General features: G+C 30.8%; 4 protein-coding genes across 6 annotated transcripts; 1 reads left to right on the forward strand and 3 right to left on the reverse strand.

Annotated features, from left to right (window-relative positions):
• Positions 1–12,374: 12,374 nt before the first annotated feature.
• LOC134728145 (palmitoyltransferase ZDHHC8B-like) lies at positions 12,375–30,085 on the reverse strand. 2 transcript variants are annotated; one of them, XM_063592613.1, is made up of 8 exons: positions 29,876–30,085; positions 24,908–25,029; positions 24,271–24,428; positions 23,346–23,518; positions 22,204–22,306; positions 21,805–21,896; positions 20,837–20,978; positions 12,375–13,470 (listed from the first exon to the last, which is right to left on the reverse strand). In XM_063592613.1, the coding sequence occupies exons 1-8, from the start codon at positions 29,965–29,967 to the stop codon at positions 12,478–12,480; spliced, it is 1,875 nt and encodes a 624-aa protein (XP_063448683.1). In that variant the 5' UTR covers positions 29,968–30,085; the 3' UTR covers positions 12,375–12,477. The 2 variants fall into 2 exon arrangements, with proteins under 2 accessions (XP_063448683.1, XP_063448682.1); XM_063592612.1 differs by having other exon boundaries at positions 12,375–13,581; positions 29,876–30,083.
• A 209-nt stretch (positions 30,086–30,294) lies between these two features.
• Positions 30,295–64,598, forward strand: LOC134728147 (uncharacterized). Of its 2 annotated transcripts, XM_063592614.1 has the most exons (13): positions 30,295–30,702; positions 35,827–35,892; positions 49,664–49,871; positions 52,191–52,303; positions 54,941–55,072; positions 55,583–55,762; positions 56,220–56,290; positions 57,641–57,739; positions 58,019–58,092; positions 59,709–59,863; positions 60,428–60,520; positions 61,918–61,938; positions 64,286–64,598. In XM_063592614.1, the coding sequence occupies exons 1-13, from the start codon at positions 30,562–30,564 to the stop codon at positions 64,385–64,387; spliced, it is 1,455 nt and encodes a 484-aa protein (XP_063448684.1). In that variant the 5' UTR covers positions 30,295–30,561; the 3' UTR covers positions 64,388–64,598. The 2 variants fall into 2 exon arrangements, with proteins under 2 accessions (XP_063448684.1, XP_063448685.1); XM_063592615.1 differs by lacking the exon at positions 61,918–61,938 and having other exon boundaries at positions 30,297–30,702.
• On the reverse strand, positions 40,217–43,380 carry LOC134681591 (uncharacterized). Its single transcript, XM_063541240.1, has 3 exons — positions 42,771–43,380; positions 41,309–41,417; positions 40,217–40,791 (listed from the first exon to the last, which is right to left on the reverse strand). The coding sequence occupies exons 1-3, from the start codon at positions 43,075–43,077 to the stop codon at positions 40,473–40,475; spliced, it is 735 nt and encodes a 244-aa protein (XP_063397310.1). The 5' UTR covers positions 43,078–43,380; the 3' UTR covers positions 40,217–40,472.
• Positions 64,599–74,435: 9,837 nt separating the features above from the next.
• LOC134681530 (uncharacterized) lies at positions 74,436–76,358 on the reverse strand. The gene has a single exon (XM_063541171.1). The coding sequence runs from the start codon at positions 76,350–76,352 to the stop codon at positions 74,436–74,438; it is 1,917 nt and encodes a 638-aa protein (XP_063397241.1). The 5' UTR covers positions 76,353–76,358.
• Between the last annotated feature and the right edge of the window lie 50,175 nt (positions 76,359–126,533).

Raw genomic sequence — 126,533 nt, forward strand, 5'->3', positions numbered from 1 at the left:
TTAAAAAGAATTCTGAAAGGGACCATGTATATTTATAATTTATATAACATTTAATTGTCATATATAAAATAAGGGCAAACAAATTGTTTTTCATGTCATCGCCACATTTGTTTTTTTAGCATTTTAAATTTTTTACAATGACCAAAATATTGTTACGGCATTTAACTTTGGTTAACAGTTTATAATTTTTTAAGTGTTAACCATAGTTCTTGCATTAGGGGTGAAATGTTATGTTAAGTTTGTTACAGGAGCTTTTTAAATTTTATTAGCTTTTAAAATGAAAGTTACCCATATGAGACATTGTTTTCAGTTCAACTGCATTATATAAATGTGAGTTCTGAGTAGATTTTACCATTGGAATAGATCACACAACTTATGAAAAGAAAGGTTAATACAAAGTTGAAACAGTTGATAAGAAGTTCAAGTTACCCCATTTTTTTAACCAATACATTTTTGGAGGTTGTTACCAAAAATAATTTTTAAATGGTTGCCTGAAATATTATCTTTTCATCATAATTAGTTAATCACACAATCATTTTAATTGTCCTACATATAGATCTGATATGTAATAGTTTATTTACAATGCATGTATCTACCAAAGTTTAGACAAAAGCAGGTGTTAACTAATCTAGTCTGCAGCTATATAACACAAATACATTTTATTATTATCTAGTCTGTATTTTAAGTAATGTTGTACTAAAATGAAATAATGTAATACTGTTTTTGTTTAATGTATAATTATTTAACATATATATCTGTTGCACTTTTGTTAAATCTGTTAGGTTGGGAAAGGTTATGTTAGTGATGCAAGGTTATTTGTTATTTGCAACAAATGGAAGTTTGTAACGACCTTGACTAGCTATACAGCCCTTGCACGGTCAGGTTATTGTTATTTGTATGTCCATCAATAGACAACTTTGAGTTTGTCCTTCACTGGAAAAACTCGCCAATTATGCAAGCCTTTATGATGCCATTAACCAGATAGGGGGGATCGTCTGTATCCCTACACTATAAACAGTTAATCAAGGGTCTTAGTGATCGTCATTGTTCTGTATAAACTGGAAATAGTGTTTGTTCTTTAGGTAGTTAATCACAATTAACTTAATGACAGCAGTGCTGATTTTCAAATATAAGAGTTCAGTTTGCTAAATAATTCTTGCAATATAGCAATATAGTTTTCCATCCACTCCCTCAAGTTGGGAACAGAAGTTAAAATGCCCATAAACGTAAGAATGATATTCATTTATACCAAAGTTTTTGATGGAAATGCAACAAACTTGAAAGTTGTCTATTGCTATCTCATTTATAGGTCTTTTCTTTATGTTATGCATGTTCTTTTGTCAAACTCAAAGATAAAATATTGTAATAGAGTACAGTGGATTCGTTTATATATGTGTGGTGCCAATTTTTATGAATTTTGTGTGTAAATTTAACCCCAAACTTGTATGGTTGACAAAATATAATGTTTTAGATAAATCCTCAATAATTAAATATCTGCATAGACAATTTTTCATCTATCCATAAAATTGGTTCACCTGATAAATTATTGACCCCACATAACATGGGAACAAGTTTTCAAGAAAGGAGTTCAAAATGGATTTTTTAACTCACACTTGAATTTAAGGGAGTTCGCTTCTCTATTTCAAAGTAATTAACTTTTTAAAACATTAGTTTATATTGGTAAGGAATTTATAAAGATATCCATAAAGCAAAAAAAATATAAAGGTCACCGTGCTTGTTTTCGAGATATAAGCCATTGAAATTTTGGCGGGAAAATATTCTCTCTTGACTTTTCATAGCTTTATCATTGACAAGTTAAAGATCTCAAAAACTGTTTAAAAGTAATTAAAATTTTATAAGACTTTTACAGATGGCTTATCATTATACATATTAAAGAATTTCAAAAAGAAAAATGGGGGTCACCAGACAATTTTTTTCAAGGCATTCAAATGGATAAGTCCAGAGGATTCCGAAAATCTGACAAATCCAAAACATGACAAGCCAGCTTCCTTAATTGAATTGACTTTTTGTTTTGAGAAAAACTGTTTCATGATTCTTTTGTGTGTAAACCTCTCTTTTAAAAGCATTTCCACATGCTTTTAAATGTAACAGTCTTGCCATTGTAAACCATTATTCAATCAATGATAACGTAACTTATATAAATCATTCAATTTACCATATTTTTATTTTCTATATGGAGGGAGTACAAGAACATTTTAAACAAATTCCTCATGATTTGTGATATTTATTTTCATTGGTCACTCGAAAGAGACTGTATTTGTCATCTTACTGCCAAAAAGCAATATTTTAACGATATCTTTTGTGAGGTACTTTTATTTTTTACAAATGATCTGTATGAATATTTACACCTGTAAGTCTTCCAAACTTGTACTATAATATTTCTATTTATTTATTAAAATTAAAATGTTATTAGTCAAAATAAAAGACAGCAAAGTTATTTGTTTTAATTATTAAGTTTCATAAAGTTTAGTTGTTATAACCTGATGTTCAGTGGTTGTTTGTTGTTGATGTGGTTCCTGAGTGTTTCTTGTTTCACTTTTTTTTTTTATAGATTAGATCATTGTTTTCCTATTTAAATGGTTTTACACTAGTCACCCTTTACAGGTTGCTGTTTGGTGTGAGCCAAGACTCTGTGTCAAAACAGTACCTTGACCTATAATGGTTTACAAATTGTGACTTTGACAATGTCTCCTTGACACTCATACAACATCTATTGATACAAACAATTCAATCAGTTGAAGAAACATCATGGAAAAGACCTGTTGTTACCAAATTATAAGGGTTTTGCAATTGTGACTTTAAATTCTGATTGTGAACCTGTACCATTTAGTCTGCTATTAATCATGGAAATGAAACCTTTCTCCAATACTTTCTATTGTCACAATGGAAAACATTAAGGTTGTAATAATTGTAGTTGAACTAGCTTCAGATATTGAATGGATTATGGTTTGGTTTATAACATGTTTGGAGACCATTAAAAATTTGATAATATGAAATAGTTGAACTGTTTAAAATAAATTGTTCTGCGTACTTGTCAAGGTTTTAAATTTGCCAAAAATCAGAAGTAAAATCCTGGTAATTCGTGTATATATACATGTAATTTGTTAGCAGTTGTTTGTTTATTTAGAACTAACTTGCTGGTCTGCAAACTGTGATTCAGAAGGTTGTTTGTTGGATGCTAGCTTTATTGAAAACGAGACTTCAGAGAAAATTGACCACTTACTACTTTTCTCAAGGCCACAAAATTTATGAGCAAATACACAGGTCAACTCAAATCTGGACTGTTTCATGGAAGGGTGACTTCTTCTTACAGAATTTTAACCTGTATGCTCTATCACTGTTTGCAATTGTTGACATGTTAACTATGCAAAACATTCATAGTACTTGTAAATGAATCAGCCGTGGTGTAGTGGTTAGTGTATCGGACTACTAACACAAAGGTTCCTGGTTTGATTCCCGTTTGGGATGAAAATTTCAGGAACTCAATTTTCGACTCTCCCTTGACACCATTTGCGAGTATGGTCTTAAGGAAACGATGATAGTCCGTCGGAAGGGGACGATAAATGGCTGACCCGTGTTAAGAGAGAGCCATATCTCTTGCACGTTAAAGACACCCTTGTAGATTTCGAAGAAGAGTAGGCTAATGCCGCTACAAGGCAGCACCCGCAAAGTGGAAAGGGATTAATATAAGTTGCAAAACTTGTTTCCCAATCCACTCTAAATAAATATGTTTAAACTAAACTAAATGAATCACGACTGAAGGTGGATGGCCAAATTATCTCCCTTGCTATGAGATATGATACTGCTATAACTGCATACCAATTATAATTGATTTACCATTACCTTAGAAGTTGTTCATAGTCATCTGACCTAATCACTGACTTTAATATGGTTAGCATATCTTAAACTGACCCATCATAATGATAAACATGTAAATTATGCAATTGTTTCCAAGTCAATAGATCACTTACAGATTTGATATGAGCTTATGCTGATGCAACTATACACCAAATATTATTGACTGCATGACCATTAATTGTTCCCCTTAAATTGACCTAATCACAGATTAAACTTCAAATAATTGTTGAAGACTCGAATGCTGGAAATAGCAGGCCAGACTTTTTTTTGCCTTTATTACTTGATAGATGCAACACAAAAAGCAACAATCAACATATTGGTCTTGTGCAGAGTACATATTCACATGTTCTTATATGTAGCAAAAATTAATTACCAGCTGAGCACTACAAATTCATTAATTTTGTAGTTTATACATTACACACAGTCTAAAACTTTGTACTGCTGGACAAGAAGGGTCCTAGTATGGCTATATTTATATATGTTGGTCATGTCTTGAGTTGAATATTGTATAGGCAGTTGTCTTCTGACTATATTTAATATTTCACTCAATGTTTTTGCTTCTTTTTATTGTTTGGTTGCCGTTTCATTAACATAGAACTCTTACTCTTTAAACTCATTCTTGTTCATTTGTTTGTGTTAATATGTCTTGATTGAGTTAGGACATTTCAATTTATAATTTGTAGTGTCTTTCTATGTTGTGATCTTACCACTATTGTTTCAGGTAAGACTGAAAGTACCTATTAAAACATTTAAACCCTCTGCTGTTTGCACCTGTCCCAAAGTCAGGAAACTGATGTTCAGTGGTTGTTGTTTGGTGATGTGGTTCATAAGTGCTTCTCGTTTCTCATTTTTTTATATATAAATTGAGACTGTATATTCAGGGGGTGTAAAAGCATTGACCAAAGTACATTTTGTATAAAGCACTGAAGAGCTTCAATCTGAAAATGTGCGCAGGGTCAATGCTTTTACAACCCTATGAAATAACCCAAAGAAGCATTCAATGCTGGTTTTCCTTTTTGTGGGCCTTTATAGCTTGCCAGTGTGAGCCAATGCTCCATGTTGAAGACCGTACTTTTACCTATAATGTTTACTTTTACAAATTATGACTTGGATGGAGGGTTATCTCATTGGCACTCATACCACACTTACATATATAATGCAGACTTTTGTTTAAGTTTATTTAATAGTTTGTAGATGTTATAGGATATCTCTGTTCTAATACAAGCATATGAACTGAAGAATTTTGAATTCAAGGTTTCATGTTTTCCATGAAAAAATTGGTTGATCTAAAATGTTATTTGAATTTTCAATGCTATTGAATCCATAATTGATGTAGAAAAATTTGTTATTACAAAAGGCATTACAGAAGTCATCTTTCCTATCTGATTAAAATACAGCTTGTGTGTCAAATCTACTATCTTTTCTGGTATTTATAACAACAGTCAATTAAATTTCTGTCTCCAAATTTTTGAAGGTGTGTATTGCTGCCACAAAACTTCAATCAGATTGTCATCTTTTTTTCTATGACAAATGTGTAATGCTTGAACAAGACAAAATCACTGTGTATCATTTTTTTAATTTGTTTTTTCCATATCGTCATAGTTATATCATACTACACATAAAAAGATGAAATGTATCTCACTCACACACATATATTCATGACCTTGAAAAAAATGCATTCCATATGTACAATCCATAATGAGTTAATGCCCTCAATCAGTCGAGATTAAATATACAAGCTTGACACTCTCTCCAATAAAATATATGTTACATATTACAATATTAAATAAATATATTACACTTAACCATAAATAATGCACAGAAAAGGTGAACACAAGGTTAAAATATAAATTGAATATTAAGCAAATTAAAAATATCATGGAAGATATTATAAAGCAGTGAATATTTAATATTTTTTTCAAGAAAATAAAAAAAATATGTTGTATGCCTAAATTAAAGCAAAGCTTTTGTCTTCCTTAATAGGATTTGCATGGTCAGCAAATGAAAATCAACAATAATTAATTTCCAAAAATAACCATTCTTTGTTAAAGGGAATTTTCACAATAAAATTATTTCTATCTTATGTTCATTAATTTCCACGGTAAGTTGAATTATTGCACAAATATTGGATGACATTATAAGATGAGGTCCGAAGGACTGTTTATACTAATTTTTGGAGTTATCAATGATATCCAGCCATAATCCAGGTATACTTTTGTGTTGAATGTGACTAATTAAGGAAGCAATTATGAGGTCGTCTGTTGTAACTTTATATACTGTTTCAATGACAAAATGCTAATTTTAACACAAACTTTATGAAAATTTCATAGTTACATCTACATAGCAAAACTACACGTCAAGACCCTTCATACATACAAAATATGTTGTCTGTGAAATATTTGCTAATACTTATCTAATTGCTTTAAATATGGTTCAAACAAAGCAGAGGGAAGCTTTATATTCACAACAGTGAATGTCACTGCATATACTGTGGATTCAGTTATTTTTCATGGGCACCAACTTTTGTGGATTGCAGAAAACTTGCATTTCTGTGGATATGTTATTTCTTGGTTCAGCCAATGTATCGATACATCTTTACAGAAATTTGAATTTCGTTGAACATTTAAATTCGCAGTTCATCTGTACCCATGAAACTTACGAAAAATTGGTATCCAACGAATAATAATGAATCCATAGTACTCTGAAATTTGAAAATCCACCTAAAAAATGACATACTATTATACTTTATCTAACCTACTGCTAGATTGGAGTCACTGTTAAAAGAAATATACACCTTTAAAATTGAAATATACAAATATAATACATAAGTTACATAAAAATAATTGGAATGTCTAATCTAAGAAAATAAAATTGTTGGTACACAAACCATGGCTAGTTATACACTTATCAACACTTTTGATCAGTTCCAGTAAAAATTCCTGAGAGAAAGTACTTTCTACTGGATTTCTGGTACAAGCTGCACTTAAAGGATTAAAATAACGTTTACTTTTTTTTATTCATCTTACTTGTTTAATTTTGAAAGGGATATATTTTTTTTACTACTGTGGATTTTTTTATTATTTACAGGGGTAACATTTTGTTGATTTCAATTTTTTTTTAAAGTTTCTATGCAGAATTGGAGAAAATCATAAAATCAAATATATGTGAAAATCGATCAATTTTTTTTAACACACAACAGCACAAATAAAGGGATCCACAGTTTAAATATATGTACTTCTTCATCAGTTTTAATATAGCAGTTGAAATCAGAATAATTTGGAGATGATAACAGCACTTTTCATAAAGAAAATGTATTTAAGGTGATACCCAACACTTTCACTATAATTAATTTGGCTCGTTTATTTTTCATAAAATTTTGACAAAGTATTTACTTTGACCCTTTTACCAAAACATATAAATTTAAAAAATTTTTAACCAACCATTTTATCAGAAAAATTACACTGGTTATATAGCAGTTTGACAAACACTAATTTTGATCATTGAGAAGCTTAATATTCCCTAATCAACACAACGTAATTAAAACATTTAGCTGATTTTACAGAGTTATCTCCCTGTAGTGTTAGGTACCACCTTAAGTATTTAAATCGTAAAGCTAAGCATAGAACTTAAAATTTGTGGAAAGAAAAAGTATTGTTAGGTATATTACAATTGGAAGATATTATTGTTACCCATCTTACAACATATAAAGACAAAGGGCACTAGTTGTACCCCACAATCACAGAACTATAAAGGGACTTTTTGAATAGAAAAAAAATATTCAAAATACCATGCAACTCAGTAAGATAAAGGGATGACTTATACACATGTAGCTACCAAATACAAATCAGCAGTATATCTTCACAACAACCACGAGGACGTTCTTTATATCAAAAAAAGATTTGACCGAAATTTTATAGATAAGCATTCTTGGTAATATTGTAAAACGTGGACTACGAAAAACAGCATTTTTGGTTCAGTAATGGATACCAAACCAATGTCTGGTAAAATTGATAGGGTTTCCTTATTTGACAGGACAAAGCACACTTTTTTGTGTACCATTCATTCTCTAATTAGCTACCATATGACAAGCTTACACTTGATGATTATAAATTTACCCTGTAACTTGTCAGTATGAGAAATCTCAGAATTCACAACGTTGACAAACTTTTATAACAAGTAACTTAATTCTGCTGCTCAAATTTTTTTATTTTTTTAATTCTTTTTATTTGACCATTCATTTTTATATATGGACAAAAACATAAACATAAGAAAACAACTTTACCCAAAACAATGTCAAAATATATCCTTTTAAATGCCATCAGTTTATGCAGAAGTAATTTGCAGAATTCTCTGATTTCCCAAACTGCTATGGCAACATAATTAAATTGAACAAATATGATATATTTTGTGTTAAATTATGATATATTTTGTTTCAAGTCACAAATCTTCCTCTAATATTCTATACATATAATATAAAGATAATTTATTCAACCCACTATAGAAATCCATAACTATTTAAGCAGGTTGTACATGCAAGTATGGTATACAGAGGATACGCTGCAGAAAGTAGATCTGAAGTCCTTATAGTATTCTTTTAACTAGTTGTGGTGCAGTCCACAAGTAGTAAAAAAATATCATAAGGACGAAAGAGCTATGGTTTCCCCACTTATAGAAGATCATCTTTCTTTAAGGAATTTGGACATACTGCAAAAATAACTACTCTTTTTATACAATCTTTATAGGACAAATATAATGTGTATTTCAATGTCAAATATTAAATAAAATGCATAATAATAATAATCAATACATCTACAAATTTTACAACCTGAATTTTTATTTAGCACTTTAACAACACATTATACAAAATTGTGAACATACCAGTATCTGGATGTTAGTAACATTGTTGGAATTAATAATGTATAATGACCAAAAATCTGGTGCCTATGTTTTTTTAGTCTATCATTTTTTTTAAATCTTTTACTGTAATATAATAATTACCAACAAGAATATGTCCAAGTACACAGATCCACATTTTCTATGTTCAGTCAACTGTGAAAATTGAATAAAATCTCTAATTTGGCATACAATTAGAAAGATCTTATCATAATGAACATGTTTACAAAGTTTCAAGTTGATTGGATTTCAACTTCATCAAAAACTACCTTGACCAAAAACTTTAACCTGAAGCAGGGTTAATGGACAGACGACGGACAAACAGACCAGAAAACATAATGCCCATAAATGGGGCATAAAAATAAATGTAGTAGGTCAACAAGATGATTATTGCTAAAATACCTGTAAAAAACTATGAAACATCCTAAGTATATGATATCATTTTTGTTCAATACAACCCTCAAATTTCTCAAAAATATATTAAGACATTGTTTCAAACTACCAAAGTAAAGAAGAAATAATGTCCAATTTAAAAACAATATAGTGAGTATGGTCCCAGTAAGAATCATTCTATATGATTTGATTTTAATGATCCTGCAATATGATGAAACTGTCATTCAACTTATTATATTCATGTTTAAAATGATTTGCTTACGCTAAAGCATTCATTTATTCAAAGAAATTAAAACTATTATGCTAATCTCATTTAAAAACACATGTGAAAGCATTAAACTTTTCATGTCACAAAATAAATGCATTAAAATGTATGGCATACATTTCAGATTTGCACTCAACCTTTTCAGATCCCTATTTTGAATTCCGTTTCATATGAAGGCTTTTATATTGTCTTTTAACAATTTGGACAAGCACATTCCTAATTTAAGAGTATTTAAAGATTTATTCGAGGTCCCCCCCCTCCCCCTTTAATTGTCAATTCTATAGTTGATGTCATGATAATATTTACAGCTGCCACTGTTTTACTTACATTTCTTCAGATCAATTTCTAATTATCATGATTATGAGTATAAAGTGAGAATATAATTGATTTTTTACAAGATAATTTAGTACTTTTAAGTTCTTAGACAAATAAAATAATGTTTAATTCGTCACACAACAATCATCCATATTCCTACGGTAAAAAAAATGCTTCTTTCTAAAATTTCCAAGATTATGGAACTTTGATAAAACTGACAATGATGAAAATAAAAGTGAGTATATAGAATCATCAAAAATACAACTGTTTGAAACAAACATAAGAAACTAAAACATAAATATACTACAAACTATTTACAATACACCTGGAATGAACCTAAATGTACCGTACATACTACAGCAATGTCTCTTCATGGGTTCAGACACAATACAAATGGCACAGTATCAAAAACATTTTAAATGGTACCAATTTTACTTCACCAGATGAATACCTTAAACAAATAATGTATCTTAATCCATGTTTGAAGCAAAATTCGTTGAAAGTCCAAAACTGAATTCAAAAGTTAAAGACCTGATAAACCTAAAAGTCAGGAGTCAATTTCACAAAAATACCTCAGGCTAAGAATGATCGTAAGTTTTTTTGTGAAATCGACCCCTGGTATCACCTTCATGACCTTTGAAAACATTTCAGATCCAATAATCACCCCTATCTTTATCTCTCTTTTTGTGAACAAAAAAATATACCGTATGTGCCTTCAATAACTTCTCAATCATTTTATGAAAACCAAATGGAGAAATGACCTAAAACTATTACAATATTTTTAAATATAAAGTCTTCAGACTTTGTCTCACTTAAAATCCTTCTTTTCTAATTACACAGAATTAAATGAGATGTAAATATTGACAAAGAACTTATCAAAAGTTGACAAATCAATAATATACCAAACAGCTGGTCGGTAAATTATAAATAGCTGTCAAAGTCCGCATTATTTGATGTGAATTTATCATAGAAAACTAACGACATGAAAATGCCAATAACTCTTAGTCAGTACAGGATTAAATCAAGTTAAGTCTATAGATGGAATAGATATCTGTCGGACCAATGCATGATATTCACATTTGCAGACTAAAGCGAGAAAGTAGACACTTGTTTGATAATAAAATCCCATTCCAATTTGGCTGATAAAAAGAAATGTAACAATCTTATACATAGTATATTGACTTTGACAGGCAATATTTTATGTTTCATTGTAAAGGCGACCAATGAAAAATGTTAGCTATAAGAATGAGATGTGAAAAGAAAAGAAAGATGAAGAAAACAATTAACAGTGGCAGATCTAAAGGTCTGTTTCACTAAAAAAATTACGACTTAGATTGATTGTATTGTAAGGATACTGAATTGTTCATAACTAACGATTAATCTTAGTCGTAAGTTTTTTTGTAAAACCAACTCAAGGAGGATTTTCTGGGGGGTACCCCCCCTTTTTTTTTTAATAGACAATCAATACATTTTAAAGGGGACATATTGTTGGAACCCCCCTTTTTGAAAATGCTGAATCTGCCCATGATAAACATCAAGTGATAGCAGAAGCTCATGGCCCAGGTGAACTTAATATGTATACAAGCTATTAACCTTTGCGAATAGACCTGGGTTGCTTTCAAAATCATAGCAACTAAATAATGCTACGTAGATTTATGACTTTTGAATGTGTAGCTAGCCTAGCTGCTATCAATATCTAGATGTAGCAGTTAGGCTAGCTACATGTTCAATAGTCATACATCTATGTAGCCATATGTAGCTGCTGATATTGGAGGCAACACTGCTTTAATCACAACCATCGCCTAAATTGTGCCATCTTTTCTTGTCTGAACCCATCAAGTCACATTGATGTAGAAGTAACCAATACATTGTACAAGATGACAAACATTACATAAAATATCAAACGTGATCACAGTTAGAGAATTGACTACCTTACTGTTATAAAAATATATATTGCTCACTCAAACACACATTAAAATTTCATTCATAACAAAAAGTTAAACCAATATCCATCAAACCTCTGAAATACGCTATAAATCATGTGTATAACTGCCTTCCTAACATGATTGATTAAATCAATATCAAAAATTTAAGTATTATTGTATAAATCTGACATTTTTTTTTATTGTTGACTTTACACTTTTACTGCCTGTCAATATTACGCCTTCATTTGATTTATTAATGAATTTGTTGTAAAAATAGGTTCAGATCTAATATATGTCTTCTTTAAATTATTTTCAATATCACTTTTTATTTGCATCATTCATTTCCAGGGAAAACCATTTCAATGATTTGGACTGCACTTAACCAAATATACTTTAAGTTTCATGGATGCCTTTTTAAAAGGGCTCAAATAAATACTTCCAAGACTTTTAAACATATATGAAGGATACAAATTTTCATGAATTTTGTGGGTATGGGTGAACCAAAAATGTTAGTCTTAGTTTTCAGATGTATGTATATTTTGTCCAATAATCAAGTATCCATGGTTTTATAAAGGTGTAATGTGTGAAAAATAAATTCTTACACAATCAAAACCATAATTGTGACATAATAATAAATATTGATAATTAGCTACAACCATTTACAACCTCTATCATGTCTATCAGATATCAATAAAAGACTTTTGAACAAAGTTATTTTGAACAGTATAATTGAAATTATTCAAAACATACTCCAATTAAGACCAAGGTTTGATGGATATTAATAAAGAAATATAATACACATACAGATCATACAGCTACTTCAAATGTATCATAAACACTTTTCTTTTTCTCTGCTTTATCATTTGGCCGTTTGTGGCTAGGATGTGATTGTCTTGAATTATTTGATGTTGAAGTCCGACTTGGTAAAGGCTGTCTTGATTCACTAGGTGATAATGTCCGACTTCTTGGCATAGCATGATTTTTATTTATACCGTTATTAGAATTCTGTCCATTCATTTCGCTCATTTCTAATGCCTTTACGAATGACAATGGACGCCTAGATCCGCCCATTTCATCATCAAATAGCGCTTGAGTATGGGGAGGAAGTGTAGTTGCACTGCGAGACTGTGCAGCATATCTATTGGTTGGGAGGCTGTCATGTGACCTCCCCCTATAATCACCTGAGTTGTACATCTGTTTTGAATGATTATACCCATCACTAGGTCGATAGTTATCCTGACCATACGAATCTAACATCTCCTCACTTCTTGACGTGTAGCCGTTTGTCTTTTGTGAGTAACGTGGCGCTGACCTAGCTGATGGCGATTGAGGAGGTTTGTGAGTATAATTGAATTTAGGTCGATACGGTATAGATGATGCACTGTTTTGAGGGTAATATGTATTTCCAGAATGACCTGGCTGATGAGAATCAGTTTTAAAACGATTTTCAGTATCTCTTTTAGGTCTAGGTTCACTTTGTGACCTTGAGTTATGTTCACGAACCTTATCATAATTATTAGAATTATTGCTTTCAACAGCTCTGCTTGGAACACTTGTATTACGCATAGCATGTGACACACGGTCCAAGCCTGGACTATTTAACAGAGAACGTGGTGGTGTTAAAACAGAATCCTCTGGTGTGGCTACTGGTGCAGCCGCCAAAGCTGCTGCCCTCTCGGCTCTTCTTCCTCGTTGTGGGGACTTGGAGATGCTGTTACCATGGTGATACTGTCTTGGAGGTGAAGCTCTATTATTGGTCTGACTATGGTATGTTCCCATGGTTGAATTCATGGATGGCTGCTGTGAATCATCAAAAAGATTTGTTTTTGAGTCTGACCTTTTCTGTAAAGGGGGCGTTGTCTCACTGTCTTGACTGTCATCGTCCAGAAGACGTGAAGATTGAGGGGTGGCCTATCAACAGACGGTAGAGAGATGTTACAAATGTTAAAAATACAAATCTTGATTGGTTGAAGAGGTAAGTAGTGCATGCGGTGTCAAGGTCACTGAAGTTGGTAACCTTTGACCTTACACCACAGAGGTCACTCCCTGAAAGGCAAAGAAAACATAAAGGTTGGTTAGTGCAAGCTAAGTGGAAAGCTAATACTGTGGTCAAGTGTTAAACGTGTTTAATTGCTGAGAAGCATATAACAGCAGTGTTGTCAAGAACAAGCTATTGCAATTTATCTTCAATTTTCGGAAATTGTCTACTGCACTTAAGTTATAATGAAAATACCCAAAGGCTATATAACATATCTATGAAAGTCTCAGAACTGATTGAATCGATACATTTGTTATTCTTAAACCTATGAAAATAACAAGTACTTTTTTGGTAGTCTGAATATTTGCTTAGCAATTTAGTGAATGAAATTGGTATATTATAAAAAGATGATGACGAAAAAAAGCATTTCATACCAAAGTAGTGATGGTAAAAACATTCCGGCTGATGATTTAATATGGAAGTTAAACATGTTATGATCACAGTTTTAGCATAATGGGAATACACCATCCAACACCATAAATATACAAATGACCACAAAATAAAATATAATTGTGTTTAAGGTTTCCCTGCCAAAAAAATGTGTAGTCTTCATTTCATTGAGTTTTTAGACATGAATCATTCCAAAATTACAGGTCTAAACTGATAATTAAGATCTGAAAAATAGAAAATAGATTTTTTTTCTTATTTATCTTGAGGAAACCCTAAACACACATGTGTCTGGCCTAAGTTATATTCTACATCTATGAACTAATGGCTGATGATTAATTTAAAAGCTGTACACTAGTACATGTATATATTATACCAAAGTGTGACACTTGCACCATCACCTGAAAAGAGGGGTATATCAGATAAGCGCCTAAACTATTTAACAGCCTTATACTAGTAAACCATATATAAGGGAGGACATTTGGACAAAAGAGGGTCTATTATGCAGGGCCTTATCCATTTAACAATAAATGGTCCATTTTTTTAGGCTGAGTTAATTCCTTGCCTTTTAACATTATAATATTTAAGAGTTTACAACAGAAAGTGCTTGGTAAAATATCTAATTGTAAGTAAAGGTGTATACCCTTGGTTCCATTTTCATATTATATGAAATCTTCAATTTTGTTTGCAAAAGTGTTCTGCTTTTTGTTTTTTAATTACTACATAGTAATTTGAATTGAGAAGTTATTCTTAAACTGTGATCATTGGCGGATCCAGAGGTTGGAACCCCCCTTTTTTTGGCCTATCAATGCATTTGAAAGGAAGCATATAGTTGGAACCTCCCCTTTACTCTGGGTTGGGAACTCCCTTTTAAAATGGCTGGATCCGCCCCTGGTGATTGAATGTCTTAAGATTATAATAGAAATTAATTACTTTACAGATTATTTTTTTTTATAAATTTCTTTCCCTTGAATTGAAGGTTTTGATAAAGAAATAATTTCAAACAGATCTCAGATTACTTATTTACTTCAATTCTAGAGGTTTTTATTCTAAAACTCTACACATTTCCAGACAATTTTATAGAATGCATTAACAGAGGATGTTTTGACATTAACCAGTAATATGTAGATTCAAATATAATTCTCTGGGAATTCATATATACATGATATATATACTTTAATATTCCAAATCAATAAATGTATCTAAGTAATTTCTAAAGGCTATTCAGTCAATGTCAGTAAATTATTTTGAACCCAATATATATACTAAAATCAAAAGAACTATTTAGGAATGAGGATTTTTTTACAGGGTCTTTTTCTTATTCCAACACATGAAGCACAAATATGTAGAACAGGAGGAGAGAACTGATTGAAATTACATTTTCACCTAAATCTTTGTGGAAACTTGTCACCTGAACTGCCTCTTTTAAGAATAATTTCTTATAAATACACTACTAAGAGAATCATTTCCATCTTTTTTTCAGTTAGCCACATTATTATTTCATTGATTAAGGAAACTTTTTATGTTTTTATTTTTTTTATACTTTAAATGAAAATAATTGAGAGAACTATGATTGAAATAAGGAAACATGACAACAAAAATGAGAGAGCTATGTTAGACATATGTCATTAATGGCGACAAATCTAATCCACATATGACCTTCAACTGTCTAATTAAATCTTTTACATCTTAAGTTTTCAACTCTTAAATTCAATTATTTCATTCCTAACATTCCAGAAAATCGATGAAAATTTAAAAGTTTTGTGTTGTCATGTGACAAATCTCTCACTTAGAACTGGACGGAATGGAGACAGTTCTTGTCATGTGACAAATCTCTCACTTAGAACTGGACGGAAAGGAGACAGTTCCAAAGCTAATACAAGTCAATTACATTTCCTTCACATCACCTTAATACCATGAGGGACATTTTAACAATATATTTAATCATGCTGATTGGCATTAATTAACAGTACCAAGAGACATTACTGAAAGACGAGAGACGTAACTGAAAGACGACGGTGACAATTAATCAATAAGGCAAGGAAAGTAAATACGGTACTATAAAAGGCTTCTTAATTGTTAATATTTTCAATACCATTAGTTCAAGTGCCAGCGTGACACAAAACTTAAAAGAGTCATACTTTTTTTATGACAGAAAAAGAGTTTTATATATTAGCCAGCCTTTTTACAGGTGAAGAAGTTTACGGTAATTGTTTGATCCGCTTAAACTCTTCATTCATTTCTTTATTATTTATAAGAGCATTTTTTGTAAATACAAAAAAATCAGCAAAATGTTTTTGATTTTATCTTTTCCTAACTGCATTGTAATGGTAAATTTTTACCAAAGTGTTTAGTATTAAAAATATTGAACCTTTGTTATCTAAGTATATTTAGAGATTCAATAATTTAAAAAATAAAATATTTGAACTTTATCAGAACCTTATTTATTGGTTATTTACTCTTTTGACTGTATTATAAATTTCAAAATATTGCCTTTCCAAATGTGAAATGCATTGTATAAAACCATAAACAAGGAATGGCATCAATTTTTCATTCATTGTTATCCAATGTCTTGAGTCTAATCTGATGAGTTTTGTTGTGTATTATTGGAAACTATGAGAAACCTTAATAGTGCTAAATAAGCTAATTTTTATTTCAACAGATCTATAATAAGCCATTGTCTTGTCATTTCAACAAATAATTTTGCAGATAATATAAACATTCTGGCGATTAGAAGCTAAGGACCGTTCCAGGAAGATAAGACTGGCTACAGGCTATATTAGCAAAGAAAGTAGAATTTAAACAATAATATATAGCAGAAATTTCTCAACTGCTTTAAGTAAATGAATTCTTGTCTACCAATCTTCCTGGAACAGTAATTTAGTTTAAAAGCTAGTGAGTGCAAGATTGAGGAGGTTCAGCACTTTGCACAAAAGAAAAAGACAAAAAATAACAAAAGCATGTTATATTTGAAAACTTAGTGAGAAGCATTGCAAAATAGGTCAAAAGTGAAAAAGCAAATTCAGCAAAAAAACACACATTTCTAATTTTAAATATTATGTATTGGAGAAAATTTCAGAACAAAATTTAATATAAGGAAGTTTAAAATAGGTCAAATGTTCAAAAGCAAACTCAGTGAAGCAAATCATACATTTTTAATCGTAACTATTATGTAAGCTGAGAAAATCTAAAAACAAAAATATGGGTATTATCTAAAATTAGAGAATTCTAAAATAGGTCAAAGGTCTGAAAAGCGAACTGTGCCAGCCAAGCAAAACATACAATTTTAATCATAACCATTATGTAAGATGAGAAAATCCTAAGACAAACTTACGGTATATTTCTTAATAGAGGATTTTAAAATAACAGCTTTTATATTTTAAGACTGTAAAAAGTATTTTTAAATAGGCTAAATGTACAAAAGCAAACTCAGCCAAGTCAAACTTACATTTAATTTTAATCTATTATGTAAGCTGAGAAATTGCATCACAAACAGAGAGAAAAAATATTATTGTATTTTACTTCATATTATGTAATAATTTGACAATACATTTTTAAAATAGAATTGTATGTATTTAAAATTTTATAAATGTTTGGACAAAATTCAGTACAAATTTAATTCATCTCGACAGTGGAGTATAGTTATGGCCCTTAAATTTGGTTATATGCACAATTTAGTGCAACATGTGGTAACAGTGTTTACAGCAGGCTAAATTCCTGTACCAAAGCTTCAATACTTTTCAAAAAATCTTTTAAACAAAATTGATTGTAAGTTTTACTTAAATGTGTATTCATTAAGAGTTATTTAACTCTCAAGATTTTTCAGTATAAAAAGCTGCTGAATGTTAAGTCAGTGCTACAAAATATGGCCAAATGCTATTAAAAATTATAAATAACTTTCTTTCAAATTGTTCCCACATTTAAATCCCTTTCATCATGTTCAATTTGGTACTTGGGTTACAGTGACTGACAACAAGCAAAGCGACTATTGTCTACATACTAATGATTTTAAGCAATATTAGTCTACAACAACAAACACTTCTGTTAATACCTCCTCAACCTTATAACATTTGTATTTTATATCATCTCCTCTACTACACTAGCTTAAAATAGTGTAAACGTTAGTGTTAAAGTTACACATCTAAGATTGAAATGCAAAAATAAACCCTCCCCCCCCCCTTTTTTTTTTAACCAAGAACAGTTTTTTCTTCAGTTAATGATTTTTTTTGATAATTTGTTGAATTTTATCCCAAATTATATTCTGCCATCTGGGAATGATTTTTTCAATGAGAAAAATGTCCATACTTTCAGACACATGCCTAGCATGCAGGGAAGGGGAAAAGTAAGATGCTCTGGAAATAGTAGCAAATAAGTGAGACAAAACCATACCTATATATATAATATATAATATCATCTTATGGAGATATAAAGTATACATAATTATTCAAATATAGTTTCTTGATAGACATGCAGTTTACTTTTGTGTGATTTTTCTAAAAGAATCGGTGTCAATCTCTATAGTTTACAGCAGATTCCAATGAGTGTGTAGCCAAAGGTAATATCTTTGGTTAGCTTTCTTGTTAGCTGAACCGTGAAGTCATTGTTAGGTTAGGTAAACTAACCTACTTTTAGAATAGACTAGTACTACAGAAAACAAATCAACCTGTCTGTTGAACTATGCTACTTCGAAAGGATGGTAGTTTACCTAACCTAACAATGACTTCACGGTTCAGCTAACAAGCAAGCTAACCAAAGATATTACCTTTGGCTACACACTCAATGGAATCTGCTGTAAACAGGTTTTTTTGTTTGGTTTTTTAGTTTTTATAATTTACTTTACACAATATGTATTAATGTAATCAAAGCAGACATGGCGGAGGTAACACATTTATCTGATTAAATAATTATTCAATTCAGAGTTTTATCCTACCGAAATTACAAACAGTGTACGAAAGGTTGTAAACCCTATGTTTTTAATTCACAAACACTTTTTCAAAATTAAAATGTTCAATGACTGTTGCATTTTAAGTCCTTAACATTACATCAGCACCTCAGATATTTTAATGTTATAAAGTTATCCAATAAGGCTTTAATTACTCAATGATCAATTATTTAAATGTAATTAACATTGAAAATTCATTGAATAATTTGCATACGAAACCTTGCCCTGACACATTTTTACACAGCTTGCATGAAGTATTTATTGAGGTTTGTGTTATAAAGTTTGTATTTACCATTTAATAATACATGTATATTGATAGATATACATCAAAAGTTTATCTTCATCTTAAGGTTATATAAATATAATGCTATTGATTATCATTTGTTTCATGTAATGAGAATAGTTTTCTTCAATTTCTAGTATCCTCTATAGTTTTTAATAAAGACCCTTGAATTATGCATTAATTATTTTTATCAAAACCGTTATATTTTTGAACCTTAATGCGAGGAAAATGGGCCATGAGCTGGGACTTTTAAAAGATATGTCGTTGAATAGGCAATCATAATGATGTTTTTGAACTTTGGAGCTCAATTTTAAATGAAATGATAGAATGAATATGTTTTGATCAAATATGAAAGTCAACACATGGTGAAATGGAAACAAAGTTTGTCTGAATGAAGTTTAAACGAACATAAACTTGTAAAGTGCCTGAAAGGAGCATTAGTAAAAATAATATCTAACATGCAGAATAGTTCATATCCAGCAATAAGTTGTCAGCTTCTAAAATAAAAGTATAAAGAGATTAATATCAACAAATATGAATTTACAACATATAATGAAATTTTGCAAAAGAAGTTGGATTTTATCAACTGTAATTTTTTGGGCTATTCCAATAAAAATGGAGGGAGGGTAGGAAAATCTAAAATCCTACCAAAAGGAAAATAATAAAACGGCTCAATTCGTAGCATATAATGGAAAACGGTCACAAATTAACCCTGACCCATGTTTAAACATAACATTTACTTCCCTACCCTCCGACATGTATTTAAATAGAATAACCCTCATCACTTCTCTTTGTAATCATGTTCCATCCAAGCAAACATATATTTGTACATTATATGACTTTGACTTCATTAATTGAATAATCCAACTTCTGATGTGAAATTAACAAAAGGTTCATAAAACAATAATGTGAAATAGTTTCTATCAGTATCAGTACGTACTCAATACTGATTTTAATAGAAATTCCATTATACAGTAACTATTTCATCATTATTATATAACATTAAAAAGAACAGTGTACAAGCTGTTGAAAGAGAGTACCCAGCAAAAAATGTGCTAAACTTTTCAATTAATTTTTGGGATTATTCTTTAAAAAAAAATTGAAGACCACAAAAGACCCTTGAGGATGCATCCTTTGGAATTTGGTATTCTAATCTACCATGGGACTGTAACAATGGTTATTCAAGGTTTCATGCATTTCTAAATATATGCATTCACTACCAAATTCTTAATGGAGTTATTTTTTGGCTGTTCTCTTTGACACATTCCCCATTTCAATGGTCAATTTTATTGCTTAGATTTTGCTAGTTTTCATTAGCCTGCTTAATATACAAAGACGCTTATCACTTAGACGTTAAACAACCATCAATCAATCAGTTACTGACTTAACATTGTAAACAACATTTTATTCAGTCACTTACAAAACTATCAATTTTTTAATCTTAGAAAATTGTGTGCAGAGTAATTTACAACATTTAAAACTGTAAGCATGATAATTAGCTACACACAAAACTTACATTTTTGGTAATGGCAGAATTTCGTTTTACTCCATTAGAATTATCACTATATAATTTGACATCTCCTTTGCCAGCTGCATGATAAGTCACTTTACTAGCGTCTATATGAATAGTCCTTGTTTTAGGCACATAGGAAACCAATCTACAAAAGAAAAAAGAAATATATTAGATTTTATAAAGTTTTATGCAGAATAGCTTTCAAACTAAATGCAATGATAAGTATAACCTCACATTTGTATGGTGATCAAATTTTTCCAATTGGACATATAAAACTATACTTGTTTACTGTAAATTAAAAGATAGGCATGGAAAAAGGCCTGTTACACAAAATACAAATGATTCTAAGTCTGAAAATAGGGTTTTGTCCTTCATAGACCTTTTCATAGGCAGAATAACTGACTAATAGTGGGACAAAATATTTATATAGTGTCTGAAAGTTATTCTTTACCACATGATCATGATAATTGAACACTCAACTATTTGCAATTATTCAGTATATATATATATATATATATATAAGATATCCAGGTGAATTTTTAACATTAAATAATATTTAGCACAGCAAGACAATGAAGAAAGTTCCTATCCAAAAAATACTACTTTGTTTTTTAAATTTTGATTTACTTTTGAACAGTTTGAACTTGATTTTGGGAACCTTCTAATTTTGAGTCTATCATATATTTCAACAAGAATGTGTCCATAGAACACTGATGCCCCATTTACACTACTTTTTTCTATGTTCTGTGAAATTGGGGTAAAAACTCTGAGATGGACAAACAAACAAACAAACAAACAAACAAACAAACAAACAAACCAACAGATGCACAGAGAGAAAAAACATCATGCATCTAGGTTGGGCATAAAAATCATTATGCAAATTGTTAAAGAATTATTAATTTTCCATAAGAAATATTATTCATGATCACAGATTTTGTCATTTGCTGGTTGACAATACCACAACTACTTACTTTGGCCATTGTGGCCCACATACTGCATATCTGCAATTCTGTGAACATCCCCTTGTGAATGGATTATGTCCTCCTCTAAATTTGCCTGTTACCTGTAATTTACAATTTACATGTTATACATTACCTATATAAAATATATGAAATATAAATGACAGATATGCATTTATACAATTAATTAATATGAGTTTACAAAATTAGATTCTAAAGGGAAAATGCAATTCAATTTAAAAATGCAAAAGTGCAGCAAGTTTTGTATGAATGGTAAACAAAAGGAAAACAAATATTATCTCCCTTTTTTAACTTGGTTCAAAAATATCTGTCAACAAAAATTTATCCTTTCATATCCCTGTAGATCAGAATGGATTAGGTTTTAAATAAACAATCTTTATCTAAACTAACCTGTTCATTTGTTGTTCTCCCTCTAGACACTAACACCATATGAAATCCCATCAGACCTCCAACAGGAAATAGTAATAAACCTATAATTATCATTTCTACAATACTGTGGTCAAAGTTAAGGAAAACTGTTTCTCTCTAAGTACATATGTGATATAGTTGCCAAGTTGGCAGATCTAGAATATTCAGTGCAAAATTTTGTTGGTTTGCTGTCTCAATTACACATTAACTATTTCACTTCCTTTTTTTGTAAACTGTTTCGCAAAATGCCAATAATATCACCATCTAAATATGTTTCAGGATAGAAACTAAATAGAACATTTTTTTATGTTGCTATCTATCCAACATTCTCAAAACATCTTCATTTACAATTATTTTAATGGCTGTAATTTGGGGTACACAATATACTTTAATTTGACTTCTCCTGACAGAGAAATTATAAAGTTGACTGGATAAAAGTCTTCACGATGAATTTTAAATCTACAGGTACAGAGCTCAATTTTTGAAATTTTTTAGTTAGATTCTGTTGGCCAGTAGATATGATTCTTAAAGGCCTGAGAGCAATTTTACAAGCCTGGGCTTCCAGTCAGCATGAATACTGGGATAATGAAAAGAAACAGCCCAGTTATATTTAAGAATTCAGCAATTTTAAGTAAAATGTTGGGTCAACTGTAAACATCTGACCTATTGACTGTTCTTCAAATCTGATATGTCAATGTGTGTTGTTATGCATAATTCAAAAATCATGAGTTATGCAAATCAAACTTCCCTTATTAGTTAAGGTGGTACCTAACACTTTAACTAAAATTAATTTGGCTCGTTTAATTTTCTTAAAATTTTCACAAAGTATTTACTTTGACCCTTTGACAAAAATATAAAAATTTCAAAAAATTTGAACCAACCGTTTAATCAGAAAAATTACACTGGTTATAAAGCAGTTTGACAAACACTTATTTTGATCATTGAGAAGCTTAATATTCTCTTATGAACAAAACGTCATTAAAACGTTCTGCTGATTTTAAAGAGTTATCTCCCTGTAGTGTTAGGTACCACCTTAAACAGATTTTTTTTCTATTTTCTGCGATCCTATAAAGGAACCTGAAAAGCACTTTTTTCATCGTTAGTATAAATTCAATAAAGGATACGACACTATGTTTCCTCTTTCTCCTATATTGTCTCTGTTTTTTAGTACATATAAAAGTGAAAATGCAAAAATACTAAGCATGTGTATGAATAATGATATTAGAAATAAGAAAAAATATCTATAATTTCTTTTTCCTATACAATTATTCACCCATGGACAATGATGATCAAAAGTCTGAAAAGAAAAAAAAGTTCATTTATGTTACTGCATGTGATATTCTAAACGTGTTTTAAAAGTCATGAAAGTGTAAAGAAACCATATTGAATACAAACATTTATGAACACAGTGGTTGAGGTCTAATTGTTTCTATTTATGTATAAAATAGCAAATAATTTGAAGACAAACCCTACTAGCATGACTAGGCAAATACTTTTTATTAAAATTTCAGACATGTATTTGATGTGTAATAAAAAACAAATGTATGTATAAATAACATATAACATGAAAACAAACCCTACTATTAAAGCAGATATGTTTGATTGATATTTCAGTCATTGTGCATTTGTAGATAGTGACTAATGAGATCAATAATGTAGAAAAGTACAATTTTGTCTTCTTTAGAAGTCCCAGAGAGGCTGATCCGTAAAGTATCACAATGAACTCCTTGACAAAAAATATAACATTTATTGCTACTATTTCTCTGCATATTGGTGTCAAAGAATTGTTTAGAATACCTGTGTTTTTTTATAGGCCAAACCTGATCTCTCAAGAAAAATAAATTGCTCCAATAACCATAATAACTGTCCAAAAGACAAGTACTTTTTCAGTATAATAAATAATTAGCTAGAGGTATGATCAACTGGATAAAAATTTTGCCGATTTCTTATTTTACCCCACCCCCTTTATAAAATGTGTTCATAAAACATACATTTACAACTATGTTAATGACCTTTACACTATGAACTTAAACAAACTGTGACACTTACTTCTATACATTTATTACAAACACTACAATGTGAGCACCGAGGTGGCCTATAAAACTGACATGTTGTACACCATTTCATCCTCACAGTTATACCCTTTATTTCTACATTCTTGTATAATGGTGCTCGAAAATCTTCATCTTTTACTTCATCTTCATGAGCTGAAATAATAAAGTGTCATTAGTATAGGATATAACATGTTTATGCATGTATAAAATTAATAGTGAACTCAATTGCATATATTGGCACTCACACCACATCTTCCTATATCTATCAATTGCATATATTGGAGTTAAAGCAAAAATTATCCTTCTACAGTTGCCTCCTGCCTTTTGAACTTGAGAATACATATTCATATGCAAATTGTCAACAATAAAATGCATTACTTAAGTTTTATTGCCATAGTCATGATAGTGTTATCATTTCTCTTCCATCTTTTGAATATCCCTTTGGTATCCCCAGATGTATTATGAAGTAGAACTCATAAAGAGTTGTGAATAACTTCCATTTTATTTCTTATTTTTTCTTATCTTTGTATTTCTACATCTTTTGCTCTTACTTATCACTCATTTTACTGCAATTTGACCTGTAGATCTTGAGATGTCTTTTTTTTTGTATAATACTATGTGTGCCTAGTTACCTTTAGGATAAATGCCTGGGTCCATGAATGTGGCAAGGCCAAAGTTGGCAATAACAAACACTGTCACAATCCCTTGGTAGATTGGAATACCTATTGAAACAGCTTCCAGTAAATACGGACATCTGAAATTACAGAAAAAGCACATTTATGCTGTTGTTAAAGATCATTGCACACATATCTTTCATTTTTATAATGCTTAAAATCAAAATTAGTCATAGTATTGATAGTACACTCAACTGTTTGTAAATTTGAGAGTGGAGTATTTTCATGATTTTCATTACAGCTTTTCATTCTGATGTGTCCATACGGCTAATATTTCAGTCTAGGAAATATTTGTCTACATGTATAACCATAAATACACAGCTAGTCTTCCCAGTCAACTTTTGATTCTATAGAACAGAACCTGAATTTTATATTGTACATGCATGGGCTGGTAAAGTGTGAACCATGAGGGATAAATTGACTTTAACATTACTTGTAGTTTTACAGCATAAAAAATTGACACTCAATTAACATGTGCCCTTTTTTTTATTTGCTTGGCCAACACATTTTATCTAAAAGTTTGCAAGGCTGAACTGGTATCAAATTTAGTTGTTTTCTCTAATAGAGATAAAAGAGCCAGGTTCAAATGTAAAATATCAAGATTTTAAATTATTGTTTAATTTACTTTGGTAATTATTGTAATTATTGTGTTGTTGTTTGAATCAGGGATTGCAGTTGAGTGTATTTTAATAGAAAACTCCTGATCTGCTTTCCACTTCATTTCATATTTCTATCTTAAATTGCATTTTAAAATACATGTGTATCTCATCTTCTATGACAAAATGTGTGAAGTGTCAAATCAATGCTATCATGACTATTGTAATTAACAAGCCTAAAAATACCATAACTTTAAAATCTTTTGGTAAATTAAGAATTGACTTGAATTGGCACTAAGATTCTTTCTAATCCTGTGTTTGTGATAAATATTTTTTTTTTGTAAAAGTTATTCAGTATAATTTACAAATGAATTACAGTATATAATATAGCTAATTAACAGATTTTATGCCATATATAATAGCACAATTAAATTATTCAAAAAAAAATCTGACAGGTAAAGTATTAGCTATGCAGATACAAGCACTGGACATGCTGTGTAATCTAGTGAAAGGTGTGATAAACAATTAGGTTATATTATTCAAGGTGAATATCAAACATTTCCCAGAAAATAAACTGTTTAAAGGAAAAACTGAGTTAAATATATAAGGTATGTATAAAGAAGCATTCACAATATCTACACAAATCTTTGTTCATATGGCAATGAAATATTTAGTTCAAAATATTTATATTTTTTCCTATAAAAATTAAGCTTGTGGACCCATTGAACATAATTTAAGTGGAAACTAAAAATTTACAAATGCCTAAACTTTAATTTATAGTCATTCTACATAAAGATAACAGATTTATAATTTGGCACATCAGTCATTGTTAGTTGCTCTAGAACTCAATTTTTAGAAGACCAAATCACATACATAGTTTGCAATGGTTAAAAATATTAAAATTAAACATTCCTAGAATAATTATAATCATATTACATGAAGTTTACAAAACAGTCTTCCAAAATTGATAAATTTATAAAACCTGTAAACCTGTATTTTTTATCTTAATTTATACTTTTTTTTTTAAATGAAACAAGGAAAGAAAAGCCCATGATAACTTATCACTTCTTCCTTATTTTGTGACACTGTAAATTTTATTTGAAGTCAACTATGTGCTTAATTTAAGTTTAAGTTGTATCCCTACCATGCCTACTGGAAATAATAAATCTTATAGACATAGGTTAATATAATAACGCAAAAAAATCAATTGCAATTTTTATTAAGACCGTAAAGAAAATATTCAGGTGACTATTAATTTGGTTGCTTTAAAAAAGAACTTGATATTGTTCATAAACAGATCCCTTAAATGCTTAAACTGCTCCAAACTTGACCTGAGGACTGATAAAAATTACACATAAAACTTATATATGGTTTTTTGATTACTACTTTAATTGATTAAAAAAGATGTTAACTTTGAGATACATGAATATGTTTATTTTTCTCAATAAAAGTATATTTTGATCTCAGGAAATTGTTTACTGTCTTGCATACAAAAGCCTTGTATAACAATACGGCAGAAATTATTATTCAAAACATTGTGATTGATAACTCTACTTTATAACATACAAGGGGAGGTTGGCACCTTTAAACTAGTTCATACATGTGATGGACTGTGAAACTCAGATCAGGAGATTTGGAAATTTTGGTCAGGAGATTAGGTCTCAGATCAGGAGGTTTTTTATCGACATAAATTTTGTCGTAAATGTAACCATATGATGTAGAAATTGTGTTTTTTTCTTCAAATTTCCATCAAATTGCTATATGTTTATAGTATCCTTATTGCCTTTCTATTTGAATAAAATAATATTTAAAAAGAATCCATTTCTTGTTTAGTTTTGTTTTATTTTTGATAAATTATTGTTTACTGCTTGCAAATAAATCATTATATTTATTTATCTTATCTGTATAAATTTTTATTCATGTCTCCATTTCCTTATCATTGGTAAATGTATAGACAAATAGGAAAGAAATAAGCTCTACATGTATATTTGCAACATCATGAATTAATTAAAAAAATAACAAACACTAACAGTAGTACTGCATGGCTTTTAAGCATTATGAAAGTCATATTTGTAGAAAACTTAAAGAGACTTTTACGTTGTAAAATGTTTTGCTATTCTAGCTTACACAATAAAATCTTTTATATACTAACAACAACCATTTTCAGTCCCAAGGTTTTTTAGAAAATAAACTAACTACAATTTTTATTCATATAAATGTGCATATTGTATATTCTAATCAGACATGGCTAAACAGATTTATAATATAAACTTCAATTTAATCTATGAAAGGAGGTCTAGATTGCTAAAATAAATTATAAATTTATATTTTTTTATTTGTCCCAAAACATTTAAAGTCATAAGAAACCTCAAGTCAAAAAAAAATAATGCATATGTTTTTTATAACTCAATGGATAGTTTTCATTATAAAACTTAGGTACATATACTTTTTTCTGAAGAAAATTCTTTAATTTATTCATATTTAGAAGAAGTTTACTTTATTTGAATTGCTTCCTTCCAGCAAGCAATTCCCCCGACACATTTTCCGTATGCAAGGTGACCTCAGTGTGACCCATCTCGTAAAAATCCGGTGACCACAATACGCATGGATGTCCTTAAAATAAACTATTATCTGTATTTACATGTTAAACACGTGCTCAATTTCCATGCTTTTTTGTTTATTTTTCGTCAATTGTTGACAAACAGGTGACAATCGTTAAACTTCGGCTTCAAAACACGAACTTTAATTACCTGCCATATTTTCACAAAAACACTGACCGATTGAAAAAAAAATTGACGATTATACGGAATTTACACGAAAAAAATGATAAATTCGAGTACAGAAGACTAAGTTTATGATGTTTGTATGCATTGGTCCAAGAATTGGAAGAACATTATTTTTCACCGGTCACTCGTTTCTTATGACTTTAAATTCATTTAATCAACATCCTTTTATGATTATTTGATTAAAATATAAATCATTTATGGTCTTTTTACGATTTACATTTTTAAAAGCAAAATAACTGAAAACAGCATAAAACAAAGGGAAGTAACAAAAATGTATTTCAATATACCCAATACACATCGTTTTTATAACACAACGGCAGTTAGCCAGAGGTAAACATCGTTGATTACCAGTATGTTTGACACCCAAGCTGTCAAGTGAAGCCATATAATTATACATCTTCTTTGTTGTACAGGTAAAATTTAACACAGGTGTCAATTACACCCGTACAGTAGTAAGTAATGATCAAATATGGCGTCTGAAAATTTTCATTCATGAAATATTTCATACACGGGAGTTTTTTCTCCTAAACGGGAGGACGGGAGGAGACCCCTGAAAACGGGAGTTTTGTACTCCCGTCGGGAGGTTCACATGTATGCTAGTTTAACTTTGAAACATTCTGTGTGTGCCTGTACCAAGTCAGGAAACTAATTCAGTGCCAGTAACCATTGTGGTGTTTGTTGTTTTATGCTTCAAAATCAGTATCAAACTTAGAATACATGTATAGTTTAAGGGTAATACAAATTCCTTCTCTGTTTTTTTTAATTAAAGTTTTGGTTAAAGCGGGGTACCTTAATAGAACAATACAAAGATTTATTTGTAAATCAGGTTACATACACTTTATCCCTATTTGTCCCATTACAAGACATCACAAAAAAGTTCCCGTACAATTTTGACGTGATATTAGAAATTTATCTAATGCCACATTAGTAAAGTGATTAATGTATGACGTCAACTTTCAAGTGGGACAGATTTCTAATTAGCCTTAGGATGATTTTAATACACGTCATCGCTAATCCTGGTTAACATGGCTGCTTGAACTTTTGATGCATACAACAATCACTTTTCCATTGTTGCGTCAGATCCTTTGTCTTATGACGTCAAAATTTAACAGGAACATGTGTGATATCAAGTAATGGATGACAAATAGCGATACACCTTATCACTATTTGTCTGCCATTACTGAATATCACACAGGTTCCCCGTAAAATTTGACTTCATAAGACAAATTATCTGATGACACAATGGAAAAGTGATTGTTGTTTGCGTCTAAAAACCAAGCGGCTGGGTCAGCGGGGACTAGCCATAACTACAAGAACTTTCACATATCTATATATAATTTCAGATATTAGTCTATATAACAGTTTATAACATGTATTACTAATTAGTTCTGAAACCTGTTCGAGAAACTGACAAATTTATGTTTAGTTGTGAGTTGGCTGGTCAGTATTTGGACAAAAATAGTTTCATTTGCTAGCAGCATTAGAAATAATTTTTAAAAAATGCAGGTGTAGTACAGAATAAAAGGGGGGAGTGGTTTACTTACACGAAGGCAAAGAATACTGCTGTTGCTCCGAGCAGTATACTCCAGGCACAAGTAGCCGGGATTATTTTGGTAGAAAATTCGCATCGTGACATGATATTTAATAGGTTTAAGAGGGGGTATTAGCTTGAATAATCAACCAAGAAAACAAAGATGGCATTCCTTCAGGTTGGGCCGATCCACTGCAAAGTAAACTAATTACACGAAAAAAGAGTAATTTCATATTATGACTACAACTTTAGTTTTGTAGAAGCTTTTATTTGAAAATTATTATTCGCCGTTATTTTGTGTACGGTGAATTATGTTTATATTCAAACTGCTTAAGTAAAAAGAAAATACATGATATCGTAAATAAGGTCGAAGCGTATGGATATCATAAATTAGTTCTCCGATTGGATTGTGGGATATTTAAACTTGCACTTCCGCTTTCGGTTCATCCAAAATCTAGTTAGGACTAACTTGGCGACACAAATATTCACAACATGTCATGATAAAATGGTTGATGTTTCAGTAATATTTTATAAAAATGATGACTTTGAAGTGTTTGAAAATGATAGTGTTTAAACAGTTTCAATAACTTATTTTTAGCTATTTATAGTTTCAGTCAAGTTAAACGTTTGTAAAAGAAAAAAGTGTTTTTTTCTGGAGAAATAGACCAGAAGGATATTATTATATGTGTTCGTGAAGGAATGGGAAATTCCAGCTCACATAGTCATGATGGACATAGCCAAAGGAAAGGATCAGAATCATCTATGGACACTGGATCTTCGGCTTTTTCCGGTCGGACTGGTTCAAAAAAGAATTCTGCATGTCTGATTAAATTATTTCAGGTACATATTTTAGATACATGTATCACAGGCACTCGTTTTTATTTTTTTTATAAACCTTTATATAACACTAGGTTTTAACTAGTGATTTTTAGAAAAATGTCAGGCGATGACGAAATTCTGTTATATGCTGTCAACCCCACTAAAACTTGTAATGTAGGAAATCTAAATTGATTTACGTACACAATGGTGTATAACATACCTACTTTTGTTTGTTGTCAGAATCATCCTTAGCAATCCTAATTATTTCATCTACCGACAATGAATTTGTCATAGCCTGATATTTTTCTAAATTGCGAGTTAAGAAACTTACATGTTATATAAAGGTACATGTATATAGGGGAAAAAAATCTTAGACGAGTGCCTGTGACATGTATTTGGTAACCTAAGATTTGACGAATATCTGAAAGAAAGCAAGATAAGCTAACATAATATGATACAAACAGGCAAATGAGACAGAAACCCATCAAGTTGTCATCATCAAGAAAATAACAATAAGATTGGATACAAGTTAAGCCAAAACTGCAAAAGACACAAGTATAGTCTTTCAAAAAATTCTATCACATGTAGCACCTTTGAGCATTCTCTTCTAAAATATCACCTCAATACCATACATTCATGATGAAGTTTGACAAAAGATTAATAGGGATAAAGCAATGAAAGCTAAAATATCTGAAATCTGTTTATGCTTCTCAAACTTTCAATCATGATTCATGTAAACATGTGTACAAATTCACAGAAAACAGGAAATTCCAAAAATTAAATCATAATATTATACATGTTATTTTACATGGTTGAGTAAAGAGCAAGCAATAAATTGATAAAATATCATTAATAGTTGATTTTCCTATATTTGCTAAATAGTCATTGATAGATGTACATTGTAGCAACACTGTTATCTACATGTTTCCTACAAACTATTTTTTCCTTGGTTTTAAACATTGCTATAGACTAATATGAGCCAGGCATTACCTCAGAAAGAGGACACAGTCAGTATGAATATCTTTTTCAATTTAAACATATTTTAACTTCAAAATGGTTAAAAAAGACACAGAAATGCTGTAACGTTTCTTATTTTGGTTCTATTGTTAGGGATTTTAGTTGTGAAGTTATTTATGTTATGATGTCATATTCAATGTGAAAAAAGAAACGCTATCATCAGGCATGTCAGGTAATGTTTTTTTCTTATCAAAGAATATTAAAAATGAAATTGGTATTGTTTTCCTTCTTATATTATACTAAAAGGATATATAATTTACTCAATTTTTTTTTTATTTTATTGATTTTTCTATTAAGCACTGTATTGTAATAGATCATGTAGGTGACTTCGTCCCCTTATTAATTAATAAATCTACCCCTAAATAGGAAGTCTTGTCCCCTAACAAATTTCTATTTGAATAGAAAAATAATGTAAGTAATTCTTGGGCTTGAAATTGTCAACCTTATATTACTTATTTTACAATACATGTTCTTATTCAGACAGTGAGTGAGACTGTACATGTATATCAGATTGTTATTGATTGACTATTTTATCAGAGTTCTTGAAATCTGTTTATATATATATGGTGGTCCTTGAAGAAAAACTGCTGGTCCTCACTACTATTTCTATTACAAAATACCAAAATTGTGTTGGTCCTTTGCAAATTTGGGTGGTCAAATTTAAATCCCTCAGACATTGCCAGACCACCAGTTTTAGAGCTCTCTGTTATGTGTTGTGTGTGTTTTGTATACTTGACTACATGTCTATTAGATGGTTGAAAAAGATCTAAAGAGACCTACGTGATGCGAGGTAAAAAATTATGGTTGAGCCTAGGGGCATACATGGCATAAAGAACATTCTGACTTTAACCATGTTAACAGCGCTAAATGAAAAATGACCAAAAAATCCTTATGGAAATCTTTTTATTAAGAATAAATTATAAAAACTAGTGTAGGTAAGGGTTGTAATTCAGAGTGCTGTCACTGCCTTTCACCAGCAATAACCCTGGTGTTACACTTTTTCACTTTAAAGTGATTTTAAACCGTATGCACACATTGAAATTTGAATTTTCATTCAATGGTATGAGGGAATAACCTTTAAAAGGTCAGTGCTGTTTACATGTGGATTGTTAGTCAGTTACTGATATTTAGTTATTAAAAACTTATTGTTTACGTGAAACAGTTGACCTTGTACATTTGAATTAACACGATAAACCTGAACCCCATAATTTAGATGTCCTTAATTAGCTTTAGATTATTAAAAAAAAATGCAGCAGTTTAAATTTAGTTGACAGTAGACGTGGAAGAGGGGTTAGTGTGCTCCCTGGTTAACTTTGGAATAAAAACTTACTACTTTAACATTTATTATGGTTGCATCCAATAACTGCATGAATTAAACATGGTAAAATTTCATTCCGACACCAATTGCAAATACCTAAATACGTAATGATCAATTTATGTCTGCATATTGTTCATCCTTGTTAAAAAATAAATATAAATCACACCGAAAAAAATGATTCCAATTTTGAAGTCTTATATCTTTGTGATTATTATGATATCCTTGTTATTAACTAATTCCTCTATGAGAAAAAGTCTTTCATGACTGTTGTAATGGTAAATGTGACAATGCGATTTCTTTTAGAAAAAAAGGTGATTCATTTTAATTTAAAAGTATATGGTTTTATAAATTTATTTTGAATGTTTTTCTTTTCAAATTACAATAAACTAATTAGAACTTTTATTTAAAAACTTGTACATGTAAATTTTGTACTTTGGTCATTTTTAAAAGTTATTCAACACTTAATTGTCTTACAGTCTTTTAGTATTGGGTAGCTGTCTCATTGATGCATATATTCTACTCCTTTTATTGACAATTGTATACTGACATGACCGCGACCTTTTTGATTGGGATACAAATGATAGATGACATACAATGGGTAGAAGTATAGGAGTGATACTTAATACATTGAATTGTATTTACAAAAAATAAAGAAATGAAGGAGACATAACATTGTGTACTATCATATATATAAGTACAGGTGCTGTGACACTGTAAACATGTTACATAGTAAAAAGACATATGTGCCTATTTGTAATGTTAACATCCTAGTGGGAAATTAACATATTTAATCATGTTGTATACTGTGTAATAATGTAGAAAATTATACCGTATATACATGTACTGAAACATGTCTTTAAACATGTTAAATATTTTCCAATTTCTTTTTTTAATCATGTTAAACAGGACTAAGGTCGTTCACACTACATCAGTGCGAATATGTCATACAGTAATTTATGATGGAGGCATTTCACTCAGTATCCCTACTATAGAAGCTTAAAGATTAAGTTTTCAACCTATAGAAATATATTGATGATGTTATTCCCATTGCCCATCCTTTATTGTACCACACGGCATCAATCATTCTAAAATTATATGGATTAAAAAAATACTTCTGGAACTTATAGATCTGTTTAATATTGATTCTGAGTAAGAAATGTAAGACATTTAAATGTAAAGTAGAAAAACAGAATAGGTTTAAATTAATATATCACCAAAGGTTATAAAAGTACTGTATGGTCTAAATTTGAGACAGGAAATATATAAAGGATAGGTACAAATACACCCTTTCTTTTGTTGTTATATTTGCTTTTGTTGTTTAGCAATATGCATGCTAAGCAACATGTCACAAATCTTGATAGCTGAATGTGCTTTAAGAATCTTTTCATCTACTACAATTTTATTTTACAGGCTATATATTTATTTATTAATTGAAGGAACAACCATTTAAAATGTTTAACTTCAAGGGGGAGGGGTTATGGTTTTACAACAATTTTTTTCCTTCAAAATATTCTGATTCCTAAATTGATGAAAACATGGGGGAAAAAAAATTCTGTTCAAGTAGACATGGCAGAGGACAGAAAAACAATTCTGAATCCACAGATTTCCCAAATATATTATAGTGTTAAATTTTTAACAATTTTTTTTAGAAAAATAAAATTGCGCTTAACATCATGCACATCATTACTTCATTTGTGTACTTGAAAATACATTTCTGACTCAAATGCCCCCCCCCCCTTTTCCCCCCTTTTGAAGTTAAATGGTTGCTCCCTTATATGTTTACTGTTCTTCATCAACAATGATCAAGATTAACCACCAAACTTTTTGTTGTGAATAAATTTTTAAAGTACAGTTTAAGGAAGACATTGACATTAATAGTTACAGATAAAAGTTAAATACCCATAAAAATGATAAATAAGTACATTCTTTTCTTTAAGAAACTTGAAGGAACGAAAAATCGTGATGAGTTGTGACATCAAATAGTTTTATCCTCTGCTGTCCTTACAACAAAGCCAAGAGTACAAGTGATGTGTACATATTATAAAAGTTATAAAGAGTCAGCAGTAAATTGATGATCAACAATGATCAGATAGATTTTAGATATCTTCTTTATATAGATATTTTTAGCGTGAGTGCTATTTTATGTAGCTAGATAGGTAATTGTTTCGATCCTGGGTTGTGTCAAACCAAACCAAAGACTTAAAAATTGAAATTGCTTATTTAAGGCTTTACAACAGGTGTTCCTGCAGTCTGTTACCTAAATGTGAACTAGCACATTATAAATAGCTCAGTGTGTCAATTTAGTACAAAGTAGGGTTCATGATACTTTACAGTGAGATCACCCCTAGTTTTTGGTGAGGTTCGTGTTGTTTATTCTTTAGTTTTTTATGTAGTGTCATGTGTACTATTGTTTGTCTGATTGTCTTTTTCATTTTTAGCCATGGCGTTGTCAGTTTCGTTTAAATGACTGTCCCTTTGGTATCTTTCGTCCCTCTTTTACATCCAATTTCAGAAGCAATTTAAATGCATATATATTCAAGAAGAGAACACTTTCATGTGATATATGGATGATCCATATATCACATGAAAGTGTTCTCCTCTTGAATATATATGCATTTTAATTGCTTCTGAAATTTGAACAGCCATCAATAGATCCATCCTAGATAAGATATAAATCTTCAAGTACTAAGTTGATGTACTATATATATACTATAAAGTATATTTTCAAAATTATGAAATGTATATACATGTAATGAACAGAATAATATATGTTCAAATTTTGTTAATTTATGTCATATTTTTTTCATCAGAAATTAGAACTAACAGCTGATGAAAACAACCACCATCCAGGAGAACTGACCAGAACTACTTTTGAGGTATTTAGATTATATAGTTCTTTAGTCCTTTCGATTGAGTTTTTCAAAATGCTTATATTCACAAATTAGTGACCATGGTGACCTGAAATCTTGTAGTAAGGTTCATTGGGCATGCTACAATGTATGCAATGCAATGTGTTATCACAGCTTCCTTTTACAGAAAAATAAAAGAGAGGATATCTTTAAATATGACCAATAGCTGATAGTCCATAGTGTTTAGGAAATTTCTTCTGACATTGTGCTTTTAATTTAAATTTTGATGGATTGTCATGAATAAGTATGCTATATTTAGTAGATAAATTCAAAATACATCTGAGTTAAAACATATATATAAGATAGTATAATTTTATTTTTGAAGAACTGTATTTGACCTTAAAGTCATGTATATGTATATTCATGCAAAATTATGAAAAAAAGACTGTACTGGAAAATATTTCAAGTTTCCAGAATGAAATTGTGTATTTTAAACTTTTTATTTAATCCTAGCAGTATTGGATAAATAATCCCTTATATTGCGTACGTGCGTTACAACATGAACAAAAAGGGTTGTTCTATTTGTGTTAACCTAACCTGATGTTCATGATGTTAGCACAATATGTTGCAAACTTATGAATTAAAATTGCATTTCAAACAGCTGTACACTGTTGTGTAACATAATTGAAAAGAATGACATTGCTACCTTACTTATTTATTCTCTACACTTTTAAATTTGCCAATAATGATCTCAAATACATTTGTACACCTACCAAGATCATGTAGTGATTAATTTTGGGGAAATACCACATCATTACCGTATCATTTACTTTACATAATAGGAAGCAATATGATGTGATTACTGTGAAACTGCAGGATCTATGGCTTAGTAATTTAAAATTATGTATAACTTCAGTTCATTTCTACATGATTTTATTTGTATTACATGTAAAAGTACCTCCGAAAAGGTTTATGAATTTACAATAAATTTATTCGTTTCTTCAAAATGTAATTGGTTAGAGGATGCATTTATGTTCAGTGTATACATGTAGGAGACATGATATAAATTCTTAATATAAGAATTGTGGATATTTTATTGAGGAGTAAAAGGAAAAAGATTATATCATACGATTTACATTACAAATTAATAACAGATTTTATCGAAAAAGAATCAGTTTTGGCAATTTTATTCATTTCATTCATAATTTATTACTCAATAAAATGTTATGTTGGCTTATGTGGTTTAAAGTGAATGTTGTGGTTATAGGATTAACCCAATAAGTTAAACATACAGACAGTTAACATTTCTTTTCTAAAGTCCATCTTATAAGAGGATCAAAGGATTAGTACGTTTGTCTAATCATTATTGAGTAGAAACGATAAATCATCGATTAAGATGCTGTAAAATGTTAACATACAAATATGCCCTTTAGCTGCAGTTAAGTCACTATTACCTAATATCTCACAATACCAGAGATATTTCCGTCTTGGAGTTTTTCACTTCAGTTCATTCCTCCCAAGTTTGCTATTTCATCTATAAAATTGGAATTTCATGCTGTCATCTTGACACATCTAATGGCTCTCTGACATTCAGACAAACTTTCAAATTCTCACTGATTCAATGCGGTTAGTGAACTTCATTTTTGTTGGACCAAAAAGTAATTGGCCTTATATTGTATTATAATAGGTTATTGTCCACTCAGACATCATGAATGGGAGTCTTCATAATATAGGAAAAAAAGTTCCACTGAAATTGATTTGACTGGATTGTCCTAAGGTTTTATGTCAGTCTTTCAACCATTTGTATGGTACATTTCGAACCTATAGAAGACAATTACTCTTCATTAAATATATTTTGACTTCAACTCATGTGTCAGAGTTTTAGTCTTGCATGCAAGTGGCAGTCTGAGTTGGTTCTACAATGTTCTAGTTGTTTTGTAAATTCTTGTTTTTTTTATCGACATATTCATAGCGAAATGTTGAACATAGTGATGCTCATGTAGCGGTTGTGACTGCATAAACTACCAGCATTTTTATAAAGATTTATATTTCAGAAGGAAGAAGGCCTGGATGTTTCATTTCATGTATACAGATGCCTTATGTTTGAAGTTGCGTTTGGCCTATGTTTGTTGTGCTTGACCTGAATATTTTAGTTATTATTAGTAATCATTTAGCAACTAATTGCAATGAGAATCGTGTCTGTCAGAGAAAGACTTAACCTGACCTTGACCTTATTTAATAACTCAGTAATCAATGGTAAGCGTTAATGGTTAGGTCCTGTGAATTCTCAAAATTACAATAAGCAACAGGTCAACTATATTTGGTATATTAATTTTAGGATGTACATGTCTGACAGTTTGGCAGGATTCCTCTGACCTTGACCTTGACCTTGACCCCATTTTCATGATTCAGTGGTTAATGTTAAGTTTTTTTTATTAGGTCTATTTCTCAGATACTATTTATACATGTTTGGTGTACTGAAGGTTGGACCATATCAAGGGGAATCAGTGACATTATAGATAATTCATAATTGAACTGTACCATGATAAGAGTTCATAAGTTTTGTTTATAATATTGAGACTGTCCCTTGTTTACAATATCTGATAGAAAAGTAAGCTGTTTCAAAATAACTGTGTCATATAGTCTCTTGTGAAGAGTTGTTTCATTGGCAATCATACCACATCTTCCTTTGTGTTCATACATGATGAAATTCATCATTATTAACAATCAAATCAATGTTATGTTTGTACATAATTAAAATAATGGTAACAGGGACAAGTTGTATTTATCACAATGTTAGACATACTTTCAAGAAATAATATGTTAGGAGAAACTAATTTATTCAATTTCTCAAGTATTTAACATGTTTAATGTATTTAAATATTTTGAAAGTACAGTATTCTAACATAAGTATAGATTTAACATTATTAAAACATTTATGTAAACATGGTAAAGTATGCTCACTGAAAAACTTAGCATAATATTTATAAAAAAACATTTGCAAACAGATACCCAGCTTGAGATTTTAATGTTTTTCAGCATCATTCAATTTTGTCTTTTTATTTTAAACATATTAATATGTTTATAAAACAATCATGACCATGTGTTCAATAACAATATGTGACTATTTCATTAATACTATCACATTTTCTACTAAACTATCATACTATGGCACATTGAATTTTACAACAAAAACACCATCTCTGGACATATATTTACAATTTCTCATTTCCCTATTACTATTGAGGCATTTTCCAATTTTCTGGGGCGTATTAATTATCTTTTACCATTCAAAAATTAGCTTGAATTTTAAAGTCTTAACCAAAACATGTGAGGTAATTAATGTGCATATAACTAAATGTTTTAACTTGAAAGTTCACAATCTACTATTACAGAACTAGAATTCCATGTGTGGAATGAGCTATCATATAGCATATTAATCTATTGCAATAAAAATTCATAATTTCAAATAAAATTTGTAGATTTAGCTAACTAAGTCCTTATATTTGTATAAAATAACATTCGTTTATAGTGGAACATTGTTTTAACAATGAATTAGCTGCAATCGAAATTTGCTTGCTAGTCCCTCTCTGTGATCACAAATAGATAACTCGGCTCATTTCCCAATCAATCTATCATGAAGGGAGGTAAAGTTATGCAAATTTCATTCATAGTCTATTTCAATAATGATAAAAAGTTCTTTATATTGGTATGTAAAATTTTTAAACGTTTCAAATTTATGAAATTATATTCGTACATCAATTGTTTTGATACATCAATAACAAAAACTGAAATATATTGCATTGATTCATTTTGTAATTATTCGAAAATATATCAGAAACCTAAACATAATTATAAAAAATTGAACCTGTTAAGGGGAGACAATTCTCGTATAACTTTTTCGAATTGGCACATAATACCACGGAATGTAACTCATCATACAAATGGCACATCCATATAATTAATTAACTGCGCAATCACGCTCCACCTTCAATGATGATTCTGATTTATAAATATAACCAAAAGTTGTTAATCTATAGATAGTGAAGACTAATGAAAGCTAACCCACTGTAAAAATATTTTTTTGCACTTTTTTAAAACTTCCTCAGGAAAAATTCTCTAGCCACTTGACTTTCAAAGCTCAAAATTAAGGTTTTTACAGAATATTTGAATAAAGTAGTTACAGATTATTCGCTTCTCAAAGTGTAAGACGCAATAAAAATCGTATGCTTGCACAATCTTACCGAAATACGGATTTAATTAAGTCCTAATCATTTTGACATTTCTTCGTATATTTTTATTGAAAACCGGTTTAAACAAATCACACGTACGTGTTAAGATCCGACTAAATACCTACTTCCCAATATGGTCAGGTAAAATTGCTATATCATACTTCAATGCCCTTCGACTTTATTTAGATTCAGCAATTATTACTATGTATTGTTAATGGACAATTACAAATGTATATAACAATCTGGAGGAAATGCCTAATTTGAATAATGTTTTCAAAATTTGAAATTCAATTTCTAATTTTTGCGAAATCTTTCCTGTCACAATTTTTGCAATGATAGAAAAAAATCAAAAAATTCTTGATTCAAAGTTAAAAATTAGCAAGAGCATTTGTCTTTTTCTTGAGCATTTCTTCTGTCTTGTTTTCCAATGAGGCAAGTGATATCAGCAGTTGAGTACACCTTTGGGTCTTTTCTGAATGTTTCTATTATTTTTGCTGTCAGTTTTTCAAAAACTTCTGAGATATTTATCTCCTTTTCAGAACTTATTTCAATATACATAATATCAAGATGCTCGGCAAGTGCTTCAGCCTTTTCTCTGGTTACCTCCCTTTTCTCATTGTCATGGCATTTTGTGCCAACAAGAATTATCACTAAGTTTTCTGGATGAAGAGCATACTGTTGTAGATCTTGAAACCTACAAAATATTGAAAATCTTAAATAACTTGACCTGGAATAAGTTACAATGCAAAATTGAAATAAATTTAATTAGTATTAAAAAAAAATTAATCTAAGTAATCTTTTTGTCTCATTTTTAAACAGAATTTGTTTTGTTTTGTTTTGTTTTTGTTCGTATTTTGATTGATGATTAGATATCAAATTAAGAAATTAATCAAATTGTTCTAATGTTACCTGAAGAAGATTTAGATATTTTTAAATTATATGATTAATTCCAGTTACAAACATCAACATCAGCAACACACTTGTTGACATTTAACTACATGTATTTTCTTGTTTATTGTGTAATAATGTAGCTGTCTCATAGACCTATACCCCAATTTTTCTGTTTTTTGCATATTTCACCTTAATAAATGATATAGTCAGTGATCCTACCTAGTGAGCCCTCCCTCCCTAAGTGCCTTTGTGCCTGTTATACGAATCTAAAGCAAATTCTTTAAAGACTATATAAAGAACTCTTTTTTTTCTAAACTTACCACAAGGGTATATGTTCAAAGGTATGGGTTTTAGTGACATCAAACATCAATAGACAACCATGAGCTCCTCTGTAATAGGATGGTGTTATACTTCTGTATCTTTCTTCTCCTGAGGATTGAAAACACTATTTCATATATTGTCATTTATTTTTCACATAACTCTAGTTCTTTATACAAAATATTAAAAAGAAGATATATGGTATGTTTGCCAAAATAATAAATAGACTGTCACAGTCTGTGTCATTTTGTCTCTTGTGAAGAGTTGTTTCAGTTGCATTCATATCACATCTTTTTTTTTTTTTTTTTATTATTGATCAATACTAATAGAACATCTTTTATCTGATCTGGTTTAAAAGCCTTCTAGGTTTATATGATTGTAACTAAATGTGGTAAAATAGTCTGAAGGTATTTGACATGGGGTTCTGGCCAAAAAACACTGCCTTTCGAAACCATGGTCAAGTGGAATTGATTAAAAAGAACCTTGCAATATTTAAATCAGACCTTTAAATTTTCATGTGAGAAGGTAAATTTAATCAGATTATGGCATTATATTATATAAATGTCCCAATTTCTACTACTGAATCGGTACTTTAAATTCCAGTGTAAATAAACTGGAAGTAAAACGTGATATCTTCACTGTGTCTTACATATCAATGGGTACATATTTCTTAATAGATTATGTAGTTGGTCAGTTGATAAGATTGTATTGAAATTTTGTTTAGTTAGAATGTCAGTTTTATCAAAATTGGTTACAGTGTACTGAAAATTTGAATGTTTATATAAATATACTACTTTAAATTTCATGAACAATAATGATAGAATACATATTTTTGTAATTTTGAGAGTTTTGTTGATGGCAGGTCACTTTAGATAGTCTCTATATTTAAGTAATTCACAACTTTGAAGACACTGGGCAATTTGAATGTAATAAAAGCTGAAAATTTCAAAATATTACATACAATGAAGAAATGTGGAATACATGTACATTAAAGAGACAACAACCAGACTGAAGAGGAGAGAACAACCAAGGGCCACTGTGAGCCTTGGGTCTTCAACCCAACAAGAAAAGCTACATTAGTATGACCTTTAGATGTATTTTGGTTATTTGTGTTGATGGGTTGACGTCACAATTTGATATGCACCCTCCACCTTTCCTTTTATTCATAAATTGTACACAGATTTCATATTCCATGTATTCTTTTAGAAACTTTTCAAATATTAAAAAAAATATAGGTAACACATAGTTGTAGAGTTGCATATTGTCTCATTGGCAATCCCACCATATCTTCTTATTTCTATATTCAAATTGAGAACCTATGAAAAGTCCATATTTTCATTGACTATAAAATTTGAGATATAATGGTTTACTTTTACAAATTGTGACCTGGATGGAGAGTTGTCTCACTGGTGTCTCCAAATATTATTTCTATAAAATCCTGAAATTAATATTAATTTTATTTACCTGCTGTGTCAAAAATCCTCAGTTGAACATGACTGTCATGTAGTTGTATTTGTTTATTGTGGCACCGTTGGATTGCAGTAAGTCTTTTCTGTAGTACTAAGTCTTGAGAACACAAAGAACATTTACAGTAGGATCTGAGTAAAGAAGATTTTCCTACAGTAGAATCTCCAAGCAGTATCAGTTTTACGTAATACTTTATTCTAGAGATTTCTGGTATTGAAGATCCTTTACCATTAAGTGTCCAGTACAAGTCTGTCTTGTCATTCAATTTTGATTTTGGCTTCAAGTTTGTAAGAAGTTCATTCATGTTTGTGTGTCTGTTATATTGAAATGTTTTCTTTTAATTAACACATGGTGTAAATCCATATTTTTTTTATCAATTGTTCAAGTAAAGCACATAAAACGGCACTGCTGTCCATTTCCGTCGTATGGGTTTAAGATAGATCTTCTATAGAAATGTTATTTGCTCAAACATAAACAGAATTAATTTCAAATGATATCTCCAACCATTTCCCTTTCAGTGACCACAGTTTTATTTATAAACAATGAAGATTGTCATGTGGTTATTTAAACATGTTCATGTTTGAACTCAATGGTCAGTTTGAGATAACAGACAAAGAGCTTTACTTTGTTCACCTGGGTTAATAAATATGCCTTGACCCACCCAAAGCCTTGAACTTCAAGGACAAATACCATGGATCAAAACACAGAGACTCAATAAAAGCTTAAGTGAATTTATTAATAGAATATTTATTTTATTTCTTTAGCTTAGATGTCTATGCCTTAAGCTTTTATACATAAGCAGTTCATGTTATGCTTTCAATCCTTTATTCAAATAGACTCTGATTATGTTTTATTTTAAAGCAATCAGAATAATATTTCAAAATATTTTCTAAAATTTGCCAAAATAGAGCTTTCAATGACCGTTGAGTGTCTAGTGATTGAACTACAATCATGCATCATTTTTATGTTGTCAGCTGGTCAAAAATTGGTCTCCATGGTCACTACATTATTATTGTGAGTTGGATGCTGTCTCTGATTATATAAATTTATTCACATATATGTTTACTTGTGAGGAATATTAAGTTTATATACTGCCAGCTCAATCTAGATCTCTTCCTTATTGTTTTATATTTTCAAAACTTTTGAGGAAGACATAACAATACCCCATTGTGTTAGGTTAGTAAATATGGGGGTACCCGTAGTGATGTCATATTGGATTGGTTTGAACCCAGTTTTCTGCTCACCTTTTTAAAGAACTTTGGTGTCCCTTGTCCGGGTTGTTGTCACCTGATCTGTCCAGTGTAAAATATTTCAAACATCTACCCTTTTATTAAAAACTATTGAACCAATTCCCACCAAACTTAAGCTGAATGATGATGATGATGAATACCTTAGGACTTCTAGAATAAAGTTTTTGTGTTTTATTTTCATAAAAAACATAGCTTTCATACCTAAAAATAGAACAGAAATTGGTAAAGTACAGTTTTTGGCATATATCTCAAAACCAAAGCAATTAGAGCAAATCTGACATGTGGTAAAAATGTATTTCTCCCTTGAACTGCCAATAAGTGATTCCTGATAATGATTTATCAAGCTTCATATGAAAATGCTATACTTTGTATAATGCATTTTCAGTTTCATAGCTCATCAACCTCATGTTAAACAAATACTTATACATATATACATTATTACACATAATGTCCATACACTCTTTGTGTCATTAAAAGGGTCAGTAGGTAAGAGAAAGTGATTTTTCACAGATATCAATAAACCTTTGTTGGACTCTGGAATCACTGGGTATCTAAATTAACTATACCATTTCTATAGGACATGACAGCAAATTTATACATCCCTCTAATTAGAGGCCCACTCAGGACAGGTTGTATAGCTGGACCTCAGAAGTCCAGATGACTAGAGTTCTCAAATTTTTTTTCTGTAGTGTAGTAGTCTTTAAAGAAATTCTGCTGGTCCTCAATAAATATATTTTTAATTGCAAAATTCCAAAATTGTATTGGTCCTTTGCAAAATTTTGGTGGTCAAAACCTTCAATTACTATCCAAGGACCCTGGACCATATTTCTCCTTTTACTGAAGTCAACAAGTGGACTAATAAGTCTAAAATCAAAACTAGTCGGAGTGATCTAGTTTCAATTTATTTATTAAGATTGACGTTGGTACAAACATGCTATGAAATGGGCGAATAATTTAATTAAAATCTTATAAATCAAAGGTTAATCTGTTATTGACGTACTCTTTGTCAATTTAAAAGTTCAGCAGATATTTAATATTTGATCACAAGAAGTTGAAAGTGATTTTCAATAGATATATAGATATCAATATAATGTTATAATTTTGGACAGATAATTGGTAGAAAATGACTACACTTTAAAAAAAAAAAAGATTTCTGAACTGTCAGAATTAGCTCAGAGTGTAAACATAATAATTCTAAGAGTTTGAAGGGTGACAAATTTTTTGTATTTAACCAAAACATTATTTTTCATGGGTATTAAGCTTAACTTGGAATTGACCTTCGCTTTTTCATACCTTTTTCATGGCCAATCAATTACAACAACCTTTGGATTGCATGCTACTGAAATACATATGTTTTTATTTGTTCAAGACAGATTTTTATTTGTTATATATTTGATCACTATGTATATGGCCATTCAACCGTTTTTCCATTGAATTATTCCACAATTTGTCCAGTGTCAGGGACATTTATTGTTTTCTTTACAGCATTGGATTTGCTCAATGTTGAAGGTAGTTTTTGACCTGTAGATATTAAATATCCTGGTCAGCTAGTCCCTGGGAGATATAGTTCTTTATGAGGCAATCATTCTATATCTTATTTTTGTAAACAACAGCTGAACTTTTTTGTATTATTATAGCAAATTTATATTTCTGCAACAGATTGCCATAAAAAATGTCAGTTTCAGTGTTATTGTAATTTATACAAGTTTTATTGTTATATGATTTATATACTATAGTAGTTATATCATTCCATTCTCATAACAGAAATATTAGAAATTAAAGAAATACAGTTTATTACAATTATGATATAATTTTATTAATTTGAAAGTGGGATCTATATTTCTCTAATTTAATGATATGATAAAAAAAAACACAAAAAAAAACATCTGTTAAAACAATATTCAGCTTGGACTCAATTCATGCAAAACTTGAATCCATTATTCACAACTGGATTAAATGCTTGAATAGAAAACAGATTTATATTAAGTCCCAGATGGGTGCATCATTTATCTGTATAATTATATGAAAAGTTAATGTTCATAGGAAAACAGATATCATAATTGACTAACTATATATATAACATATGAATAATGAAATTTAAAGAAAAAAAGATTTTTATTTTTCATGGCTTAAGGAGGCTCGTGGGTATAAAATTTTCAGAAAAAAATCAAACATTCATTTTTCTTTACAAATTTTATTAATTACCTTTAGTAGTTGTTACTTTATCTTATGGTACAAGAATTTTTCAAAAAAATCAATACATGTTGGTACCAGGTGACTTTTAAAATTTAGATATCATTGAAAAAGCTCCAAATTATCTCCCTTTGGTGCAAAAATGCCATTTTTTTGGCTAAAAAATGAAATATCTTTTTTAACTCATCGGTGACCTATATTTTTTAGTGTTGTTTTCGAAAAGGTTGTACATAAACTGAATAATTGTAAAATTTAACCAATTTCTGTAATTTAGTTCTTTTTTAATTTCGATATTACCAATATTTCTCCTATTAGTTCAACAGAAAAAAAGGACATTAACAAAAATGTTTGCTTTTATCGAAGGCAGTTTTTGAGCGTAAATGCACGGTGACCCAATTTTTTTAATTCATTTTTCCATAAGGTATAAGATACAGTTAATTTATAGAAAAATATAGAGAAATCCTATATTAAATAAAACTAGAGGCTCCAAAGAGCCTGTGTCGCTCACCTTGGTCTATGAATATTAAACAAAGGAAGCAGATGGATTCATGACAAAATTGTGTTTTGGTGATGGTGATGTGTTTGTAAATCTTACTTTACTAGTCTTGCTGCTTACATTAACTCTATCTATAATGAACTTGGCCCAGTAGTTTCAGTGGAAAATGTTAATACAAATTTACAAATTTTATGAAAATTGTTAAAAATTTACTATAAAGGACAATAACTCCTTAGGGGGTCAATTGACCATTTCGGTCATGTTGACTTATTTGTAAATCTTACTTTGCTGAACATAATTGCTGTTTACAGTTTATCTCTATCTATAATAAAATTTAAGATAATAACCAAAAACAGCAAAATTTCCTTAAAATTACTGATTCAGGGGCAGCAACCCAACAATGGGTTGTCAGATTCATCTGAAAATTATAGGGCAGATAGATCTTGATCTGATTAATAAATTAACCCCATGTTGGATTTGCTCTAAATGCTTTGGTTTTTGAGTTATAAGTCAAAAACTGCATTTAACCCCTATGTTCTATTTTTAGCTGTGGCAGCCATCTTGATTTGATAGTCGGGTCACCGGACACATTTTTAAAACTAGATACCCCAAAGATGATTATTGCCAAGTCTGGATTAATTTGGCCCAGTAGTTTCAGAGGAGAAGATTTTTGTAAAAGATAACTAAGATTTACGAAAAATGGTTAAAAATTGACTATAAAGGGCAATAACTCCTAAACGGGTCAACTGACCATTTCGGTCATGTTGACTTATTTGTAAATCCTACTTTGCTAAACATTATTGCTGTTTACAGTTTATCTCTATCTATAATAATATTCAAGATAATAACCAAAAACTGCAAAATTTCCACAAAATTACCAATTCAGGGGCAGCAACCCAACAATGGGTTGACCGATTCATCTGAAAATTTCAGGGCAGATAGATCTTGACCTGATAAACATTTTTACCCCATGTCAGATTTCCTCTAAATGCTTTGGTTTTTGAGTTATAAGCCAAAAACTGCATTTTACCCCTATGTTCTATTTTTAGCCGTGGCGGCCATCTTGATTGGTTGACCGGGTCACGCCACACATTTTTAAAACTAGATACCCTAATGATGATTGTGGCCAAGTCTGGATTAATTTGGCCCAGTAGTTTCAGAGGAGAAGATTTTTGTAAAAGATAACTAAGATTTACGAAAAATGGTTAAAAATTGACTATAAAGGGCAATAACTCCTAAACGGGTCAACTGACAATTTTGGTCATGTTGACTTATTTGTAAATCCTACTTTGCTAAACATTATTGGTGTTTACAGTTTATCTCTATCTATAATAATATTCAAGATAATAACCAAAAACTGCAAAATTTCCACAAAATTACCAATTCAGGGGCAGCAACCCAACAATGGGTTGACCGATTCATCTGAAAATATCAGGGCAGATAGATCTTGACCTGATAAACATTTTTACCCCTTGTCAGATTTCCTCTAAATGCTTTGGTTTTTGAGTTATAAGCCAAAAACTGCATTTTACCCCTATGTTCTATTTTTAGCCGTGGCGGCCATCTTGGTTGATTGACCGGGTCACGCCACACATTTTTTAAACTAGATACCCCAATGATGATTGTGGCCAAGTTTGGTTCAATTTGGCGCAGTAGTTTCAGAGGAGAAGATTTTTGTAAAAGTTAACGACGACGGATGACGGACGACAGACGACGGACGACGGACGACGGACGCCGGACGCCGGACGCAAAGTGATGGGAAAAGCTCACTTGGCCCTTCGGGCCAGGTGAGCTAAAAAATGATATAGACCCGCGAGCCCCCTTAAGCCTTTGAATAAGGGTATAAACTATAAACTTTACGAGTGCCATTGAAGTAACAATTTTGGCGGCATTCTTTGCTGATTAAGAATATAGCACATCTTTGCTTGTAATGAAGCAATACACTGATAAACGTGATTAACATGATACAAATGTAAATAGGAAATGATTGAATTTATAGTGTATATTGTGCGATGATGAAACTAAAGTATAAGCACCAGAGGTGGATTTAGGGGGGGGGGGGGGGGGGGGGCCTGGGCCCTCCTTTTTGGGAAAAAAAGTTTGGTTGCTTATATAGGGAATCACTGAAGCATGACTGGAGTGGGCCCCCTCTTTAAGGCGGTCAGTTTAGTCCCACTTATGAAAAATTCGGGATCCACAACTGAGCACAATAACTTTAATAATATGTTTTTTAAAAAATAAAATGTATTTCTTGTAGGAATAATCTAAAAAGCTGCATATTGAGTAACTGTAAAAGTTTGAGCAAAACAAAATATTTTAAAAGAGCTCTGTGAATGTTTTTGCTTATTGGACTCAAATTATCTTTAATATATTTCTTACTTAACATGAAATATGTGTAGCTTTATAAAAAAAAGGGCATGCACAACATTTTTTTTTTTTAAAAACAAGCCATATTTTTTGGAAAATAAGTGCATTTAATAGGAATGTTACCACACTTATATTAACTTTGCCATACTTGTTCATTTTGATTTATTCACTGAGCACATGATAATTACAGCCTCTGTGGTCTTGTTGTAACTTGTTCGCCTTGATAGTGGGAGGTTGGGGTTAGAACCCCTGCCAGGTCAAAAACTTTAAAATTGTATTTGCTTCTTCTCTTCCAAACATGTGGCATTAAGGAATATGGGCAAAGACTGGTCAGCTTAGAGTCAGAATAAAGTGTCTAGAAGTAACACGTCTTTCTGCAGACTGTTTAACTTTTTGCTTGCATGTTAAAAATCCGGCTCAGCTTATCAGTCTTGTACAAAGCTGGGTAAATATTCATTTTACATTTATGTTATACATGTATATCATTGTCCTAAATATGCATAATAATTGCCGCTGGACATTAAGTAGCCATCCTCTATCAGTATCAATTCCTGTTAATTTTGTATATAATTTCTTTTTTTCAGAATGCCTTCCATGGACCCCTTCATACTTTTGGGAAATTGCTGTACAAACAGATGTGTAATTTCCACGGTACTTCTGACCGAGAGAGAATTACTAAGGAACAGTTTGTTAAGTCAGGGAAAGAACTGCTTAAAATGTTTGATGAACCTTCTCAACATAAATACTATTTCAAATTATTCTGTGATGGAAAGGATTACTTAAATAAAGAAGGTAAGAAAATGAAGATATAAGATCTCACTGTTATACTTTATTATATGGTAATAATGATATTCAACAAAGAAAATTCTGCTTAAAGATTTTTTAAAGTTTTGTATTATTATAACACAAAATTAAAGATCTCAAAATGTCTTTAAAATAGAACATTGTCATATCCTTGTATGTAAAGCATAGACCCAGGATCTATATTTTTCAATCAGAAACAAACAATAATCCAGATCTAGATAAAATGTATCAAGTAAAAGAAAAGAAATGATACATTTATTGATGATTCCTGATAAACAAAGATATAGGAAGATGTGGTATGAGTGTCAGTGTGACAACTCTTCATTCAAGATACAATGTCTAGAAAGCAACGGTTATAGGTCAAAGTACAGTTTTTAATTCGGAGCCTTAGCTCACACCTGACAGCAAGCTATAAAAGGCCCCAAAATGACTAGTGTAAAACAATTCAAATGGGAAAACCAACGGTCTTATCTATATAATACACAAGAAATGTTTATAAACCACATTAACAAATGACAACCACTGAACATCAGGTTCCTTTCTAAGAACAAGTGCAAACAAATGCAGTTGGTTTTAACATTTAAACAGGTGCCAACTCTTTACCCTAACCTGAAGTAGTAGTGTAACATTACAATTATCAATTGAAATGGCTTAACTCAATTAAATAAACATAATATTAACAAAAACAAAACATATACTGGACAAATAAATTTGATCTATTGACACTATACAATTAAGAGGCTGTCCAAGTAAATATCAGGCAAATCCTATAATATGGATTGCACAACATAATTTTTTTCCCACTGAATTTTTGGTTCCAATGCAATGTTTATATCATACAAAGGATATATATGTCAAAGATATTTTTGAATCAATAGTGGATGGCTCAGAAAATGATTTTAAAGTTCACTAACAACGCAACAAAATTTTATACAAAATGAAGAGTTATCTCCCCTTTTCAATGAATTTTCAGTACTTTCTATGTATTTTTTTGTATTTATTTGTTGTAGTAAATAAAAAAACAAAATTTAACTTTGAGAAAGAATGAATTTGTGATATGAAATAGATGAAAAAAATTTGAAAACAAAATATGTCATGTGCCATCCACTGCCTGGTTTTTCCATGGACACCCTCTTAAGTACATGTACAACTATATTAATAAAAAAAAAGTGAATATGACCACCAAGAAAGAAGAAAAAACACCAATTATTTTGTTAAATAAACTAATAGATAAATCTACTAACAGGGTTTCAAAACTGCTTTGAATGTTAAGAATTTCCATCAAACGTTTTCGTCTATGTCATTATAAATTTTATGCTTTGGAAATGCAAGAAGTTTAGAACAGTATAAAAACTTGTTTAATATTTACTTTCTTCACTTTGGACTCTTGAAATAAACCAGATGTAGTGTTGAAGTATGTTTACAATAACAAAACAAGAAATTAATTAATTATACATACTGATATTTACTGAACACTAGTGAAAAGTAAACTGTAAATAATTAGAAACTAATGTTTTCATAAATAGAGGGAGAAGTGAACATTCATTCATTGCTAAAATAACCCAAAACAGCTGGAATATATTTCTAAAAGTTGTTATGTTTTTAATGCAATTCTAATTTTGACAAGATATAATGTTTTCCCTATTAGCATATTAGATTGATTCTTTCATCATTCAATTTAGAGGTGTCATTAATATCAGGCAGCAATTTGTACTTTTCTTTTTTAAGCTTAGAATATTTTGGTTCAATATCATGTAGGCTATACACAAGCTGCATTGGATAGCAATCAACATCTTGCAAATGAATATCATTACATCTCAAGCATACATTTTAATCCTGTTGTTAATTCTGTGTTTTTCCTTCAAGACAATGTGTCTGTCTCAAGAAAACATATCCCATGAATAAAATAGCTGCACCCATATGATGTACATGTACACAAGCACTGACATACGGTTGATTTCTGCCTGAGACACTGTTCACATGGAACTTTTGCAGAATTTGTGACAAGAAGGATTTTTAAAGCAGATGCAGTTTTTAAAGGGACTATTATTGATAGCATATAAAAAAGAAAGATGTGGTATGATTGCCAATGAGACAACTATCCACAAAAGACCAAAATGACACAGACATTAACAACTATAGGTCACCATACGGCATGTATATTAAAGCCATAGTCTTAAGATTCCAATTTAACACCAAAACATAATCAATATAGACTGCTGAAACTAAAATTTAGGCCAAAGCAGCTTTGATACTAGCAGAAGTGGTGTCAAAATTGAATAAACATATTTGTTTTACTCCTTTCAGATGGCTTGCAGATGGTGAATGTATCTTATTGTCTGACTCTAGGATCCTCCAGTATAAAGTATACAAAGAGTGTTAACGATGATAAAGTATTTGAAAGTATTGTTCATGGGATGGTAGGTATCTTATTGTGAACTTGCTACAGTACTGGGCACTGTTTTGATCACCTATTTTCTTGCCACTTTAATTGACAGCAGCCTTGGTTTTTGAAGAGGCTATTTGAAAAAAATCTTAGCTGTTTGAATTTGGTTAAGTGATTCAATTTAATTTGATTGACCTAACCAACATTTAATTGGATCTGCTATGCAATTTAAGTTGTATGTAGTTTGTGTTATATAAATATTATGCATTATATGTTGACTTTCTAAAAGAAGTATAACTAAAAAGTTAATTTGGCCCCAAAATCAAATTTGAATATTCTTTTACTTTTCAGATTTGAATTTTGAATCTATGTACTGCAATGAAACTTTGCTTCTTATTTTATAAAGTACTTTTTAAAGTTTATACATCCATGAAATTAAAATAGGTAAATGTGAGAATCACACAAAATTTGGTCTATTTGAGTCATAATAAATTAATACATGCAGGAAAATAATATAGTGCACAACCCCAACCAAACAAAATATGTTCCCAGGAAGTGCATTCTGTAATTATCAACTCTCTTGAAAGAAATATTTTGTAAGAACTTCTGGATTAGAGTTTATATATGCACACTTCATGACACATTGTATGTAATTCTATGGTTTAAACTGACTTAGCAAGTAGTCATTTCCCCAAAAAATCTAATTAAGAATTCATCTAATAAAAAGTTTAATATGATTTCTAATTTTATATCCCTAAAAAAATCAAATTAAGAATTCAACTAATAAGAAGTTTAATGTGATTTCTATAATTTTATTTCCCCCAAAATACAAATTAAGCAGGATTAAGTTTTTCACAGTTGAGAATAAAAGTAAAATATGACCAGAAATTTCTGCTAGTGCTTGAAAACTACTGTTCATATCTTCAAGACTTGATATTGTAGACTATTATTCCTTGTATTGACGGAGTAATTATTCTCACAAGAGCAATATCTATTATTATAATCAACAGAGAAAAAACTCTCTATCACCCCTTTGGGATGGCATTTTATTGGCTAAACACAATCAGTAATACTGTTATTTATATTTGGGTAATTTACCATACAAGAAAAACTATTTACAAATTAATTTGTATACTGTTAAAGAAAGAGGAACTATAAATGGTTATTTTATTTGTTAATATCCAGTCATATTACAGGCTGCGTAGCCTCAGGGGACGTGTATAGTAGGAGATGTTATGATTGATCACTTAAAACAATATTGACAGCTAGGAAAAGAATTTGAATAATTTTATCAAGTTACATGTAATATCAGATAATGTTATTTTCTTTACAACTAGACGTATTATAGATGCATGATATAAATTTTTTATCAAGTTACTATCAGATGATATTATTTTCTTTACAAGTATTATAGATAAACATGACAATTTCATCATGATCATATAGTCTATTAATAGTTCATTGAGGATCATCATCACATTAGTTGATGAACTTTGATGTTGGTGAACTTTTCATGACTACTCTGTGTTAATTGTTACATAATTGATTATCTTACTAAACACACAATTTATTTGTTATGAAAAGATTCAAATTTTGTAAAAAAAACCCAATTTATTAGCAAATGACATAGCACATTTTGTAAGATGCTTGTATTTGTTTGAATAGGACCCTAAAAACTTGCTTACTTAAAGCTTACATAACTCACAATATATATTGATAACTGGTTGCTTAGTGTCCAGTGGCAAATATTTCATGCATGTTTAATACGAAATATACTTAAATTCCTAGATTTACAGCCAAATTGAATGCACAAAACATTTGGTGAGATTAAATGTTCTAATGTAATGCTTTTTTTATTGCTTTGTACACCAAGACATATTTTAATACCATCAAATCATACAATTTTCTACATAAGTTGTAAATTATACACTATGGTCATCTCATTTGACAGATCTTTGGGAGTTGCTTGCTATTAATTCAATAAATTAAATTAAAGTAAGATAATAAGCACTTGTACACCCTTTAGTTGGGCAATACTTGGTTTGTGTCCCTCTTCTATAAAATTGAAAAATAAGATTTAAGTATTTTTGTTTCCTAGGGTGTAAAAAATTATTAGTTTGTGAATACTTGAATAGGTCAGTTAATTTGGAGTATCTAGGTCAATGATAGTGGGTAGGCATTTGTAAACACACCCATTCTACCCCTTAGCCATCTGAACATTTTTAATGAATCAGATTATCTCATATTAACTTCGAAGGAAGTGCATTCTGTGTGGCAACAGGTATCTTATAGAAACAACATAAATTATCAGGACTCACACTAGCAGGAAACTTGGGCAATAGTCGCTTTCCTGTTCGCCAGTTCGCTTTGCCAGACTGTCAAAAGCGACATCAAGTCCCCCAGGCCCGTAGCCAGGAATTTCCGAAGGGGGGTTCGTTTGACTCACAAACTCGACTTTAATAGTCACAATTCGAACAGAACATCGACTTTAACAGTGCTTATTAGTTTTCAAGGGGGGGTTCGTCCAAACCCCCGAACCCCCCCTGTCTATGGGTATGTCCCCCTGTAGCTTATAATACTTTTGGTGTCTTTCATCATCAGCAATTATCTATATTTACAAAGTTTTGATATAAAAAGTTACATTTATAACCTATATGTTGATTTTTTTCAGTTTGGACCTCATGAAGAATTATGTTATGATGACTTCAAGAAATGGACCAATCACAACTTACCTCATATTTACTGTGGTGTACACAATTGGGTGTATACTATCCTGACAGGATCTAAAATGCCTTCAGAACAGGTAAATTACATGTAAGACAATATAAGGAGTCATTCAAAATCAAAGTACAAAGAAATACCAATATTTTATAATTTGAAAGGACTAAAACCTAAATCTCAAAAGCAAATTGAATTGACTTTTGCTCCTGTTGAGTAGAATAAACAAATAAAATTGAATTGAGAATGAAAATGGGGAATGTGACAAAAAAGAGACAACAACCTGATTGAAGAGCAGAAAACAGCTGAAGGTCACTAATGGGTCTACAACACAGCAGAGAAAATCCTGCACCCAGAGGTGTGTTTCAGCTGGCCCCTAAACAAAAATGTGTACTAGTTCAGTGCATCTTCTTAAAAGTTTAAAGAAAAGCATCATTGAAAGTAAACACGATGGTTTATAATGAAAAGAGCTGATAAAGTATAATGAAAAGATTGTGTTGCTTTTAATTTGAATGCTAAACCAAACTGATAGTTAATTAAAATCTTTAACATGTCTTCATTTTCAAATTAATGTCTGTACATATTTTATTTACAGGAAACTGCTCCTGTTCCAGAACTTGAGAAGTTTGAGCAGGATAAACATTGTATGAGTATGGGAATGGTGTGGGCATTGTCAGCAGTTATACCAGCTAGTTATACACATATAGATCAGAAAGAAGAACAGTCAGAATTTAAAAACCCATTACTGACATCATTTAACTTATTAATGAAAATAGTAAGTAATGGATATATCTTTATAGAGCAAGCTGTGGTATGAGTGCCTATGAGACAACTCTCATTCCAAGTCACAATTTGAAAAAAAAACAAAAAAAACAACATTATAGGTCTTTGAATACCTAACAGCAAGCTGGTCTTACCCATATAAAAAAAAGTGACAACCACTGAACATCAGATTCCTGATAGATGCAAACAAGTGCAGGGGGTTTCTTGTTTTTGTTAATGAAGGCCAGAAAAGAAAGGTTTGATTCTCAAGCTGTGATCCCAATGCCTGCCACATTGAGATTTAAAAAAAATAATAAATTAAATCTTGAAAAATACCAAAATTGTAATAATATCAATATAATATTTTTGTTCATTTTTCAAATGCTGACTAAAAAATCAGAATTACTAATTGTTCAAAATGTTTATATAATTAGTCGTCCATTTGCTAAAAAACCAAACTTCTGTTTCAGGCTAGATTGAGCAGATGTCAAAGCTGGACCTCTTTATATAATAGTAGTGAACATGGACTCTCACTTAATAGGTAATTAAATAGTTTGGTAAAAGTAAAAATTAACTTTTATGACCAAATATAGTTAAACATGTTATGAAAATAAAAAAAGAAGATGTGATATGATTGCCAATGGGACAACTCTCAGCAAGAGACCAAATTACACAGAAATTAACAACTATAGGTCCCTGTATGTCCTTCAACAATGAGCAGCAATCATTTGGCTAAGAGCACTCTTTTTCAAAAAGACACTTTAGCTTAAAGTGAAAATACCTGGGGCCACACTTAAAAATATTTTGGTTTGCCCAAACCCTACCGAAAGGTTGAGACAGTGGGTAGGTAGGTAGGCATTTTCTTTTTTTTCAAATCAGGGCAATAAAAGAATTTGAATAGGCAGCTTTTTTCTGGGTAGGTAGCGTTTGGGCAAACAAACCTATTATTTATTATGGCCTGGTCATATAAATTATTGTTATAACATTTAACCATATTGCACTGATATTTTTGTGAGCTAGGTTCAGATATGTTTGAATGACTCTTTGGTTGTCCCTTGATTTCAAAGACAGATAAATTAATCCTGGAAGTAAAAAACTTAATTGTGATGATTTTTTTTGTATCTGATAATAAAAAAAGAACAATTGGTACATGTATATAATAACATTAGATGTTATGCGTTTACTTTTCTACATTGGTTAGAGGTATAGGGGAAGGGTTGAGATCTCACAAACATGTTTAACCCCGCCGCATTTTTGCGCCTGTTCCAAGTCAGGAGCCTCTGGCCTTTGTTAGTCTTGTATTATTTTAATTTTAGTTTCTTGTGTACAATTTGGATATAAGTATGGCGTTCATTATCACTGAACTAGTATATATTTGTTATGGGGCCAGCTGAAGGACGCCTCCGGGTGCGGGAATTTCTCGCTTCATTGAAGACCTGTTGGTGACCTTCTGCTGTTGTTTTTTTATTTGGTCGGGTTGTTGTCTCTTTGACACATTCCCCATTTCCATTCTCAATTTTATTCTGATTGGCCTACTGTACATCACATGTTACTCCTTAAGCAATTGCATTACTCAATAAAACTGTTCAATCATGAGAACATGTGGTCCCACAATAAAGTGCACAGGTATATTAAATAAATCAATTATAAAATTTGTGTTTTCATGATCATAACTAAAAAATGTAATTATAAGTATTGAAGGCTTCTTTTTGCCCACAGTTTTTAGAATGAAGACTGAAGTGCTTCCGTGCTTCATACAAAATGTACTTCGGTCTACGCTTTTTCGTCCCAATGAAGTTACAAAAAGAAGCATTCAATTCTTAAATATAGATTCTTTAACTGCATTTTTTGTTTGAAATACCTTGGAACTAATTACATGTTCTTTTAACAGGTTTACAAATCACGTTATATCATATCACGGTCCCACCATAACATTGTTGTCATTTGAAGGCAGAAATATATACTGTATAGCACAGGATACAGGATGGCGGTAAGAAGTGTAAAAAAAACATATTTTTATTTTAAGTAGTTTAGAATTAACATCCAATACAGTAAGATAACGTTTGATTAACTTGTAGAATCACAATAAAATTTTCGAGTCAAGATTTTTACTTCAAAATTTGTTGAGAATGAAAGAAAGATTAAAGAAATGAAAAAAAAATGAAAACCATTTACCATGAAAACAAACAATAAACACAGAAATATAGTGTACTATTAAGGCGATAATTTCCTGTAGAGTCCAGTAAAAAAATTTTTTTTATGTGAACAGGGAAGGTACTCACAGATTTGGAGGAGAGGATACTATGCTATTACAAATTACACCAGTATTTAGAGTAGTACAAGGTGAGTAGATATAAAGTGATGAATATAGTAAATGGTTTCCAGGCTATTTACCTTGTGGTGACTTTCTTTTGTCAAGAGTTTTATTTTGGCTGCATTCAGGATCTATTTATTTATTACGGGAGAGAATTTTATTACACTTTACAATACAGACGGCAATCCTTGGATAAAAGATTGGTTAAAGCAAGTATCCATGCAAAGAATATTTTTTTTAACCTGCAGATAATGATGTTCTCGATATTAAAAGTATAATCTTAAACTGTTTTATACAGCATTTTATTCAATCTTAATACTGTGGATTCATTTAATTCTGTGGGTACCAAATTTTGTTGTTTGAAGAAAACTTCCTTTTGATGGATATTTGATTTCATGGTTTTGTCAATGCCTGCATATTAAAAATTGGTATTTAATTGAATACTTAAAGTAGTCGGGGATGATTCCAGTTGTTTTCAAATGGGTCCCTTGACCTTCAAAATTGGGAATTTTTATCCAATTGGGATTTTTTCCCCGCATAAAATCTATGATGAAATTATATTATTGAACTGTAAGAACGGAAATTGTATCAAGCTTAACCTGTTTCATAATGTGTGGATATCCTATTTCATCATGAATGATCTATCAACATGTATTTTTAAAATGCTCAGACAGTCGGACTTTTGATTTGAGAGCCAGGCAGAAATATTGAGTTATATTTTTTATAAACATATTATATTCTTTTGGACGATCTGCTTTTATGAGATCGGCGCCCAACAAATTGATCAAAATTTATAAGTTTTACTCCCTGCCAAGGTCTGCTTTTACATGACCCATTTTAACAAAAAGCATCTATCATCGATATGCTTTTACGAGATCAAATTGAAATTGAAGAAAATGCTTTGGGAGTATTTGATCTAGTAAAAGCATATATACGAGAACAAAGGTATTGAGAACCATCTCAGATAACCACAATTGTAATTGCCTAAATCGATGATGGAAACATTTCCGGAAAAATCGATTTTTTTTCCCTTCTGAATTTGGATTTTATTTTCACACAATTTTTTGGGGCCGTTGGAGGAATTGAGGGCCGATAATCAGCCCTAAACTATATAGTAGAATCATCCCTGGTAGTTCAGGTAGGCTAGAAATCCACGAAAATTGGCATTCTACTAATAAAAATGAATCCACAGTATGTCTATTTTTTAAGGTTGTGTAGTTATGTTGCTGTCTCATTAATATTTACTCTTTCTATGCCCGTGTGCAAGATATTGAAATACTTCAGTTATTTGTTTCCTGTAAAATCATATTTAATAACAGACAAAAGCCCAGTAAAACTGTTTTATTAGAAACCCCTGCTTAGTAATATATATGCCATACATATTTTAAACATTGTGACAAGGGAAATAACTCATCAATCTAAAGAAATGTAATCTGTCTAAATTGGCTTTTATTTTGGAGCAACTGTGAAAAAATTAAGATAAAGCCTCAACAAATGTTCAAGAAGCTAAAATCTTACACTTTCTCAGCTAGACAATACATACTGATAAAAGAGATCACCACTTGACTGCCTATTAAACTTGTAAATTACAATCATAATGTTGGGTTTTGATTGTAAAATGTACATAAATGTGCTTTTGTTTCAGCCGGTGGACCTATGGTATTATGGAATGAATATTCAAGAGATATCAGACAAGGAATACATGTAGGAAAAGATCCTAAATCTTTAATTATAGTTATCCCATCAGATTTTGACAAGGTGGAGCATTATGGAGTGAATTGTGGCATTAATAAATTGGAGGTAAGAATTCTTCATGTAGATTCATTTATGTTAGTTGCATTAATTTTCTTTGATTAAGGTGGTTCTGAATGCAATTAGGAAACAACTCTTTTAAATGCCATGCCAGAAACTTTTCCATTACCCAGTTTCTGAAGCAATGAATGTATTTACACTTTTGGTATTTAGCTACATCTTGCCTCCGAATAAATTTAGATCGACTCTGAATCACCTTTTGACGTCAAGCAACAATCACTTAAATTGTGACGTCAAATATTTTAAATTATGTTTTCAAAGTTTACGGAAACCTGTGTGATTTTATGTAATGGCAGACAAATTTGCATAAAAGTGTAAATATGTCTATAGATTGTGGTACTTATTGGGAAATTGCAGTAGGTAATTTGGATATGACATTACATGTAGCTGTACATTTTTTGTAGGTGTTGGGTTGTGATACTTATTGAGAAATTGAAGAAGGTAGTTTTGAAATGATATTACATGAAGCTATAATTATTTTGTAGGTGTGGGGTTGTGATTGAAGAAGGTAATTTTGAAATGATATTACATGAAGCTATACTTATTTTGTAGGTGTGGGGTTGTGGATCAACTGCTACAAAAGATAAACAAAATGAACAGAAACAATGGGAGAAAAAAGAAACAGAAAAACATAAACAGAGAAAGGTATATTTGTACAAGACACTGTTGAATATTTTGAATGGATTGGAAGTAAAAAATCCTATGAAAATTTATCCTTATGGAATGAAAATTTACCCTTTGAATTTATCCTTCGGTTGTGAAAACTTATCATTTGGGAGTAAAAATTTACCCTCTTGTTATAAATTAAATTTAAGAGGACAGTCCTTTCAGAATTCTATCTTTTCAAGGCTTACAAGCTTTAAATGTCTGGACACTATGAATATACTATTATGAAAAGACTTAAATGTCACATATATATATATTTAAACACATTTATGTAACTGTTAATGAAATGCATATGTTTAATAACTTTGAAATTTGAAAACAAACAAGAACAAAAAAACTTTCATAAGGCAGAATTATTTAGACTTATAAATTGTATACATGTATTATAACACTCCTCATTGCAAATTTTTGTTGTATAGCTTTCAAAACTTTTTGGTTGTCTTTTCTTCAGTTAAAAGAATACAGATATAGGGAAACTGATTTGGAACTCTGTCCACTTTCATTTGGTGCAAATGTAGTTAGATTGATTTTATCAATTTCAAATTTAGAAATCCATATGTTAAAAAGTGTCATTAGTACACATTTATTAATTGATAATAGATAAGAGCATGTATTTATTTGTAACTGAAGAAAATATCATATTCTCCAAGTTGAAAATTTCTTTACTAACTACTTTGCCTTTTAAACTTTTGTGTTTTCATTTCTTAGTTGAAATATTATCATACCTGCCAGCATAAAATCTCCACAGGGATTCTAAGCACAGGAGAACCTTAGCTATCTCTAAAACATTTCATAAGTGTTATGTCTTACTTGCTGTGGTTTAAAACAAGTAAATGTTTGCCAAAATGAAATTTTGACTTCTTTGTATGCTTTTTTTTAGGAACTGTGAATTTTTTTCTTTCTTGGGTATTCAAGTTCATGAACCAAGGAAAACCATAGCAGTCTGCGCCAAAAACTTGTTTATATACTAGACCAGATACTAAATATTAAAACTTGTCCCTGTATGATTTAAAAAAATATTTACTAGTCTGGGGCATCAGACTTGTGGCTAACGGTGCAGACTGTCATAGTTTACTGGATACATAAATTTGTGGTTAAAAAAAAATCTTCAGTTGAACATTTTAAATCAAGGTTTACCATTACTAATTAAACAGAAATTGGTACCACATGCATACTAATGAATCCACAGTTTTCAATTAAGATAATGGATTATTTCAAAATTCAAGTCAAAAACTCTCACAAGAGAAATCACCCTTAAATCATAAATGTTGGCAGGTCTGAATAATTTGTAGTCATTTTAGAGTTTATTATGTTTTCCTGTTTGTTATTCTGCTTTATCCTTGATGTGGTATGAACTTAATTTCTATAATCCACAGATTGAGAGAAAGTTTAGCCGAGTAAGTTACAATGAAATACACCATCATTATAGAAATAGTTTCAACAGCTAGAAAATACCAAAGCTTTACAGGATCTGTTATTACCTCCCTTGTCAATGTTATGTGACTTTGGTATCATTTAAGTGAATGTGTTTGTTAATATCAGTTTTGGTGTTAAAGTCCAATATTTTTTTGTAATTGAAAAGGAGACTTGTAAGTTGACTGCTTTTAATTAATAATTTGTATTTTAAAAAAATAAGTCCTCTTTTATTAATTTAGTGCATGTCTCACAGAAAATCATGCAAAATGGTCAGAAAGTACTTTTTTTCTAAATTAAATGAATTCTTTACCAGATAGTACAGTTGGAATGGTAAATTGAAAACACAAAATATTTTTCTAAAATTTTATTAGAAAAAAAAATATGAGGAGGGGAAATTTAAATTAAAAGTTGAAATGATAAACTGCTTTGTCAACTCTTTTTTACATGAAATAGCCCTGAAGACATTCAAATGATGCTTAAAAGATAAAATAAAAATCTTGTTTTCTGTGTGAATTTTATTTGGCTGCTACATTTGGTAAAAGGCTATTTTTTTTAACCAACAATACCATCACAAAATAAAAAATAAAAGGGCATTTGTGAATTAATATTTCATATGGTGTATTCCGTTGAAATATGGTGATTTGTTTTTCTTATGAAATTATCTTTTTTTATTTGGTGTGGATTTTTATATTCTTTTATCTTTTATTATGAAATATATAATCAGAACTTACCCTCTTTATATATGTTCCGGACCATATGAGTATTTGGACCATACGCGTATGGTCATGACCATATGCGTATACTCGTATGGTCCGACCATATGAGTATTATACTCATTTGGTTATTAACGGGCCGGACCATATGAGTATTTGGACCAGATAGGTATTTTTTCAAATATACAATAGAAATAATACAATAAACTTTATCTTAAAAACAAATGTGTTTACAAAAAATGTATTTATTTTACACTTTAAAAGCTACATAAATATTAAATATTGATGCCACAGTCAGTTGATCTTAGTTTTCATCGCTAATTGTATTCGTGTATGCTTTTGTATACGTAGAATGACATTCACACGGTACCATACATGAAGCTTTTCTGCGATTGCTAGTTTTGGCTGCGTGCAGTGATATCGACTCGGAGAATTCCGATGTGTCTACGGTGTTTTCAAGAAACTCTAGATCTCATATATCGTAAAATGAATGTCACAGATCAAATTAAATAAAGGCAGTAGCTATTTCATGGCTCTTAAATGCTATTATACCGGTCTTATAATTAAGATTAAAATAGAAGAATAGAAATAAAGAATAGAAGAAAATAAAGAAACAGACATTTCAGATGTCACCTACTTTACACAATAAAATTCCTTTGACAATATGTTCATTTAATTTTGACATCTTCTTATAATTGTACTTACAAATAGAAAGTAATATTAACTGTGTGAAACTTTTTTTTTTTATTATTTTTTTTAATATATGATAAAATGACATTTTAGTGACGTAACATCAAGAAGGGTCACATCTAATGAAGAGTTTAAAAGTAATCGTGTTGATTACCCCGACCATAAGCGTACGGTCCGACCATACGCGTATGGTCGGACCATATGAGTATATACCCATATGGTCATGACCATACGCGTATGGTCCAGATACTCATATGGTCCGGAACATATACATATATTACTATGTCGTTTGATTCATGATATGTTATAATAATCTGTTTGATCAAAATATTTTAGGATCTGAATTTACATCATGTATGTGGATTTTTTAATTAATGTTTTTTTCATTCATGAATCGTCTTTGATGAAAAGAAAAACTAAATAAATAAAAAAAAAGATGTCATCAAAAGGTTGTCAAAATGAGAAAACTTCCAATATACAAATAAGAAGATATGGTATGATTGCCAATGATACAACTCTCCAACAGAGTTCAAATTACTGTGGATTCATTATTAAAAACATGCATATTTGAATTGTGGATATTTGACATCGTGGTTTTGCCAACCTCTGTATACAAAATATAAAGAAAATATGTGGTTTTTTTTAATAACGTTTGAATTCGTTGCTCATCTTTACTCACAAAATTTATAATAATTGGTATAATGATGACTACACAATGATAACAAATAAAGACCCTTTGACATTAAAACAATGTTTATAATCTTAAAATACCTACTAATAATCCTTGTAGCAACTCAATTGTGTGACTAACAATAAACCTTTATAGATTTTCAAAGGTAGGTGTTATTATACATGTATAATGTAATTTAACTTTAATTGAAAAATGATATATCATGTCTCATAATTTTATTTATTATATTTTCAGTTGAAACTAGAACAGGATTGGGATGAAAATCCAGACAAACAGATTTTAAATTGGGGAGGAATTAAAACTGAACACCAATATTCACAAGGAGGAAACTTTTAGAATTATCTCCCCTTAGAACTTGAAGAGTTATCTACCTTTGTATGGTGCTGAAGAAATCCATGTCAATTTGCAACACAATCATTATTTAGATAATAGTTTTTTTCAGTGTATCAAAGTCCCTACCTACATATAGCTAGTATTAAACATGATATTTATATCAACTTTGCATTTACATTTGTTGTATTACTCATCACAAAATGTTTCAAAATATTTTCTTCAAAAGACAAATGATTATTATGAATATGTAATTAAACTATTTTGAAGTTCTGTCAAATTTGATTACATTGTTAATTCAAAAACATTTTTAAAGGTTACATATAAATGATTATATATTCTCAAATTTGAAATAAAACAACATTTGTGGCTTTAAAGCTGTGGATTCGTTTATTTTAAGTGGAATCATTTTTTTTTTGGATTTTGTGTGGTTATATGATTTAATGGCTTTGCCACATTTTACAAGTAAATCTATATAAAATATATACTAAATTGAAAATTTGAATTTATGTATATACCGATGAATTTTTGTATCTGACAAATAATAAATCCATAGTATAATGAATTTGAATGCAGTGAAAATAAAATGTCTTTGACAAACAAATGTCAAAGATATGTTAGAATTAATATTGGAAAGTTATCCATATTATTTAACGGTAGAACATATTTTAATGTGAATGTATTCGTGCATGTACAGAGGGTATATTACATTTCAGGGTAACTCTCAAATAAAAGTTGATGCACAATGAACTGTGATAACTAACCTATTTACACTGTTAAGTACAGTATATTGATGGATATTAAATTTGTTTTGATTTGATTATTGTTTTTTGTTTAGGGTATCAACAACAAATGTTTAGCCTTGAAGTTAATCTGATTCACCAATCTAGAAACTTGACAAATGAATTGAGTGTGTACAAGTTATTGTATATATAAAAAGGTGAACTTTTTTACACATACAATTACATAAACCTTTATTCTGGTTTATCATATTGTTAGTAGGTAGTTACTTAATGAATTTAAAACCGTAGACCCATCAAGAGCAAACAGCGGGACTTCTTTGTCATGAAAAATATCCATATCAAAGGGAAAACATTTCTGAGACGTAGTTGAGCATTTTTTAAGATTTAATATTTATATTACTTGACAACCAAGTACACATTTTTGTTATATCATTTGGTGGACATTTCAACACTCATGATTAGCTAAGTCATGACATAAAAAGAAAATTCTGACCATTTCATAGAATATGTTTGTTTGAGCTATTAAAATTTTTATCAATATTATATTTTTCTGAACTTTCAATATTTCTTGTAGCCTGATTATATTTAGGACCTTGATGAAATTATAAAATGGTGTGTTTATATGATATCTAAGTTATTATTATCATATTTAAGTAGTCTGATTGTCTAAGAGTGTTGTTGAGAAAAAAATTACAAGTTAGACTTGTTTAGATTGTAATGTCAATATGGTGAAACCCGTTCAACTGAAACTTTTTATGAATGAAAATAATACAACAATGTAGTAATTTTGGTAAAAGGGTATTCAAATATACTGGAATGGAGTGAACACATGGTTTTGTTTTTACATGATAGTCAAATATGTTGTGAATTAACTATCAAAAGAAGGAACAGGTTAAATAACTTATTTATATCATTTGAGCTCTCAAAACTGTGCTTTTTCTAAGTATAGTTGGATTAATTCCTCAGTGGAATTGGTATGTTTCAAGTAGAAATTTTACTTCATCTTTGAATGTTTTATTAGTTGTTAGGAATCATTTAAACTTGTTTCATGATTGTATAATTTCACATTAGATTTTTATTTTCTGGGAAGTAGATATTGAATCCAGAATTTGATAAGAAATACCAAAATATATATTATCACCTTGGAAGAGAAAATTGTTTTATTATAGAAAATATATCAACCTTGTGTTGATTACAGAGATATCAATCAGTTTATGAGATTTGTAACTTATCCTTTACCTCTATTGTAAATATAATGATATCAGGAGAATGTTAGGGATCCTGAGGCAAAATGAAAGATTAAAGGTGGTATGCCTTACCACTGACCCTTGATTAAAACCTTGGACCCTAGAATAATTTTTTTCCATATCTGAAAAAATATTTTTAAATGATCCCATTTTGTGGATTTGGAATTTCAATGTTTGACTTCACGGACTTCTGTCATCTTAATTTCCATTATAGAAGTATCTGATATGGTTAAAATGCAACAAATTCTAAACAGAATGCAACAAAACTGACTAGAAATGTAACATACCTGTTTATTCTACAACAGTATATTGGAATAAAAAAATGAATTGCTGATCTACCTACCCTATTTATTTTCAGGATGTAACTGGAACCACACATATACTTTTATTTGGCCTGATCACAACATTAATTAATCAGTTGCTGATAGTAATAATTTATTTGTTGGCTAGGTGGAAGCATAAGCATCTTTCAGCAACAGTTAACACTAGTAGGACATGATTGGTTCATAAAAACTAGAGCAATTTTTGAAAATTTACAACATTCATATCGCCTGAGCTGATTGATATCTCTGGTGTTTGTGATTTTTCAGTCTCAATGTTTAAGCCTTGTATATTGTGATTTATAGTGAAAAACTTTATGCAATAACTGGTCAGAATTGAATTTGACCTGCTAGTCAAGCCATTAGTCAGACAGAAATAAAGAGAAATTACTTGACCAATGAAATTCTTGTAAATCAAAATGTAACCAAAACCATGTCATATCTGCAATGCATATGGAAGCTGCCAAATGCTATAGACATGTAATAACAATTTTGATTATATTACTGTTAGACAACCAGGTGTGCTTTGATGTTTTATATTTCACGTTAATGTAGTTAATTTAAATTTTGAGAAAACGTAGTTGGTCCTGTGTGGCAAAAAGATTTTTTTTATGAAAACTTAATTCTGAATATAAAAATAAGGAGGGAGAGTTGTGAATGCCAAATAATCAACTTTCCAACAAAGGGAACACATTTGGGGAACTATGCAGCTTTGAACAAAAAACAAAACCAATACCTAATAGTTAGATATAAAGTCCGATTGATGCATAATGTGAATGCACTAAAATAAATTTTTTAGAAAGATACATGCCTGGAAATGACGTTTACAGTATGATTTATTTTACGTTCATTATATAAATTACATTAAAAGCTGCTTGTTTGTTTACTGGAGTGATAATGTTTTCTTTGAGATATTTTATGTTACATTTGAATAAAAGGCTTACATTTTTATTGATTCATTTTTCTTTTGTTTTCCAATATTGCCTATATTTGTTATGACCAGATAAGCTGAAATTTGGTATGATATATTTGAAGGATCTTGTAATTCTGATGAAATTGACTGAAGGAAACAGAAGTCCCTATGTCATTGTTAACAATGTCTTAATACTATTTATTGAGTCGTTTAACAGTGACTTCTAAGTCTTGTCCACCTTTACTTATTGTAATTTTATGAACCTTTTGACTAAATTGCAATTTGTTTCATTTAAGAAGATGTAGCAGATCAACAGTCAGTCATCAAAGTGCAAAGTGATGAAAAATAGTCTACTTACAATCCTATTTGACCTCATATCTACTTAGTGGCCACAAAGAAAGTGTTGCTTAAACTTTTTATTGATATTTATTTTGTTATATTTCAATTTATAAAAGGTATCCATTAATTTTCAAATTGCTTTAAAACAGTCCAGTGCACGCTTTTGAATCATCTCTTATTTTAGTTTTCTATACATGCTTCAAAGTTGCCTTTATCTTTAAATATAAAATTGAGAATGGAAATAGGTTATAGAAACAACAACCCAAACAAAGAACAGAAACACTTCAAGGTAACCAATGGGTCTTACAGCAATAAAATCAAGAACCCTGAGGTGGGTTTGAGTTTGCATAAATAAACGGTATCGTATTCCCATAAAAGAATTGTATGAAAACAAAATTTTGACATTCAGCAATTTAAAAGAAAACACTTTTCAAACGACCTACAGCAATAAAAATTCCTACTAGGAATGAAGTTGATTTCAACTCATATGGGGCTGCAAGGTTGCTTCATTTAACAACTTTATACTTTGTATCCTCTACAGTTCAGTTAACCTACTAGTTGTGTTGTTTGATTGGATGATCAAATTTCAATTTGGTCTGAATTTTAAATGAACTAAAATAGGCACAGAGAAACATATAATCAAGTCACAGTTACCTATATTTTGTAATGAAAAAGAGAGTCATGGTATAGACAATATTGACAACACCTCTCTGTTTCTGTTCCCTAACCGAAGCAAATTGTCCTGATCGTTTTGTCATCGAGAAATTAAAAAAAATATATGATTTTTTCCTATGTTGTACCGTTACACCACTGTCCAAGGTAAGGGGGATTGTTTGGTTCAGGCTAATATGTTAAACCCCTACACATTCTATATGTATGTGTCTGTCCTAAGTCAGGAGCATGTAACTCTGAGGGTGTCGTTTCTTGCTGTGTTACACTTTTATCGTTCAATAATTTTGTACATTTGTTCGGCCGTTAGTTTTCTCAATTGAATTGTTTTACATTTGTAATTTCGGGGTCTCTTATAGCTCACTATGCGGCATGGGCTTTATTCATTGTTGAAAGCCATACTGCGACGTTAAGCTGTTAATTTCTGTGTCTTTTGGTCTCTTGTGTAGAGTTATCTCATTGGCAATTATACAACATCTCTTTTTATTCTTACAAATTATTTGAATCGTAACGTTGCACTGGAATTGTCTAAGCGCTTTGAAAATTGCCGTTGAAAAATTCAGAATGATAATCGTAACTCGGAATAAAAGATAATCGTAATTATGGGATTAAAATATGAGAAGATAATCGTAACTGGATAGTGTTTTATTGAAATTGACACTAAAAACGTATATCTGATAGCACATGATGAAATTATGGTGATGCATTAATTTTCAACATCTTATGCCATATCTTTTTGTGCATATATTATTAATGGTTCTAATGAAAACACCTTCATAATATTATATCATAAAATTGGAAGGGTGAACAACTTCAAGAAATTTGGATATGGGAAAAACACGTCAAAATTATCTCTCCATTACGCCAGTTCATTTTCACAATCGTAGAAATGGAAGCCATTGTAGGGATGACGCGCTACCAATTTTGCTCTTGGAAACCGATAAATTTATCCACATTGCACCATTACGATCCTTATATGTCATTTATATTTTAAAAGACATATGTATCAACTAGCTAAGGAGCATCAGTTAATGATCTTGTCTGCATTGATTCAACTTAAAACTATTGTCTGATCGGTTGTCAGGTGGAATTTTCGAAAATTCATAAATATTTAAAAAAATTCTGATTAAATATTTCGAGGAAGGGCAGACTAGATTTTTTTAGTGTATGAAGACTATAAACCCAAGTTATCACACACAAAAAAATAGAATTTTTCGAAGATATGCATTTCCAACATCCAACTTGTAAGACTGTCGTGAAGTACTTTCAGTAAAAATATAGCTATTCGAACACACCTTCTCTGTTTTTGTGACTCATTAGATAGGTATTTCACTGACCCATATATTTCATCTTTTAGTACTGTTATTTTTTTGTGTTATAAAGTCAACCTGTAGCTTTAATATAAAGACATGATAGAATCTGAAGCGAGACGATGTATGAAATGATTTTCTCTTTTCGATACAATTGTTACCTATTTTTTGGAATCTTTTCTTCAGTCACATAATGGAAGGGCAGACACGAAAATGACTGAACTAATAGATTGATATGTTTTCCGTCCATGCTAATTTTTTCCAAAAAATCTGAGGTTATGCATTTTCGTCATCCAACTTGAAAGATACCCATGTTTTTGACTTGATATCTAATTGTTCTGCTTAATTATGTACTAGATAAATTGAAAACTTATGCAAATGGTGTTTTTGAAATAAAACACATTGTAATTGAGAAGAAAATTGCAATTTTGTTTGTTTCTATTTACTTTAAAAAAAAATTGTCACTATAGTAAACAATACAGTAAACATTTATCGCCTTCTCTAACAAAGAGCTTCGATTCTTTTGTTCTATTTCAACCTGGTTTTCGACTGTATATTAAAAGGTTATGCATATTGTAGTCTGTTAAAAGGGCATTTTTCAATAAAAGTGTGAATTTCAGACCTAAAAAAATGAAAAATCAACTTGTCGAAATTTTTATTTTTAGAGCTATTTTTAAAATGATATCATTTTCATAATGTATGTACTGTTTCGCAGCGGACATTTGTCCATTACGAAACTGCTTTTAAAGTCATAAGAAACGAGTGACCGGTGAAAAATAATGTTCTTCCAATTCTTAAAACAATGCATACAAACATCATAAACTTAGTCTTCTGTGCTCGAATTTATCATTTTTTTCGTGTAAATTTCGTATAATCGTCAATTTTTTTTTCAATCGGTCAGTGTTGTGAAAATATGGCAGGTAATTAAAGTTCGTGTTTTGAAGACGAAGTTTAACGATTGTCATCTGTTAGTCAACAATTGACGAAAAATAAACAAAAAAGGACGGAAATTAAGCACGTGTTTAACATGTAAATTCAGGTAATTGTTTATTTTAATGACATCCATGCGTATTGTGGTCACCGGATATTTACGAGAACGGAGATGGGTCACACTGAGGTCACCTTGCATACGGAAAATATATCTCGGGAATTGCTTGCTGGAAGGAAGCAATTCAAATAAAGTAAACTTCTTCTAAATATGAATAAATTAAAGAATTTTCTTCAGAAAAAAGTATATGTACATAAGTTTTACAATGAAAACTATCCATTGAGTTATAAAAACATATGCATTATTTTTTTTATTTGAGGTTTCTTATGACTTTAAACGCACATCTTATTGCATTTTAATGTCTCCTATAGACATTCCAATTTGGTTTACTTTATAAACTATAAAGATCTCCTTATTTTCTGAATGTAAGAACCATTTTTTATCAATAAATATTAGACAGTACTTCACATATGAACGTACAACTTATGTTACGTAGTGGACATTGTCATTAGTGTCGTAGTGGACAAAACCGTTTCGATCGTAGTGGACTAAAAGTTTCGTAGTTGACATCAACCCTATTCTATGTTGATAACATACTGAAAATTACATGAAACTAACCCTTGTTATCTGTTTTGCACGAATAGAATTGACAAAAAATAAAAATCTCCAATACTTGTTTCGTAGGTGACCGTTTTGTAGTGGACATATTTACATGGATTTTTTCTCACAATCTCTATATTGCAATAGTAACGAGAATGATTATATTCATCAAAACACATACTAAGCTGTACACTGATTTTATTTTTTTTAATTTTAAAACCAGATACTGAAGGAGATTTGAACCGTTTCGAGGTAGACATTAACAAAAATATTGTATCGCTCTGGTCCCTTTGGTGTGCTCTTTTTTGTCAACAATTAAACGGTCGTTTTTAAAACATCTTTTCTTTTGTAAGACCCGTATGTGTATATCTCTTGCAAACATTGAGCATGAATGTTGAATAGAGAGTATAGAGAAGATGTGTTTTTATGTGTCCGTATATAATCGCCTCCATCCATGCCACCAGATCTATTCCCCTAGTCTGTAATATGGTGGAGTGACCTAAACGATCGGTGGATAATGATTTATACATATTTTGGATTATATTTTTCATTGGATTTTGGATATTTTTACTTTTAAAGTTGAACGACTGTTCCTGATGGATCTGCCATGCCGCCGTGATGCTCAACACTTTTCGTTGTTTTAAAAAAATTATACCTGAACTTTTATTATTAGACCAACATTTAAATTGATTTTTTGGAAAGAAGAACAGACCATGTCTCGTCTCGTATACGTACTGTCTTTGTGAAGTGTGATGAATGTCAATAGGGAAATGCCATTTTGGTTATTTTGAATCATTCAGGAATCAATAGCTTATTAGTCCCTCTAAATATAGTATGTTTCTTTGCTTAAAAAATGTTCAATCTTATTCCATGTACTGACTGCACAAAAAAATACTTGTGTAAAGATGAAACTCATTTTTTTAAAAAGTGGCTGGGACAAAAAATCACGGTTTTGCAGAAAAAATGCCACTAAATCGTGAGATAAATAAGTAAATTTGTTTTAGATATTAACCTGTAAGTTTCTTCATTTATTTTTATTTCCCGTTAATGTTATCAATTAACTGTACATTTGCATTTCAAAACACACAATACCATTGAAATTCTGAAAGACACATTTAATAGTTTTCAGTTACTATTATCCGATAAAGAAATTACGATTATCAAACAAGAAAAAATCCATAGAGTTAAGCGCTTAGACAATTTCAGTGCACCGTTAAGATTCAAATATGATGGAATGGTATAGAAGAACCTTGCAGCTGAGTAACTAGTGACAAAAACATGCTACATTTGAGTAAAATGACTGTAAAGATTTTACCTATATCTGCCGTCGCCATATTGGGATAATCGTAATTGCAGTTACGATTATCTCTTTAATACCAGTGGCTTTGGAGTAATTCCCCTTAGCCTAGAAAAAACACAAGAAATGATATTCGATATACATTATAAAAATAAGATCAAAAGTTTTAAAAACGTTACAGGTGTTGACTCAAACATATAGGGCCAACTATGTTAAATAGAAAAATTGAAAAGCAACTGGTTTACTAGCGTACTTAAACAACTTATCAATCAAATGGCTATGTCAGCTGCTATGTATTATTCAGTACACACTCAAGCTGGGTTATAAGATCAACCAACGACAGTTTAAACAATGTTTAGCCATTTCCCTTTGAAGTTGCAACATCTGTCTAGGTGTATAATATAAGAAGATGGAAGAAATGAAATAACTCATCTTTCCACTCAATTGATGGTGGCACACATTCGTCCATTATCCCTCGCAAGTCCGCTATGTCAGATTACTTATGAGATTACGTCACAACAAAGAAGAGGCTAAAGATAGCAAAGTATTTTCATTCTTAAAATTGGTAGCTAAATGACAAGACTATGGCAAAAAAAAAAAAAAAACAGAAAAGAAACAAAAGCACACAACATATAAACAGAAAATCTAGACTGAACAACATGAACCTCACCAAGTACCTGGAAGTGATCTCAGATCACCCAGAAGGGTAAGCAGACACATATGTCACCAGTTTCCTTGTTCAAGTGTAAACACGATGATTTTAAGTAAGAGTCGATTGTTCATTTGTTGTTCAGCGACTTTATTACCACCAATTGACTTAGGACAAAGACGTAACTTATTCATTTATAAGAATTTATTCACATTATTATCATGTATTATATGGATTCAGGTAAAATTATTCACATTATTGTTTTGAATACATGTAAACTTATTCACAATATTGTTTGGGATTCAGGTAAAATTATTAACAGTATCGATTTGGATTCAGGTACTAGTAAAAAGGTAATTGGAGTTCAAATTATTAAAATCAATGGCTTGCAATCTTATATGGAAATCCCATGTTATAAGAAATTATAGGTTAGTTGACACACTTAGGAATACTTGTAAACATATTCCATACAGTTGACATGTTTAAAATTATTTATACATGAATAAGTACGTTGACCTTCAAATGAATTATTTCATTTGACTGTCATGAAAATCTTTGTTATTCACTGAAGTTACCAGGATTTTATTACAATGCGAAAATTTGAAGACCACTAGTGGAATGGAACGACCGACACCCTGGTTTAATGATTAACACAAATTAGGTTAATAGATTTAAATACATCACTGGGAGAATTGAAGATTTGGTTTTGTAATTTTGCTTAGATTCGTCTCCTTTTTTTTTTTTTTTTACATTTAGACCTTAGTAAATGTTTTTTTTTTCATAATAGGCAATCCCCACCGTATGAACTAATTAACTTCGGTGGTACATTGATCACGCATCATTCATTGTGTGAATGGAATATTTTACAACAAACGAATATCGCATTTATAAATTTTCAATAACATTAAGATGAATGTCAAGGAAAAATAACATATTTTTTCTACAGACTTTGAATTACACTAACTTATGTGTGAGACTGTTACCACTGTATGTCATATATTTCTACATAGTTCTTTCCACAAACGAAGAAGGTATTGGATTCTTTATCAGTCCATATATCGCTTACGTTATTCAATTTTTCAAGTTTTTCTTTCAATGGTCGCAAGTTCTGTTCATTTTTCGATATAACACTAATGCAACAATTGAATTCTGCGACAAAAAGAATGCCATCTGGCCCAAAAGTCAAAGCTACTGGTGCTGTTTTTAACTGAACTGTATTTTTCAATTCTGTCTCCTGAAATGTTGTGAAGCTGACACATTTGGACTCTTGTATTGTAACAGCTAATCGTCCTGATTCCTTATCGACTGCTAGGTCATCTGATATTCCAGATGCAGTAGTCCTCATGAACACCATTGGATTTTGCAAATCAGGAGTCTTTAAGACGTTGTTGCTCATAATATACAGTGTAGTGTCAAACATATCAATTCCACATACATAGTTTGTGAAAGTGTGCGACTTTACTTGTTTTATGTTGTCTTCTTTTATCTCACAACTTACACCGCAATTGCCATTGAAAGTCACAAATAAACGTCCACTACTTTTGTCATAACATATGCGTTTGGGTGTACCTGTTTGATTAATGAAAACAGAGGTGACAATCTGGTTAGTTTGTAAGTTTATAATTTCACACAGTCCAGTTGAAGAGATGACAACACATTTTTCGGAATTTATACAAGCACCACTCGAAAATTCTTTTTCTTTTAACCCTAATATAGACCGAAATTTAAGTGATAATGTTTCAAGTTGAACACGATTGGATTTGAATAAATTGTTCCTTTTATTTGAAATTTTGTTGATGTGTTTTAAAACTGATATTTTCCCTAGCATTTCAACCTTTGACAAAGCTTCTGAAATATCCTTAAAACCAGTTGACACACCAATATCCTGATTTTCATTCAAGAGTCTTTTGATGTTTGATTCTTTATTTGCTAATTCAACCTTAATATTCTCTTTTGCTACCAATGTTTGACTTCTTGATCCAAAGGAGTTAACTGTTCTTAATCTTGAAGTCCAATCATCTAAAACTAATGTGTGTCCCTGTGCTTGTTTTATGACGTTATCAAGTTCGGTTAGTAAATCGTCTTGCAATAAACTTGACGTTTTGATAAATTCATGGCAGAGATCGTCCATTTTTTTCTTCAGATTGGTGGTTGTTGATATAGCCTCTTTTTCCATGCATTGAAAAGATGATTTTAAGCTTTCTTTATTTTCACCTTTTAGTTTGATCAGCTCATTTAAACTGCATTTTACATTGTCTAATTCAATCAAAAAAAGCTCAATATTTTCTGCTTTTATATCACCCAATTCTTCGATGCATTTCACCTCACACGTTCTATGGTTTACAGTTAGACAAACAACACAACATGGCACTGAATGGTCTAAACAGTACACGTCTAACGGCTTAGTCTCGTGTATACTGCAAAACGCATTTGTTTCTGCCAAGAACGTAAAGTCATCGTTAGTTGAAGTAGTAATTGTAAAAGTTTTATGTGTTGTAGTAGTCTTAAACCGACGATGAAGATCGCAACATTTCTGACAGAGAGCCTCACCACAATTACTACACCAAACTGTGGCATCAATTGATACATTCTCAGAACGTTCACATGGGTGACATTGTTGTCTATTTTGCATGGTTGGATGATTTGTATCAATTTGTCTGCAACATTCAGCTGATGGAAGAGCAGGACCCCAAGAGGAATTATGACTATTTGGATTGTTTACTTCGACTTCGATTCTGCACACTGGGCAGTTGTAGGTTTTTTGTTCTGGTTTGGTAATTGTCGATATTATATACTCTGAAATGCATACTTCACAAAATAAATGGGAACACGGCAGAACTTTAGGTGTTTTCAACGTCTCTAAACAAATAGCACAATCTTGAGTAACATCCCCCATTTTGTTCTAAAACGAAAGTACAAAGTACAAAATTAAATAATAATACTATTAGTTGAATTGTCGTTTAAGCATGTAGTGAATCCGGAAATATATTTTATAAAAAACTTTATCCGATAAGATTTCCACATTATTATTAAATAAATGTATTTGAACAGTGATATGTTTTAGTGTTAAAAAAAAGTTAAGGTTTGACGTATACCATGTTTATTTGTGCAAAAATCATTATTAAGTTTAATTAGTACTATTTATTCATATATTGTGAGTTTTATCAATTTTGTATGTAGATTTTTTTTATCATTAATATATGATTAAAATTTTTCGGTGGAAAGGAATACAACATAGTTTGCAAAAGCAAAACTAAAGATTACATATCGAACGCATAATAAGTAGACATATTTCAGACAATACATTGATAAAAACAACGGCAATTACCAAACAGTCTACAAATGATAAAAGAAAAATTAGAAATATTCAGCAACACGAATACCACCGAGAACATGTATTCGGAATGTTCGGTAGTTTCCGCTTCATATGGGTACTCGTATTACTTCTATAAAAAAAAAGAATCAGTTATGAGTCGTTTTCGGGACGTCAAGACGGGCGTAACTGTTGCTTCGATCACCGCAAAATAGTTGTGGTCATCTGTGACTATGATGCATATATTTAGATTTGGTCAATCAAATTATTTCGATGTCCATAAACGATTCCAAATGACGCGTTGATTCTAACTTCTAGTTTCCTGTAAGCAGCAACACGCATTCATGAAATCATAATATGAAACTCAAGATTGGAATGTGGCCTTCTGAAAAGTTGCTACACCGAAATGTAAAGTTCCAAAGGGAAAATTGAAACTGTATCCTCTGTCGACAAGTTTTATTCTCGGTCAAATGCTAGATATAACTGTAAGTCAAGATATCAAGCTATCTGGACAGTATCCTTGGCATCCTTTATTCCAACTGTTGACTTGAATATATATTTAAAGTCATTGCTAAACGCAAAACCAGTAAGAAATAATAAGGAGGCAAACACAAACAATACTAGTAAGTAAAAGTAAGGAACGCGAATTAACATCGCAATTACCAGAGATTTGCCGCCATCAAAATAATCCAATGGTCGATGGATATCCGTGATAGAATATTCTACATGAGCTCCTCACATCATAACTATCATAAATAATGAATATACTGTTGAAATCTAGGTCCAATCTGTAAAAGGCGTTTTCACAGTATATGGAACTGGAGTAAAATACTTTTCTTGCAGAACATATACTGTATATTTGATTAGAATGTAAAATGTTCTACCTAAGGTCAAGAGGAAATTAACATTTTGAACATAAAAAACGCTTTAATTCAACAAAAATTCAAAAGGAGGACATGGAAATCACTCAATAGATTAAAACGTTATATGTATATGTCCACCTTTCTTTTACACGAAGGGGACACATATAGATTGCCGCTCTTTAGTAGACAATGAATGTATTTTGAAAACTAGGATAAAAAGTCATTTAAGCTCTAGCGCTTTTTTTGTGGTAACCGATTGATGTCATTGATGCTAACTGTTCGGTGTACATTGTGTAATGTATGTTTCAACGAACTTTAATTTAGATTTATTATCAAATTACATTGGCATTTTTTTCGTTTTCGAATTTTGAATGATTTTTTTTCTGAAATTACTTATAAGTTGATTCCTCTTACCCTTCAAGAGCACATGCGATCACCCCCAGTTTTTGGTGGGGTTCTATAGCTAGTTGCTCAGTCTTAAGTTTTCGTTGTTTTGTCTTTGGTGTATGTTATTTGTCATTTTCGTTTTTAGCCATGGCGTTATCAGTTTATTTTCAATTTATGAGTTTGACTGTTCCTCTTGTATCGTCCCTCTTTTTAATTGTCAATGTTTGAATGTCCAGGCTTTTGTAAATCTTCTAATATAGTCCAAATTGGATTTAAAACAATGGAAAGTGCATAAAATTGTCTATAATTGGCAGGATTTATGTAAGACAAGTTATATATCCCCTAAGTTACACAATATAATTGCATGTTGTATTACCATCTATTCATCTTTTTTGTCACGAGGAGATATTTATATCTAAATAATGATGGTGGTCGATCATACATGTCGGATGATGGTGGTCGATCATACATGTCGGATGATGGTGGTCGATCATACATGTCGGATGATGGTGGTCGATCATACATGTCGGATGATGGTGGTCGATCATACATGTCAGATGATGGTGGTCGATCATACATGTCGGATGATGGTGGTCGATCATACATGTCGGATGATGGTGGTCGATCATACATGTCGGATGATGGTGGTCGATCATACATGTCGGATGATGACAAGGCATCAATTTATTTTATTAAAAATTATGTCAGTTTCTAAAATTAATATAAGACAACGACATTAGTCAACTATATAAAGGTGCTCGACCTACATGCTCAGGCTAATTTGTCAAGACAGAACTATCAAATATATTCACTACGATCTTAAGTTATTACGTACAAAAGTGTTTCCATGAAAACATATTACAATAATTCTCATTTTTTCTATTGAGTTTTGTCTATTTTGGAATATTGTGTTTTATTGAATATAAAAAAAAAAGATATGGTATGATTGCCATTGAGACAACTATCCACAAGAGACCAAAATGACATACATTAACAACTATAGATTACCGTACGGCCTTCAACAATGAGCAAAGCCCATACCGCATAGTCAGCTATAAAAGGCCCCGATATGACAATGTAAAAAAATTCAAGCGAGAAAACTAACGGCCTTATTTACATATTATGTTATATGAATGTTTGTGTTATTCGGACGCCATTGCGAGTTGACCATGGACTGTTTGTGTAATTCGGACGCCATTGCGAGTTGACCATGGTGCAATATCTGTTATTCGGACGCCATTGCGAGTTGACCATGGTGCAATATCTGTTATTCGGACGCCATTGCGAGTTGACCATGGTGCAATATCTGTTTCAAAAATGACGACGGATATGTTTCAATTACCAAAGCCCTGTCCCCTCCCTGAGTGTAACCTTAAAACAAATCACCACTCACGTGAACAGCATGACGGTAGAAGCATGAAGAGCGGGACATACCTACCCTCATTGAGAATCTGAGGTCACCCCCGGTTTTTGGTTGGGTTCGTGTTGCTCTGTCTTAAGTCTTTTTTGTTGTGTTTTGTATACTCTTTTTTATCTGTTTTGTCTTTTCCTTTTGCTGTTACCTATTGTTAGATATTATACGTGTTTTTCTCTGTTCTATGAGCGTCACTGATGAGCCTTATGTAGACGAAACGCGCGTCTGGCGTATCAAATTATTATCCTGGTACATTTGAACACTTTTCTCCCATTTATTTGTATTGTAGTCCTGTTATATAATGTTGTCATTTTGATGTAATATTTCACATTGCAATAAAAGTGGGAGGTTTGGCATGCCACACAACCAGGTTCAACCCACCATTTTTTTTTCCTAAAATGTCCTTTACCAAGTCAGAAATGGCCACTGTTATATTATAGTTTGTTTCTGTGTGTGTTACATTTTAATGGTTTGTGTCAGTTGTGTCTTAGTTCTCCTCTTATAATTGAATCATATGTGTTATGTTTGTAACCGGGATTTGTTTTTTCTCACTCATTCGATTTATGAATTTTGAACAGCAGTATACTACAGTTGCCTTTATTTACAATGGCGTTGTGAGTAAATTTACGATTTATGATTCTAATGTGACTCAACCCGAGATTTTTGAAATGTAAAGGTTGTGTAGGCGTTTTTTTTTCCAAGAGTAAACGCAAGCACGTTATAGACAAACAAGTGAGTATTAACTTTTAAAATTTATAACAAAAACCTTTGTTTTAAAATCTGCAAAAATCTTTGCCACAAAATCCAAATATTTTATAAACTGAATAAAACGAAAGAGAGTATTGCTTTGCACGCACGACTTTTCCCCCTGGCATACGACAAAATTACACATCTCTAATATTCAGTATCTTTGCTGTTTCGATATAATTGCACTTTGAAAATGTCGTAATACATATGGCTACAGAAGGGGTCATTAACCTTAGAAAATGATTCAGGCATAAGATAAATTATCTTATTCCAATGGTGGACCCCTTATTGACAATTTCAGTACAATGATTATTATATAACTTGTCTGTGTGCAATGCCATTAGTTAACTTGCTAATTAATGGATATTACTTTATAAAGAATCTACACTTCTTTTGCTACACGTTTACATCTGACTTCATGAGAAATGACAGCCGTATCATTTTGCACAAGAGTAATGCCCTCCGAAAGGTTTGCAATCAACTTCGGTTTATAAAACGTAATACTTTATTGACGTATTTAAAAAAAAAAATAAATAAAGACAAATTGGAAATACAATAACTATGAACAAAAAAATATACATTTTTGTTAGTCTTGTATTATTTTAATTTTAGTTTCTTGTGTACAATTTGAAAATTAGTATGGCGTTCATTATCACTGGACTAGTATATATTTCTTTAGGGGCCAGCTGAAGGACGCCTCCGGGTGCTGGAATTTCCCGCTACATTGAAGACCTGTTGGTGACCTTCTGCTGTTGTTTTTTATTTGGTCGGGTTGTTGTCTCTTTGACACATTCCCTATTTCCATTCTCAAATTTTATTATAAAGTTGAAGTGTTTTTGTAATCGCCAGAAGGTGTTACGGACGCCACTATGTGCTTGTATATCAATGGAAAATAGATAAAGTCATTCTTGTTATGGAAAATATTTTCTCAGAAAACATGCAGATTCAACCGACACCATGATTTTGTACGCTGTACACTACTATTCCCCAATATTAAATTGAAAGATCTAATATTATCATCAACCATTGACTATTCTATGTTAAAAAAATCTTACATTTATTTCAACAAAACCAAAACACTGAATCGATATCAAAATGCTGGACCTTTTTTCATCGACAAACTATTTGTTTAGTCTGTTGTATTACTATATACTAGCTATTTCAAAATCATCGAGGGTATTACAATGCCTTCTTTTGTTCACATCTGGTCCAGATGTGAACGAAGTGTTGGCCGACTTATTAATATACTCATATATATCATAATCATGCGTACAGAATATAAATGAAATAATTAACACAAATGCACCAATCGACACGTTTTAAGATTTTAAATTCATAAACTTTTTAAAAACAGGTTTCTAGACTTGTTTGAAACTTAGGTTTTCTCACCTGGGATACTTGTTTTAATCTTCAATAATAGTTTATTCTAATCAATGTTTGTAACAAGATTTTACGGAGAGTACCGATATTTCGAGCCTTCTAAAAGTTGTTATATATTGAAAGACATTTGCTATTAAGGAAATATAAGGCCAGCAAAATATGTCCATGTGTTCAAGGAAGACAGTGTTGAAAAAAATTGGAGAAAAACATAACCTTTTGATTTTTCATATTATGTGAATTACTTTGTTTTCATCAAAAGCATATTGTAAAATCATCAGAAACCTCAAATTAAAAAAAAATAATGCAAATGTATTTTATAAAGCAATGGATAGTTTTCATTAAAAAACTTATGTACATAGACTTTTTTCTGAAGAAAATTCTTTGGTTTGTTCATATTTAGAAGCAGTTGGACTTTATTAGCAATTCCCTGACATATTTTCCGTATGCAAAATCGACATCAGCGTGACCCATCTCGTACAAATCCGGTGATTGCAATTCGCATGTATGTCCTTAAAATAAACTATTATCTGATTGTACATGTTAAACACGTGCTCAACATGCATGCTTTTTGTTGTTTGTTGACAAACAGGTGATAATCGTTAAACTTCGGCTTCAAAACACGAACTTTAATTACCTACCATATTTTCAAAACAACACTGACCGATTGAAAAAAATGACGATTATACGTTATTTATGCGAAAAAAAATGATAAAATCGTGCGCAGAAGATTAAGTTTATGATGTTTGCATGCATTTGTTCAATAATTGAAATGACATTATTTTTCACCGGTCACTCGTTTATTATGACTTTAAGAATTTTAAAACAACTTTTAAAAGATATTTCAGGGATGAAGTATTTAATACAAATATGAAAACAAAAGATTCCTGGTCAAAACTTTGTAATTGTTTTATAATACTAGATATATAAAGACGGGCTCTAAATTGGGTTGACTGTTTAGATGGTTGACTTGACCAAACAACAACAAACTAAACGCGGGACTTTTATCTATGTAGGTGTCAGACCACCAATTAAAAGTCCCTATCTGTTCAACCAAATTTTGCAATTTTCATAACTTTCTAAATTTCTATCTTAAGTTTAAACTCTTACAAACCAGGTATTTCCTGAATCGCACAGGTATCACCTTTCTTCATGCCAATTTTCGACATTCCTTTAAAGCCATATAAGAAAGAAGAGACCTTCCGAATGGATGTACCACTAAAAATAACCCCTGGTTTTCTTGAAATCTTAAATTAGTATACTATGGAGCGCATTAATCCTTAATTTTTAATTTCAAGTCATAGACAAGTACATTTGGTCTCAAAATGGTCTTAATATATTTCTCTTTCACCAAAAGTTTCATTTCAGCAAATTTGTTGGGTAGTTTAATTTAACAATGACATCAAATGCACTATTTTTTGTACCGAGTAGGCCTACTTTTACATACGTTCTAAATTTGAAGGAGTAATTTGTCTGACACCTGTATCCTCATACATAATTTTGGTTTCTGACGCAGTTTAGACAAAAGTTAAATTGTGTGTGGACGATATACTTTTATATGTATATTAATTGGCAGATTTTAAAATTTTCTTTTTTTTCTGTGTTTGCTTAATTTTTATAAGCAGTATTAAAATGAATATTTAGTCGAAAAATGGTGTAAAACATAAAAAAGTTTATACATATCTGTAATCAGAATTAGTTCAAGATATCGATGTTTAAAGAAATTATGTAATGTAAAACTTACCTTCCGCCACAGTCGTTAAAATTGACAAAGCAAGAAATAGTTTGTACATTTCTGTGACATTTCGAGTAGTGTTCAGGAACTATGCACTGTCTAAACAGCAACCTGCACTAGACGTCTGTTAAAGTATTGTCTACAATGCAGATAAATATACCTGATAAGATTTTTGATACCATATTTTTCCAAAAGTGAATAAGTTAAAAAGATTAAATAGGACATTTGCATTTCGGTTGAAATTCAACAATCAATTTAGAGTTCACTTGTTTATATTTATATAATTTTTACGTATACATATGCAAATTAAAAGTCTTTTAATTATACAATCAATGTACGATTTCAATTTTCAAAAGTTTCTATAAGTATTAAAGTCATAAGAAACGAGTGACCAGTGGAAAATAATGTTCTTCCAATTCTTGAACCAACGCATACAAATATCATAAACTTAGTCTTCTGTACTCGAATTTATCATTTTTTTCGTGTAAATTTCGTATAATCGTCAATTTTTTTTCAATCGGTCAGTGTTGTTGTGAAAATATGGAAGGTAATTCGTGTTTTGAAGCCGAAGTTTAAGGATTGTCACCTGTTTGTCAACAATTGACGAAACATAAACAAAAAAGCATGGAAATTGAGCACGTGTTTAACATGTAAATACAGATAATAGTTTATGTTAAGGACATCCATGCGTATTGTGGTCACCGGATTTTCACGAGATGGGTCACACTGAGGTCACCTTGCATACGGAAAATATGTCGGGGGAATTGCTTGCTGGAAGGAAGCAATTCAAATAAAGTAAACTTCTTCTAAAAAGGAATAAATTAAAGAATTTTCTTCAGAAAAAAGTATATGTACATAAGTTTTATAATGAAAACTATCCGTTGAGTTATAAAAAACATATGCATTATTTGTTTTTGACTTGAGGTTTCTTATTACTTTAACCTTTAATTCAGCATTTTTTCATATGCGTTCAAAAACTATTTGAAATTGGGCAATCCAATACTCAAAATCTTAATACAAGGTGAGAATTAGCATTCACAGAACCAAAATAAAAGTTTAATGTTGGACCATTTGAACCACAATATTAACAAATTAAAAATCAGACCACAAATCAAAAATCAAAATACACGGTTTGATTCGGCATTTTTTTTGCTCCGAACTCCTTAGCAGTGAGGACAATAACCGCCAAAAATAATATCCCAAAATTCCTTTTGTGGCATTTAAAATAGTGGTAAAGCCTGTTTTGCATTTAGAAAAAAGTATTATACGCATTTACATGATCACGAACATTAAAATGACAAAAATGAAGAAATGATTATTGAAGTAATATGAATATCTTATTCACATGTTTAAAGCGTGTGGTATTTAACGAGCTGATTTTATGGTTTGAAATAACAATATAAATACGTATTACTCGATTTATTTCACGTGACTGGGCGGAGTTTAACCGGTTCGCTCATAATAAACCAGTCCATCTATAGATAGGTGTATTAGGATAAACTCATCAATGAAGTGTCCAGTAATTATTTTGTAAATTCCTTTGATGACACTGATAGGTGATTAGAAATCAGTAATAATTATAACGGCAATCATCCTTATCACACACATCTTCAAATAGACTGTCCTTATGCAAATTAAAACATAGCTCCGCCCGATCAGTTGAAATAACATTGGTAATACTACAAAATACTTAGGAATTAAGATCATATCTTGAGGAAAGAGAGGAGTCTAGTTCTATTAACAAGAATCTTATAGTTTACTTTATTAATATAAAAACTTGCATAAACACAATTCAGTGCACACAATGAGAAACAGTACTGATGACTTTCTTGACAACAGAGGACCTGTCTTTGTTATATCTGTTATCGAAGGATTAGGTATAATTATTTTGAATACAGTCCTTCTTGTTGTTTCAAGCAAGATTAAAAAGGAAATCAGAAATCAACTACATATATTTTATACGTTTATTGGAGTATGGGATCTATTGAATGGTTCCATGTTACTGGTGTCTTCATTCACCTACTTTTATAAAGATTTTGATCTTTTCCACAACTTCAAGATGTGTTACTCAATTGTCTCATTGACCCAAAGCCAGATGTTCATAACTGGATATTTACTTTTATAACTGACATTTGTGAAATGTTTTTCAATCATCACTCCTCTGAAATGTCTAAAATATGTCACACGTGAAATGGCCATTCGTCTATCTTTTAAAGTGTGGATGTTAACTTCTGGACTTGTATTATTTCCATCACTGATCTGGGTACAAAACCATTTTGATACACCAGTGCAAGAATGCGACCTGTACGAGGTTTATAGAGACAACATTGGACACTTTATAACTTTAAGAAAATCAGCCATGGGAATTTTTATTTTCTCTCTGATAATATTGAATTCAATGGTTGTGATGACAATAATAAACAGAAACAAAAGAGTTGGAGTTTTGAATCGTAGACTAGATGCTAATACTTCCATTTATAAACCCAATATTGAAGAAAGCAGTAAAATTGATACTAGTTCTTGTTCAACTGCTGGAACACCAAATGATGAACCTTGTTTTAAAGAAATTCTAGGAAAGAAAGTGGAAACTAAAACTTCGATTGATGAACCTACTTACAACAAAGTTATAGAGAGTAAACTAGACACTAGGGATACTTTAACTGACTCTTGTACCATAGGAGTTTCGAATAATGTACCGTGTACCTCAATTGTAGTTGCTGAACCAGGTCACAACGGAATTGTAGAAGGAAAACTAAATACTAAGTCTAAGATGTCTGTTCTAACGCTGGAAACAAGTGAAAGTCGACCATCAAAAATAGAAATTGTCAGGTCTGTGGATGAACCTGGTACCAGTGAGCAGAAGAGGACAATAAATGATTACGGTCAGAAGCGTAAACTAACGACCAAGCAGCGACTAATAGGAACAAAGACCTACAATTTAATGAAGTCTAAAAACTTTAAGGCCTATTTGACAGTTCTCATGCACATAGGATTCCATTTTCTAAGTGGTCTGCCAGCATTTGTATTTTCATCTAACGAACAATTGTTGTCTTATTATATCAGTAGCAGAAGTATTAGATTTATCTGTGCTATGTGTAGATATTTTGTTTCATTAATGAATCCCATTCTAATATTACTTAGAATACCAGTTTTCAGGTCAACATTGAAGACATTGTGTAGTAAATGTATACAAAGACAACCCAAATATTACTGACAAAATATCTATCAATTTATGTCATGGTGGAATTTGTGTAACATGGTATTCAGTATTTGGATACCAATTCCAGAATAACGTGCTTCTTTCGCTTCATACATAAGCCCATGCTCGAACTACAATACAATTTGTGTGTACATGCGTATTTTATATATTTCATGAATTAAAAAGACTTTCAAACTCTTAAAAGATGCACATGTATTTATTAATACGTCTATTATGACTGCAATGTGTTACATTGACATTTGACATATTTGACCCAGACACGACAACCGTTCATGATGGCTGTTCAAATTCCCTCCCTTCGAGAAAACACATGGCCAGTCGTTTACTTGTTCAACAACAACAAACGCTCTACACTTATACACATCGGACATAGAAATGACCATAATTGTCCCAATCAGAATCGAAATAATTGATGCAAGCTATACTTTATTGTAGTTTTAACATGGCTATTTATAATATTCATGGCATTTAAGCAATCGCTGTCGATGCTGCAAACATGATTACGAATGTAATGCCATCCCATGTTAAAGATACTAAAAAGTTTAGCTTGCATCAATTATTTCTAAAGTATAAGCACTTTAATATAAAAAAAGAAAATGTGGTATGATTGCCAATGAGACAACCGTCCACAAGAGACCAAAATGACACAGAAATTAACAGCTATAGGTCACCGTACAGCCTTGAAAAATGTGCAAAGCCCATACTACATAGTCAGCCATAAAAGGCCTCGAAATGACAATGTAAAACAACCCAAACGAGAAAACTAACGGCTTTAAAAAAAACAACTTACAAAACACAAATATGTAACACGTAATCAAACGACAACCACTGAATTACAGACACCTGACTTGGGACAGGCACATACATACATAAAGTGGCGGAGTTAAACATGTTAGGGGTATCACAACCCTCCCCTTACCTGGGACAGTGGTATAACAGTATAACATAAGAACGAACTATAACTATGTACATCCCGACAACATATGTAATTATAACTGAAAAAAGTATCACAACAATTGGTAACTAACACTGACTAGCAAGCTACAAAGCACCAAAAAAATGACAAGTGTAAAACAGCTCAAAGAGGAAAACCAATAGTCTAATCTATATACAAAACAGAACTCCACACCAACATACGACAACGACTTTGTTTGAAACCAGGAAATTCAGTTTTATTTGCATTTTTTTGTTCCCAATTTCTAAACAGTTTTATGCCATAACGAATAAAATCATTCCCAGCCTTTTGAGGTATATAACCGATTGGTACACTTTCATAGATATCCATACATGTATACAAAAGTTACTTTCCTGAAACTTCTTAAGTAGTATGAAAATGTGTGATAAAGTCTCAGTGATATCTATGCACTTATTCGCTCAAACTATTTTCTGGAAACCAAATGTCTTCAGAGGTCGACGACGACGCTGACATCATAACATTAGGTGAATGCAAGATGTTTGTGATCGTATACAATCATGATATCAGAAACAGGAAAAGTATTAACAAAAATGCATTATTTTATTTAATCAAAGACATAAACAAGAATCTCAACTTCATGTTAGTAAGTCTAATTATCAGTGTAATAGAAAATATTGAATGAGATTAACCGGCACTTGAACTTTGATTAAGATTTCATCTATCGATCATTCTGCAAGAGTAGTTATTTGATATATAACATTTATATGTTTTTACAGCTGGCTTGATATGACTAGTATGCGTTTCTGCTTTCTTTCTTTTATCTGTTGTTAATGTAAAACATTTGTAATTATTTACATTTCTTCTTTGTGAGGACGAAACGTCGATCTCGTATGAGGTTAAACTGCGGACATTAAACTTTTATCATACAAATGGCAGGAACAGAAGGTAAATATACAAAAGAACGGGTTAAACAAAATTTCCTCTGACAAATATTTTATTTCACTTTTTTATGTTTTGTCCGGGATTTTATATTTATGAATTTTAACACTATTATTTGAACTAACGAAACATACAGGAATGGTGACATTCATAAACTTGTCTCCCGCTAAGCCAAGAGACAGGGCAAATCGTCCCCTTCGTTTCAGCTAATAAAAATATGGCATTTTAACGTTAATTGGTAATTTGAAATGACTGAAGTCATTAGGTTCTGTTATCGTAATTGGTATTGGCCATTCGTTTCATATCGTGAAGTATTAAAGTGAGAGGGTTAGCGCTATAGAACCAGGTTTAATTCACCATTTTCTACTTTTGAAAATGCCTGTACCAAGTCAGGAATATGACAGTTCTTGTCCATTCGTTTTTGATGCGTTTTGTTATTTGATTTTGCCATGTATTATGGACTTTCCTAATTGATTTTCCTCTGAGTTCAGTTTTTTTGTGATTTTACTTTTTTTCATACGCACTTTAATTTCAATTTTGTTCTTACCTTACAAAACTATTCCGCAGTTTTGTATGATGTTAACATTTCGTTATGGAGGTAACTTATTAACAAGTAAAACGACACACTGAATCGACGAGTGTTCCTAATGTTATAAATTCAATCGGCATCAGTAAAAAATAGTCGTCTACTTTTCATATACAGTTCTGTCATTCCTATTCTAATAGATATCGGAAGATGTGGTGTGAGTGCCAATGAAACAACTCTCCATCCAAATAACAATTTAAAAAGTAATCCATTATAGGTTAAAGTACGGCCTTCAACACGGAGCCTTGGCTCACACCGAACAACAAGCTATAAAGGGCCCCAAAATTACTAGTGTAAAACCATTCAAACGGGAAAACCAACGGTCTTATCTTTATATTAAACAAAACGAGAAACGAGAAACACGTATATATTACATAAACAAACGACAACTACTGTACATCAGATTCCTGACCACAGAAGAAAATTACTTATATCTAAATTTTGCACTACACATTTGCAATAGACTAACAAACTGCATACAAATACAAACAAAAAATGTTATTTCTATATAAATTTTATAAAAAGAAAAAAACATCTTAATCGAACCTTTCTTTACCATTTATTTAATATTTTTTTAAATATAGCTGCAAGTGATCTTATTTTATGAAACTTGCTTATATTACACTCAAAAAAGGCAAAAAGCGTAACAAAAATATCGGACTCCAAGGATAATTCAAAAAGGGTGTTTGTCACAAGTTAGGAATTCCCGTGCTTGGTTGATGTCTGTCATATTTGTTTTCGTTCTTCGCTTTATAATTAATTAGACTGTCATTTTTTTCTGTGAATTGTTTCATATTTTGTCATACCGGGGACTTTATAGGTTACTTTACGTTATAAGTTTTGATCATAGTTGAATATACATCCCTATATAACTGTTTATATCCTTATATCATTTGGTTAAGGGGGTTGTTGTTTTATTGGCATGCAAATCACATAACCTTTTGTTTTATATTGGAGTTCTCATTGACAATAAAACCACATCAACATATTATCTTTGGAAGATTTAATGGCAGTCCTATCTCATCACCTTATTTTCATATTGGAATTATCATTGACAATTATACCACATTACCGTATTGGGTTGGTATTCTCAATGGCAATCATATTTTATTAACTTAAACCAGCAAAATCCGTTGTCAATTTATCAAAATGTGCAATCAATTACAAATGAGTAAATGATTGTGCGCTTCGTCAAAAATTAGACTGGTACCTATCCTTAGGAATATGAAATTTACTATTAACCTTAGATTCACCCCTGTATTAGAGGAAATATTGCAGTCTGCTTGTATCATTGATGGTGAACACAATGTAAGTGTTATTGACTTCACGTACCTTCGATCAGTGACTCTGAATTATCAAGGATACCAATTTTGATATTAATTAATATATCCTGTCACTTAGAGATTAAAGTCAAGATCTCTTTTGATTGTATGCCGAAGCAACTGATTTAGTGATTAAGTAATACAAAAATTACCGTGGCCTGCCGCATAGAAACACAATAAATATTCGAACTTGTTTCCAAATATAACTCAAATCTATTCATGAGAGCAATATATAAAAGATGTATAGTGATTAATATTGAAGGTTATTAAAGAAGCAAAAGTTGGTAAGGCGAGAGAAAAGTCAAGAGGCATCAGTGTTATAGGCTCAAGGACTTTTTATATCCTTGAAATGTACATTCACTGTGGAAGTTTGATTTTAAACAACAGATGATAAACTTTTTAAGCTTTATTGAAACGTAGTTTATGTTATAGATAATATGCATTATCTGACTTATATACCGTCAAAACATATTATTTTTTATAAAGATTTGCAAAATCTAGTATCCTATTTTACCGACAACACTTAAGTGGGATATTCCTTTCTAATGCGTTCAGGTTTTAGTACGCCCTACGGTTCGTTTAGAATGTGAAAAAAAACCCTCACTTATTAATCTAGATATAAACCTTTTAAAAAATATTATCCATACACAAAAAAAATATTACTGTAACTGCATGAAATAAGACACAAATGTATTGTTACCATCCGATAACGGTGTATATGTCGTGTACAAGTTGCAATTTTGTACATGTTATAACATGTACAAAAATATTGTACATGTTATAACTTGTATAATGCAAAAATACAAGTTATAACATGTACAAAAGTACCTCATACATGTTATAACCTGTACAAACTATTGCTTAAAAATGGTTTTAACTTGTACAAAATCGAAAAGTAAGGATATTTTTCTATTATCGCAACAGCTGATATTGACCACAATAACATTTTCATAACTTTTTTATTATTCCTTCATGTTAGTGTGTTATGTCCTTTTTTGATACAGTTAATGTCCAGGGGTCGGTATTACGAAGCATTCATAAGACCTGTCCTAAGATATATATCTTAGGACATGTCTTATGATCGTCTTATGACTATCTATGGACATATCTTTATTTGATGAATTATAATTGTGAGTGTCCACTTTGAAGTCAATAGTAAAATACTTTCATTCTAGTTGACACTAAAAAACATAAAGGATATCCAGGAAAGATGTGTCTACAAATAAAATTGGGAATTGGAATCGGGTATGTGTCTAACGACAACCAATGGAGCAGACAACATCCAAAGGCTACAAATAAATGCTTTCAAAGTAGCCTATTTATTGTTGTTCTTTCTGCATTGGTGAATTTAAATGTATATTTTACTTCTTGAAGATTAAATTTAAATTTTGTACAAGTTAAAATCATTTTTAAGCAATATTTTGTTCAGGTTATAACATGTATGAGGTACTTTTGTACATGTTATAACTTGTATTTTTGCATCATACAAGTTATAACATGTACAATATTTTTGTACATGTTATAACCTGTACAAAATCGCAACTTGTACACGACATATACAAGACACAAATGTATTGTTACCATCCAATAACGGTGTATACAAGACACATTGTAAGTAATCTATTGTACCACTTATCTTATGGAAAAGGGGGAGGGGTATGGTTTGTTTTCTATTTGTAATGTCATTTCTATCTCGGAAAAATGGTTATTTTTTTAACAATTTTAATTGAATCGAATGAAAAATTCAGAAAGATTGTCTTTTGATAGCAATACATTTTATTAACAGATAATCAGAATATAATTATAAACCCTCCGCACCCGACCCTTTTCTGAGTTACGTTAATGTTGTTCAATAGAATATAAGATTATATTATTAGTTGATCATTTAACAGAGTAAAAGTATACATAAATTTAAAACAGCTAAGAACTGACACAAAGACGAATATAAATACATGTAAGTCACAGTATGATTTCCTATTCAGCGTTTATCGTCCTGAACATGCATGAAATATTTGCCACACAGGTCATTATTCTATGCCTTTGAGCATATTTCATTGAAACATGGTATCGTCCGGGTTGATTCTGAAAAAGAATGACCTGTCGTTCTGAAAGAAAATAACTTCATATAGGTATATACCATGCATTACTTGAAACATGCAGATTTAATGTGATTGTCAATAAGACAACCCTTTAAACGGATTTTTTTAGATAGAAGGTAGCAACTTCATTAAAGCCACTGTACGGCCTAAATTATCGTTAGAATGATCAAAAAACAATACTGCATAACAAATCATATTGATAATAGATAAATGTGAACAGAAAGAAAATTAACTGATGGAATGATAAGATAGACGATTACTTTTTATTATCTTACTAAAAAAGGAGACCGAGTATCGTTAACGAAACTAAGCATTAATGTTTCGCACGGTGTTCGGTAACGTTATGCGACCTCGTTTTTTAAATTTCAATCAAGTTTTGTACGAAATGTCGGATCTTAGTACGTCCTTTGCAGAATATCATTATGATATATAACTATTTACTAAAAAATACTGACATGCTAATGATGACAATGATGACTGGGTCGATGCCACTGCTGGTGGACGTTTCGTCCCAGAGGGTATCACCAGCCCAGTAGCCAACACTTCGGTGTTGACATGAATATCAATAATGTAGTCATTTTAATAAATTTCCTGTTACAAAACTTTGAATGTTTTCGAAAAACTAAGGATTTTCTTATCCCAGACATAGATTACCTTAGCCGTATTTGGCACAAATTTTGGGAATTTTGGATCATCAATGCTCCTCAACTTGGTACTTGTTTGGCTTTATAAATAGTTTGATATGAGCGTCTCTGATGAGTCTTGTGTAGACGAAACGCGCGTCTGGCGTACTAAATTATAATCCTGGTACCTTTGATAACTAATTATATATATTTAACACATAAACCTATTTTTTATTTCTTGATAATAATAAATTTAAATTACTGTAAATTATTGCAATTTGCATAATCTCTGGCTTTACCAAGATTCTGTCATCTAAAATATTTTGGAATAAATATTTGGTTGAGAATCCAGTCCAAAGTGAAACCTGTTTTGCGCTTAAAGAGTTCGAAATTCATGAATCCCTTTCGATGTAACTGTTAGTTTTTTGAAAGAAAAGTCTGTAATTAATTTCAGTTCATTTAGGAGTATGAGCGCCCCATTTTTTTGATGCAGAGATAGAACTTAAAATATAATAAGTTTACTAAAAAAGACCTAAATTTGCAATGATGACAAAACATTTTTTCAAATGTGTCTGTACATCGATGATTGTCGATTGCATAATATTAGTGTAAATGTGTACAAAAAAAACCTTCTCGTTTTAACTGAGACATTTATGATCATATAATTATATCTGGTTCTCAGTTCCGAAAACTAATGCTCCTGTATTATAAAAACATGTCTTATACATTCAATTTTAATATCACACGGAACATTTTGGTGCAAATCACAACATTTGTAACGCATGGACATCGCTTGATATTTTTAACGGGATGTTGGTGCCATTTTTTCAGCACATAAAGGTCCAGCAATACGTCCAATTAAGCCATTTATATACAACAATTTAAAAAAAAAAACACTTTTGCATTATATCAATTGATTTGTACCACATTTAAAACTCCTTCAGATCGGCAAAATATTTCCCAAAACTATAAATTTGCAGAACATATCAATTACACAAGAAATGTGCATGCGAAACGTTATGTCAATATAAATATAATTTCTGTATATAAAGAGTGCAGTATCTCGTATGCATTATTCCTAATAGCGTTTTCTCAGATTTGAAAGACAACTTGATGAAATAAATGAATTATTGAGCGATTCCTTAACTTGGATGCTAAAATCAAACTTAAGAACGATCATATTTCGAAAATACTTTGTAACACTTGTTTCTATTTTCTAATGTCTGTCAGATATTCCATCATTTATTATTATGGGTACTGAAACATAAAGACGTCCTTTATTGTGTTATTATGCTATTTCTAGTTTTATTTTTTGACGTCTTCGACTTCGAAATTTATAACTTTTTTTTGTTAATAACTACATACGAATATAAATGTAGAATTATTTTTTTATGATGTACACAGTATATTAAATTCTATGAAAAGTTTATTTGTGACACAATCATGTAGGATTAGTATTTTCTTCCAAAACTTAAGGAAGGACACTATTGTAGATTTGCTCTGACCGTTCTGTAACCTTTTGTAAATAGAGGATGCTATTTGTTTTGATATTAATTAGTTTTATTATTTTTGTTTACGTGATGGTCAGTACAAACACGACTACAAATACATTAAGTTGATGTGATTATAGTTTGATCTTTACGACGATCTCAAAATACCACACTGTTAAAGAAATAAAGTGGACATTATCAAGACAGTAAACACCTTGAATACGGGTTAACAAAGGCAATAACTATTATAAAAACAAGCTATTTTTGTTGTTGTAACGATAATCTTGAGGGAATAACGAAGTAGGCATTTAGTCAGGTTCAAAAAGTTAAATAAACAGTGTATTCTTTTTCTACAAAGCATTCACTTACGTAAATATATCATAATTGTATGGGGGAGTTCATAAGATTATGCCAAAAACTAAAAATATACCGGAATATATATTCCTGATATTAGATAGAAATTGTAAATGAAATATAAGGTTTTATGATATGGTTAAAACGAAAGAATGGTGTAATCGACCTATTTTGCTACAAGAAAATAATAAAAATATCAGTAAAATTCCTTTAAAAACAAATTCAATTGAATTACCTCCCTGATATGACTGTGTGGAAACATTGAATAAACACTTATCATTAAAATTTGAACAACAGTCTAAATGATGCAAATGATTTATCAGCAATGTTTTTTTTTTAATTTAGATTAACAGTTTACATATAAATATTGTTATGCAATGTTGTAATAATTTTAATTATCCCAATTTTCAAAGAAAAATGAAATATACCATCAAAATAAAAATGGATAAAACAAAACTATTTTTCAGCTGAAATATTAATTTCAATAAGCTTGACATTTCGTAAATTGTTACGATATTCATTCTGAACAAAATATAAAGTAACTTATAACAAAATAAACATATATTTCTTTATATATATTGATTAAAATTAATAACATGGGATTAACGAAAAAGTCCTTTATGATATAGCAAAATCAAAAGCTAAAACACATCAAACGACTGGAAAACAGTTGTCATATTCCTGACTTCGTGAATTGTGTGTAATTTTTGCTAAACACATTCAACGAGTAGTGTAAAAAGGAATCTTGTATTGGCCTCTTGGATTTACCGTATAATACATTGAGGTTTGGACATTTTGATGTTCACATTTATCATTTCAAAATTTCTCCTGTCCGAGTTGACACTTTTCATTTCTAAGTTGACACTTCACATTTTTAAGTTGACACATCTAATTTTTAAGTTGACACTTCGCATTTCTAAGTTGACATTTCTCATTTCTAAGTTTACACTTCTCATTTCTTAGTTGACACATCTCATTTTTAAGTTGACATTCTCATTATTAACTTGAAACTTCTCTTTTCTAACTTCTGATTTCAAACAATTATCACTTATAACTTAACATTTTTAACTTCCAAATTAACATAATCGAATCTCTCAGTTTAACTTGACATATCTGATTTTAAAGTTGGTATTTCTCACTTACTACTTACCTGGCTTACTGCCCTTTTTTATCACATCTCTCACTCTTTTTAAACTTGACATTTTTTCGGTTTAAGTTTACATTTCTCACTTCAATTTAAAGTTACCTACTTCAGAACCGAAATTTCTCACTTCACACAAGTCACACTTCTCGGTTTCAACTTGTTATTTCTCAGAATTTTTCAAATCAAGGTAAAAGCTGATGAATGTTTGAGTCGTTTGCACAATGACTTTTACAATAACACAATATTGACTGCTGTACCCCTATTTTTGACATTTTTACTCTTTGAGTATGTTTGTTATGTTCATGTATCGTTGACAATGTAATGGAATTTGATTCGACTGTCATACAAGTGAGAGGTTCAGCTAGCTATAAAACCAGGTTCAATCCACCATTTTCTACATTAGAAAATATCTGTACAAAGTAAGGAATATGACAGTTGTTATCTATTCGTTTGATGTGTTTGGACTTTTGATTTTGCCCTTTGATTTTTGATTTTCATTTTTGAATTTTCCTCGGAGTTCAGTATTTTTGTGTTTTTACTTTTTTTCAGATAAGAATTGTCATCAAAGCTCGGTATTTTTTTAAAAATTTTACTATTTAATGTAATTATGTAATTAAAAGCGGAGTATTTATAATTCCACGACATTAAGACTTCATATCTAATTTCATGACACTAAATATTCGTAGAAGATACATATAGATGAAATAGGACAATCTATATAGTTTTACATTGTCTAGGTTGAAATAATAAATGTAATTAAAAAACAAAGAAAGTACATTTTCATGACACTATATTTTTACTGACATTTAGCCTACAGAAGATGACACAAATCCGGGAAAACCACAGGATTAAAAAATATACTAGACAGGCATTATTTCCATCTTCACAACTGAAATGTGAGGAATCCATGATTAAAAAAAAAGCAAAATCGACTACATAAGCATCAATTTATAGAGGATGATGAAAGAAAAAATCAAATGGCGTCCTGAAACTGGAAGCATGCTTAAAAATAATGGTTCTGTAAGTAAACATAGAAATGGTTATTTGAAAACTAGCTCGAATAACAAACGGACGAAGATTTTATTTAAGTAGAGCACATTGACATTTACAATTACTGGTAATATCTTTTATAGATCAAGGTTGAGATAGTATGTCAAATCAGGATACTTTTTTAAAGAAATTATTTCTTTACATTGTTTCGATGTACCGACTAAAACATGTCCAAACATTTCGTCAGTTACCACTACATTATAAGCTCCTGAATTAACATACATACCGAATTTGGCTTGGTTAAACATGTAAGCAAGATCAAAACTATGGCGTAATCTGTGACAGTGGTGTTAAAGTACAACAGAAGAACGAAGTTGTCCATTTACTGCTCCAGGACCTTAAACTGACAGGACTTTGAAAATTCAAATGTCAGTTCATATTGTGATTTGTTCCTGAAACAACGAAATTGAATTCCTATCAATGTGCTTGAAAATATGCAACCCATACAATCTTGGATTCACACAGAGATTTAATAATTACTATTTGATATGAACTTTTTCAAGCTTGTATTTCCTTCTGTAAAAAGCATGCATGACACAGCGAGATTCGCCAATTATTTTCTAAACTGTTATTGTTAAAAACAAAACGATTTTATTGAGCAACCTGCATATATTATTCTTAAACCTGAATTTCTAATGCTACTCCATTCATGAAAATTCGAAAACACGGTAGAGACCATACAGGTTTCATTCAATCTCAAAGCAACCAGAACGTCTTATTCTTCTGCTTGCGACACCATAGATAAATATTGAAACATTGGTTTATTCATTATCTCATTATTAATTTGGTCCATCTACCATCTGCTTGTAGAGTTAATAGGCTGTTGAATTAAATTTTTAACTGCCATAAACCACAATGGAGTTATCGTATGAGTTTTTAGATAAAATGTATTTAATTGTGAGCTGTTCTCTTAGTTTATGAATTCAAAACTTTCGTTTTGTTGTTAATTTACAACATAGCTTTGTTAGTCCAGCTTTCTAATTCATCATGAACAGTGTTTATATCTTTTGGCGATTGAAAATTTTATTTTGATTTCATAAATCATTTGTCCATTCAGGTAACATGCTGTCTTTAGTTTTTTAAAAGATAAAAAACTGGAGTATTTGCAATATTCATAACTTATATTTTGATTATTGAATGTCTGTTTTATAAGTATGTTCCGAAAGTACTAAAATAAAGAGTTCAAGCTCGATGACATGACATCAGTACGAACAATACGCGATCGTTACGACATCGAACTGTTTCCGACTTACAGAAAAACAAGCCAAATAATGATTATATTCCATATTTGAGTGTTACTTATTTGGTATTAATTATGCATGATATTTTGTTTGTAAAAAGACATACTAAAGAAACGGCATTAATTATATCCTTAATTCAATGAAGTACTTCTTACAACTATGTCGAACCAAAGGTTCTTAATTGTAAGTAATCGTTTCTGAAAAAATACTGCTTTCTTAGGGACGACATCAAAAGTACAATGTAGGATAAAAAAATCTTAATTTACATAGTTTTTTCACTGACTCCCCACTCCCCATCTTAACTTAATTTGGGCAAAATTGATTGACCAATAGGGATATATGTATATATATACAAAATATGCAGAATCTTAACCTCCCCCCACCCCAAACTATTTGATTTAAGTATTTTATCCTACATCGACCTTTTGATGTTGTCCCGTACTTGGTCATTCTTCCTTTAAGTTTATCCGTGCCTCTCTGAACCTACCAATGAAAACGTCACGGACACTGTTGTGTAATTGCTAAATACAATCTAATATATAGAATAAATTTAAACTTCAAAATTGATTTCTTTATTTTGTTTTCTGTATACTAAAGTCTAAATGTTGGTTAAAATAGTATATAGTGTGTCTTTAGACTATAGTGATGTTTGTTGACATCAGATTTAAGGACACCGGTATATACTACTGTTCTCTATATTAAGACGACGCTCATAGAATTCTCTTTGAGTAATTCTGACGAAACCGTATTTCCCAAATGCGCATATTGTTCATTAAAATTATGTCAATGTCTTATACTTCAATCAAAGTTCTAGCAAAATGAAAAAAATAAATACAAAGTAAACGTCATTTCATAATCTGAAACAAAGAAAGCACTAAAATATATCTCCCTTTAATATGCTTGCTGACTTATGACCTATACAATTTTGAATCACACAGAGAAATCAAATTACCCTTTAATATAAAATATTACAAACTTTTACGTCCTTCTTCCAAATAGTCGATGAAGGAACTAAGATAAATGAATAACAATTAAGTACAATGCTTGAAACTGTAAGATGCATTGATCTTTTCCGGAGCATTATCATTTGTAACAAAAAAGTGTTATTTATAAACGTGAATATTATACTCTGATGCACGAATCTGTAACGCTACTTTTAACATGTAAAGGCGAAGTTCTACATAAGACAAAGATTAGAGTTCATGCAAAGTCAAAACAAACAGCGTTTCTATCATATATCCCTGTTTTGTTAATGCTCTTAACCACGAATCTGAAATGCTGCTTCTAACATGAAAATACGAATAGGTTACAGAAGACGTATTTACAGGAAGCAAAGTTCACTCCAAATCAAAGGAACCAGGATTGTTAAAATTATGTATCCATGCTTATTGAAATCGTGTATAAGCGGTCCATTTGTTACTATTTTGTCGGTCTACCCACACAATGTACCTATAACTTCTTCCAATTGGTGACAGAATTAACGTTAAAGAAAATTGCGGTTAAATTTCGAAATGAGAAATTATTTTCTTTTCCTGTTTAATTTATAGTTACCATAGTACATACATCTACAGCAATCAAGTTCTTCTTGAAAACACTTCCATTGGTTGACTTCTTTTTTATTATTATTGAATTTAATTATGTTGCACAAGTTAAAGTGAAATGCTTTTTTTTAGTAAAAGTAGGACCACCTCAGTAATTTCTAAAGTCTGTATATTTACTTTGTTTTTCATGTTGTGGACACATTCTTATTTTCAATTTTTTTAAATTCTTAATGTTTTTTAAATGCTTTCTTATAAGTTATATTGGCTATTTCAAATTAAAAAAAGTAAAAGTCCCTTTAGCGTTTTGCTTTCATGATCTAATCCATTAAAATGTATTTCAGGTCTATTTAAATTAAAAAAAGATGTTTTTTGTGGATTTATAGTTCTCATATATATATTAAAGCGTATTCACTTTTTAAAATTATGTTTTGTGTGATGTGCTGGGATTTTCAATCAATCAATCAATAACCAATCAATCAATAAATAAACCGATCAATCATTCAATCAATCGATATATCAATTAATCAATGAGGAAAAGTACCGCTCGGTGACCGTATATACCAGAAGACATACTACATCAACAGACTAATTGAACTACCATAAAAAAATATTTCAATCAGAGGGATGAATAGAAAAATACAACTTGATTATATCTGTGCTGTGTATATTGTATCAACACTTGACAAGACAGACTTTATGTGGATATTCAATTATTTCAATACGTGAATACAATAGAAAGTCCAACAAACACACGTGTAGATTAAAAGTTTCCTCAATTGACTCTGATAGGAAAAGTAAATATTTTTGCTGGGTTCAGGAGGTCGAATAAAGAGTCTTCTAACTGATCCCTTGTTTTGTTTTTCCAATTATTTTACGACTTATTATCTTTGTCTGGTTCATCTGGTGCATTAATCTTCTTCCTCAGACAATAAAGGTCCAGTAAACACGAATCTCTTATTTTGATTTTCAAGTTTGTTTTTGGTAATTATTTTGATTAGTTCGTCAGGTGTGACTTTCCTAGACAAATAAATTGTTGTTTGTTTCTATTACGTATCTGACGTCCAGGAACTTTATAGATGGATCGTCTTTGTAGGTATTCTTGGTACTAATAATATCTCAGTTACCATTTTTGCAGTACATATATTTTTCTATACAAAACCAGGCAGTTATATAAATATTGACATATTGTCTGATAGGGGAAATTACTTATAAATATTTTAAATTAACCGAAGCTTCAATGACGATAAGATACAAAACACACAAATGTGATACACGATTATAAGAGGTGACGCATTTATTATCTGCACTACTTTATACATTGTCACTGCAATTCCAACTAAAATTTTTGAGGACATATTGAATTGTAATTTGACTGTTTTGCTCACATTATTTTCATGTTGACCATAAAAAGGTATCTGAAGTTGATCAAAAAAATATGTCTTCATGAAGATACCAGTCTTGCATTTTCAGGTCAAACAGCATCAATTGATGATTTCATACCATGACAATTTGCTACGTTTTCCAATCAGACTGAACGTTACAAACGGTTATGCATAATAATTCGTTTAAAAGGTCTTTTTTCAAAATTCTTTTTTTTAAAGTCCTATCAATCAATCAATCAATCAATGTACCGTTTGACAGCTGTTTATACTAGAAGACACAACACGTCAACGATTAATTAAAGCACTTTATTTAGCGTGGTAATAGTAAAAATACAATTAAAATAATATCTGTCTTATTTTTATTGTACCAACACTTTTCAAGACCAACTTTATTGGGACATTTAATCATTTCGATACTTGGATTCAATAGGTAGTCAATTATAAACACGAGTAGGATCTATTTTATTGATATCTGATAGCTATAATATTTATTGTTTCCTGAATTGACTCTAATACTAAAAGTAAAATATTTTTGCTGTGCTCAGGAGGTCGACTTAACAGTCTTCTTACTGATCCCTTGTTTTGGTTTTCCAATTATTTTACGACTTATTAACTTGCTTGGTTCATTTGGTGCACTAATCTTCTTTCTCTGACAATAAAGGTCTGATAAACACTGATCTCTTGTTTTGGTTTTCAAATTTTCCTGAAGTTAATTATTTTGCTTGGTTCGTCAAGTCAACAACAACTTTCTCAGACAAATAAATTTTTGTTTGTTTCTATTACGTATCTTACGTCCAGGAACTTTATAGATTGGTCAGCAGCAGTCCTTTTTTTATATAGATAAGGCCGTTAGTTTTCTCGTTTGAATTGTTTTACATTGTCATATCGGGGCCTCTTATAGCTGACTATGCGATATGGGGTTTGCTCATTGTTGAAGACCGTAGGGTGACCTATAGTTGTCAATGTCTGTGTCATTTCGGTCTCTTGTGGACAGTTGTCTCATTTGCAATAATACCACATCTTCTTTTTTTTTTTTTTATATTTGTAGGTATTCGTGTACTTATTTCTTTGAGTTAAATGTTTAAAGTCTTATGAAACTTCAAATTAAAAAAAGAATTATGCACATGTTTTTCATCACTAAATTGCTAGTTTTTATTAATAAACTTATGTACATATACTTTTTCCCCCAAGAACACTGTCCAAAATTAGGAGAAGTTTACTTTTTTTTAATTGCTTGCTTCCAGCAAATAATTCGCAGACATTTTTATCGTATACAGCATGACCTTTCTCGTAAAAAAACGGTGATCGCAATAATACGCATGTGCATATGGAAATCAAACGCAAAAATCGCTCCTTCAATAAGATAATCTATATTTTATTGTATCTGTTTTACACGTGCTGACCGGAATATCCATGATTATTTGTTAATTGTTTACAAACGAGTGATAACCGTTAATCATCGGCTCTAAACACGACCATTTATAAGCTGCCATATTATCACAACAACAGTGACTGATTGAATTTTGTTTTAATGATTATAAGAAATGAATGCGAAAAAATAATAAAAAAAAGTACACAGATGACTTAGTTTATGATATATGTAGGCATTGGTTCAAGAATTTTATTAATATTATATTTCATCGATCACTCGTTTCATATGACTTTTAATATGCATTTACTTTGCAAAGTATATCTCAGTTACCATTAATGCAGTACACCTTTTTTTCTATAACAAAACCAGGCAGTTATACGAATATAAACATATTGTTTGATATAGGGGGAACTTTTACTTATAATCATTTTAATTTGATTTCGAAGTTTCCTTTACGAAAAAGATACACACCAAACAAAACACGTTAACAAATGGTTTTGTGTTTAGTTTATTATCTGCATTACTTAATCAGTTTTCACTGCAATTCCATCCAATGTTTAAATTACTTGTCTTGTTTGATTATGTCTTCCCTCAAAACGAGTGAAACACACTGGTTTAACTATGTTCATCCATGGGTCTTTCTTTTTATAGGACATTTTTATTGCAGTTTGTAGCCAACGTGTCAACGCTTCTTGACTGATGCTGGATTATAAGTTTGCAATATCCCACAATACACTGGGTTAAGTTCACAAGTTTATCAATCCTATTTTTTTTATTGATAAGTATCCGAAAGAAAATAACAAAGCATGTGTATAATAAAACAGACATTTCCCTGACCAAACTAATACACAACGAAAATAGTATCCATCACTTTACAGATGGCTAAAAACTTACTACAATGAAGTCAAGTAACAACGATTGGTTTTATCAGATTTTGAGGATCCTCAATGCTCTTCAACTTTGTACTTATTTGGCATTATAAATATTTTGATATGAGCGTCAATAATGAGTCTTATGTAGACGAGATAACTTTTTGCTAGAATATAAAACGTTCCAGATTCACTAGTGACAGTCTTACTAGAGGAAAGAAAAAAAAATCGGTGCGATGTCCTAATCCAGGTTCAGAGGATGCAAGTGCTGCTTAGAAAATTGAAACTAACACAGACATTCTTTATCGGTCAATCATAACCTGTTGCCGTCCGTAAACTTTCAAAAGGATGCATTTAGCTTTCAATAACTAAATTAGTATCTCTTATTTTCCTGAATAACGAATAGATTGCATTATTCACACCAACTAAGCCCATAAAGATTTTTTTTCCCTTATTTATACCCGTCTGACAGAAGTGTTTACAAAAGAAAGTACATAAATTTCTCAAAGACATACAATATTTATTATAAAAACAGAGCATTATTGGAATTGAGTCAGCGAATTATTTTCTGATATTACATATGATCGTTGTCTGCAATGCAATGTTTCCCTGAAGACCATGATATAATGCTATGATTGTCTAATATTGATAGATTTGTTGCATAATTAGTGCAGTTGTTTTATAAGAATTACACAACGCATTGTGGTTAGTCTTCTGTTGTCTTTTATTATTTTGATTGCAATTTTATAAATCTTTACAAAAGAAAAAAGATAAGATAGACCTTGAAGTGTTAATGTTTGCATTCGGAGATTTCTTTCCTACAAGTTATAGTTGTTCATCAGCTCTACAAACGAAATTAATTTAATTACCAGTATGTTTACTAGTATTAAACGTTAGTTTATGATACCAAAATGAAGGACATAGACTAAATGCACAGTGCAATTTCAAACGCAGCGGTCAATGACAATTTTCAACAGAGGTCAATGAAAATTTTCAACAGAGGTCAATGACAATTTTTTACAGAGTTCAATGACAATTTTCAACAGAGGTCAATCAATGTTTTAAACAATTGGTGCCGAAATATAAACGTTAAAGGTCCCCGAAAAGCATATTCCTTTAAATAAGCTCAGACATGTGTAGTATGTCACTACTATTCGTGTCTTTAATTTAAAAATAAATCTTTAGTTTGGTTTTAATTCACTTAATTTCACAATAGCATATAAGTGCAGTATTAAAATATAAATATGTTTGTCGACATCAGATTTTAGAATCTGCTTATAGAATACGTTTTGGGTAACCTTGACGAAACTGAATTTTCTAAATGCGGATATTGTTCATCAAAACTAGATCATTGTCTTTTACTACTATAGCAGTTCCAAAAATCAAAAAATTCATTCAATATTATGTTGACAAAACAGTATTTCAATTCAACTCCCGTTAATGTGCTTGCTGACTTTTGACCTTTACAATTTCGACATCATACAAAGAAATTAAATTAAATTGCCATTTGGTATAAAATTTTCCAAGTTTTAACTTCCTTCTACCAAATAGACGGTGAAGACAAAAGATAATAGAATAACAATAACGTACAATACATGGAAATGTTAGATGCTTTGATATCTTTCGATTCATTATTTCTTTAAAACAAAATGATGCTATTTATCAACGTGAATATTATATTCCTATAAACGAATCTGCAACGCTACTTTTAACTTGTAAAGGCAAAAACCGACGTAAGACGTATTCACAAAGAGTAGAGTTCATAAAAACCCAAGACATCCAGGAGAATCAATCAAATATCGCTGTTTCTTTTATATTTTAATGCACGAATCGATAACGCATAAGAATGTGAATTGTCTCCAAACTCCAAAAAGTACTTTATCATTATATAACAAAAGTAAAAATTGAAACGCTGTTAAATCAACAACGAACTTCCCCTCTGACATGCATTTTAAGCAGATGTACTCAATTTTGGTACCTTTGATAACTATTAACACCACTAAATTATAATCCTGGTATCTTTGATAACTATTGAGCTGCGTTCAAAGTTGCGAAAAGTAAATTTTGTTATTCTTTTCTTGGTGATTTTGAATTATAAAATACATTTCGGTTCACTAGTCAAGTTATTCTTAGAAATACACTTCTTTGTTGAGATTTTTTAATTATGAAATGTCATCATGTATATGTTATACAACTCAAAGTAAATAGATAGGTTTAGTATTTTTTAAGATGTACTACATTTTTGTACCTACGTAATTGCTGCGGTCTGAAGGTTTATTGTGTACTTGTTTTGCTTGTCAGCAAAGCCATTAAACGGGAATTTGCTACAATTGCACCAAGTGATGCCGTCTGAGCTAAGAATACCGTATTGTTATCTCAATTCTAATGAAACTGACAGAAAAAAACGTCAACACATCCATTTAAAAGATGTCATATCTTTCTGCGCTTGTGCGTACATGTACGTACAATTGTGAATTGATGCCATGAAAATTGGCGACGTTATTCAATCAGACTGAACATTCCAAACGGTGTTGCATTGAAATGTGATTGAATAGATCTTTTTTCAAATGATTTTTTTCAAATTCATTTAAATGTGATGTGACAATTCATCATTCAATCAATCAATCAATCTTTCCATTAACCAACCAACCAATCATCCAATCAAACTATAAATCGATCAAATAATAAATCAATCAACCAATCAATCAATATACCGCTCGATAACCGTTTATAATAGAAGATACAATACGTCATCGATTAATTAATAACTTTAATCACCGGGGTTAATAGAAGAAAAAAAACAAATTAAATATCTGTCTTATTTTTATTGTGCCAAAACTTTACAAGACCGACTTTATTGGGACATTCAAATAATTCAATACCTAAGTTCAAAAGATTTATTGTTATATCATAGCTGGTGTATTACATGTTTCCTAAATCGACTCTTATTGGAAAAGAAAATATTTTTGCTGTGTTCAGGAAGTCGAATAATCAGTGTTCTCTTGTTTTGGTTTTCCAATGATTGTACGACTAATTAGTTTGCAGCGTATATCTGGTGCAAAAATCTTCTTCTTCAGAAAATGAAGGTCCAGTAAACACTAATCTCTTGTTTTGGGTTAAACATTTATTTAAAGTGATTATTTTGCGAGGTTCGCGAAGTGCAACAACAACTTACTCAGACAATAATTGCTTGTTTGTTTCTATTATGTATCTCATGTCCAGGAACTTTAAAGATTGGTCAGCATCAAACGTTTTAGGTATTCTTGGTTCTTAAACATTTATTTTTTTGAGTTATCTGTATAAATATGCACTAACGTTGCAAGGTATATCTCAGTTACCATTATTGCAGTACATCATTTTTTTCTATAAGAAAACCAAGAAGTTATATAAATACAGGAATCAGTCTACACATAACATTACAGAGGATTCAAAACTGACAACTATGATGTCCAAAAAAACACTGATTGGTGCGAGAATATAAAATGGTCCAGATTCACTAGTGACAGCCATACTGTACCGTATTCGGTGCAATGTCCTTATCTAGGTGCAGAGGGTGGAAAATTGTTATTAACACAGACATTCCATATCGGTCAATCATAACCTGTTGGCGTCCGTAAATTTTCAAAAGGATTCTATGAACTAAACAAATGGAATATCTTTTCAATGGCTAAATTGGTATCTCTTTTTTTGCTAAATACCGAACAGATTGCATAATTCACACAAACAGAGCCCATAAAGAGGTATTATTTTCTGATTTATACCCGTCTGACATAATGTTTACAAAAGAAAGTACATAAATGTCTCAAAGAAATACAACATTAATAATAACAGCGAGCATTATTGGAAATGAGTTAGTGAGAAAAAATAATCAGCAATTACATGTGATCATTGTCTGCAGCAATGCAATGTTACCCCTGAAGACAATGCTATAATGCTAAAATTGTCTATTATTGACAGATATGTTGCATAATATGTGTATTTGTTATATAAGAATTACACCACACATGATAGTAAGTCTTCTATTGTCTCTTTTGTTTTCAATTTCAATTCTAAAAGTCTTACACAAAAAAGACAAAAATGGACCTTGAAGTGTTACAATTAGCATTCGAAATTTCTTTACCATTTGTTTACCAACAAATTATAATTTTTCGTCAGCTCACAATTGTAATGATTTCAATCGTCCTTATGATTATTAGTATTGAATGTCTGATTATGAAACAAAGCATGATTGATATAGATTAAATGCATGTTTCAAGTACACAGACAGAGGTCAATACATTTTTTTAATAATGGGTGTCGAAATATACGAGGATATAAACTTAAATGATCCCCGAAGAGTACAGTAAAACATGTGAAGAAGGTAACTATTTTTCATTACTTTTAAAACAGTGTTGCTAATGTTCTTTTATCTCTCTATATATAAAGACTTTTTTTTCTCGAAATGACTACTGATGGTAGATTGAAAACCAAAATTTATGACATTCGCGATGAATTTAATTTTCCTATAGTGAACTTTCCATTTCTGTGTAGCATCATCCCATTGGCACCAGCATATGAAGAATATGTGTCTCAATTGAAACATTACTCTAGGGCTAGCTCTAAGTACGTTGATTTTGTTGAACGATGAATACTGCTTTTTCAAAAGTTGCTAAGACAGAGCTATGAATCAATCAAATTAAAGTCATCTCTCAAGATATTTTACGGTCACCATCATGAGCTGGTTGGCCATTATTGCAAAAGTGTGTCATAAATCATGTCTGATATTAATCCTCAGTCATAGTAACCTTCTATTATTACCGAACTGAAAAAAGAAATAATACGACGGGTGCCATATACAGTGCAGGAAATGCTTACCCTTCCGGAGCACCTGATTTCACTCTGAGTTTTTAGTGGAGTTCGTGTTGTTTCTTAATTATTATTTTAATTTATAACTGTTGATGTAAATATCCTTTGGTTTTGTGAGTCGTTGTTTACTCCTTGGTTTTGATTGTTAACAAACACAAATTACTATGATCTCAAACCATTCGATTAAATAAACCAAGTCAGTTTCTTTCACATTACTGTTCCTGCTAACGGTGGATAGTTATCAAAGTACCAGGAGTATAATTTAGTATGCCAGACGCACGTTTCGTCTACATAAGACTCAATTTAATATCAAGCAGTGTAACTTGAATCATGTTTAAATGAACAATCATCGACATGCTTATATTGTATAGATTTTCAATTAGCAAAGTAAAGGAGATCAGATCACATTTCATTATAACTCATGTCTAGTCTGGTGTTTGTCTGGTGTTTGGAATTTTACAGTATCGCGAACTAATTTAAAAACCAAAACTATTGCATACTTATTTGAACTAAATAAATAATCAATACAAAATATATAAAAAAATAGTAAGCTCAGCATATTTTTTTATGCAAATTTCTGCTTTGTTTTATTGTATATTGAAGAAATATGGTATGTTTGAAAAGAGGTCTAGATGGACTTCCGAATTCACAGATCGAAAACAATCTCACAATGCCATGGCCGAAAAAAGAAAAAGACAAATAAACAAATTAAAGGACACAGGATACAACATGGAAAACTAAAGACTTAACAACACGAACCCTACCAAAAACTGGGGTTGATCTCAGGTGCTGTGGAAGGGTAAGCAAATCCTCCTGCTCCACATGTAAAATACTACTAGAAAGACGGTAAAATTTCGCGAGCCACCAATCGATGGTTATTGCTTTCTTAAAACTTTATTTTGCAAACGAACATTTTGAATATTCTATATCTGTTTAATTATACCGAAATAATCTTATTTCATTAAAATATCTGACATTGGGCGTTAAGCAAGCATCAATCTACCACACTTATTTGCTGAAATAGTAAATCTGAAAATTGTCAACGAATTGAAAACGGAGGAGCAACACAGAAACACAAGTTCGTGACTTATATATACTTAGCATAAACAGTTGAAAACTATCGTAATCTCATTCCCGATAGAGTTAAATTTTTATATGTCTTAGAAATTCAATCCTACGGAACATATCGTTTATCAAGGCAACTTACTAGAATTTGTCTGCGTTATCCTATATTTTGAGTTTTGTGAAACATATGGTACAATATTGTTAGCAAAATTCATGAAATACAGTTTTGTCGCACGACACGTATTTATTCTAGTAACCGTTGTCTTGTACGTTCGATGTCAAACTGTTTGGAAGAATTATATGGATTGAGACAACAATTTCGAAATAGAACAGGCAACAAAATGTCTTAGTTTAGGCTTGAAATTTGCAAAAAAAAACCCTCTTCTACAGAATTACATAAAATAATCTAGTTCATAATACGAAATTGCATGATTTGATGTCGACAAAACAAAAAGACGAATATGCCTCAAAAGAAAATTATCTGTCATAACAACGTAATTAAGGTGCCTATTATTACATCAAAGTCTTCAACAAATAATTAAGTAATTTTACTTAAAATGTTTGAATAACAAAATGCTTCTGTTTTAAATTAGAACGACGTAGAAAAATTAGATCATAAACAATCAATTATGTTTGTGAACCAGATCTAACTTAGACAATGAAAAAGACCTGGCCAAAAGTTTTTAATGAAAATAGAAAAAAAGCTATTTAATCGGACAGCTGAATATGGAAATAAAACCTGTAACAAAAGAAAACGAAAATATCTATAGCAATTCCATTTTAAACTCCCTCAGTTTGTCGAGTTTCAAAAAGCAAAGCTTGTGGTGTATTTTTGTATTATATGGTTGTTCTTTTTAGTAAGCACATTACGTGTTTTTGATAAGTGGTCTAGACCGTGCTTCATGTAGGCAGATTTTACTTTATAAAAAGTTGTCGTTTTAGTGTTGTTATATTCAACATTGCCATAAAAGAAGGAGGTTTGCCCAGCCACAAAATTAGGTTTTCTTAAATTATCCTATAAAAAGTAACGAAAATGGCAATTGTTATCTTATAATTATTTTTTTTTGTGTGAGTTACATTGTCTTTTTTTTTTTTGTTGCACTTTAGTGTTTGTATTTTGTTTTGTAATCCTGTCATGTAATTTTATCATTTTAGTGTCATTTCTAAGATTTCCATTTCAGCGGGAGGATTGGCTAGCCACAAAACCAGGATTCTTAAAATGTCCTGTATCAAGTAGGAAAATGGCCATTGTTATATTATAGTACGTTTCTGTGTGTATTAAGTTCGTAGAATTGCAGTATAAAACTTGCCTTTATTTACCTCATGAATAATCTATATAACGGTCTATTTATTAGTCTTTATTTTTAACGAAAAGTAAGTAATCGTTCAGAATTTGTTTTCCGCTTTTTAATAACCTGCTAAGTGATGCATGCTTTTTTTTATTATCATTTTTGTTTGGCTTTTAACTAGTTGTCAGTAACTGCGAGTACTCTCAAATCGCATTTTCTTTTAAATTTGACCTGTTGATACTGTTTATAGATCTTTATAATGCATTTTTGTTATTTATATTTATATGGATCTTGGGTATATACCAGCATTGATTATTTGGAATATCTTCTAGTTTTCATTCTTCGTACTACATTTGTATAAACTTCAAGATTTACCTGTATTATTAAAACCGTTTTTTTTCGAGGGTTAAATATTTCGCAGTGGTGTCTTGCCCTGGCTTTGTTCAGACTTGTTTGTTTGCTTTTTGGCCTTGAATGTTTGTCCCAATATTTTAGTAACTGTGCATTTGCATTCAGATATCGCAGATCAAATTTATTCGTTCATAGTGTATTAATTTACGTTTTTTTATTGAGCTGAGCCTGCCAATAATCGTGTGTTTTTCTTTGCTGTGATGTTATGCTATTGTTTCAGAAAGACAGTTTAGTTTTGATCTACATGAACACGAGTATTCGAAATTCAAAATTTAAAGGCAGCAAATGGACTCTGAAAGAGTTTTTACAAAGGTTCCATATAATGGAACAATCTTCCCTCACCAGACATCCTAACGTAATGCCCATTATTATCTAACTTGGCTGCAAGTACTTTCTGTTCTGTTGGATAAAAACACCCATTTCGACCATATAATCACTAGTTGTGTTGTAACTAAATCAGAACAAAATAAGAAAAAAATCAAGTTATAGTTAGATCGGCAGCAGCCTCGCAGAATGAGGTAAACGAACATTTTCATCGTTATCTAAACAGGCAAACAAATTACAACATTTAATCCTGGTATCTCTAATGAGTTAAAGCGACCATTTTGTAAAGCAAAATTTAACCGCTAGTACCATTAACCTCGTCTCTGTTTATTTTTTTGTCATGATGCTGTCAATCCTACCGACTTATGAGGAGTTTTTAAATATTGCCTTTGTATTTTTAAATCTTTTTCAAAGTTTTCTTTTTTAATGCAGCAACACTCACTAGATTAAATCCTGGGATGAAACACAAGCTCTTGGCTTGGATCAACAGAAAATGAGCTATACGAAGATGAAGGCAATATGTTTTCTTGTAGACCTAAATCATCTATAGGCTCTCAGTTACTGATTTCAATGGGAAAATGTCGCTGGATACGTAATCTTTATAAAAAAACATTTACCTGAAAGCGTTCGGGAAATAAGAGTAAGTATTCTTATCCGGACAGCTCAAACGTCAACTTTCCAGAATTAATGTTGTTTTACTATTACATAAATTATGCTAGAAATTCATAGACAAAGAAGTAGGTCCGGGAAGGGCCGATTTTGGCCTCAAATTTCAGGTTCATCTAAAGAAAGATTTTGGACACTTTTTAAACCTTTATTATAATAAGTGTCTATTTCAATTTATTCAATTAGTTTATGTGAAAGATTCTAACTGATTTAGTCATTAAAAACGCCCCGATTCAAGCTTAAATATGAAAAATCTATCAAATATGCCAAAAAAACGTCACTTTTCAGATGGTTTTTGTCAAAAATGTAAGTGGCCGCATCCGTGTTCATCCTCAACCTTAAAAGTAGCAGAAGCATTCAACTTTTCAGTTAATAGCTAAAAGATAACATATTTCACAATTTTGTAAAACTGCTATAATTTGGGTCCAAAAAGGGGTCTTACTGAACCTACTCCATTTCTTAAATTACTCGAAATGGCATGAATCGTTGTTGACAATACATAGGAAGAATATGCCTTGCACGAAACTGAAATGTCGTTATAAGGATGTAATTTATTACATCAAAGCCTTACAAAAATAATTAAGTCTGTAATTGACAAAAATATTATGTAATATGCTTGCAGCAAATTATGTATTAATGCTGAATTTGAAATTATTAAAGTTAGAACGATATAGAAAAAATAGATCAACAACAATTAGGGTCGCTCAAAATGCTCATATACCGTAGATGACATGTGCAATTAACTTACATTCTTAATAAGAACAATGCATTTTGAAATATTCCGAATAAGTTTTGAATACATTCTACTTATATACATGGTATAAACATTTGACTGAAAGCCTACACAAGCTATGTTTTCCTTTGAGCAGACTACTAAAGACTACAGAAACACGAAATCGACGCGCGATTTATTATCAATACTCCTCATTTTTGTCAGATTCAACATCCGAGCTCCATTATTATATATATGTGAAAGTCATATAAGCCATGACTAATAATGACGTTGGTGAATATACTCATGTGCGTATGTCTGTTGACACGTTTGTGGTTTTTGACCTCGTACTTTAAGTCAGCAGATAATTCCCCATCAATCACCATTATGTTTCACTACATCTTTCACCTTAAGGGGGCTCCTGGGTATAAATGATTTTTTTTTCTAATATAGGATTTCGCTATATTTTTTCATAAATGAACTTTATCATATACTTAAAAGAAAAATGAAATAAAAAAATGAGGTCACCGTTCATTTAAGCTAAAATCTACCTCTGGAAGAAGCATACATCCTTTTTTTCTGTTGAACTAATAGGAGAAAAAGAGGAAATATCGAAATAAAAAAATAACCTAATATAAGAAATCGCTTAAATTTAACAATTATTTAGTTTATGTACAGCTTATTTGAAAACAATAATAAAAAATATAGGTCACCGATGAGTTAAAAAAGATATTTCAAATGTAAGGCCAAAAAATGGCATTTTTGCACCAAAGGGAGATAATTTGGAGCTTTTTCAATTTTTAAAGTCATCTGGGGCCAAACCAAATCATTTTTTTTGTTGTTTTTTGTACCATATCCTAAAGTAACAACTAATGGTGAAATAAATAATATTTGTAATGAAAAAATAAAGGTTTCATTTTTTTGCTAAATTTTTTGTACCCACGAGCCACCTTAACATCTAATATGACGTGCGTCTTTCGTTTTATGAATAAACCCCAATATGTTTTGGCACATGCGTATATTGGCTACTACAGCATAATGAATTTGATCGAATTGGCAAGCATTTAATATATTTCATTTACGTAAAAAAACCACTTCCAAACTCTTAAATGATGCACATGCTGTTACTTATTTATTTATTATGACTGCATTCTTAAATTAACATATTTGACCTAGATTCGACAACCGTTCATACTGGCTGTTCAAAAACTCCTCCCTCTGAAAAATCATAGTGCAAGCTGTTCGCTTCTTTACAAACAAACAAAGAGTTTCATGGAAGATCATACACAATCAGTTTACCCTTATACAAATCGTACATAGAAATCACCTTAATTGTCCTAATCAGAATCGACATTATCGATGCAAGCTATACTTTATTGTAGTTTTAACATTGGTAGCCATTATATTCGTGTTGTTTTAACTTTAACTATCGCTCGAGCAAAAATAATTACGATAATAATGCCTACCCATGTTTAAACTTCAATAAAGTATAGCTTGCATCAATTATTACTTAAATGAAGACCTCTGGTGATTATTTTGAAAGTATTGAATTGAAACAATCATTTTATTATGCATGTTCAATTTATGAAATTCACTGTACCACAAAGAATCACACGAAACATTACCTTTTCAATATTCATTATGAAATTATATTTAATCTTTCATTATTTAAATCAATTAAAGTATGCACAACTGTTTATTAAAAAATGCACTCACATTGTAATCAAGTCCGTTTGTATTTTAATATTGGAAGCCAATAATATAGATACCAGCTATGCACATTTCACAATATATAATTTGTGACCATACACAGTACGATAAACTCAAACAATTCATATTTGTCCCAGTTAAAATGAGGGTTTGTGTGTTCAATTTGTTTTACACAAATTATTCATGTGCCTGTTCCAAGTTAGGAGTAATTCAGTGGTTATTGTTTGTTGTTATATTTCATATTTGTTTTTCGTCCATTGTTTTGGTACATAAATCAGGTCGTACCCTTTTTCGTTTTTGTATTACATTTCACAATTCGCAGCAATAAGAGCTGACAATACTAGTTCATTGTTATAGACCGTACGGAAACCGATATTTTTTTTTTAATTTCTGAGTCATTTGACAATAATAACATATCTTCTATTTCTTTTTATAATAGCAATGATTATACAAGAGATAACCTTCTTGTCTATATTTACAAAAAAGAGTTGTATATTTCAAATGTATGTATATGAACCATTTTATAATTGTATTTTACTGCATGTAATTATGGTGAGTAAAATTCATCTATTATTCTTACTGTTCCGCTATTTTTTTGCGAGGATAATATTGTGTTCGTTCAAACATCTCCGTCTGTTTATAGTTGTCTATGCATAGTATTTTGTCTATAAACTGCTATTTTAAGACTAATTGTATAAAAAAGAAAAATCATTTCGTGCTAAGATAACCTTGTTTTTAGAGCTGACATTTTAATGAGTTTATCTGTAAAGGTAAAGTAAGTTTGTTATAAGAGCAGACTTTCTAATGAGTTTATCTGTAAAGGTAAAGTAAGTTTGTTATTAGAGCAAACATTCTAATGAGTTTATCTGTAAAGGTAAAGTAAGTTTGTTATTAGAGCAGACATTCTAATGAGTTTATCTGTAAAGGTAAAGTAAGTTTGTTTTTAGAGCAGACATTCTAATGAGTTCATCTGTAAAGGTAAAGTAAGTTTGTTATTAGAGCAGACATTCTAATGAGTTTATCTGTAAAGGTAAAGTAAGTTTGTTATTAGAGCAGACATTCTAATGAGTTTATCTGTAAAGGTAAAGTAAGTTTGTTATTAGAGCAAACAGTCTAATGAGTTTATCTGTAAAGGTAAAGTAAGTTTGTTATTAGAGCAGACATTCTAATGAGTTAATCTGTAAAGGTAAAGTAAGTTTGGTTTTAGAGCAGACATTCTAATGAGTTCATCTGTAAAGGTAATGTAAGTTTGTTATTAGAGCAGACATTCTAATGAGTTTATCTGTAAAGGTTGATGTTATGTTTTAAATGTAATTATATCCCCGCTTTAAAAAAAGGGGGGTATACTGTTTTACCTCTGTCTGTCCGTCCGTCTGTCAGTCAGTCCGTCCCATGACTATTTTTCGTCGCATTTTTCTCAGGAACTACAATACAAGGATTTCTGAAATTTGGTTTCAGTTTTTATCTAAGTCAGCTTTACCGTGTGATGCGTTTTCAGATTGATCACTTGACAACTTCCTGTTTACCGAACACTTGTATGATTTTACACATGATAGCCAAATTGAAAATTTTCGTCACATTTTTCTCAGGAACTACAATACAAGGATTTCTGAAATTTGGTTGCAGGATTTATATAAGTCAGCTATACCGTGTGATGCGTTTTCAGATTCATCACTCGACAACTTCCTGTTTACCGAAGACTTGCATATTTTTACACTAATAATATTATCCACTTGCGGCGGGGGTATCATCAGTGAGCAGTAGCTCGCAGTTTCACTTGTTTATAGACGTTTCAGGACGGTTTCCATCGGTAGACCCTTTCATTGCACATGCGACCATTCCTGGTTTTGGTGGGGTTGCATAACCTAAGCTTCCAAGGTGGGTTTTGTTTTGAATGTCGTTTTTTGTTTTTGCTTTTGCCTTTTTTTTGGTTTTTGCGTTGTTGTTTAGTTTTATCAGCTTGAACATTCCTTTGGTATATTGTGCTCTCTTTTTTGTTTGCTTCCTCCTTCTAGTGAAGTCTTATTTTTCATGCGACAATCATCTGACGAGTATACTGCATTTATGTTCGTAAAAAGAATTAAAAAAAACATATTGACCGTTTCTCTTTGCCTTTGTTGTGATAATATTCCATTCATTCAAAAACTCCCCGTTTGTTTACAGTTGTCTAGACCTTGTATTTTCCTTTTAGAAACAGCTGCTTCTTTATGTCTTTTATAAGACATATTGTATAAAATTAAACATCATGCAAGGTTGAAATGCTATTTTTAGAACTGAAATTTCAATGCATATTATATATCAAGGATGAACTAACATTTTAATTCTTGACGTCTGGAGGGCATTTACAGAACTTTGAAAATTTGAATGCCGTTAATATTCATTGTAGGCGAAACGTAGGCGACAGATAAAGGAATGTAATATAATTAAATATAAAAAAAATTCATAGCTAAATTTTATTTTCATTGCTCTGTATAATGTTATGTTTATTACTAGAATCTAAATTTAACTACACCTTTTAAATACTCAGGCTAATGTATAGTTTGGTCATTGGAAATATTTGTATTATAATTAATAAACTTCTCATAGATACCAGGAATATATTTAGCATATACGCCAGACCGCGCGTTTCGTCTACAAAAAGACTCATCAGTGACGCTCGAATCCCAAAAAGTTAAAATATTGATAAAAATGATTAAATTCTTGACAATAAAATTGAGAATGGAAATGGGAAATGTCTCAAAGAGACAACAACCCGACCAAATAAAAAAACAACAGCAGAAGGTCACCAACAGGTCTTCAATGTAGCGAGAAATTCCCGCACCCGGAGGCGTCCTTCAGCTGGCCCCTAAACAAATATATACTAGTTCAGTAATAATGAACGCCATACTAATTTCCAAATTGTACACAAGAAACTAAAATTAAAATAATACAAGACTAACAAAGGCCAGAGGCTCCTGACTTGGGACAGGCGCAAAAATGCAATTTTTCTACAATCTATTAATTAGTAAGAACGATGTATCTAAATGAATTGTGTAAATTGTTGAAGGCCAGTAGTTGTTCATTTTCTTTTGATTTGAATCAAAATGCCTCAGTGTTCTTGGTGTAGCATTTAGTGCTGGAGTGAGATTGTTTAAGTTGAACCCCGTTTTCGGGGAACAACTTTAAATTTGGTATTATTTCAATCTGTTTGCATGAAAGCACATTAAAAATCATTAGTAGGGTTAGTACTATAAAAATAAGTTCTCGTCCTGAATGTGCACTTAATCTGTCGCTGACCGGTACACACATTTAATCATCATCCTTTTGGTTCATGGTGAATTGTAGTGTCTTGGGAAATCAACTGACGTCTGCCTATTTGATATCCTTTGCAATATGTTCATTAGTAACCATGATCATCTTCGTTTAAAAGGAGACATAGCCAAGTCAATACATGTATAAACCGTACTTGAACTTTATCTCTAGACCATTTATGATTCATTCGTTTGCAGTCCTTGCTCTTAAATTAAAGCGTACTATATATACATTATCTTTCCGGACAAGAGGTGTAAATTCAACTGTCCATTTCCCGCAATTAATAACAAGTATTAGATACAATTTTCCTAAGACATATGAAGATTTATTATTAAGAAACTTATACTATTTATATTGAACATACGAATCCAAAATAGAACTAATTACTAGTGATTTGCACTTCTGCCGATGCTAGTTTATTGCTTTACAACAATCAAATATGTCAGTTTTAGAGTTATGAGTGCTATATATGGAAATGTAGACCTATAGCCGTCTGACAAATGTCTCTAAGGGGATAGTATGGCAGCTGCATGGCCATGTAAACAAACCTAAGCAGATATCTGTTATGCAAATTCCTCGTAACGTAATAATATTTATTTTAGACCATTAGAACTAACATCAAAGCCAGGCAAATTATCTGATTTAGAATATTAATTGTGGTTATCTGTATTATATTATAGTGTCTACCATATCGTCGACTGTTCTTGTGGCATTACATGTACCAAGAATCAAGGATATAGTTGAAAATTATCATTTACAAACTGTTTGAAGTAAATTTAACGGATTTGTAAGTGTATAAAATTCTAAAATAAATTTTAACGGAATAAGTCCAACTTATGGAATACAATATTGCCCACTGACTGTACGTAAAGTTTACCTTTCAATGTGATTTTTGAAAACGATCAGTGGTATATTTTAAGAAGGTGTAACATAAATACCGAACTCCAAAGGGAATTCAAAAAGTTGATGAGCGAAATAAACTGTCAAAAACTAAATTCATCTAGCGACAAAACGAGTGAAAAACAACTGTCATTTCCTGACTTTATAACTTGTGGACGTTTCCTCCTAGAGGGTATCACCTGCCTAGTAGTCAACATTTCGGTCTTCACATGAATATCAATAATGTGGTCATTGCTATAAATTTCCTGTATATAAAACCTTGATATTTTCGAAAAAGTAAAGGATTTTCTTATCCCATGCATATATTATGTAAGCCGTATTTGGCACGGCACAACTTTTTGAGATTTTGGATCCTCAGTGCTCTTCATCTTTGTACTTGTTTGACATTATAAATATTTTGATATGAGCGTCTCTGATCAGTCTTATGTAGACGAAACGCTCGTCTTTATAGTTTTTAAAAGTTAAAAAAAATCTGTTCTGAACACGGAATGCCTTATCGTGAACATCTGATTTATTACTATTCAAATCCCGATGTTTTAGTACCATGTGGTTAACCATGAAATTGTTGAGGACTTTTCAAAGGTATAATAAGTTTATTCACTCTTTAATGACTTGCACATATTACAGAATTCAGATTTCACATCCTTGAATTAAAGTTAATCTCTTAAACTATTAACTCGAAGTGTTACCAGTGAACTAGAATCTAGAAAAGATGCTTGGTACGCACTAAGGTCACGATATTCCTATCATGATATATTATTAATGTTTTACATGTTTTACATCACACAATAATATAAAAGAGCCTAATTTTCAAAGCATTAATATGGTGTTTTTGTAGCCTTCAGAGTGGGATACTCTTATTTGTGTATCATTTATATTCCCTTTGAAGAGAGAAACAAAATGATTAATTATGTCAATATTTGATGAAATAAAAGAAAAGGATACATGACATCATCCCACGGAGAGAGATTATATTACAACTGTCAGTTGAAAAGGATTATGAAGAATCGACATATTCATATGCTTAGTATTTCAATTGTTTGGTATTTCAAAGAAATGAAAATAAAACTGTAATTAACCTAAAATGCCAATATGAACTAATAACATTCTAAATGTCTTTTTTTCATGAATAATTCTCTCTTCTACAATGATAATAGTGTACTGTATAACCTACATAAGATGATATTTATAGTAGGGATGTCAACGAGTTCTCGAGTACTCGAGTTTCGCTCGGTAGTACAGAGGAGGGATTAAGAAAATGACACCCTACTAATCGTTTTCACATTGGAATGTAGTTGCTTTCTACCGAAAAAGTATTGTTATTGGGAGCGCCTCCAAGGAAATTAAATATAAATAAAAATTAATAAAGATTAAAATACTATTCGAGTATTTGCGTTTAACTGTCATTCAAAATTCCGCCAAACGGATGTTTGATATATGAACAAGAGCTCCTTTCCAAGACCTACACTTTGAGTTAATATTAGTCATTCGCCTGCCGCTGTACCATCAGAGCCTTTATTTTCATCATCAGGACTGTTAGTTTTACTTAAAAAATTTGAAATTTGAAAAGTTTATGCAAACGATGCAAATGATTACAGGCATCAATAAGTTCTCATCATCATGTACCATTTTGTTGATCATTAAAAGTTTATGTATTTAGTTTTGATGTTATATTTGCTATTCGCATCGGATGGTTTCATCTAATGTGTCGTCATTTTCTCGCATTTAATGCGTTTCCCTCGGTTTTGATTAATGACCCGTATTTTTTTTTGTCTATCGATTTGTGAGTTTTGAACATCTGTATGCTACTGGTGCCATTATTTTGTACGGTTTCCAAAATACTGTTGTTTGAGTAATAATTATTCTATACATATGACTTAATTGCTTGATTAGATATTTGCCAGGTTGCATAACTTGTACATGAAGTTATAAACTAAATGAGCTATTAATAATGGTAAAGAATTCCTTGGACAATTATCTACTCCCAGGTAATGATAATGAGGGTTTACTTTTATGAGACAACGACTAATTGTTTTGTGTTTCCATTTTTAAATGTTTTACCAAGCGAGTACTTGAGTATCGAATGATAATCAAACGATTAATCGATTAGTAAATCTTCACCGAGTTGACATTCCTAATTTATAGCAAGGTCTATACATAGCTAAATAATCTTGCCTTTAATCGAATATTACCTTACTTAATGTTTACATAAATCTGGATCTTTTTGTTCGTTATTGTATTGTCCTTTTGGCTAAAATAATTTATTAAAACACTACTTCATAATTTTTGGTTTTGTTTTCAAAATGAGTTAATAATAGTTTATAGAAGTCTACAATCTTAATTCATTTGAAATCAACCAATTAAGACAGACAAAAACCTAGATTCACGACTCAGAATAGTAATTGGGAACAGAACAAAAAAATACGCCTGTTTTTTTTTCACCCGTAATTTACAAACTATAAATGAAGTCAATACATATTGCAATCTTATCAAAGAGAAAATCCTAGAATGTTTAACTTCTCATAGCTATTTTTCATCACGGGAGCATCATATACAAGAGTGGTTTTGTCTCAATCAATTTTGTTATTTATAAAATTGTATCAAACGGTAAATATTTCAAACAGCCATCAACCCGACTAAAAACCAGAAAAAAGCCGAATGTTACAATGGGTCTTCAATGCAGTTAGAAAACCCCGGAAGTAGGCCTAAGCAGGCCCCTAAAAAATGTGTACTAATTTAGTGAAAATGGACGTTAAACTAAACTAAAAAACATATAAATTAACAAAAATTTTAAAACATACAAATGTTTACATAACTTCCAATGAGTGATGTAGGTTGCATGATTATCATCAAGTATGCTTTCTATCCATTTACAAAAGAGGGACGAACGATACCAAAGGGACAGTCAAACTCGTAAATCTAAAACAAACTGACAACGCCATGGCTAAAAATGAAAAAGACAAACAGAAAAACAATAGTACACATGACACAACAAAGAAAACTAAAGAATAAACAACACGAACCCCACCAAAAACTAGGGGTGATCTCAGGTGCTCCGGAAGGGTAAGCAGATCCTGCTCCACATGCGGCACCCGTCGTGTTGCTTATGTGATTACAAATCCGGTAAATAGTCTAATTCGGTAGGTCACATTAGACAGCAAACCTATAACAAGTGTGTTTTGGCGTTTAACCTTCCTTGAAAATTATAAAAACAGAAACAGCAAACCTATATCATCCATTGGTATAACTGTGTCATGAAGATCACATACATTCATAAATATTACGTTGTATTGGGGAAATGCATCATCGTTTTGACACACATTGTCAATAATGGAATCAGTTTGACGTATTTGGCACAACTTTTTGAAATTTTGGATCTTCAACGCTCTTCAACTTTGTACTTGTTTGGCTTTATAATTATTTTGATATGAGCGTCACTGATGAGTCTTATGTAGACAAAATGCGTGTCTGGCATACTAAATTATAATCCTGGTACCTTTGATAACTTTTTGAAACATTTTCGCAATGTAATTATCTTTTCTTCACATACCTGTTCGCAAAATTAATATTTTTTTCTTCACAAACAAATAGAGTGGAGTGAACTTGGTAATTGAATTATAAACATAAAATACAGATTCAATAGTTTATTAAAGTCTCACCACATACATACAAGTATAAACACAATATAATATCAAGTACACAATATAAAATTTAGAATGCATGTGCCATTCTTAAAAGAACTATGAGAGACTGTTATATACAATTTTAAAACGACAGAATTAAAACATAAGTTTTGTTATTTATACAAAACATAAAAGTGCAATATCACCATGCACATCTAAGGATAAAACCTGATACATGTACATAATAAAAATAACTGAAACAGTTTGATTTTTAACAGTATAAGATACTGTTTCGTCGTAATAAAATATTGTTGCAGGTTTTGGCAACAGAACTACAAACATTTTCATTTTTGAACAAAAATATAAATTTTTCATCATCTGACAAAGTTAAAAACATAAAATTTTGTTGAATTATATCAATAAATAAAGACTGCCTTAAATCTTCATATAATGGACATGTTAACAATACATGTTTTTCATCTTCTATATTATCACAATTGAAACATAATTTTTTATCTAAATCTAATCTTTCGTAACGACCAGTTTCAATTTTTAAAGGTGCTACTCCACATCTAAATTTCGCATATGCACTGCGATATCGAATAGGTATATTTTGCAACAAATACTGTTCAGTAGAGTATGAAAATTACATGTGTGTACTAAAGTTGATTTATTGCAACGGTAGTTTACCAATGTTTAATTTCATTAATCAATTATGAAGACATAAATCAAGTAAAAAAAACAGGGAACAAGACTGTTGCATAATACAAACAATATACGTTGATTTATGAAGTAGTGTCAAACAAAAAACATACGTTGATTTCCGGAGTACTTTTTGTTCTGGTCGATGCAGCTTGAATATGGTCCATCAGCACTTTTTAACCGAAAAGCCTCAGTTGTTTTAAAACCATTCGTGAATCTCTGTCATAAATCGCATGTTTATTTAAACCTGTAATTTACAAACTATGAAAGAAGTAAATAAATATTGCAATATATTATACAAGAGAAAATCCTAGTTTGTTCAACAGATCAAAGCTATTTGTCTTCTTTTGTTTCATCATGGGTGCATCAAATACATTAGTGTTTCGGTCTCATTCAGTTTTGTTTCTTTAAAAACATGTAGTGCATTAATTACAGAAATTAAAAATATATAAAACCAAATAGAATTGTGAATAGAAATTGTTAATATGTCAAACAAACTACAACTTGATCAAAGACCAGATAAAAAGCCGAATGTTACCATGGGTCTTCAATGCAGTCCTAAGTTTCCTATTTTTGGTCTTCTGGACTATAATTTGTCTTTTTTTATTTTTCATTTTAAGCCATGGCGTTGTCAGTTTATTTTCAATCTATGAGTTTGACTGTCCCTCCGGTATATTTCGTCCCTCTTTCTAAATTCACTGGCAACGTCATGGCAAACATGAATATTACCAAAGATTAACAGCAGTACCCAAAATACAACATAGAAAACGAATGATCGAGCAACAGACATTGTACGGAAAACCAGTGATGATCTCAAATGTTCTATAAAGGTAGGCAAATCCTGCTCCTCGTGGACCTTTCATGGTATTATGTAAGTTCAATCCCTAAAGTTAATATTCGTTTGGTTGTCATGTCATCAACCGTTATATATTGATATTCTTTTATATTTTGCTTTTTGCGTTCCTGATAAAGATAACTTCAAATACACGTGTCTTGTGCATCGAAGAGGTATGACAATGCATGAGTTTAAAATAAAATAATACCATAATGATTGTTATAAGTACAACACCAGCTTAGCAATAAAAAATATAGCCTGTGAGAGTTCTTTAATAGGAATTTGACTAGAAACAAACATTGTTTGAGACATTAGATATAATTAAGTAATTTTGATATTTGATAATGGTTCTATATAAAACATATGTAAAAGTAGTTTCTGTTGAATTTGATATGTCATCTGAATCTGAGGGAATTAAACTTTAAATATCAGCACCATGTGATATTATCAAAAAGATAACAGTAATGAATCCAATGTGTGTCATGAATATAATGTTTCACGTCAAAAACGATTAGGGCAATCCTTAAATGTAGGAACGAACACATTTAGAATTGAACACTTATCTCATAATTTCTCTGTACTCCAAGCAATTAAACGCTTAACATATTATTTTGACACTTATATCTATCCCAGAAGACTATCAATTAACCTATATGTATTTCAATGACGTATACTTCTCGTTTTCGTCTCCATTTACATGAAATACCAATCCAGTAAATCAACTTAGTTTAAAGAAGTATCTAGTACAGTTCAAAAAGTAAAGAAAGCAGTACTGAACAAAAACGTAGTCCAAGATGTATTGGACGGGTTAGTATATGAGCCAGTCCATGCGAAAAGGTACAAAAACGAAAATTTTACGAAATTCTAAAAAGTGTGCATAATTATTGGTAGTAGACTTGTGATTTATAAAACAGAATTACTTTTCCTCATATCACCAAGCTGTGGTCAGGCTACACGCACCTGCAAGTGCTGAGACCCCCCTTAGTTTTATCAAGATTTTTAATGAATTGTTTCATAAATTTCAATCTTTTTCAAAGTAAGGTTTAAATGGCTTGATTTGCCAATTGGTAATGTTAGCCCCGGTAGCAGTGGGGATAAGGCTCTCGCTTAGGATGCTGATATCAATGCAATCAAACCGGGCAATGGTTCGAATCCCGTTCAACTGATGTTGATTTATATAATATTAAATAACTTAACTTAACTTAACTTCGAATCCCGTTCAACTGATGTTGATTTATATAATATTAAATAACTTAACTTAACTTAACTTCGAATCCCGTTCAACTGATGTTGATTTATATAATATTAAATAACTTAACTTAACTTAACTTAAATTTCAATTTCTAAAACACAAGATGACATAGTTTTTGTATTTTTCCTCATGATTTAATGTTGTTTTACTTTCTTTGAACCTGTAGAACTGAGTGAAATTATTAATTTTTGTCTCTGTATAGTATCAGGGTTTTTTTTTTTTTTTTTTATAGTTTCTGGTCGGTAAAGCATTATTCGGGGAAACAAATGATTTTACTCTTGTTCACATACAAAAAATTCAGATATTTCTACGTCTTTTTCTGTTTTAGTTGACAAATTTGGGATAGAATTGACAATTTTATGAATGTTTACATTAATGTAACTTTTTTCGGATAAAATCGTTTTTCAAAAATACTATAACAAACTTTGATAACGTGTCCTGTAAAGTTTACCAAAAGGACTTTTTGTACCTTTTCGCATGGACTGGCTCATATATGAGTCGTTATGTGTTTGCATCTATTAATGTTATACTAACGTTCACAAGAGAACTTGTTTTTGAAACCTATCTGACAAAATCTCATCGATATACCCTATAAGACAGTTTCATCACTTGTCGTCAGTCTTCTGTCATACGGGGCAAACTCACCAGCAATACAATTCAAGGTCTACACAAAACTTCATACAATTAAAAAACAGGGCGAACAATACAGGGTCATTGGAGGTTGTAGTATTTCTTCAATTAGCTTTTATTCATTTCAGGAATCCATTTTTAATCTAATACAATAGTGTCCTTTAGTTTAGTTTGATGATTGGGACGGACTGGAAATACTCATCTTTTGGTTGAATAAAGATCACAACGTGCAAACATTTTTAACAGTTACAATGCAAGCAACGCAAACACTTCACCAGGCCTAGGTCATGTCTTACTTTTCACATATCAAATTGGAAAAAATCCTTTTAATATATTATCAATAGAAAATGATTAAAACATGAATGACTCCAGGGGAAAAGAACATTTAAAAAGTAACAATTGGATTATTTATTAAAATCAAAATGATTATCTGTCTGACTGAGACAAACAAAAGTACATTATAGACTCAAAGATATATTGATAAAAGTCGATGAAAATTTGCATGAACCAAACATATTAAAATATATTACGGATTACAAATGTGTCGAGGTTTGTGATTGGATAACAACACAGAGATGTCAGTGTATATTCAGGAAACTGCCGGGGTATATACGACGCTTTTATCCCCAATTGGAACCCCACAAACCGCATCATAACACCGGTTACTATGTGACGTAGTCAAAAGCTATCAGACTATCAGAGGCTCACAGAGGGTAAATAATAACGTGCTTCAGTCAATAATACATTTTTGATACAATTTACACTTTTAATACTTAAATTTCATATTTAAAGGGTTATTATAAATGATTACATACAAGATAAAATTATGTTCACAGCA

Source organism: Mytilus trossulus, chromosome 8 (assembly GCF_036588685.1).
Source record: "Mytilus trossulus isolate FHL-02 chromosome 8, PNRI_Mtr1.1.1.hap1, whole genome shotgun sequence".
Lineage (NCBI taxonomy): Eukaryota > Metazoa > Mollusca > Bivalvia > Mytilida > Mytilidae > Mytilus > Mytilus trossulus.

What these genes read in the sequence shown, in the direction of transcription:
- LOC134728147 (XM_063592614.1), top strand. Translation starts at nt 30,562, where the DNA reads ATGGGAAATTCCAGCTCACATAGTCATGATGGACATAGCCAAAGGAAA. An exon ending in GCACAGGATACAGGATGGCG is followed by an intron (nt 57,740 to 58,018) that starts GTAAGAAGTGTA and finishes TTATGTGAACAG; the next exon opens with GGAAGGTACTCACAGATTTG. An exon ending in TTGAGAGAAAGTTTAGCCGA is followed by an intron (nt 61,939 to 64,285) that starts GTAAGTTACAAT and finishes TTATATTTTCAG; the next exon opens with TTGAAACTAGAACAGGATTG.
- LOC134728145 (XM_063592612.1), bottom strand. Translation starts at nt 29,967, where the DNA reads ATGTCACGATGCGAATTTTCTACCAAAATAATCCCGGCTACTTGTGCC. An exon ending in TGTGGGCCACAATGGCCAAA is followed by an intron (nt 20,979 to 21,804) that starts GTAAGTAGTTGT and finishes TTTCTTTTGTAG; the next exon opens with ATTGGTTTCCTATGTGCCTA. An exon ending in ATTCTGCCATTACCAAAAAT is followed by an intron (nt 13,582 to 20,836) that starts GTAAGTTTTGTG and finishes GTCTGTTGATAG; the next exon opens with GCCACCCCTCAATCTTCACG.
- LOC134681591 (XM_063541240.1), bottom strand. Translation starts at nt 43,077, where the DNA reads ATGAATGAACTTCTTACAAACTTGAAGCCAAAATCAAAATTGAATGAC. An exon ending in GAGGATTTTTGACACAGCAG is followed by an intron (nt 41,418 to 42,770) that starts GTAAATAAAATT and finishes TTCAATCCTCAG; the next exon opens with GAGAAGAAAGATACAGAAGT. An exon ending in TTTGAACATATACCCTTGTG is followed by an intron (nt 40,792 to 41,308) that starts GTAAGTTTAGAA and finishes AATATTTTGTAG; the next exon opens with GTTTCAAGATCTACAACAGT.
- LOC134681530 (XM_063541171.1), bottom strand. Translation starts at nt 76,352, where the DNA reads ATGGGGGATGTTACTCAAGATTGTGCTATTTGTTTAGAGACGTTGAAA.